Source organism: Lissotriton vulgaris, chromosome 5 (genome assembly GCF_964263255.1).
Source record: "Lissotriton vulgaris chromosome 5, aLisVul1.2, whole genome shotgun sequence".
Lineage (NCBI taxonomy): Eukaryota > Metazoa > Chordata > Amphibia > Caudata > Salamandridae > Lissotriton > Lissotriton vulgaris.
The window spans coordinates 1,506,589,975-1,506,734,153 of NC_141693.1; the positions used below are offsets into that span (position 1 = coordinate 1,506,589,975).

Here is a 144,179-nt window from a genome sequence, read left to right on the forward strand (position 1 = left end):
ACAAAACTATGTACTGAACCACAGCAACCCATATCGTCAACAACTGGTGCTGTGGAAGAGGTACATAGATGATGTGCTAGTGGTTTGGCGAGGGTCAACTGAAGAGATCAAGGCATTTCACAACTGGCTTAACCAAAAAAATGCCTTTTTAAAATTCACCATTGAATTCAGCCGACTACGACTATATTTTCTTGATATATCGATTTTCCCCTATGACGGTAGGCTACAGTGTGAACTATTTAAAAAACCAATGTCAAGAAACTCTCTGCTGTCTTTTGACAGTCATCACCCAAGCGCCCTCAAAGAAAATCTCCCAGTGGGCCTTTTCTTACGTGTTCGTAGGAACTGTTCAACCAGAGACCTCTTTGACAAACATGCCAGTGAACTGGCTGTTGAGCTTCGGGCGCGTGACTACCCCAAACGGCTTGTACGTCAGGCCTGGAAAAGGGCATCGAACAACAATCGGGATGCGCTGCTCGAGGGTGGAACTCCTAAACTCCCTAACAACAGGCCAACATTTGTAACGACTTTCTGCACGTTATCGAATCAAGTACAGAAAACAGTGCGCAAGCACTGGCGGATTCTCAATGTGGCTGCCGAGAGCATTCCACCTCCCCTATTCGCATTCAAAAAGGGCCCAAGTCTGCGAGACAGCCTCGTCCACACACGACCACGGACACAGCCAACTAATGACACAAACACCTTATGGTCGCTACCTCTTGTACGAGGCCACTACCCCTGTGGCTTATGCAGTGTGTGCCCACAGACTACCAAAACGATCTGGGTGGACATAGGTACGAGTCGCCCCTGGAAACTCCAGAACCATACTAACTGCAATTCGGACTGCGTGATCTACATGATTACATGCCCCTGCTCCTTGAAATACATTGGCCATACTACACGGAAAGTGAAGTTGCGCATCAGTGAGCACAAGAGCACTATACGGTGTAGAAAACAATCTACCCGCCTCACTAATCATTTCCTTTCCAAACAACATAAGGAGGACGATTTGAGATGGTGCATTTTGGAACGACCTTTCATCCCTCAACATACTGCGGATATCTCCCGGTTTCTGTTCATAAAGGAACAGAGGTGGATTTTCAGATTGAAAACGGATACTGAAGGACTCAACGACCATATACCATGGGTCTTGATCTGAACCAACACCTCTTCCATACTACTTCACTGTAAGACATACTATAGAGGCACTTCTCTTTATGTATGTATCTCTCGTTATGTACGAACTCCGTAGTTACAACCAACCTTTGTTAGCATCCTTTACTGATTATGATACAACTCTTTGTAGGCAATACCGTGCATGCACCATGAGTATATACCATTATCTTGGGCTCATATCTCCGACTTTTGCATCTAGGAGATATAACAAACTAGCTACACAAATTCCACTTTGGGGCATAGTATGACTCCAGAGATATATAACATCCTTCTTCCATTACATTGACAGTGTAACACATTCCCTAGTAGCTGTACACCAGTATCATCTCTACACCACTTGTTAGCAGTTGCTAATGGGCCATAGCGATTTTGACTGGAGATGTAGGGTCCTCACCCTATAGGTACAAGATAGCTATTTGCTCCCTCATACGACATGTGCGGGTCAAATATAGTGGTGAGATGCACTGTTTACAACTTCAATAACAAACTGCAATAACATACTGTACACGCTTCGAACCGCGACTTGTGCTGTCTCTGCCTCTCAAAAGGAGGCGGACACCGCTCCTTCTGGGATCGGGGCCACGTGAGCGATTTGCGCATGTGCAGGGTATAGCCTTAATGATACGAGCATGTCTCGCGCTATGCGTTCGAAAAGGAACTGTGACAAGGCGCATGCGCGTAGTATAGCGTCCCGGGAGTGAGCATGTCTACACGGCTCAACAGGAGACCGGGACGCCGCGATGTTCAGCTGTATACAATCAGTTGATTTCAAACCAATCAAGACGAGTATATAAACTGCCCTCCCTTGCCCTGTCGTCCCCTCCCAGATTGCTCGCAGTCTGGTTTGGAGCACCGACGGACAGGTAAGGAGGAGAAGGGTCGTGGTCCTAACTTTTGAATATTGTTCCTTCTCTTCGTTCCCCTTAGCATTTGGCTTTTCCAATGACCTTGTAGGAAGAAGGGGTATCAACATTATAGTCTTAATGACTTAGACTTTCCCTAGATATTTTTTGCTTATTTTTTAATACACTTTGAGCAAACTACTAGGGCAGATATAGACCAAAGTTCCTTCTAGATCTAATAGAACTGTATCACTCTAGAGGTTCCTGGAAACTGAGAGTGTGACAAAGATGTTGCCAGAATTCCTGCATTTTGTGCCATCGGGAGCTGAGTGTTCCTGGGTTTTTGATTTTAGGTTATAGTGTTTTATGCTGATGTAGAGTATATTTACAGAGTGGTATCTACATGCAACCTCTTTGTCTTACTTTACATTTAAACAGAGAGGGGCTTCCTTCTCCGAGCAGTCAGCCGGGTGAGGTGAGGTTTTCCTCCCACATAAAGCTGGGTAAGTGAAGAATAGTCTCTTTTAAAAAAACAATGATATTTGCATTCATTCGAAACCCCGATTTGGGTTCCATAATGAGTAGTGCATAAACTTCACTACTGAACGATTATTGCTGATGCTGCGTTGTGTATATATCCCTTCGATAGTTTGACTCTAACTTTTTACTTTCAGGAAAGAAGAGGTAGCTCTTACCTGCAAGCACGTACACTGTGTGTCTGGTAGGTTGGCAAATGCCACAGATTCACCTTAATATCCTTTTATTTTGTAGTTTACACAGTTTTTTTTTCAAGCACTAGTTGTGTGTTTTTCCTGCAGTAGCCTACATTACTTAACATCTAGGTCCTGAAGAAAGCCGGGTCAGGTGACCAGTACGGCTGAAACATGTCGACCGCATTAGCCATAGCCAGGAGATAGTGAATATTTCTCATACAATCAGGGTATTTTAAACATGACATTTGGACAATCTCTAATAAACATATTTTTTGTCCAAATAGCCATTTTTAACTTTTCACACACTTGAGCACTGCACTTTACTTGAGTTCACATGGTTTGATACATCCACCTTGGCAAGAGCCCTTAGGAGCATGAAAACAGGTACCCAGCAGAGCAAGGTGGCTCAGAATTGTGGTCCTAGATCTAGTTCTCCTTGAGCTCCAGATGACGAATCTCCGCCAATAAGGGTGGGCCGATGGACTCTTTATTCTAGCCAGGTGGTGGGCAAACTATTTGAATCGGGTCCCTACACCCAAGTAGCATTCAGCACTTTTCTGTTCCTTAAGAACTGACTGACTATCTCCTATTAGTTGTTTAGATTGTGATTGGGGAGTAGAGGTGTTTCAGTCATTAATCAATTCCCCCGAGACCCTTATTTATTTTGTGTCCTTGTCTTTAGAGCAGCTCTGGCTGCGGGTCTTCTTAGACTTCGGATTATACAGAAGTCTTTAGCGCTCACCAGGGTCTTTGACCTTGTTACACTCGCTCCATGATGGCTGATTTTGCAGGTCTGGCTTCCGAAGACGAAACTCTCAGTTCAATATTGTCTGACAATCCTAGTATCTTGGACGCTCTACCTGAACCCACAGTGGGGACCAAGGAAGATTGGGCAACCCTACTTACCCTCAAAAAGACACAGGCACGGACAGCAGTGCATGGGGTAATAATGGTGGAGTACTTACGAGGCAAATGCGCCCCAACAGATCTGATCGTGACTAACTCGCACAGGATATTCCTTACAGATAAAAATTTCCTACGAGATTGGTCACTGATCGCCTGGCGGTGTACCCGTGACTGGTTGATTCTGATAATCAGCACGGCGAAACGCCTGGCTGATGCAATTTTGATCGAAATTCAGACCCTAGAGGGGCAAATTAAAACCACGATCATGACAACTCTATTCAAAAAACATATGGATGAGACAAACAAAACCACGAAAGAGTATAGAGATAACATTGTGATAAATAAAATAGACAAGTTTAAGAAAGATCAAGCCCGTTTCTCCTTGGTAAAAATCTATCCTTACACAAGCGAGACATATGTGGCACCGGAGTACAACAGCAGAGGCAGATGCTATGGGTCCAATTATTCATCATCTGGATCTGAGCAAGGGTCAAGTGACTCTGATTCCTGCAACACCGGGACCCCACAGATGAGAGGGAGGGGGCAACCCCGAGGATCAAACAGGAGAAGGGGACAACAAGGTTTTTACCAAAATCAAGGTCAATGGTGGCCTCCTGTTCCCTGGGGTTACCAACCATTTGCACCGCATATGCATCCCTTTCCACCACAACAACATCTTTACCCCAACCAGTCTTTTTTAGATCAGGGCCGAGGCCGCACCAGGGGCAAACGGAGGGGCACCCGACTGTCCATTGGCAACCAGACCCGACATTTCCGAACACCCGGAGCTGGAGGGGCAACCAGCAGCAGACCCCCAACACGACTGGGAAGTGAAAGATCTGGTGATCAATTTGAGCTCAAGGATCTTGACAGCAGAAGAACAGAGAGTCCTCAATAAAGGGCTTGGATTTGTACCGACTTATTCAGGTGACCCTTTCGCCCTCCGGTGCGAATTAGAAAACTTTTTTAGGAAGATTCGACTCCATTTTTTTTTCAAGACAAGGAGCAGGACACCAGTATTTCTTCTGGCGATATCATCAACACCGGTTTACGCCCTAAATCTAGTTTCACCCCTCTCGCACATCAGGTCCCTTCTCAAGTCACAACTTTTGAGAAAGCGGTAACCCATGATATTATGGCACTATGTGACACACGACTAACGAATTACAGTAACTTCACCAAGAAGGATAGGCAGGCCCTTCAGAACTTAATGAGAGATGAATCAATTACCATCAAGCCAGCGGACAAAGGGGGCGCAACGGTCCTCCAAGACGCTTTAGCCTATCGGACAGAATGTCTCCGGCAACTGAAGGACACTAAATCTTACCTGGTGTTGGACTCAGATCCCACACCAAGGTTAACAATGGAGATAAAACATCTTCTTGAGGAAGGTGAGGCAGAAGGGTGGATCACATCAAATGAGGCTAAATTCCTGGTGAACGATAAACCTTTGATGCCATAGTTTTATTGCCTCCCGAAAATCCATAAGAGCCAACGACCACCTCCGGGTCGACCCAATGTATCCGGTATCGGCTCATTGCTCGAGCCACTATCCAAGTTTGTGAATTTCTTTTTGCGACCTCTGGTCATTGCTATGCCCACATATCTCAAAGACACTGCTGATGTCTTACGCATTTTGCCAGAGATTGAGTTAAACACCACCACCGACATTTTGGCGAGCTTTACGTATATTCCACAACAAGAAACACTAGACTCTATCAGGGCTCTTTTAGAAGCCCGAGAGGTGGACAGTACCACTCCAGTCACCTTCATCATGGAGTGCGCCAGAATGGCCATGATGGAGAACTTCTTCAGGTTTGAAGACCAGATCTTTCTCCAGGTCTCTGGGACCTCAATGTGTATTGTCTTTGCGCCCAGCCATGCCAACCTCTATGTTCATCTTTTCGAACAAAACTATGTACTGAACCACAGCAACCCATATCGTCAACAACTGGTGCTGTGGAAGAGGTACATAGATGATGTGCTAGTGGTTTGGTGAGGGTCAACTGAAGAGATCAAGGCATTTCACAACTGGCTTAACCAACAAAATGCCTTTTTAAAATTCACCATCGAATTCAGCCGACTACGACTATCTTTTCTTGATATATCGATTTTCCCCTATGAAAGTAGGCTACAGTGTGAACTATTTAAAAAACCAATGTCAAGAAACTCTCTGCTGTCTTTTGACAGTCATCACCCAAGAGCCCTCAAAGAAAATCTCCCAGTGGGCCAGTTCTTACGTGTTCGTAGGAACTGTTCAACCAGAGACCTCTTTGACAAACATGCCAGTGAACTGGCTGTTCAGCTTCGGGCGCATGACTACCCCAAACGGATTGTACGTCAGGCCTGGAAAAGGGCATCGAACAACAATCGGGATGCGCTACTCGAGGGTGGAACTCCCTAACAACAGGCCAACATTTGTAACGACTTTCTGCACTATATCGAATCAAGTACAGAAAACAGTGCGCAAGCACTGGCGGATTCTCAATGTGGCTGCCAAGAGCATTCCACCTCCCCTATTCGCATTCAAAAAGGGCCCAAGTCTGCGAGACAGCCTCGTCCACACACGACCACGGACACAGCCAACTAATGACACAAACACCTTATGGTCGCTACCTCCTGTACGAGGCCACTACCCCTGTGGCTCATGCAGTGTGTGCCCACAGACTACCAAAACGATCTCGGTGGACATAGGTACGAGTCGCCCCTGGATACTCCAGAACCATACTAACTGCAATTCGGACTGCGTGATCTACATGATTACATGCCCCTGCTCCTTGAAATACATTGGCCATACTACAAGGAAAGTGAAGTTGCGCATTAGTAAGCACAAGAGCACTATACGGTGTAGAAAACAATCTACCCGCCTCACTGATCATTTCCTTTCCAAACAACGTAAGGCGGACGATTTGAGATGGTGCATTTTGGAACGACCTTTTATCCCTCAACATACTTTGGATATCTCCCGGTTTCTGTTCATAAAGGAACAGAGGTGGATTTTCAGATTAAAAACGGATACTGAAGGACTCAACGACCATATACCATGGGTCTTGATCTGAACAAACACCTCTTCCATACTACTTCACTGTAAGACATACTATAGAGGCACTTCTCTTTATGTATGTATCTCTCGTTATGTACGAACTCCGTAGTTACAACCAACCTTTGTTAGCGTCTGTTAGACCTGACATCATTGGCTTGAGTCTCTCCTCCATTTTTTCTGTTTGCCTCTACTGTTTTACGATGTTTTGCTGGTATATGCTTTGGGCGCCGTGTCACTGCTGATCAGTGCCATAGCGCAAGTGCTCCCTATGTTAAAATGATGTATCTATTGTATCCATGTTTGGCTTATTTGGTTTATTGTCAGTCCCTCGTCTAGTGCACCAGGAGTGCCGGGGCTTGTAAATACAAATGCCGCCCGTGGGCTTGCAGCACGTGTTGTGCCACCCACAGGAGCGGCCTTGTAAAAGAATGTCTACGGGTCGGTCATTGCGAGACCCACGTGCAGTCTTGCACTGTCACGTCGGCTGCGCAGGTATACCTACTTGCCAGCCCCTCCAACCTTCCCTTAACTTCATGTTAGTCACCCCTATGGTAGGCCGTGGGCAGGGTGCGTTGTAAGTGTAAGGTAGGACAAGCCTGACCAAGTTGGCATGTCCTGATAGTGAAGTGCCGCCATCTTAGTGCTTCACTATTGCGAGGTAGCCTGCTCTCCGTTGGATAGAATGGGCCGCCGGGATTATTAACGCTATAATCCTAGCTGGCTCGGGGAGCCTGGTGCAATGTCGAGTTTGGTATCCCTGAACTCGGGGTTCAATTACGCATCCGTTGGTGTGGATGGTTTTTGGACTCTGGGTTCGAAAATGGCCCTTTTAGAAAGTGTCTATTTTCTTGTCTAACCATATCTGGTCTCTGCTGGTCTTGCGTGTGTGTGACAGGAGCTGGGTGGCTCCAAGAGGTCTGGATGAGTCAGTGTGGGATGAGTGGGACATTACGTTGAGAGTAGGGGGAGAGTAGTTGTTGATAGCCTGCCTTGCCTGATACAATGCTGGCTCCACCTCCTGCCGAGCGACTGATGGCTCTGTACCTGCCATGGACGATCCTAGCCCCACCTCCTGCCAGGAGGGCGATAGCTCTGCTCCTGCCAGTGTCAATGCTGGCTCCACCTCCTGCGGGGCGTCTGAGGACCCGGCCCGGCTCAATGAATAGGCCAGGTGCTACTGCCTAGCTCCGCCCACCACAGACCCAGGATGTTGGGAAATCCCCGGCATAGACAAAGGGATCAAAGACGAAAAGGGGTATAAGAGGAGGACCCCTGAACTAGGAAATCAGATCACTTCTGACAAGGAACCCTGTAACCAAGGACAAGAAGCCTGCTGATCTAAAGGACTGCTTACCCCTTCTGCCAGTGTGCTGTTGTTGGGGGAATCCTGCAGTGCTTCTTTATTTTTGCCAAGGAACCAGGAGAGAGGAACTTTGTGTGTACTCTCACGCTTGCTAAGAAAATCTCCAAGGACTGGAAGAGTGCCAGTCTCCTGCCGAAGTCACAGGGCCAAAAGACTTCACCTGCTAAAAAGTGCTATCCGCTGGAAGTTTGAGTCCAGCACCTCTGAAAAGAACAGCATCACGACGACCGGACGCTGGGCCCAACCGACGCCAGCAGCAACGCCAGTGAGTAGGAGTACGGCTCTAACTCCAGAGGACCTCGTGTCTGCCCCGCTGCTGATTGCATCAACCGTGTGCCCTTCGACGCCGTGAGCGCTGCTCACTCTGTGCAACTGCATCATCGACAACGCCTGCTGAGGCCTGATCGACACCGGAGACGCGACGCCGGATTGCTCGACGCCGCCGATCATCGTGTGCTTCATTTTCCTAAGGTACTGTGTTGTTGGGGGTCCGTGTGACTCCAGGCCCGACGCAGCGCTCCTCGCGGTCGACGCCCTACCTGTGGATTAACTTTGCCTCGATGTTGTGTAGCTCCCGTGGGAGTTACCCTGTTGCTAAGAACTGTGTTTCCAAGAAGAAGATTTGCTTGATACTAAAAGACTTTTGTGCTAAAGAAGAAACTACCTTTGAACTATCCTTTTTCCTTCCTGAACGTATTTATTCCGATTGTGTACAGTTTTGCCGTTATTTGGTCTTGTGCTAAGCCTTATATAAAAATACTTATTTTTATAATACTACGGTGTCGTGTCCATTTGTGGTGTATTCACTGTATTACTGTATGTGGTCATACTTGCTTAACACACAGCCTCTGAGATAAGCCTGTTCTGCTCTGCCAAGCTACCAAGGGGGTGAGCAGGGGTTATCGAAGGGTGTGATCCCCTTGCCCTGACTAGAAAAGGAGTGTCCCTATTTGTCAGAAGTGTATACCTCTGCCAACTAGAGACAGCCGGTTCTAACATTGGATGCAGCGGTGAGGATTTGGACCTTGCATTTATGACCCATGTACAGTGATTAGTGTGCGCTACGTAGTGAAAGCAGACCGTAACGCAGTCACAATCTGATTCGGAAGGATCCTATTTTTTGTTCTCCGCTTTCCTGAAACTTGATTTTCTGAACACTGCCAGTTTTAACCATGAGTGACAACGGAGTCACTGCCCCTGCTATCGTTGTTGTGGAGGAGTTCGAGAGGAGTAAGCTAAAGAAATACAAGAAAGATGAGCTGAAACACTTTTGCGACCAGTTTCAAGTTCCTACCACCGGCCTCTCGAGAAAAGATGATTTTTATAAAGCATTGCAGGCCTGGTGGGAATCGAGAAATCCCTCTGATGTGGTGGTGGTACCCACAAAGGAAGGGGATGAGGAGGTGCCAGTGAATGGACCTGTGCCCTCTCCCGGAAGCAGTGTTTCCTCCAAAGGTCTTTCCCCTGAAGAAAGAGAAGAAAGGGCGAAAGAGCGAGCTTACAACATGGAGATGGCAAGGCTAAAGATAAATGGGCAGTTGGAGTTAGAAAATGCAAGAGGTAGAAGGGAAGCTGATTTAGAGATCAAAAAGTTGGAGTTTGAACGAGAGAAGTTAGCTTTGGAGCGTGAAGCCAGGTTGAGGGAACTGGATATCCAAGCTAAAAAGTTAGAGTTGAATCCCTCTGGTGGCAGCATTCCATCCGAGCCTGCAGAAAGTAAGTTTTACTTCCCAAAAGATGTGATCAAAGATTACAATAAGAATGAAGATATTGGTCAATGGTTTAAAGCATATGAGTTAGCATTGTTGGCCCACCAGGTCCCTGAGAAGAATTGGGGAGCGGGGTTGTGGGGTCGCTTTGTGAATGAGGGAAGAGATACCCTGTTAGACATGCCTGTTGCGGATAGGATGTCGTATGCTCATATGAAAGATGCTTTAATGTTGCGATATGGTTTAACCCCCGAGCAGTACAGACAAGCTTTTAGAGAATGTAAGAAGTTGCCTGGTACGACGTGGGTTGAATATGTGTCTTATTTTTGCAGAGCCATGGATGGTTGGGTAAAGGGCAGCAAAGTGGAAAGTTATGAAGCTCTCTATGATTTGTTTGCGTGGGAGCACTTGTCTAATAACTGTTTTCCAGAGCTGCGCCAGCACCTGATTGATAGCAAGATATCTAACCCTAGAAAACTTGCTGAAGAGGCGGACCGCTGGGTCAGTACCAGGGTCCACAAGGGTCCAGTGGGAGACTCAGCCAAAGGTGGGCAGGGTCCCCAGCAGAAGAGTGGGGGGGACAAGGGTAAACAGAAGGAGTCTCAGAAAGGGCCCCAAAGTAATCCCCAAGGGAACCAAGGGAAAAGTTCCCAGCCTCCCCCTGAGAAGAAGTCAGGGGCCCCGACGGGTAAACCTGTTCATAGGGGCCCCCTAACCTGCTACGGTTGTGGGCAGGTGGGACACCGGTTTTATGACCCCCAGTGTCCCAAAAAGGATTCGAATGCACCGCCGCGTGCACCCCCTCGTCAGTTGGCCAGTGTAGCCTTGGGAGGGGAGGAGATGGTTGTCCATGGTGGGAGGGGTCCCGCAGAAATGTCCCTGGTCTCGCTAGGAGACATGCAAATGGTCCCTCCACCCCCTCTGCCTAGTAACACTAGTAAATATAGGCAGTGGGTGACCATTAATGGCCATAGAGTGGAAGCTCTCAGAGACACCGGAGCGAGTGTGACAGCTGTCAAGTGTCACTTGGTGTCCAGAGAGCAGGTGGTTCCCCACACATTCTACCCCGTGATAGCTGCCGACAACTCCCAGAAAGAGTGTGAGGTGGCTCAGGTTTCCTTTGAATGGGGGGGAGTTTCAGGTACTCTTCAAGTTGCTGTGAGGCCCGCCATGCCTGTCGACTGTCTCCTGGGCAATGATTTGGAAGACTCCCCTTGGGCTAAGGTGGAGAGAGCGGCGCACTTGAAAATGTTGGGTGTGCCAGAGTGGGTGTGTGCAACCACTCGATCCATGACAGCGAGTAAGGGTGTTGATGGGGTCCCGGAGCCTGAAAGTACGGCCCAGGACCCAGCTGTAAAGAGAAGAGGCAGGAGGCGCGGGAAACCGGCCCCCGTTGTTCCCGTGGTCCAGAAGGAGGTAGACCCTGAGGGGGATGCCCTGGAGCCCACAGGGGAACAAATTGCCGAACTGGGAGATCTGCCCCAGCTGACCCATTGGCAGCAGGACGGTGGTCCCTCCAGGGAGGAATTCTGTGCGGAACAGAAGGAGTGCCCTTCTCTTGTGGGCATGAGGCAGCAGGCCTCAGCCCAATCCTCAGGTGATCAGTCAGGGTCACATTTTGTGTACTGGGAGAACGACCTCCTGTATAGCGAGCCTAAGGCTGCTGAGCCTGGGTCAGCCCGTGTGCTGGTGGTACCCCAGCGCTTCAGAGCCTTCCTACTGGGTTTGGCTCATGACGTACCGTTAGCTGGACATCTGGGGCAGGACAAGACCTATGACAGGCTTGTCACCCATTTTTATTGGCCTCAGATGCGTAGGGATGTAGACATCCATTGTAAGACTTGTCGCACTTGCCAGGCAAGTGGGAAAAGCAGAAGGAAGCAGAAGGCTCCCCTCCAACCTTTTCCAGTGGTCAGCACCCCCTTTGACCGGGTGGGTATTGACATTGTTGGGCCCCTGGACCCCAAGACAGCCCTAGGCAACAGGTTCATCCTGGTCTTGGTGGAACATGCCACAAGGTACCCGGAAGCCATCCCTCTCAGGACAGTGACGGCCCCCGTGGTGGGACGGGCACTGATGGGTGTTTTCTCCCGGATGGGGTTCCCCAGAGAGGTGGTGTCCGACCGAGGCACCAACTTCATTTCGAACTACATGAAGTCTCTGTGGAAGGAGTGTGGGGTAACCTACAGGTTCACCACTCCTTACCACCCTCAAGGAAATGGGCTGGTTGAGAGATTCAACCGGACCCTGAAAGGCATGATTATGGGTCTTGAAGAACCAATGAGGCGGAAATGGGACGTCCTCTTGCCATGCCTGTTGTTTGCTTACCGTGAGGTGCCGCAGAAGTCTCTAGGGTTCAGCCCCTTTGAGCTCTTATACGGTCACCCGGTAAGAGGACCTCTGAGTCTGGTCAAGGAAGGCTGGGAGCAATCTCCCAGGAAACCTCCCCAGGATGTATACAGCTACATGCTGGCCTTTCGGAACCAGACTCGGCGCTTCAGAGAGCTTGCTCAGGCAAATCTGGAGGCCAGCCAGGAGGAGATGAAGCGTTGGTACGACCGGAATGCCACTCTGGTAGAGCTTCAGCCTGGTCAGGAAGTGTGGGTCATGTCCCCTGTGGAACCTTGTGCGCTCAAGGACAGGTGGACTGGACCGTTTAAGGTTGTGGAGAAGAAGAGCGATGTCACCTACTTGGTGGACTTGAAATCTCCCAGGAACCCCTTGCGGGTCCTGCATGTCAACCGTTTGAAGCCCCACTTAGAAAGGTCCGAAGTGGGCATGCTCTTAGCTACAGATGATGGAACGGAGGAGGAGAGTGAGCCTCTTCCCAACCTCCTATATGCTAAGGAGCAAGACGGGTCAGTGGATGGTGTGGTCCTCTCTGACACACTGACCCTTGAGCAGAAACAGGATTGTCGCCACCTGTTGGGACAATTCCCGGATCTGTTTTCCTTGGTTCCGGGTGTCACGCATTGGTGTGTCCATGACGTTGACACCGGAGACAGCCCTCCTGTGAAGCACAAGGCTTACAGGGTGACTGACAAGGTCCGAGCGTACATTAAGGAGGAGGTCTCCAAAATGTTCGCGTTAGGGGTGATTGAGTCCTCTAGCAGTCCTTGGGCCAGCCCAGTGGTCTTGGTCCCAAAGGCTGCAGCGCCTGGTGCTTCACCAGAACTCCGGTTCTGCGTGGACTACCAAGGGCTCAATTCAGTCACGAAGACTGACGCGCACCCCATCCCCAGAGCTGATGAGCTCATCGATCGGTTGGGGGCTGCCCGGTACCTTAGTACGTGTGACTTAACGTCTGGGTACTGGCAGATCACCTTGACTGATGGGGCAAAAGAGAGATCAGCATTCTCCACACCAGATGGGCTATACCAGTTCCGGGTGATGCCCTTTGGGATGAAGAATGCCCCCGCCACCTTCCAGAGGTTGGTCAACCAGGTCTTGGCTGGACTGGAGGACTTCAGTGCCGCCTACCTGGACGACATCGCAGTGTTCAGCGCCAGCTGGGAGGAACACTTGCGCCACCTCCAGGAAGTGTTGTTGGCCCTGCGCGGAGCAGGCCTCACAATCAAAGCCAGTAAGTGCCAGATTGGGCAGGGTTCTGTGGTGTACTTGGGGCACCAAGTAGGGAGCGGCAAGGTTGCCCCCCTGCAACCCAAGATTGATACCATCCTGGCTTGGGCACCGCCCAAAACCCAAACGCAGGTGAGAGCCTTCCTAGGACTCACGGGTTATTACAGGAGGTTTGTCAAGGATTACGGCAACATCGTGCACCCCTTGACTTCGCTGACTTCCAGGAAGCAGCCACGAAACGTGATCTGGACTGATGCCTGTCAAACGGCCTTTGACACCCTGAAAGCTGCAATGTGCACAGCACCTATACTCCAAGCACCCGACTTTTCGAAAGAATTCATTGTTCAGACGGACGCTTCAGAGCATGGCGTGGGGGCTGTTCTAGCTCAGGTGAATGAAGAGGGCCGAGACTTGCCGGTAGCCTTCATCAGTAGGAGGTTACTTCCCAGGGAAACGAGGTGGAGTGCGATAGAGAGAGAAGCATTTGCTGTGGTCTGGGCGCTGAAGAAGCTAAGACCCTACCTGTTTGGGACTCACTTCCGGGTTCAGACAGACCACAGGCCCCTCAGATGGTTAATGCAAATGAGGGGTGAAAATCCGAAACTGTTGAGATGGTCCATTGCTCTACAGGGGATGGACTTTACGGTGGAACACCGCCCTGGTACAGATCACGCCAATGCTGATGGTCTGTCCAGATTTTTCCGCCTTAGTGATGAGGACTCCCTAGGTTAAGGGTAGTTCTCCCCACATTTCAGCTGGAGGGGACACGTGTTAGACCTGACATCATTGGCTTGAGTCTCTCCTCCATTTTTTCTGTTTGCCTCTACTGTTTTACGATGTTTTGCTGGTATATGCTTTGGGCGCCGTGTCACTGCTGATCAGTGCCATAGCGCAAGTGCTCCCTATGTTAAAATGATGTATATATTGTATCCATGTTTGGCTTATTTGGTTTACTGTCAGTCCCTCGTCTAGTGCACCAGGAGTGCCGGGGCTTGTAAATACAAATGCCGCTCGTGGGCTTGCAGCACGTGTTGTGCCACCCACAGGAGCGGCCTTGTAAAAGAATGTCTACGGGTCGGTCATTGCGAGACCCACGTGCAGTCTTGCACTGTCACGTCGGCTGCGCAGGTATACCTACTTGCCAGCCCCTCCAACCTTCCCTTAACTTCATGTTAGTCACCCCTATGGTAGGCCGTGGGCAGGGTGCGTTGTAAGTGTAAGGTAGGACAAGCCTGACCAAGTTGGCATGTCCTGATAGTGAAGTGCCGCCATCTTAGTGCTTCACTATTGCGAGGTAGCCTGCTCTCCGTTGGATAGAATGGGCCGCCGGGATTATTAACGCTATAATCCTAGCTGGCTCGGGGAGCCTGGTGCAATGTCGAGTTTGGTATCCCTGAACTTGGGGTTCAATTACGCATCCGTTGGTGTGGATGGTTTTTGGACTCTGGGTTCGAAAATGGCCCTTTTAGAAAGTGTCTATTTTCTTGTCTAACCATATCTGGTCTCTGCTGGTCTTGCGTGTGTGTGACAGGAGCTGGGTGGCTCCAAGAGGTCTGGATGAGTCAGTGTGGGATGAGTGGGACATTACGTTGAGAGTAGGGGGAGAGTAGTTGTTGATAGCCTGCCTTGCCTGATACAATGCTGGCTCCACCTCCTGCCGAGCGACTGATGGCTCTGTACCTGCCATGGACGATCCTAGCCCCACCTCCTGCCAGGAGGGCGATAGCTCTGCTCCTGCCAGTGTCAATGCTGGCTCCACCTCCTGCGGGGCGTCTGAGGACCCGGCCCGGCTCAATGAATAGGCCAGGTGCTACTGCCTAGCTCCGCCCACCACAGACCCAGGATGTTGGGAAATCCCCGGCATAGACAAAGGGATCAAAGACGAAAAGGGGTATAAGAGGAGGACCCCTGAACTAGGAAATCAGATCACTTCTGACAAGGAACCCTGTAACCAAGGACAAGAAGCCTGCTGATCTAAAGGACTGCTTACCCCTTCTGCCAGTGTGCTGTTGTTGGGGGAATCCTGCAGTGCTTCTTTATTTTTGCCAAGGAACCAGGAGAGAGGAACTTTGTGTGTACTCTCACGCTTGCTAAGAAAATCTCCAAGGACTGGAAGAGTGCCAGTCTCCTGCCGAAGTCACAGGGCCAAAAGACTTCACCTGCTAAAAAGTGCTATCCGCTGGAAGTTTGAGTCCAGCACCTCTGAAAAGAACAGCATCACGACGACCGGACGCTGGGCCCAACCGACGCCAGCAGCAACGCCAGTGAGTAGGAGTACGGCTCTAACTCCAGAGGACCTCGTGTCTGCCCCGCTGCTGATTGCATCAACCGTGTGCCCTTCGACGCCGTGAGCGCTGCTCACTCTGTGCAACTGCATCATCGACAACGCCTGCTGAGGCCTGATCGACACCGGAGACGCGACGCCGGATTGCTCGACGCCGCCGATCATCGTGTGCTTCATTTTCCTAAGGTACTGTGTTGTTGGGGGTCCGTGTGACTCCAGGCCCGACGCAGCGCTCCTCGCGGTCGACGCCCTACCTGTGGATTAACTTTGCCTCGACGTTGTGTAGCTCCCGTGGGAGTTACCCTGTTGCTAAGAACTGTGTTTCCAAGAAGAAGATTTGCTTGATACTAAAAGACTTTTGTGCTAAAGAAGAAACTACCTTTGAACTATCCTTTTTCCTTCCTGAACGTATTTATTCCGATTGTGTACAGTTTTGCCGTTATTTGGTCTTGTGCTAAGCCTTATATAAAAATACTTATTTTTATAATACTACGGTGTCGTGTCTATTTGTGGTGTATTCACTGTATTACTGTATGTGGTCATACTTGCTTAACACACAGCCTCTGAGATAAGCCTGTTCTGCTCTGCCAAGCTACCAAGGGGGTGAGCAGGGGTTATCGAAGGGTGTGATCCCCTTGCCCTGACTAGAAAAGGAGTGTCCCTATTTGTCAGAAGTGTATACCTCTGCCAACTAGAGACAGCCGGTTCTAACAGCGTCCTTTACTGATTATGATACAACTCTTTGTAGGCAATACCGTGCATGCACCATGAGTATATACCATTATCTTGGGCTCATATCTCCGACTTTTGCATCTAGGAGATATAACAAACTAGCTACACAAATTCCACTTTGGGGCATAGTATGACTCCAGAGATATATAACATCCTTCTTCCATTACATTGGCAGTGTAACACATTCCCTAGTAGCTGTACACCAGTATCATCTCTACACCACTTGTTAGCAGTTGCTAATGGGCCATAGCGATTTTGACTGGAGATGTAGGGTCCTCACCCTATAGGTATAAGATAGCTGTTTGCTCCCTCATACGACATGTGCGGGTCAAATATAGTGGTGAGATGCACTGTTTACAACTGCAAAAACAAACTGAAATAACATACTGTACACGCTTCGAACCCCGACTTGTGCTGTCTCTGCCTCTCAAAAGGAGGCGGACACCGCTCCTTCTGGGATCGGGGCCACGTGAGCGCTTTGCGCATGTGTAGGGTATAGCCTTACTGATACGAGCATGTCTCGCGCTATGCGTTCGAAAAGGAACTGTGACGCCTGCGCGTAGTATAGCGTCCTGGGAGTGAGCATGTCTACACGGCTCAACAGGAGACCGGGACACCGCGATGTTCAGCTGTATACAATCAGTTGATTTCAAACCAATGAAGACGAGTATATAAACTGCCCTCCCTTGCCCTGTCGTCACCTCCCAGATTGCTCGCAGTCTGGTTTGGAGCACCGACGGACAGGTAAGGAGGAGAAGGGTCGTGGTCCTAACTTTTGAATATTGTTCCTTCCCTTCGTTCCCCTTAGAATTTGGCTTTTCCATTGACCTTGTAGGAAGAAGGGGTATCAACATTATAGTCTTAATGACTTAGACTTTCCCTAGACATCTTTTGCTTATTTTTTAATACACTTTGAGCAAACTACTAGGGCAGATATAGACCAAAGTTCCTTCTAGATCTAATAGAACTGTATCACTCTAGAGGTTCCTGGAAACTGAGAGTGAGACAAAGATGTTGCCAGAATTCCTGCATTTTGCGCCATCGGGAGCTGAGTGTTCCTGGGTTTTTGATTTTAGGTTATAGTGTTTAATGCTGATGTAGAGTATATTTACAGAGTGGTATCTACATGCAAACTCTTTGTCTTACTTTACATTTAAACAGAGCGGGGCTTCCTTCTCCAAGTAGTCAGCCAGGTGAGGTGAGGTTTTCCTCCCACATAAAGCTGGGTAAGTGAAGAATAGTCTCTTTTAAAAAAACAATGATATTTGCATTCATACGAAATCACGATTTGGGTTCCATAATGAGTAGTGCATAAACTTCACTACTGAACGATTATTGATGATGCTGCGTTGTGTATAAATCCCTTCGATAGTTTGACTCTAACTTTTTACTTTCAGGAAAGAAGAGGTAGCTCTTACCTGCAAGCACGTACACTGTGTGTCTGGTAGGTTGGCAAATGCCACAGATTCACCTTAATATCCTTTTATTTTGTAGTTTACACAGTTTTTTTTTCAAGCACTAGTTGTGTGTTTTTCCTGCAGTAGCCTACATTACTTAACATCTAGGTCCTGAAGAAAGCCGGGTCAGGTGACCAGTACGGCTGAAACATGTCGACCGCATTAGCCATAGCCAGGAGATAGTGAATATTTCTCATACTATCAGGTTATTTTAAACATGACATTTGGACAATCTCTAATAAACATATTTTTTGTCCAAATAGCCATTTTTAACTTTTCACACACTTGAGCACTGCACTTTACTTGAGTTCACATGGTTTGATACATCCAACTTGGCAAGAGCCTTTAGGAGCATGAGAACAGGTACCCAGCAGAGCAAGGTGGCTCAGAACTGTGGTCCTAGATCTAGTTCTCCTTGAGCTCCAGATGACGAATCTCCGCCAATAAGGGTGGGCCGATGGACTCTTGATTCTAGTCAGGTGGTGGGCAAACTATTTGAATCGGGTCCCTACACCCCAGTAGCATTCAGCACTTTTCTGTTCCTTAAGAACTGACTGACCAACACTCCTCATCAGCCACGCTAGCTTGAATCCAGTGGTAAGTGAACAAGGGACCCACGTCTCGCATACCCTGCCAACTTAGGGCGAACAAATCAACCACAAGGTGATGATGGACGGAGTGCTGAAAGTTTTCAGACACTCACCCCATTTACATATCTGGGTTGAATCCATCATCGTTCTTTAGCTCACTTCACCACCCCAGTTTGGACGCAGCCATATGCAAATCAGTCTTGACCCTTTGCCTCAGTCTACAGTCCACCCTGAACTGCAACTTCAGGGCCTCCCTGGACCGGATATAAGCATCCTGGAACCGGTTTTGGGGTAAAACTCCTCATCAGCCAGGCTAGCTTGAATTCAGTGGCAAAGTGAGCATGGGACCCACGTCTGGGCATACCGTGCCAACTTAGGGCGGACAAAGCAAACACAAGGTGATGATGGACGGAGTGCTGAAACTTTTCAGCCACTCACCCCCAATGTTTCAGGGCTCCGTCATCATCGCCTAATTTTCGGCATCGTCCCTCGAAATACCCCCTCCCCCCCCAGGGTCCCCACCGCCCCTCCGCTGTTACCTCCACGGACCGCGTCTGCAGAGCTGTGTACCTTTCAAGGCCTTCTTACTGTCTGTGGCAATGAACAGCATTCCTACTTAAACTGACAATACAACAACCATGTGCTACTTGAGCAAACAACTAGGCAAGAGACTGACACCGCTCTTTTGGAGGCTCAGAAGGTCTGGTTGTGGGCCTAGGCTAGGGGTCTGTTGGTAAATGCAATACATTTATCAGGAATCTCGAACCGTCATGTGAATTTACTAAGCTGATTATAGGAATAAAATCACAAATGGGTCCTGGACAATGGATTCTTCTTCAAATCTTCATTGGGTGCAGCTAATCAAAGATAGATCTCTATGCAAAATCGCAGAATATAAAATGCCAAGACTAACAAAACCAGGGTCATTTGGCAATGCCCCTTTGATGCACTGGTCAAAGATATTACTTTAAGAACTTCCACTGATTCGGTGGCTACCTCCAGTCATTCCGACGTTCTGGAACACAAATTACAGTTATCACCCATTACAGACAGTCCATCTTGCTGCAGTCACAGCTCACAGGAAAGGTCTAGATCAGGTATCCTTATTCAAAATTCCTGTTAGTAAAGACTTTTTAAACAGCTTGAAGAAGATCTTTCCTCCTGACAGATCTCCACCTCTTCCCTTGGCAGTTTAATTTGTTCTAACTAAATTGATGGGCCTGCTACTTGAACAAATTTACAAGGCTCATTGCAGCTTTTTTTTCTGGATGACTGCTTTTCTAATAAAAGCACACCAACCCACATAGCTAGGGAGATTCCGTGTTGTACTAATGCACTAAACCCATTTTGCAATTAAAAAACGTTTTTCCTAATCTCCAACTGGGTTTAGAAATGGTTTCCAAATCGCTATTCTGGATGTCACTTCCAAATAGCGATTTGGACCCTGATGTGACAATGATTTGTCACCATAATTCTGGTCCCAAATCATTGACCAGTTATTAACTCCCAAATTGGGGTGGTAAACTGATTCACAAAGGGGAAGTGGTCCCTTTGAACCACTTCCACTTTTGAAATCATGGTGACAGCTTCAGGGGGAATAGGCAGTGGTCCAAGGGACACTGTCTGCTCTGCCTGAAGTTTTGCAAAATGAATTGTTTTTAAACAGCCCCTGTTCCTTTAATGAACGCCACATGATTTAAAAAACATTTTTCATTTTGGAAATCAATCACAGGGATGGTGGTCTGCTGTCCCTTGCAACCCACTATTCCTGTTATTATAAACAATCAAAGAGGGTGAAAAATTGTGACATGACTAACGATTACTTAGGAAGGTTGCTCTGTGACCCCCTTCAATTCAGTATTTTGTGAGCTAACCATTAGAACATAGATTGGTATGCAAAATCAGACTGCAGTCGAAAAAAAGTCAGTGTGCAATTTGCAATCACTTTTTGTGAATGTATTCTTTTTACAACAGGCCCCAAATCACTACACTAATCTAACTAGCTCATTGTTAACTGGGCACAGCTGTCAAGTTCTGGCCACCTCAAAGCAGTCCGTTTTTCACTGGGAAGTAGGCCATATATCTGAGTGTTATCCATTGATTAATAAACCCCCACCAGAGTGGGTTCCACTAGCGGAAAAGTAACCCCCACAGTCTGACCAAAGAATATTTATCTATTATTCTTACCAAGAGACTATTGCCATGCTTCTACTTTTTGTGCTTGATAGTCTAATCTAATGTTTATGACCATCCATGAAGATCTTAAGATACAGAAGAAATATTTACTTCTGCATACTAAATGTAGAACTTACACAGCTGGGACCCTGGGACACTTCGTTTATGGATTAAAGTAAATCTTTAGTTGGAAGTAGATACCTTATTGTGAAATAGCCTGGTAGCGCATCCTCCAATATATGGACTGCACAGCTTTACCTACATTTTTCTGAAAGAGAAAAAAACATTTTAACAAGTCTTTAGACGACAGTGCATCGCCTGAGTGAAGGAATGTGCAAAGTATTCTAAACAGCCTTTTTAACTTTCCCTCTGTGCTAATAAAAAAAATGCAGGGAAAGGGTCAAAATAATACCTAAAAAGAGGACTGTATCTTTAAGAAACCAACTTGTTCTCTGTCCCAACATGCACTCTACTTGTAGTTTGCCTAACAGCTCCAATTTTTTTCCGTCTCACAGTGAGAAAATCTCAGAACACTTCAGAGGTTAATAACCCAGCTTCTGACAAATTTTATTTCAATATTGAAGTTTCTTCGTCTTCATTTGACATCTCCGCGCTTCAGCTGCCTTTTCCCACCAATCGTTGCCATCTCTGAGGAAACTTGGCATTGAAAATGTCATTTTGTTTCTGAGACGTCCTTCCTGTGGTAGAAAAAAGGCGGTATCAAACCTGTGGTCTGTCTTCTACCCTCACACAAAGTGAAAGACTGCGAAGTTTGTCAGAAAATGACAAAACGCACCTTCGGAGACAGAAAGGGAATAATACTTAGAGGGAAGCTTGAAGGTCTTAGTGCTTGAGAAGAGACAAAGAAATAAAAAAGACCAAACTGAGAGGGGGCTCACTGCTCTGAAACTGCTCCCTCTCATGGAGCAGACTCCAACATGGTGAGATCTAAAGAGAGGAGGCGAAGAAAACATCACCACCACCATTCATGACATTGTCTCCACACTCCAGAGCACCGATAAACATTGAGATCATTGGTACCTAGATGCTCTCTGTTGAGAAGCTCAGCATCAATATTTCAGGTACCTATGATTGAATCTACACCTGTGACTTTGAGTCTGGCAATGAAGTCACAACCAACGTCATATCACTTGACGCAACAATATTTAATGTTTAAGCATCATCACTCGACATTGCCGAAAGCAAGATCCAGACTAACGTCAAGATCACTGTCAAGAAAATTGCCATCAAGAAGATTGATGTCAATGATATCTGGGTCAATGAGATTGACGTCAATTAGCTCACCGTTGATGAGACTGCCATAAAAAATGTCTTCAGCATCAGTTTAATCTGTCTCTTCTTATGAGGTTATTACTTTGAAGGAACTCTATTTTTTGCTGGCTCCATGATATATAATTCCATCTGAGGATCCAGATCAGGATTTTCTACAACCACTGAGCTTTCCTCCAAAATCTACCATGTCTCCAGTCTTTTGGTACCTAGAGCTACGTCCATGTCACCTTAACCTTCTAGTTCTCAAGTAATAACACCAACTTTACAAGAATCAACTAAGCATACTCCTGTCAGACACAAGAGGATATGACCATGTTTGCCTCTGACAACTGCATCCTACAACTACAAGGTCTCATTCTCCAGACTCCTTTACCTCATACGCACCTACTGCTCCTGCTGTATCGCCACTCAGAACATTTTTGGTAGATGATATATAAACCGGTCTGGATATCCTAATCAGAGGGGCTACAAAACTCAACATACAAACGGAAGCTCCACCAACAGCTGCCACCATTATCATGGAGACATGACAACCCAGAGCCTTGCCAAGACCTATTATTCCTCTAGTGCCAGGCTTTGCAGAATTAGCTGCAGAAACATTTCTAACACCTGCTATGATAAAGTAAGCTACACATTGAAACACCAAAAATATAAACCTTCGGATGAGACCCAATGTACCTCATACAGGAACCCAAACTAGATTTGGTCATTGCATCAGTTGTCAGAAAAAAGCATACTTCCACGTCTGAAACATCAAAGAAAGTAAGAGGTTAGATACAGTGGTCAGGAAGATCTGTGATTGGACGGCTGTAGCTTTAAAAACATCTAGTGCCTCGGTGCCACAAGGCAACAACAATAGAGCCTTATGGGAGTCCTTACCCACCTTTGCAAATGAACTTCTCAACAAGAGAAAACAGGATTTTTTTTAATTCTCCAGGAGGATCAAACAGTTCCCAACCACACTATCAGTGCACCAATAGATTCTGTAGATTTTAGCAGTAATTGTATACTGATATGGATTATCGCTTTGTCAAACGTCTTGACATATACTGACAACTTTAAAGCCAGAAGCACAATTGAAAATTATTGATTAACCTTACCATTGCAGCATTATTTGTTCCTCACACAGTTGAGGTAATGGAATATATGAAGAAAGTATCAGAAACATTAAAAGCTGTTGATTTGGAAGAAAAGAAGAGATAATATTGATCCCAATATAAACAAGCATTTGCAATGCAATAGGTCTCGCATTACTGAAAGTTTGAGCTATTGGCATTGCATTATTATTTGCAACTCCAATAGGTCAAACTTTCAGTAATGCTAGACCTATTGCATTGCAAATGCTTGCTTATCACTGCAAGCATGTGGTATCACACAATTCAAAATAAATACATATGTCAAGTTAAGGGCAAGCTACAGTAGGTACCGCACTATAAAGGTATGCTTGCAGCCCCTAGTTCAATGTCTTCGGCTTGAGCATAGTGGTTGGTGTTTTCCATAGGTTTCTCTCAGAACGGAAGGAAGGTCAGTTCTCGGCGAGGGGCAGGATGGCTGCTAAAGGCACCTGAAGCTTGCTCCAGATAGTGGCAAGAGATGGCCGCTGGACACAGATTACATCAGGAATGCACCAGAGTCACATTACATATATAAACGAGGTATGTGGTCTATTGCGAGTCTCCCCACAAATAACTCCTACAGCTCTCACTGGCAGCTGTGCAGACTGTGCAGTCTTATTTCGGGACTCACTACTGGAGGTTTTACCGCCCGTACAAATCCATCACCACACCTGACTGAGCACTGCGGAGGCCCGTGATTAGTGGGTGGAACTAGTTGCCAGGCAACAACAAGGCACTTTAAACCATTACCGGCATTTTTTCTCAAGAGGTTTTATCTACATTTCAAAAAATGCCTATTTTTTAATGGTGTGAGCCTGGCCCAAAGGTATAGTCCAAAGTGAGCAGCTCAAGCCACCATGCTCAATGTCATTGCTGTTTCAAGTAGCAGCCTGTGACCTATTGTCTAAGGTGCAGCTTACAACTACATTGATGAAAGGGGGTAGTAGGTTGGCTCTTCCACAAACTGTCTTTTACGACTAACTGCTACAATTTGGGAACCAGTGACTTCCATTTTGGGGGCCTGGCATGTCCAAGTGCAGAAGAAAAGGAGATAGGAGAGCTGAAGAAAGGGACACGTGGGGGCAGAAGAGGAGGATGCAGAAAGAGACAAAGGGAAGGAAAGGGACACAGAAGAGTAAAAGGGAAGGAAAGGAGCACAGAAGGGGACTTACACAAGAAGCAGGTGAAAGGGACACATTGGGGACCAAGGACAGAGACACAGAAGGGGCAGACACAAAACTGGCCAGAAGGGAGCAAAAGAAAAAGGACACGAAGGGGAGTAAATGAAATGGGGTGCAGAGGGCGGCAGACGAAGTGGGGCGCAGAGGGCGGCAGACGAAGTGGGATGCAGAGGGCGGCATGGAGACAAAAGAAAGGAAACAAATGAATGCAGGATACCCTGCAAGGGTTAACAGAACAAGGACAAGTGTACTGGGTCACAGATATATAGGTCAACATCGATGAAGTGTCCAGCCTGATTTCATTTAAATTTTTCTATAAAACTTTTCCCATTACCCTGAACAAATATTTTTGCTCAGTGTAACTAGTGGGGAAAGTTGAGACTTGACCTTCGTTTCAATGAGATATGACACTCGTCACAGTCACTGTAGGGAAAATCAATACAAAACACGAGCGATAGTTTTCTCGTGACATAGGGTTAATGGCTCTTGTTTACAAAGTGACACGGTACTGAATGCGAAAAAAGTAAGGGGAATGGTGGGGCAAGATAAAACGAGACAAGCTTCCAGAATAAGCAAGCGAAGTACTAGGGTGCACACAAAGGGCGCCGAAAGCACAAACTGAACAGGACCACTGGGTGTATGGCAAGAGGAGGATTGGAGAATGGGATACAGAGGGGAAGACAACGCGCCACTACAGTGTAAAAGTAATCATGAGGTTTACGATTACGGTTATGGACAGCGTTGGGACACACAGCAGAATGAATCCAAAACTGCATCGTCCCCATGGCTGTCTGTTGCAATTCTCTTTTGCCCCTATGAGCTCTGGATTTTAGTCAGTGTTCTCCTTTCCCATTCATATTTCCTTCTCACCTCTAGTCTTACCTCCGCGATCTCATGGTGTTTTTCAACAGTAGGCCAGTGGCTTTAGAAACTAGCAGCCACAGTGAAGGCGCCACAAGGCTGCCGGATCTCGGCGCTGCTCATCATGGGTGACTGAGAGAAGCCGCCTGTGTGAGGCAGCCGGCCAAGCCGTACCCGGAAGTGCACCCGTTTCATGTTTACGCAAGATGGCGGGAGCAAGAACAGAGCCCGCGGCGGTGCTGGACTTTGTACCCGGCCAGTTTAGAAGCATGTTTGTTCCCTGAAACGGCAGAGTTGTGCATCGCAGCAGCTGCGTCAGAGGAGGCCATTCATGTGTGTTTGATTTGTGGCCACTCGTGCAAGTAAACAAGCACGGAATCAAAACCAGTAGTGTGCGTGCACCACAGAGGAGCGGGGGCGAGGGAGCACATCAGCGAGGTGAATGCGCGCTGCTCCGCGTAACAGACACCAATGAGAAGTGGGAGGAGTAAAGGCGCGTCATGTGCCCGTCTGCGCCCAATTACATGCTGTATTTTTTTTTAAACACACGCTAAAGCCAATTGCAGCCGACAAAAGCAAAAGCACACGCACAAGTGTGTGGTCAGCTTTCAGAACCCCTACATGAGGTCATGCCCTGCACGAACAGTGCTGGGCACTACACCGCTAGACGCGAGACCTAAAAATGGGAAACCAGTTACCAATCGAAACAGAGAGTTCAATTCTCACAGTGTTCCAGTTAAATTAAATCTCAAAATAACCACCAGCAACTACAGCTACAGGCTCAGTACTACCAGAAGAATGGCGGAGAAAGAGGCCAACAACAGCAGGAGTAAGATTGCATACAAAGGCACAATCACAGTCAAAACAGTGAATGACCCACTCAACTGGGAGGGAGTGCCACATACCATCTGTTAGAGTGGAAAACAATAACTACAGACAAATGGGTTCATCAAATATTCTACTCAGGCAATGCTCTCCAGGTCAAAGCTCCACCTCCTTCAATCCATGCAACACTAGCATCAAAACCCCAACTACATATTTTGAATCGGGAAGTATAAACTCTTTTTCAAAAAAGTGTAATGAAACCCGTTCCTCTTCTCAAAGAGGAAAGGTATCTATTCAAGATATTGGTTGTTCCACAAAAAAATGTCACAAGTGAGGCCTCTGACCTCTTTTGGTTCTACGACAATAAAACAGATGGATCAAATGAAGAGTTTTCAGAATGCCGGCCCTGCATCAAATCCATACACAGATAATAAATGGACTCTGGATGTGTTCTATGGATTTACAGAATGCTTACTTCTGCTCTCCTGCAGCAATAGAACACATACAATTCCTAAGATTCATAGCCAGAAAGACCCATTTTCAATACAAGTTTCTACCATTTGAACCGAAATCAATTCTAATTACTTTTTCCAAACGCATTGCATTAATAGCTGCTCACATCTGTAGGGAAAGGAATCTACATCTAACCGTACTCAGGAGATTGGTTGATCAAAGCACGATCTGCACATCAGACAATTGGATTTCATGACAAAAACCAGTTACAACGGCTAAGGCTGTACTTCAATATAGAAAAATCAACATCATCTTCTGTACAGATTACTGACTATTTAGGTACAACTCTAAACACTCAACAGGGAGAAGTGTAACTTTTGCAGAAATGACAACAATTACTGCTCCGTCCTTCTCTAAAATCTTGACAGATGTTCTCCCCGTTGTGGTTCTTGGTCTAATTTTCCTAATTGATAAAGCACACCTCAACATGAGACCAGCACAACAATGCCTAGAAGACCAATGGTCTCAATTGAAAGACAACTGATAAGACTGAATTAGTGTTTGTATGCAGGTGAAACAACCTCTAAATGGGTGGCGCTGTAAAGATAATCTCCTTAGAACAAAGCCTTTCCATCAGGACTTACCATATCAAACAATTGTCACAGATACTTCCTTAACAGGTCTGAAAACTCATTTTCAGGACTTAATCATTCAAGGATTGTGGGCAGAAAAACACCTTTACTACATAAGTGTCCTGGGAATTAAAGAAGTCCATCAGTGCAGTCTTACAATCATTGAACAAGAACAGAATCTTAATACAAACAAACAATACTCAAACAATGCAGTACCTCAGCAAAAAAGGTGACACCAGATTCAGAATTTTATTTCTAGAATCCCAATCAATTTGGCATTGGTTGCTAGCTAGAGGGCGGTCGATTCACCTGCAAGGAATGCAAAATTGTCAAGATGGCTCACTAAGCAGGTGTTTAAAAAAAACCTGAATGGGAATTGGAATAAGAAGTCTTGTTAGATTTCTTCCATGACTGTGGCATCCCCCATATAGACCTCTTTGCAACAGAAACAAATGCAAAATGCCCAAATTACCCCTTGAATGTGTTGCAACCAGGTTTCTGGGAAAAGATCTTTTTATCAATTGGCCAGAACATTTCTTTACGCTTTTCCTCCAATCACACTGATACCAACATAGTTAATACAACTGAGACACACTGATATGACAATGATCTGAAATGACCCAGAATAGCAAGACAATGATGGATCCAGAGCTTCTTCACCAATCTATCAAGCCCCACAAAAGAATTTGCCATGCAAACAGAACCTACTGTCCAGAATGCAAGGGCAGATTCTCCACCCCAACGTACACTCACTGAATTTGGGAGCATGGCTCCTGAGATCCTTCAGAAATAAACACTTAAATTTACCACTAATCTGTAAAGTGAATCAATTATTCATTGTCTGTCGCCCACTCAGGACCAGTGTGGCTTCTTCTAAACAATCCATTGCTAGATAGATAGTTTCTTGCATTTCTTGATGCTACTAGCTAGACAACAAACCTCTTCCAGGAAAACCAAGAGCACATTCCATACGCATTAAAGCAGCTTCTACTTAGAGCATAGGATTTGTTTAACTAGGGGAGAATTACATTTAGATGCTAAAAAATGATGTAGGTGCAAGGCAAGCAGGGACACTTTATGCACAACTGCAGTTCTTCCAGCCATTTATTTAGGCCGATTATCTTGATGATTTTATAACCTGCTGATATTGAAATATGCAGGAAGGGGATGTGTCATCAATTTGTATTTCTGGGTATCTTGATGTTTTGCTATGCCATTTTGGGATACTGACCGACACGCTTGGCTTGTGTCGGACATGCTTGTGTTGGTATAATGGAAAGTAAAGATAGAGGTAAAGACGTAGTTAGTGGGGAAAGGTTGTTGGTGGGGTGAGAGATTGCAATGGCTAAATGATAGGCACTCCAAAGGCCATGTGGGTGATTTGTGGGGTAGAGACACTGCTTATGTTTATGACAGGGGTGTGAAAGTGGGTAGAGAGCCCAGGATATTCAGGGCTATAGTTGGAGCCTAGGAGCAGGGAAGAAGGTAGAGGGTATGAAGGGACCTAATCAATGAGGGTTTGATTGAGAAGAGAGTGTAAATAAAGTGAATAAATGGACGAATTGTTTTAGAGAAGAGATTACAAAAGCACGAGCAAGAGTTTGGGAAATAATAGCATGGGTAAGATTGCCATGAAAAGACAATAGCAATTTGACATGATTGGGTTAGTAGGCGGATGGGGGGGAGGTTTATGGAAGAGTTTGTGAAATCACAACTTATACTGAGCTTAGATCTATTGTCTAGGGTTAAGGATGGGGAAAGCGTTCAGAGTTGGGTAAAGGTGTGGATATCGATGCATCTCGAAGACGGAGAGGCCTTATGCGTGACTAACAGAGGTGCTTATAGGAATTTGGAAAGATGGAAGTCTGATAATCCAAGGTAAGGGACTGGCCGGTCCAGTGAAATTAGGATGTAGGTGAAGAAGCTGGTTGTGAGGCCTTGGACGTACTGTGAAAGTGCAGGTGTGCTACCTGGAGAGAGAAGGCCTAACGTTGTCGTTCTGTGCTTTGACAGTCATTAGGAGATATGAAGGGGGATTTGAGGGGCACAGAACTCAATGAGGAAGGAATCATGTGGTATGTGTGAGCAGTTTCCTCCCAAGAAACTGCCAAAGTCTGTAAAACGTTTGGAGACATTCCAGAAGAGGCCTGGGGTCAAGCCAAGGAAGAAATAAAAACTAGAATTTAAGAATCCCCCCCCAGAAGTTTATCTTAAGTACGTTTTAATCCAGAATCACATACAACCTTGCTTGCTTTTTTCCTTTGGTTCCACCCATTCCGCTTCAGAATTGGGTCCATGTAATTGAACACATTCTACAAAGTTATGTACTTTTGCCTCTCCGTGGGCTGCACCCTAGTTGCTTCTGGGAGGATTACATTGATTCTTATTCTCTGGTAATCGTCGTCTCCTTTGAATGGCTCCTTGGCTGCTCTGGGGGGGAATTCTTAAATTCTAGTTTTTATTTCTTCCTTGGCTTGACCCCAGGCCTCTTCTGGAATGTCTCCAAACGTTTTACAGACTTTGGCAGTTTCTTGGGAGGAAACTGCTCACACATACCACATGATTCCTTCCTCATTGAGTTCTGTGCCCCTCAAATCCCCCTTCATATCTCCTAATGACTGTCAAAGCACAGAACGACAACGTTAGGCCTTCTCTCTCCAGGTAGCACACCTGCACTTTCACAGTACGTCCAAGGCCTCACAACCAGCTTCTTCACCTACATCCTAATTTCACTGGACCGGCCAGTCCCTTACCTTGGATTATCAGACTTCCATCTTTCCAAATTCCTATAAGCACCTCTGTTAGTCACGCATAAGGCCTCTCCGTCTTCGAGATGCATCGATATCCACACCTTTACCCAACTCTGAACGCTTTCCCCATCCTTAACCCTAGACAATAGATCTAAGCTCAGTATAAGTTGTGATTTCACAAACTCTTCCATAAACCTCCCCCCCATCCGCCTACTAACCCAATCATGTCAAATTGCTATTGTCTTTTCATGGCAATCTTACCCATGCTATTATTTCCCAAACTCTTGCTCGTGCTTTTGTAATCTCTTCTCTAAAACAATTCGTCCATTTATTCACTTTATTTACACTCTCTTCTCAATCAAACCCTCATTGATTAGGTCCCTTCATACCCTCTACCTTCTTCCCTGCTCCTAGGCTCCAACTATAGCCCTGAATATCCTGGGCTCTCTACCCACTTTCACACCCCTGTCATAAACATAAGCAGTGTCTCTACCCCACAAATCACCCACATGGCCTTTGGAGTGCCTATCATTTAGCCATTGCAATCTCTCACCCCACCAACAACCTTTCCCCACTAACTACGTCTTTACCTCTATCTTTACTTTCCATTATACCAACACAAGCATGTCCGACACAAGCCAAGCGTGTCGGTCAGTATCCCAAAATGGCATAGCAAAACATCAAGATACCCAGAAATACAAATTGATGACACATCCCCTTCCTGCATATTTCAATATCAGCAGGTTATAAAATCATCAAGATAATCGGCCTAAATAAATGGCTGGAAGAACTGCAGTTGTGCATAAAGTGTCCCTGCTTGCCTTGCACCTACATCATTTTTTAGCATCTAAATGTAATTCTCCCCTAGTTAAACAAATCCTATGCTCTAAGTAGATAATCTCCTTTCTATTGATCTACTACATCCGCCCTATGGTACACCTCTTTTGCAACAGAACCTTCTCGTCACTGTTCTTCTCAGGCACCCTAACTTTATTCTTTTGGGTGACTTTAAGGCACATTTGGCATTTTCCTATGTCCATGACAGTAAATAAGAGGTGATAAGAGTTAAGACAAAGGGGCATGCCTATGATATTTTCGGGTCTCAAAAGACATGGGATGTCACTTCCACTAACCCTGATATTTTGGTTAATCGATGGTTATTGCTGACCCAATGCAATCTGCAGGACACCATCTGGATGGATTTCTTGACAGCACCAGCAACATAATTACTCAAATGCTTGACAGGCAGACACATTTCCCTCTTAATTGGTGTCCCCTCAATGGTGACTATTAATGTCATGGGATTTTACTAGACGCTAGCCTTATTTGGAAACTCCATATACAATCTGAAGGGTGTAGTACCAGAATATCACTTTCAGAATATCATCTGACATAAATAGTTTGTCCTAAATATTGCTAACAAAAGCATCTCACAATTGGAGTTAATAGTAGAAAAGCTACATCCAGTATTTTTGTAAACAGTACTTAGGACACAATATTTGTGTTAGACAATTTTACTGTATACGATATTCAGACATACAGCCATCTGTGCTGGAATCGTCCATGACTATGCTCAGAATCCTTAAGGTGAATTTCCCTTACCTAGGTTACTGCCCCTAAAGTTCAAGCTACAGCTGCTGTTATACTCTCTCATTGAGATTATTTACAGAAAATGTAATTCGCAGCTCAAAAAAATACCTTAAATAATTGCAAAAGGGCCAAAACTCACATGCAAAAGCACTGTCAATCAAACTGCTGGATTACTTTACAAAAGCCCTCTTGACTCTGCATGTCTGCGCGTGTTGGCTTCACTTGTCATTGTTTTTCTTTTCTTCCCTAGAGCATGGACCAAGAACTGAGTACTGTGCTGTTTGCACTCGAATTGTGGTACTTTTTATTTGTGAGTTTGCATTGTTTGTTTGTATGTTCTCTTTACACACTTTCAGCTGCTTTTAGGCCTCTTCATTTTTGCTTTTTCGTCTTGGGACCGCCTCTCCCCTCGATCATTGTTTGCTTTCCAGATTTTACATGACTTAATTTTCCAGTTCGCTTCGGCCAGTCTTTTCTGAGCCATGTAACAACACAATTTTAATAAAGTTACATGCCGCAGCATGTAACTTTATTACTTGTTTATTACTCGTCCTTGTTTTTGTCGCATTCTGTGTAATGCCACCTTCCTACCCAATTTGGCGCGTGCCTAAATGTATGTGTGCAGTTAGTAGTTCATAGAGTGTATGCATTGATAACATACCACACCGTACAATAACAGGCCATGACATACCGCACTATACTATACAATACAATAACAGACCATACCACACCATATTATATAATAACATACCATAATAATATACAATACAATACAACCAAATAACATCTCATTTCAAACCATACTATACAATGGTAGTCTATACCATATCATACTATATTACACCATAATATACAATAACAGGTCATACCATAACATACAGTACAATAACAGCTCATACGTATATCATACCATATCATTCTATCCAATCAACTCACCCTAACTTCGCCTCCCTCTACCGAACCTTGAACCCTCAAGTCACCCTCTCCTCCCTTTACCTATACCCATCCTCCGAACCCTCTGAACCGTCACCTCCCTTTTCCGCTAACCACCCTGAACCCTCAAGTCACCCTCTCCTCCCTTTACCTATACCCATCCTCCGAACCCTCTGAACCGTCACCTCCCTTTTCTGTTAACCACCCTGAACCCTCAAGTCACACTCACCTCCCTTTACCTCTACTCATCCTTGAACCCTCAAATCACCCTTCCCTCCCCTTAACTCTGTCCACCCTTGAACCATAAAGTCACCTTTAACGTCCTTTACTGCTACCCATCCCTTAACCCTAAAATCCCTTTCATTTTAAATAACATAAAAAGTATGCTATTTAAAAATACATACCTGCGTGGTAAAGGTAAAAATACTGCTGTGGTACTTACCTGTGTGGTAAAGACTCTGTGGTAAAGTCCTGTCTGGTAAAGACTGCGAGGTAAAGGCTGTGTCTCCTCGGACCGGACAAAAATGTTTTTGGTACACTGTAGGTTGTTTTATGCCCTTCAGTATGTATGGTGGGCAGCTTTGCCTCTTTGACAGTTAGCCCTCTCCACACTCCCCTACACTCTATACTTGAGGTCTCGACTGAGGCAGCGTATGTGCTGTCGCTTGCAGACATTTTGTTTATTGCTTACATCTTCACTCTCATTTCTTGCTTCTCTTTGGTCAGTAGGGATCGTCTTCACTTCTTCTTTGTGTGTTTGTCCCTACCTTAGAGCATGGCCTAAGAACAGCTTCCCCTGCACATTATCCTTCCACTGCTCGCTGTTTTCAGAGGAACTGATTTTCCTTTCACTTGCGCCCTTTGCTCTCTTTCCACCCGCAATGTTGCTTGCCCTGCCCCCCACCCTCCTCATTTATTGTTGCTTGTCTGGTCTGCTTTCCTCTGTTGCTTGCCCCATCCAACTCCTACCTTTTGCTTGCTTGTCCCTCCTGTCCTAACAGAGGGAAAAGCACCCAAAGATGACTTCAACAGGTGTCAAGATGCTACAAAGATGGAAACATCACTGTGCTCCCAGCTCTGCATAGCCTTTTTGGCGCTGTCTTTATGCTGGGCCAAAACTGTGAATGTCAACCTGGGTGTAAGATAATGAAACTTTTTGTGAAAACAGATACTATCCTATACTAAGAAAACAGATCACTGGCCCCCACGATCAGTGCTAGCTGTATCATTGTACTTTTTCCCTAACTTTCAGCCACGTTGCATAGCAGCCATGCTTCTGTACAACATGGCTAAAATAAATTGATAAAGCCAAAGGCTCGCCCATAGGCAAGACCTATGGGCTTTGCCAATGCTTGTTCTTTCCTTACGGCTGCTCTTTAGGTATGTAGTTGGTGTTACTGCCTATAAATGCTCTGTCTGAATTCTGTACAAATGCTAGATAATATTTTACTGTCAAATGTAAGACATTTTTTGGTAAAATACGCAGGTCCGTTGTGTTATGTCGTTTGTGATTTGCATTGTGTCGTATGCCAGTCAGCATGTTGGCACTGCAACAGACACTGCAGGGCAGTTAAAAAACACATTAATTTAGACCTATATACAGTGTTGTAAGGTGCCACTACTCTTCTTCCCAAACCAGAGAACTTTAGCAACATTCTATACCCAACGCACCATGAAAGCAGAAAACATGGTCAGTCCAGAGGTCAGAGCTCAGCAGCAAATAACAGCTGTCAAATGTTCTAGAGGCAGAGGCAAACAGTGCTTGGTCCAGGCTATTCCAGAAGCAAGGGATGTCCTGCTTACCTCCTAGGGCATTCTAGAGTATGCAACAACAGTCATGTATCTCACGCCTGTATTATCCAAGGATAGGACAGCCCCAGTTCTATGTATTGTTGGCTCTCCAGGGAAGTTCATTCTTTAAGTTAATCCACCTTTCAGTCTGCTCCGGGTCCAATTGTGTTCAGAAGTAAGGCAATGTAGGGCTATGACCAGTTCTACACCTAAGGGGCTGTAGGAGAATGACTAGCTCTTGATCTGTGAAGATAAAGGCGAATAGTCAACTCCAGGTTTGCAACAGGTTTGCAGAACTTGAGGACCATGACCATCTCTGGGGCTAAGGGACCATAAGTTAAAGACCAGATCTGGGTCTAAGACACCACAGGACAATGACTAGTTGTAGATCTAAGGGACCACAGGACAGTGACCAGCTAGAGACCCAGGGTGCCATATGCTCTGCGGCTAAGAAACCATAGAAGAATGACCATCTTTAGGTATTAGATGACTTAATGGGATTGGCCCATTCTGGGGAAAGGGACCCTAGGAAAGTGTCCAGCTCCAGGTCTGAGGGACTGTCGGGGAAAGGCCCATTCTAGATCTTAGGGTCAAAAGGATAATTGACCTGTTGGAGACCTCAGGCATCAAAGCACAATTTATTTATTTATTTATTTATTATTTTTTTTTGCAATTTGTAGAGCGCACAAATACACGGGGGTGTCTCGTCGCTTCGGACTGCAGTGGGTGGATTCTGATAGAGAGTTTATTGATTGAACAGCCAGGTTTTTAACATTCTAAATGCAAGCAGGGATTGATAGGATCTGATCTTCAGGGATGTATGACGTTACAACGCATACTTTTACAACGCCTACCTTTACAACGCATTTTTTACACCGCCAAATCCATTACAACGCATACCATTACAACGAATACCATTACAACGAATTCTTTGAAACTACCTTTACAACGCATTCCACTACAACGCATACTACATTTACAATGCATACCATTACAACGCATAACATTACATTGCATGTAAGGTAAGTATTGGATAGTGTAGGGGTAAAAATTATTATTCTAACTCCAGGGGGTGCAACAGTAGGGTAAGTGTTGGATAGTGTAGGGGTTAAAATTACTATTCTAACTCCAGGGGGTGCAACAGTAGGGTAAGTGTTGGATAGTGTAGAGGGTACTATGTGTTGTAATGGTATGCGTTGTAATGGTATGCGTTGTAATGACTGCGTTGTAATGGCATGCGTTGTAGTGGTGTGTGTTGTAGTGTCATGAGTTGTAATGGTTGTGTTGTAAATGCATGTGTTGTAATGGATGTTGCGTTGTAAAAGTTTTGTTGTAATGGTAGTGCGTTGTAAAAGTTGCGTTGTAAAGGTTGTTTCCCGATCTTCAGCGGTACCGTATTCCAGAGTTTAGCCGTGGTGACCCCGAACCTTCTATCACCCCAGGAGGCTGTTTTAGTGCGTGGCAACATTAGCTGAAGGGTAGTTGAGGAACGGAGTGTCCTACTGGGTGTGTGGATTTTTGGGTGGTTGGTTAGAAATTCTGGTCCATTGTTGCGAGATGCTTTGAAGGCAATGCAAAGTGTTTTGAATTTTATCCGATTCTTTACTGACAGCCAGTGGTAATTCTTTACAACATGAGAAATAGGTTTGAATTTGGGCGTTCCTGAGAGAATTCTGGCTGCTGCGTTCTGAACCGTTTGCAGCTTTTGGATAACCCGCTTTTGGGCGTTTGTGAACAGTCCATTGCAGTAGTCTATGGAAGACATAACCAGAGTGCTGACTAAAGTTTTTCCAGCGTTGAGGGGAAGAAATGGCAGAAGTTTTTTCATCATGCGTAGTTTGTGGAATCAGGCGGATGCCACTGAATTGGCATGAGAGACAAAGTTAAGTTTATTGTCAAATGTAACGCCCAGATTCCTGACCTTGGTAACTGGAGTTGGTGGGGGGCCCATGGAGTGGGACCACCAGGTTTGGGACCAGCATGGATATAGTTTACCAAAGATCATGACCTCTGTTTTTTCTGAGTTTAATTTGAGGCAGTTGCTGCCCATCCAGCTACTGATGGCGAGCATGCCCTTCTGAAAATTAGCTGCAACCCTTTCTCCATTGTTGTTTACTGCCAAGACCAATTGAGTGTTGTCAGCGTAAGAGGTAAGGCCCATCCCATAAGCCTTGATGACAATGATCAATATAATACATTGGGAAAAAAATCTTGTGAGTGATGCACTCACGCATGGACCTCACCTATATTTTTAATGGGCGTCTTGAAAGCCAACTACATGAATCTTCAAAATATGTCTTCACACGGCCATAGATTCTTTCTTAATCCATTAATTACTCATTTTATTCACCAGTCTTCGTCCCTTGACAAAGTTCTAAACTTGGATCAGTCTGTTCCGTTTTGCCATTTACAAGGCATTGGTAAAGCAGTGAGTTGCATAGCGAGTTCTTAGTGCAAGATATATCACACATATTATTTCAACAGTTCAAAGTCTGGGGCATAGCAGTAGCAGCGATGAGTTTGCATAGTCAGTCGGTTCAGTTATAAAGGCCCTACAGATGTTCCAGAGGACACCAGTCCCACCTAGAGCCTTCATCAAGTGGGCTCCTTTGCTCTGGGCGATGGAGAGAGAAGACAGGGTGTTGTGCTTCTCACTGACACATAGGACCTGATGTACAAAGATTACATACACAAAATGTGGTTGCAAATTGTGCACTGACTTTTTGCAAATGCAGTCTGATTTTTACAAACCGATCTATGAATAGATCTATTCACCAATTTACCAGATCACAGGGAGTCGCAAATTGAGACCTCCCTAATTTATATTAATTAGGCAGATCCCAATTTGCGATCCTGAGGGATAGGGATGGTAGCCTACAGGGGACAGCAGACCCCATCCCTGAGATTGCTTTCCAAAACGGAAAATGTAAAAAGGTAAAAGTTTTTGATTTTGTAAAACTTCAGTGAGACCAGGCAGTGGTCCTTCTGACCACTGGTTACTGCCCCTAAGCTGCCACCATGATTCCCAAAGGGGAAGAGGTCTCTTATGGATTACTTCCCCTTTGCTAATCAGTTACTGCCCTACTCAGCAGTGTGTAACAGATCATGGCTAGCTATTGGTATTATGGTCACAGAGCACTGATAACTCACCAACTCGCGACTTAGAAGGAACCCCCTTAACATGCCCCTTACAAATGGCTATTCTGTATGGATTTCTTAACTCATTCTGCGATTCTGAAAAGTTTTGGGGTTGCAAAATGAGGTTATTACATAGGAAAAAGTGATTTAGCGGGCTCAAACCCAATTATTCATGGAGTGCGACCTCTGGATCACTTTGTACATCAGGCCCATATTTCCCTACAAGCTCCATCGGATACTTACATTTGAATGTTCTATTATAGAAGGCATTGGGTAGAACGTTTTGCATAACGTGGGCCCTTATGTTGTGGGTTCCCAGAGAAGCAAAGACTCCACAGGTTGTTCTCTCAAGAGGTCTACCTCAAAGAAAATCTGCTCACCCTGTGTCACCCGAGATGAATATTCTGCTCTCTATTTCAAGTTTGTCTTTTCTTCCAGTTTTGACATCCCCTGCCTCGCTTGAATCTCTTTTCCAGTCCCAAAATATTAGCTGCAGCACACTGGCTCATGTCTCTTGCTGCTTGCTGGTATGTCTTGTAACATTTCTGCCCTCTCATATCTTTCTCATGCTACTGTAGTCATGTCTTCTGTTCTTCAGCCGCAGCTATTTTATATCTGTACTTGGCACTCTCTTGTGTCTTTGGTTCAGTGCAGCATCGCTCTTTGTTGTGACATCATGTGCTGCAGCACTCTTATATCTTCACATTTAGCACTGCTGTGCTCCTACATAGACAAAGCGAAGCTGCGCAATGATAGATATGAGCACGTCTCTTGTTATCACGCTGTTCTCCTTAATATGTACTGGGTGGGGTTTTCCAAAGTCTTTATGTCTCACATTAAAGCATTCTAATTTCTTTATGATCTTTCTTTAATCAATTTTCGGGTTGTTTTGCGAATAGTAATCCCTGCATGTAATTCCCATACCAGAACTTGAATGTTTGAGACTTCATGGTGTTTGACCCCTTGTTTTTTACCTGGGGGTGCACAGGTCCTCGGGTTGTGAGGGGAGACAGTCATCTTTACATGAAGGAGGAGCATACCTCTGCTTGCGTCTTGAAGGTTAAACATCCTTTTAGATGTTCATGGGCCGCCCCCATCTCAAAGACTTCATTTCACATTTTGGGTTGACATCCCTATTCATGTCTTGATGTGAAATCCTCAACTCACGAAGAGAAACACAGACCGCAGCATTCCATGCAGATTTCCAAGCAGTCAGCAGACTCACAGCATGCGTCCACAATGCCACAGTCCATGTCGCATGGCGCTTCGCAGTCTGCACACTCTCCGCAGCCGCAGCAGCAGAAGCAGGACTCGGCAGAGCTGCAGGAGCCGCAGGTGGCGCAGTCCAGGGCAATGTTGCACAGCATCAGGAACTCGCAGAAGAGGCAGGCCAAGATGCAGTGTGCACAGCAGTCTGCAGGAAAAGATAGGAATTGGTGAGTGACAATGGATCAGTGCTAGGGAAGAGACATTAAAAAGGTTGGGTTTAAAATTGGGTTTACTGTTCTGCCCATGCACGACCCTAGTCACCCAACCTCCAGTAATGTCATGAGCAGCCTAAGCCCCCTAAGAGCCTAGTAAAGGTAGGTGATGGCATTAAAATGCCTATGAGTACAGGCTACTTATTTGTCACTGCTCTGTGTCTGTTGTCCAAGCACTAGCCTGATCACAAATACTTTAGAGCTACCGTATACGAGGACACGTTCTCTCATGAACCAGAACTCCACTTCTCATCAGATATTCTTTTTAGATCCTGAGTTACTAAGATTTTACCTTGTTTTCCTCTTAGTGAGAGAATGCAAATTACTTTGCTTGCTTGCAGCTAGCAAATCCTAAGTGTTTGTAAGATACTGTTAGGGCCAACTTTTGCTCAGGGAAATTATGATAAGGGCACCAGAAACTAAATAGAGGACACATTTTCTATAAGTTTACAACTACCTTTCCATTTCCCAAGTGCTCTGCGGCTGTTTCACGACAAAGTTCTACTGAACAACTAGAATGCTGACATTCTATAACCATGACAAAGTGAGGCACTCCTGAATGCCATGTTGCTGGAATAGGAGATGTAGAACTAAAATAATTTCCTGTAGAGGAGAATACAGTAAGTGAACAAAATTAGGGTTCAATTTTGTCATGGAAATTATGTTTGGTACTCCTAAAACTAACAATGAGAACACATTTTCTATTAATTTTCAAACACATATCTTATCCATGTGAGAAAACATATGCTATAGTGAACAAAACCTGCTCCTAAGAACAGAAGTCTTATAAATTGATTCCCCTGTGTTTCACCGTAGCTTCATCACAGTTATAATGAACAAAAATCTATCATTCTATATGTATGAACAAAGCAAGGCACTCTTAAACACAATGTTGCTGGAATCGGAACTGATGAATTTATAGTCTTTGAAGCAGATTGCAGCAAATTAATATTGAAGAGTTAAAGCAAATATGAAGCCAGCAGTTTCAGGACAATATGAAGGAAAATATTGGCTTTTAGTTACTCATGGCATAATATTTTTAAAGTGCTAATAATTGTTAAGTAGAGAAATCCATACCTATGTCCAGTATTTCCTTTCCACATTAGTTTCCTTAGCCTATACATCCGCTCTGTCGCTTAGTATCTTCTTAATTTTAAAATGTCAACATTTTGAGAAACAGATATTTTTAATCTTCCAATTACAATGATGGAAGTAGAATTTTAGAGGTTAAGGAATCTATTTACAGGCAGATTTCATATTAAAAACAAAAAGATTCAGTGCTTAATTTAAAATAAAATGAGTGTTGGTGCCCAAACTTCAATTCAAAAGCGCACCGCCGGCACTTTCAAAGGGCAGCACCCACGAATACCAAGGCTGCAAAGCTTTAAATCCACCCTAGGTGTCCTTAATCGACTGGTTCAACACAACTGCATGACCTGATGCTGTTTTTTTAACAGGTCTGTGTGGATTTCAATGTATCTTATAGCTCCCACCCTTTGGTATGCGAATTTACAGAACCCTCTAAAAGTGTGATATTGTTAAATGGGAAGACTTGGCACCTCAACAGATTCAGTAATTGTAACACCACTAATGTTATCTACAGGCTTACGTGCCCTTGCGGTCTCCAATATATTGGTCTCACCACACGGAAGGTGAAAGTTAGAATACAGGAACACTTCAGTACCCTGAAAGCTGGGAAACTGTCAACCAAGCTTGTACAACATTTCTTGGAACAGAAACACCATTATAAGAACATAAAATGGGTGGTGTTGGAAAAAGTAGTGGGAGACAGGTACAATATGGAGCTACGACTGGCAACAAAAGAGGCACGCTGGATCTATCAGGAGGGAGTTGATCGATGGGGACTGAACAATGTCATTAGGTGGAATAGGATTGGCACATGAACTGGCGAACACACAGTATACCAGAGCTTCCTGGATCCCTCGTGGGATATAGAGAAACCATACAGCTGCCTTACCATACTAGCATTGCAGGCCATATAACCAGTGCTACACTCACAAAACAGCATTTTACTATTAATAACCATAGACTGTAGTTGGCATAGTGTGAAATAGTATGAAACTAAGTATAACACACAATTATACCTCAGTATAGAAGTACAGGGGGTGATATTATGAGCTTTGTACCCCGGGGTACCTATTTGATTGATCTTAGTGTATGAGGTTAATACATTACAAGGTGTTTTCTCGTGTCATTGATGGTATGTCATGCTTACACACATTGAGACATCAGACAAGATCTGCAAGCCCCACAACAAACATGTCATTGACTACATCTGTAAAACAACTTTTATAATACAACTTTAGTGGTAATTGCAATCTGCAGTCTATATCTCACAGAAGGCCATATAATTGGGTGCAATGTGGAATTTCAGTATATTAGTGTATTAAGCCTCTTCACGTCCCGCGTGACTCCTGAAAATACAAGTGCAACATAAGATCACAGAGCACTTAGGGGGCTTTAAGATGGTGCCCACAGGAGACTCTAAACAAAGGGCCGGCATCAGGCCGAGATCGCGGGAGCAGTTACCGCGAGAGCCGGCACCCAGACATGCCAACCCTCCCGATTCAGGCGTGAGACTACCGATTTGAAGGCTAGTCTCCCGCCTCCCGATTCCTACAAGCAAAAACCCGATTCCTTGTGGGTTTCAGCTGACAGGGCTTGGTATTCTGTAAAGTGCTAATTCTTCCAACAAAGAGTGGCGATGCAGGGGTTCTCGGAGGGGTGAGAAACCAACAAAGCGTAATTAACAAGGGAATCGTCTTTTAAAGACCTGCGAAGTACTGGGGGGTGGGAGCTGTTTCTGCCCGGGCTGCCACAGGGGGGTGGGGGGTACATGCACTGCCAACAACCAGGCAAGTGCCCAACACTTGCATCACCCTCTCTGCCTCCCTTATGCTCAATGCTTCTGAAAGGTAAGAAAAAAATGTGCATTTACGTTTCAAATATCCGATCCTACAGCAGCCACTTCAAAATCCCATACATGCCGTTAACCCGATTCAAAGTACCATTCTCCCGATTTTTTTTTTTAAATCTCCCACTTTGCTCTCCTGAAATGTTGGCATGTATGTGCACCCGGCATAGAGACGAGTCCCTCTAAAAGGAGGAGACTCGTCTTGCAGTTTGAGCGGACTATTTCAAAAGAAGTGCGCTTACAGATCCGGTAAGGAGTGGGGGGCGGGGGCCGCTGACAGAAACTATATTTTTTATGGAGGCCCGGTCTCCACGCCGTCTTTTCTAACGGAAGCGGGTGATAGTAGAACGCCAAGGGGCGCATACCTTCCACGAGGGCGGTGCAATCTACCACTCAGATTAGAGCACAACAGAAACACGAATTTTAAACAGGCAAACATGTAAAAGCATAGCGCTAGCTAGCGCATACATTTCTTGTAAGTTGGGCATCTCATAATGCAAAACATAGTACAATGTAGCTACCTTTTTTTTAAACGGATACTTTCCCTGCGAGCTGTGCAAACCACTATGCAAACGACAGCACGACCACAACATTTATCCTAGAATACAAGGAGAATACATAACGGGTGAAATGCGGCAGCATGGCACCATACCCGATTACAAGGTTAACGTGTGTATACTCTTGGCAGGCTGACAGAAATCAGCATCTGGATTTTTACTGTGTGAGTGACAAAGAAGGGGGTCACCGGTATGCTACAGTCGGGCATTTAAACGGTAAATCAATGTTCAGGACTACATCAGTGTTGAATGATTAATGACCAGGGATTGGTTATCCCAGAAGGTTGTACTCATGATGTGTTGTCTGTTTTTAACTCTGTTCCCCAGGTTACATGCATATTAAATACTTGCAGTGTGGTGAATACTGACCCTCGCCCTGACGAAATTGCCAATAATTTTAAAGGCAATGACACATGTTGGCCCTCTAAGGAGTTAGAAGGCAACACAGTGTCTTTTGAAGAGAGCAACCCCACGGCAAGGAATAAAGAGGTAACACCAGTGGAGGTATAGCTCGTTTTTAATTCCAAATAATGTGTTACTAACTCACAAGGTCCACCTTATTTTGGGTCGGTACTTATATGCACCAGGGAGATACCTCTCAGCAGCACCAGCATATTTACTAGTGGTGCACATTTCTTTTTCACCATCACAGTATATTCTGATCTTTCTCTTTCTCTTTTTTGTTTTTGATGTGGTAGTGCTAATGATGAGAACCTGAGTCCACTGGTGCGAACAAACCAGTGGACTCCCATGGTGTTACTTCCGTGAGGCACTCCACATCTTTTCTCACATTTTTGGTGTTTTCTTTTTTGTTACACACTGCACCACACACGAGGGTGTATGAAAAGGGAACAGAATATTAAAACTGAACAGGGATTCATGAAAAGGGACTGTATATGTATTAACTGCCCGGTTAGCATACCAAAGGGTGGGAGCTATAAGATACATTTTAATCCACATAGACCTGCTCGAAAAACAGCGTCAGGTCATACAGTTGTGTTGAACCAGTGAGTGGGGGCTTGACCTGACTGCTATAGAACCCCTGTAACTCCGTGTTGAAGATAGTCCTTAATCTACTACCAGACACTCCCTTCCCACTTATCTCACTCCTCTGGACTCCTACTTTCGCCATTTGTGACAGCTTTTTCATCTTTGGGGCATATTATGAAGGGCAGTATTGCCGCTTTAGCAGCACTTTTTGCAGCTAAAGCGGCGATATTCGTATCGCCTTATTAACAAGGCGGCGCTAACATGCATTATCACATGTTAGCAGCCAAATCTCATGACAGTGATAGATATCGCTAATGAAATGCAAATAAGGCGTTCCCTCCTAGGACAACATGTGAAATGATTACAAAACCAACATCACGGGATTAACAAGGCTGCCCCTGAACAGCGAAGCGATGACAAAAGGCGCGCTAAGCCTCCACTATCGCATGATTCTAACGCCTGAATAAAACCTGACTAAGCATAATTGCCTATGTGAGGTGGATTTTATGGTTAAATACACACTCCCCTATTACCAAGCTTTTCATTAGTGCTGTAAAATCATCGCTGGATTTCATACGCTAATGATCTTTATCGCATTCTATCGCTGGATTATTCTTCGCCTGTTAGCAAAGCATTGCTAATACGCCACTAACACAGCGATGTAATTCAGCGATAGAGGGCGATAATGAAAAACATGCTAAGCGCGATTTGCGATATTTATTGCGTGTTCTTGATAATATGGCCCAAAGTATTTCTCCACTTTCTGCTTTGTGTGTTTTTCCCTCTCGGGAAATGTCTAAAGAGAGAAAGTAGGTGCTGGTCCCCAAAAATGAGTGCTGATGCTCCCCACTGGCAACACCAGCTCAAATTGAGCACTGCATAGATCTGTGCTCTTATAGGTAGTGAAACTTTCAGAATGTTTCTTTTTTGCCAGTGTATGTTCTTTTAACTTCTCCCACTTCTGATTGTCAGTAGATGCATTTTCCTGCATCAACGTTCACTAGCTTTACAGTAATTTGTGGTGCAATTTAAGTGTAGGGAAATTATAAAACATATTTAAACTATATATATTTATTGTCAAAAAAATTCTCTATATCTTATAAACTACTTTTCAGAGGTAATGAATTAAATTATATTTTACAATATTTAACACTGAATTTCAGAAAAAACAATGAGGTAACTATTTTTTAACACAGTGAAAACTGTGATGAACTAACTACACAATTCTCACCGTGAGGGAATACATTAAGTACATAATACAAACACATGGAAAGGAATATTTGTATGGACTTTTTTTATTTCAACACTTAGTGGCAGCAATAATGAGAACCACTTCATTCACATATTCCTGCTTCTGCATAGGAAAGTGAATGACGTTGAAGCTGCCTTCTCCAGCTGCATGTCTCCCAGTGCAGCCATGATTGTGAGCAAGTGAACACTCTAGTTCTTTCTTGGAACACTGTATCTCCATAGGCAGCTCTTAGGGAAAGAAGGCTTTGTAACATGTGGCTGATCTTGTAATGAGGCTGGTTCCAGGCAGTAGCTGTGATACTCATGGGCTGCTATGGGCAGGCTAGGAGCTAATAAGAAATGCAGCAATTTAGTAGCTTACAGGTGTCTGATTTACAATTCGGTGTACAGCAGTGAGAATCCCTAATTCAAGATGCCTAGGATTGTCTAGTATGGACATTCTTTGCTCTCATTCGTGGATTCTTGCACCTCAGCCTCTCTTACATTGCCTGCATTCTGCCTGAAACCCAGTAAAAGTCCTATCTTCTTTGTTTGCTCTGTTTAATCCTTTATAGTGGTGCTAAAACTTCAATCCACGTTCTGTTTAGTTGCCTAGCCCCATATGCATGCTTGTCACAAGATCAAAGCGTTTCTGTCCTCGGATGCTAATAATCTCAGACATTTGTTCTTTCCCTGTGAACTGGCAGACCCGGTACATGTTCCCCGTGTTGCTCTTGGCAGGCCACTGACACTTCAGTGATGTACCTGCCTTGGGGCCCCTGTGAACCATTAATAGTCCCTGCCTCTGTTGGCCTTCTTGATGTCCTACCTTCTTGGGCAGCACTCTGAAGTTGGGACGAACTGGATTTGGAGCTGCCTTTGCTCTTCTTGCTGCTCTGGCTGTTGAGCGATGGATGCGACTGCAGTTTTCCATGTGTTTTCTGCGGCCTGGTGACTACGGGGTGCACGGGTGGCAGGACCCCATTGCCAGTGCTTGCTTTTCCTCTGCTTGGCTCTGAAACAATCACAGGATCCTTCTGAAGCAGAGGGGTGCAGGCTGTAGGTGTGTCCAGGTCCAGCTTTGGCAACAGGTATTGCTCCTTTGGTTGACCTGTGAAAGATGAGAGGTTAGTTTTTGACAGAACAAGCCCTCGCCTACTGTGATGCATCACTGAAGCCTGATCTTTGCCACAAACTGACTATTTTTTCATAGTGTGTTGTAAGTCTGGAAATCTCACATTGAACATTCTCACTCAAAGGACTGAGTTCTGCATACAGGACCTCAAGTGGGAAGCTTCTGGGTATCTGGATGTCCCCACCGCATTCCAGAAACAAATCTGGGTCCTAAATACTACCAGATTAACTAGAGCTATAAAAGATCTCAATACAGAACAGAGCAGAAGTGCAACTCAGCATTTAGAGTAGCAAATTTCTGAGAACTGCAAAACTTTATGATGCAACATGCTCATTGACTTCCTGAGGGCACTGGCAAGATTTAGAGAGAAGAGACTAGTGAAGCCACGTATTGACTCATGAAAGGATGTGCCTTCCCTTGCCAGTGTTTGTTTGGCCTCTTATTGTACAGTTGCACTTGTTCTCTCAAAGGTCAAATTGTATTCCTGAAACCTTTGGCTTATTTGCTTATATGTATGGGGAAGACAACTACTGACAGCTGCAGAGGCCTCCTTCAAGTCCATCTATTTTTTACCCCCTGCCTTACTCTAGGTAGGGAGCGACCAAATGCATATAAGTCTTTGTCCTGTTCTACTGGGGAATCTTACGGGCAAATCACTTCTGAACAGGAACAAGCAACCCCAGACCTGTTTCAGCCTTTTTGCTGAGACCCACTTCTGGGAAAACTGTCGCACTTAGATCAAGACCAAAACTGATTCGCATATGAGTGCTCCCTGCTACCGCTCTATCTAGTGTGGTCAGTGGACAAATAGATTGACGTAGAAAGATGTGGTGATATTCCATTGCATGTATAGGTAAAACATGTGCCAGCATTGTCTCCTCATGTTATTTACCATTTATTTTCACCAAACATTTAATCTGAATATAATACTGAGTAGTAATTCGAATACTGCTCCAGGGCATTACCTCCACATTTAACACTACTTCTGAATGAGACTGTGCATGGTTTTCTTATGACTGGATCGCTCGCGACATAAAACACTAAGTACTTTCTCTGCAATATCTAGGGTTTTGAGGCAACATCTGTCACCAGGAATGCAATACTGCTGACCTGGGTCTTAATTTTACAAACTATACTAAGCGGAAACTTTACTCCAATCTTCATAACTGACGTGAACCAGTACTTTAAATCTCAGCAAACGATTATATTGTTAAATGTAAGCATGAGAAACGAGCAATGTACTCCCAATGATAAGGATCTTTATATCCATTTAAGAAATGCTCCCATCCACGATATTGATAAATGGACCACCTTTTAGGATGATAGCAACTAATCGAACGGGCTTTCGATGTCTAGTGACCAAGCACTCTTAGTCCCTATACCAAATGATGATGATCTATTCATCATGTTACCTGTCAAAAGGGCTCCATAAGTAATGATAGATACTCATTGTCTTCCTATTAGTCATATTTTCCAGTGATCCTCTCTTGGTCATGACATTGATGGTAGACTTTAGTCATAGTATGAAGCCACTCACAAAGAGAACACTGCTAGTTGTTGTACTTCTCACAAGCATTGTCATGGTCATAATATTTGATTATGGTGCGTGTACATCTGGTTATGACATGCACTTATGGAATGCTCGTTATGCAGTCCTTGTCACAATACTGGACTATAATGCTCTCTTATGACTTGGTTTGTAGTTTGGCAAATCGATTACTCCGTCACAAACATGACGGATACCCCTTCCACCATTTTAAAAGTGCATTAAATAACGGGCAACTTGCAATGAGGCCCTAAGTGGTGAAATATTCCAACTGAGCGGTCTTTTTTCATGCTATATAATCATGGTGAACTATTTACTCCTAATAACAAGTCCCTCTCGAGGGATATGTGATAATTACTGTACCTATTTCAGAATTTTCCAGTTCCTCCATTCAAATGAGGAATAATGTGCATATTTTGCAGTTTTCTGCACCAAAATGAGCAGGTCCCAATATATACCAAGCCTCCCCCGTTACATTTCAGCAGGTTTGACCTGCTGAAATTTAACAGCAAAAAACTTCACGGGTGCAGACTTGTGGGGTGCAGTCTTTATTTAACCCGTCATTTACCAGGAATAGTAATCTCTGAACATCTTGTAATTGCAAAGCATTTGGAGGTGATTGAGAAGTGGGGTCACAAAACTCTAGATCACTCGAAATCTAGTTATGGTGTCAAAAGGTAGCCCGTATTAAGGCATGCTGTCCATAGTGGTGCAACCCCGAACAAATATTTATAATTTAATATGTGTAATTGTATATTCTATAAACAAAACAAAATGTGTAAATATATGTAATGTAAAAAGAACCTGTACAGTGTAATATTTAGTACGGTCCCAATACAGGTATATGCAGGCGTCAGGCTTATGAACGTAGGTGACAACATCAAATACTACACCCAAGATTTCCATTACCCCTTTACCAAGAAAGCATTACCATTTTCATGTGGGTCACCATTGCTTCTATTTTTTCTGTTTTGCAAATACCTGAATCTCCTACCTGCCCCCACACGCCTCTGAAAGGTTCCTCACCTCAAATGAAATAGTAGCTATGGTTTTCTTGGAAATGGTATCATGGTAATAGTTTTCTTTGTTAATTTTTGACGCTATTCACAAAATGCCAGGTCCAATTGCCTGCTGTTCCATGAGGACAGTTGTCAATAATGATATTACTGATGGGGAGCTTTTACTTAAGATTGCTATTAATAGAGAACTCTTAGTCACAACATCTTCTAATGGAGAACTTTTAGTTATGATAACTGTTGATGGAGAATTTATGGGGCCTAATTTAGAATTTGTTGGTAGGTGAAATCCTCTAATTTCTGGAGGAACTTCTGAGTATGGAATAGAAACCAGAGGCTGGATTCTGTCCACAATATAATCCTTACGAACCAGTAAATTAAAAAAATGGATTCTCTTCTATATCAAAAACTTTTCCAAAACTGGGTGTCTTTTTTTACCAGCTCCAAATCACACCCACCACAACACCCATGGAACGACTCTTTGGCACAGAGTAAGGCAACTCAGCAACTCGCGCAGCTTTGCTTTGCTCCATATCTACAAGGCCATGAAAAGCCAGGTAAATTGGCTTTGCGTGGCCTTGTAGATAAGGGTCTGCACTCTGCGCTGCCGGTGTGTCAAGAAAAAGTGACGTACCGGCGGCGCAATTGGCTTGTAAATATGCCCCAGAGTATGCGAACCTGTCTATATTACAGACCTTGGCGTTTTTTTCTTGGTAGATCCTTCTCTTGGCAGTGGCCCACTCAAGCACTTTTCTTGAGACTTCCCTTGGTAATGTGTACACAAATATGTCCTTTGGGTACATTTTTATCTCAACCTATTATTTCCATAACTTGAGGCTTTAATCTTACTTGAGATCGAAAATTAGAATGGCATCAAAGTTTGGTTGATGTTAACAGAAAGTCTTAGCTCAGATGGAAAAAATGGAGATTAGGTGGCCTTCGGATTTCTGCCCACCAAGGTAGAGGGGGTTGAAGTCTCTTGCATTTCTGCCCCTTCTGTTTCTCTTCTAAGCTCAGTACATCCATTGCTTATTCACCCCATCCTCCCTACCTTCCAGTGGTGCAACTCAAAATGATGGGGCCTCAGTTTTGCAAAGAGCCCAAGATTAAGAATGCGGGTGGTCAGTCCCCTTTCATTTCCTGGTTTTCAGTGTGTTTAGAAATACTAGGTTAGGTTTGCTGCCTGATCACCTTACAGCAAACAGAAAAGTAATTTGAAATGATTTGCGACAACCTATTTCGTTGAACACCCTCGGTTACTCCAGCAGAGCACGGAAGGACCTGCCAATACAACTTTATAATCCTTTCCTTTCAGTGGCTGGGGTAGGACTCTGGCTGTTAGCTCAGGTGTGTCAGTTATTCAAGTGCATGCTTTGCTGCTTCACTCTGAATCGAATGGAACCCATTACTACCCCTCCTCCAGAAAAACACAGGTAAATCTCATTTGTTTTCTCTCATAAGGTGAATCTTATAGTTCCGCCAGACCAGCAGAGAGGAAGGAAGGCTGCTCTGGACAGTGCCACGTGCTAAGTCCTAAATCATTTCCATTAGACTTCTACCAGGGTTACCAATCCTTGTAACACTTCTTAGGGTACTTACCTCATAATTAAGCAGTTTTACCTCTTAATGTAGAATTCATCCCACAGTTGTGTAAGTCATCAACATTTCTCGAAATAAATAACTAGTTTTGCAGTTGACGTAATGTGCCACAATACATTCCGGGGAACCCCATTTCTGCTGATTTGTTGACTTGGGGAAATGCCTGCTGTGAGAGAGTTAGTGCCGAAGGGCGAGGTTTGTTTTCTAATCAGTCAGACTGGAGGAAGGAGTAACTGTTTTTAGAGTGTTCGTCTGTCTATCACTGTGACCCCACCTGCCTTTGCTGTCTGTATATCATCCTTCACTTCTCCCTTGGATAAGCCTAAGCAAACATCTGTTCACATCCCTGTTGACAGGCTCTATGTAATTTTGGTCACTTCAGTCGCGTTGATTGATGGAGTTGGAGGGGCAGCTACACATTGCAGTGAGGGTAATGACTCGCCCTTGAGTTCATCATTCATAAACCCATTAAATCACCCTGTACCTTCCACTATAAGAAGCGAGACTTACTTGTAATTGGTCCCGGGCTTGGCCCGAGGACCAAACTCTCAGGATTCCTTGGGAAATGTCCTTGGTGGCCTGTCAGTGGGATGAGCAGGGTCTGTTCCCCCAGACGTCGCTCCTCATCCACCGCTGTGGGGCGCTGTGGGGTCTTGTCTTGAGAGGGTGTCTCATCGGGAGAGCTTAGCTGGGGGCTGTGCTCGTGAGGTCTCTCCTCGGCTGAGCTCAGCAGGTTCTCGTCCTCCGTGGGTTCCCCTCTGCCTCCGGTTGGTCGGGTCTGTTCATATGAAGCTCTTCTTTGTGCATCAAAAGCTGGGCCATATGGGTTTGCATCCCCCGTGGGCTCCTGCCCGGGGGCTGCTGAGCGCTGCAGTCTCTCATCCTGTGAGAGGTCCTTTTTTTCACCCTCATTGCTCCGTCTCCTTGCGAGAGCTTCTCTGAGAATCGTGTCCCGGTTAAATAACTCTTTTGGAGAATCGTGCGCCGAAGTCTTAATCTGGCCTGAAAGAGAGAGCAAACAGACATTGTAAAAGTCGCTTGGACAGGCTGAGGCCTCCTTCTAACCCCAGTACAGAAAGCAGTCACATCTCCCTCACCAGAGCATGAAATAGAAATAAGGAGATGGAGGTACTCGCTATCCTCTTTGCAGCACAGAGATGGCGGTACCCAGCAATTAAAAGCGTTGCACCCCTGCTGAGAAGTGGTGGTCCCTTGAAAATGCAAGACGCACAGGTGCTTAGTGCATCACAGACCCAGAGCATGGACAGAAATACCCATCACAGAAAGTAGCCTCGCTCCCTTTCACCCTCTCTTCTTCCCTGCCACAGAACCGTCGGACATCACATTTCTCTTCCTGTCTTTCTCTTTCGTTCTCCATCGCACACACGAAACATGTCCTTTTTCTTAAGCCGACATGACTCCCACCCATTCAAAGAGATGTCACACTTTTTTGTTTAAATGTTATTTTAACTTAGTCGTTATGCAGTGCACATCAAAAGAACGTGGAACTACTTTTCTAATAAATGAGGGCCACAATCCACAGAGCTGCGGTGCATCCCGTCATTAACTCTAAACATTCCTTCCGCTGATCTTTCCTGGTGGTCCATCTCTGTCTGAAATCTGTAACTTGTCGTCCCACAACATCCTTAACACTGTAAACTCCCTCCACTTTAAAGTGTGGGAGATGTTATGGTACAGGCCTTTGCTGACTGACCTGAAAAGGTTTCCAGAAGGAAATGAAACCGTAGTACAGCAATTGTAACATTAGGATGGTGGTGAGTGTAAAATTGTGTACGAAAGGGAATTTATTAATTAGGGGGCATGGTAGTCCACCACAGTAAAAGGTCCTGATATAGAGCTTGGCGGACGGATTAATGCCCGTTACGGGACAGAGTAATTTACTCCACTGCTCTGATGGAATTCAACCAAATTTAGAGATGTCCATCCACCTCCGCCATTGGCAGAAACTAACATTATAGCGGTTCCTGTCAATAGTTGAAAAGTTTGATAGCTGGGTCCATTACATATGACGGCTGGCCATCAAACTTTTCCAAAGTTTTACACTTGTCAAAAACAAACTCCGAAAGCGGGAGTTTCTTTTTGGAAAATGTAAAACCAATGACCCCCACACCATGGGAGTTTTCTTCCATAGTGTGGCAGTCATTTTCTTTTTTCTTTTTACTGTTCTTCCTCACCAGGTAAAACCTGTGGGTGACATACAGAAAAAAACGCCAGCCGATCGCCCACTCTAAATTGAGTGGATGGTCGAATGGCTTGCCTCGGACAGCCTGTAGCTTGTCGGGCCTTCAGAATACTATGTGGGCGACAGAGAGGGAAAAGGCTCCGTCATCTGCAAACTGTTTATCCACCCGATCCACATAGTGCCTAACCTATTAGGTCCTGGAAAAGTTTTCAGTAATTTAAACCTAAGATTAAACCCTGGTAGCTATGGCACAGAGCAGACAGGTTTATCATAGGGAAATTGTGTGAACCATTTAGAAGTACTAAAACAGTTAAAAAGTCAAAAACACAATAAAATAAAAATCCTACTGTTGGACCTGCGATGGGCAAGCCCAGCACAAAGGGGGTAGCTTGGCTCAAGTGTCAAGGCAAGTGAAGGCTGTCGTGTTAAGCCAGCTTTGACCCAATAATATCTCCTTGAACAACCACCAAAAAGAAGGACACCACACCACTGTTGAAGAAAAATACGATTCCTTTATGTAAAAATTCTCTGTTGTGAATGGGGATCAATTGGGAAAGCACATACACATTTCTCTTGGCCACAATATCTCAGGAATAAATATCATCAATAAATAGAATAAATATCAGGAATAAATATCATCAATAAATAGAATAAATATCACTTTTTGTTCAGCAGAATAAATACTGGTTCATTTAAATAAACAAACACATGTTCATTCTGGTATCGCTGCCACCAATTAAATATGTCAGGAACATTGACTTGCAATACGTTTCAGGATGGAAAGATTACTCTTACAGTTTATGATGACTTCACTGCTAATGAATACAGGCTTCTCTGGGCACAAAAGGGTGTTGGGACTCTTTAAGAATCACTCGGGGGATAAGCGCGTATATCTACAAAGCAAGGAAACACAGTGAGCACTTCATTTACACTCGGCTGCCACCGGGTTGAGTTCTCTGTTTGCCGGTGTGGTCTAAGCGCACCCAGGGGCTTTGTTACCGCTAGCACTCAGGCGGCACCAGTTCAAAGTCTTAAGACTGACGAACGGGGCTGCCGAAGAGGTCACACAATCTTCGCGCTCAGTCAAGTAAATGCCGGTTCACAGTTCCTTTTTAACAGCGCTTCCCACCTGAAGAAACGGGCCCACCTCACATCGGCTGCAATCGAAAAGCGATTCAGTCGGGTTCAGCACTTCTCTCGCCAGTGACAGGTTCTCAGGGGCTCCACGGACCTCCCTCCGACTTCCTCAAACAGGGATGGTTCCCGCCCACGGCTACAGCCGCCGATTCACTGGGGAGGGGCAGAGACAGTAGTCCCGCCCAACGAAGGCCGGCCTTTCCCCACCTTGGCGCACCACCTCACCTCAATCTGCGCAGGAAGCACTCTACGCCGGTGGAGCTCGGAGACTTCCGAGCTCCTCGCTGGAGGCGTCTGTCACACAAGGGGTACAGAGGACGCTCGCGGTCGCGGCGAACTTGCTCTCGCCTCGCAACCCGAGTCGGTCGTAATTCAGCACTGGGGAGGCGGGGAAGGCACACGAAAAACGGCCACAGTCTTTTTGGGGGTGACGAGGCACTCGCTGGGCAGGCGCTGTAGGCGCGAGGTCACCGCACACACGGCTGACTGGAACGCCAGTCAGGATCCACGCCAGTGACTCTTGCTTGCTCTACTGCCCGTGCTACCAGCTGCCTCAGGGGTCAACAGGGCAGGTGTCAATCTGGTGTCAAGTCTGGAATCTCCTTCTTCACCTAGATCTGGAACATCATTATCCTATCTAGTCTTCTGGTCATCTAAAATGGCCGCCAGGGACTGGACCTTATATAGCCAGTGCCCTGAGGTGCTGGCTCGTGCCAGTAGGTTCTAGAACCTCCTTTGGGCTAGGCCAATGGCATGGCACTTCTGGGGTATTTGGGACCCTAACAGCCACCATACTGGGGTTCTAGAGCAGCCATTTTGTGCACCTGAGGGAAATAAGGTAATTCCTGTCAGGAATGCGCGCCAAATACAAGGGCGCCAAAACCTTGAAAGGTCAAGGTTCATGGAGGCTCCATGGGGAGTCACTCACATGAGGAAAATGGATGGCCACCATTTTGAGGTCATTCATACAGGTTGCCAATCCCAGTCTATAATGTCACAGGTTTCGCCAGGTGTCTTGTAAATAGGTGCCAAAAACCTTGTGAACAACTGGGCGTCAAGGAACATCTAGCCCCATGAAACAGGACACAAAAGGTCCTGGTAGACAAAGAAAAGCGACAAATTTTGGGAGTTGCAGGGGAACAAAAGAAATCATAGTGGTGAGGGGACTCTCAGAAGCAGACGGGTCTAACACCCACTACAAGTTATACAAATAGAGAAACATTTAATATAATGACACCAAAACAACAAAAATCTAATAAGGGGAAATGGAGATATGATTTTTTAAATATTTAAATTTAACGATTTTGGGCCATCCACAATGGAGCATAGGTGGGATACACTGAGCACGTTCTTTCCAGTCGAAGACTTCGCCTTCTGACCAAGGGCCTGATTTATATCTTAACGGTAAAGATACACTGTTTCGATGGAGTATCCTTGCCGCCAAGATAATGTTCCGCTGCCCTATTTAAATGGAAGCGGACCCCTGACGTGACCACGGTGTAGACTGCTTCCTCTTTATCGTGGTTTCACCCCTCCGATGGCCCAACAGAGCACTGGCAGCCGTTGTGGGGCAGCACCTGGCAGGCGTGCTACACTTCTACAGCTTAGGGCATTTCACTGTAGTGCTGTAAATAGCCCACCTTACTCCCACCACGTTCTAGGCTGAGGGCGCATTCGGAAAGCGTGGTGGCAGGCCATTGTACGTCCCCTCTGAGTGTCTGTGAACACATCTAACTGTTGCTCCCTGCATTGTTCTGGAAAATAAACCCCGTTTCAGGGTTTCTAGGGACTGTTTATGTTAGCTGATGAACAGTGAGAGGCTCAATTGCATCTGCAAGGCGATCTCTGCCCTACACCCTACTTGGCTGTTTTACTCTTCATTGTCTACAAGAGAAAAGCAAGAACGCCAGAAAATAACTTTTATTTTGCATTTCATAACCCTCCACTTTCGCAGTAGGACAAAGGATACCATCATTTGTCTTTTTTCTTCAAACAACAGCTTGTTGCATTGCAGGCTTGTAGTTTTGCTTTTAACAGTTTCTTCATGGGCTCAAAAACACAGCATACAAAGTGCTATTGGCTAAAATCCCAGGATTAGCCACTTTGGCAGCTATGTTTTAAAATGTTTAGTCAGCTTTGTTTTAAATTTTTACAAAGTCGACTACTCCATTAATAAAATGCTTGTTTTACATAATTCAAAAGTAAATGTAGCTCACATATTTTGTGAGGTTTTACTCTTTTACTCTCATTATGCATTTAAACAAACATTGGCAGTATGAGTCTTTATTTTCTTCTGTGTAGCATCCCAACACAAAGTTACAACATGGATAGCAGCAGCACAACCTTCTCCACCACAAATAATAAGTTGAGGACATGTGGCAGTAGTAGAAGTGGGAATGTATATGCTTTGAGACCGTCAACCACATGTCCAAAACCAGAGCATCTCCTGCCGCTCTGCCTGTACCACTAAGGGAGTGGTAGTGAAGCGGTGACATCCGGGTCCTAATATTCTGAATAGCCCCATTTGTGTTGTATCCTGTCCAGAAAGTCAGTGAAGTGGAGGCTTAGGAGAGCAAGGCATAGCTGAACTTGGAGCGCCCAACCTGCTGCAAGTGTCACTGACTGCCACTTTACTGTATAGCTGAAGTGTGAACTTTTACGTAAAGAAGTGTTTTTTAGATTGTTTCACTTTAGCACCTTAAATTATATCACTGCAATGTGAGGCCTTCATTCGAATTAGTGAACCACATCATTTCTGCTGTGACAGTTTCATTTTGACTCAAGAGGCTTGTCAGTTGTCTTGTTTCTTCTATGAAGAAACATTAGGGCCTTTAGAACCATAAACAAGACAAATTGTTGTACAAGTGAAATATTTAAAGGTGCTCTCAGATGCGATGATCATGGAAAAGAAGACACGGGGAAGAAAAGTAGCCATCTAGGGTCAAACTGTTTTGTCATACTTGGAAGCCAGAATTGAAACCAGGTTTACTTATTAGAAATTGTGCAGTTCCGATCCTGGATGGGTATCACATGCTTTTCCTTCTACCGTATTGACATTTTGTTAGGTGCACAGATACATCAGAAATAAATGTCCCAACGCTGGAAACGAGGGTAGAATGGCCCAAGAGACAAGTCAGTTGTCTAGTGCCACCAATACAAGGCCTTTGTTGTTAATGATGAAGCAACATTATGGTCTATTACATATGAGAAAGGTTTTTGTACATTGCACATCCAGAACTGTATTATTTCAAGGTACTCTCAAATGTGTTGATCATAGAAAAGGAGGCAGAGGGAAGAACACTAATTGCTCAAGCTGGGCAGCTGTGATTGAACCCAGAGCCTCTGGGTCAAGCCTCCACAACTATTGTTTGCCCCAGGTCCAACAACATCTTCTGAGTCACCTGGGCATGTTATGCATGTGCTTGAAAAATATCCTTTGTAATTTTAGCAGATATGGCAGCGGCATTCTAAACACACCTCTTCATAGAACAGGTGCACCTTAGGCAAAACAGTGCAAACTTCCCGACTTCAGAGGACAGGTACAGCTAGAGCAGTATCAGCACAAACCTATCTCCTGACAGAATAGTCATAAATCGGGCAACAGTAACTGAAGACTCTGCGTTGTCTTTTCAGCGTTTCTCAGCGTTTTTTTGTATGTTATATATTGATACATACGTTATAAAATTGCAACAACATCAACTATTGACTTTCTGTCTACACTCATTTTGAGTGATTTCTGCAGTGCATCAGGACTTACAAATCATCGACATTATTTGTTTAAGTCTAATTAGTTTAACTGAAGCCAACAACCCCTTCAACATTAAATGCATTAAAGTGCTTGGTGCGCGGCTCCCCTGGCTAGGTTTGACGGCACCCCAGGGAGCCACGGCGCACAGTTTGGGAACCACTGGCCTAGCAGTTGTTAAGTCCACCACCAGGCCAATGGTGACTACTCCATCCACCAAATTTGAATCAGGCCCTTAGTCTCTGAAATGGATGTCAAAATTCTCCAGAATGTTAGGCCAGCAGCCTATATCTAATATAAGGGGCATATTATTAACGGCCAGCGATAATTATCGCTGGCCGTACTTAGCAATAGGAATATTATTGCTGGCTATCGCTGAATATTATCGCCATGATAACGCTATATTTACAACGCATAGCGCTATGGCGATAATATTTCAGCGATAGCGGTGTTTTCAATGGAACATCACTGGTTTTCCAGCGATGTTCCATTGAAAACAGCAATAACATTGCTGATAAGACCCTGTGGTCATATCAGCATAATCCATTTCCCAATAAAAGTATGCCTTAGTCAGGAATTTAACAGACGTTAAATTCCTGAATTAAGGCTGAGGTAGCGCGATTTTTTTTTATCGCTGCACCTCCTTGTTAATATCGCAAAGCTGCCTTCACAATATTAATGTGTTGTTTTCACAGCCATGCCTCATTTGCATCTCATTAGCGATGCGAGGCTGTAAAAAAACGGGCTCTACATCAAGGAAACACGCGCTAGCATGTCCTTGATGATATTGCGATATAATTATCGCCGCTTTTCGCCCAAAAACGGACGCTAAAGCGGCGATAATTATATCGCCAGCCCTTGCTAATATGCCCCCCAGTTCCTTCAAAGTCGGATAGGCGCTGAGCGATGTCCAGCTGTAGCCATTGGTTTTGGCGGGAAAAGCTCAGAGCAGGAAAAGCCACATTTCGTGCAACAGAAATCCTCTCATCAGCCAGATATTTTAGGCACCTTTGCCGACTCCAGATTTCTACCTTCAGACTTAGGGCGAGATTTAATGTAGGCTCAGCCATATTCAAAGGCTTTCCTTTCAATGTTCCATCCCCATTCACTTCAAAGCATGGAAAAGAAATGTTTTGTTCAATTTTTACAGCTGTACCGTCAGCCCAGATTCTAAAGGTGGAGAACAGGAACACTCATTTTCTGTATATACTGGAGGGCAGTGGAGCAATTGCTGGATTGAAAATGCTTCTGGCCATCAAATTCTCAAATAGCTGGCTTTACAGGAACCGTTTGATTCTTTCTTTGTCAGGGATCTATTTCTGAGTTGGATTTGTTACTCCTTATGCTTACGAGCCCATTTTTTGAAAGGAGCTGTTTACAGAAAGCAGCCCAGGGCATGGTAGCTGAGTTAAAATAATAAATTATACAGGGATAGTGAGAGTAAATTATACAGGGATAGTGAGAGAGAGGGCGAGATAGCGCAAACATATAATTATAGCCGAACAAGACAGCCTAAGTGTTGGAGAGTGAAGTGAGGCGGTGAGGTGGGAAGGAGGGAGGTGGGATAGAAAGGTTTAAAAGAGAGTTACAACGTAGAAAAGAGAGTATAAAGAAGGGCAGGGACAAAGGAGAGCTAGGGGGAACAGTAGAAAGTGAGAACAAACCTGGGGAAGTTTTATCTAGTGTGTAGTGTTGGGCCTAAGGCCCACATGGCATGGAATGACAGACGCTAACATGCTGTAGTTTAGTGAGACAACTAGCCACGAGCACGTGCACCCGGGCCCTTTTATTAGCGGGGTTACATCACTCGTGACACCCGTGATAGATGGGTGTGGGGGTGCAGTGTGCCCAGCCCTCGAGGGAGTGGCTGGCATGACAACTTCCTGCGGGACACTAGAACGTGTCTCGCAGGACACTACATTCCTCCCCAACTTTATTGAGGAACAAACAAAAATGCTAATCCAACCTGTGGGGATAAAACAAACCGTTAACTAGTTACCACAGGTTCCATCAGTCTCTAGAGTCAGGTGGTAGGACGACAGCAGACCTGTATCAGTGACTTGGCTTGCAGCAGAACCTTCTCGGCAGGCACACGTAGTTTAACCTGAGGGGCTCAGGACACGACCGGTGGCTGGGAGACGTCGTCTGCATGCCGACAGTTCGTTGACGGTGATATGTCTTGCTGCCTTGCCTGGTTTCCACTTTGCTGACGTCTGTGATGGTCCGTGGTGGGTTCTAACAGTTCATTGAAGTGGGCTGTGTCATAAAGATGGATGGAGTCCTACAGGAGAGTTCACAGAGGTGTGGCTGGGCCGACTGTCCTTGTTGAACGGCTGGGCTGTGACCGGAAACCTGTCGGTGGGGCAGAGTCTCTACTCGCTCTCCTGCCTGGGGGGGGCCGTTGTCGGGGTTGCTGCGGGACTGTAGGAGGGCTGCGCTGAGGGCTGCTTGTGTGCCATCTGGGGGCAGCTACAGGACCGATGAGGAGCCGTTACTCAGTCGCACGCCCAACTCCCACGGGTGGATGAGCCTCGGCCAAGACTTGCCTTCGCTGCCACGGTTTCGGTGCAGGCCAGGTTCACAGGTGGCCTCTGGTTTCTTTTGTCTGCTTGTGTGGCGACGGTGCAGGACTCCAGTCCGCCGATCTTCTGGGAGTGATGATGTTTGACGCAGGTGATGATGGCTGGCGTGATGTCGGTTGCCAGCCATGTGGTGACTTGGGATGACAGGTGGCGGTGACTTGCTGGCAGTGTTGGATGGCCGGAGGGACTTGGCAGCCATGTGCCTCCGCAGGGTGAGCTGGAGTGTCTGTGGAGGCTTGACACGCAGAGTGTGGGGATTCTCTCTTGCCTGGCTTGGGGCCACTGCCGACTCCATCTTGAGGCGGTGTATGGACGGACACTCTGTGCTGATCTTCACCCTTGGCATCTGCGGACAGGAGCAGGGATGCCGCTTGACTTAGACTGCCGACGCTCGGGACGGACGGTCTCCTGGGGAAGCGTTAGTATGAGATGCGGTTGGCGCTTGCTGCGGCTTACGTTTGGTTCACCCATGAGGCTGTATCCAGGGATGTCAGTCCACCTTGGTGGCTGTCTGGAGTGTCAGGGTGTGCTCTGGGCTAGCTGTGAGTCCTCGGTCTTCTCCCTTTGTTGGCTTGTTCAGCCCACCTTTGCTCATCCGGTCTTCGGGGTGACAGGGCTGTCAATCTTCTTCTTTTCTTCGAGGGTGTTGCGCTGGGACCTCGAGGCGGCGCTGTCATGGCGCCGGCTTCTGCCTTTGCTCTGGCATGCTTGTCTGGACTAGTCACTTGGTGATGTGCTCCTTGCCTGCTGGGCGACGTGACGTCCGGTCGCGTGTCGCTGTTCGGTGGAGCGCATGGTGCTGTGGTGGCCTGCCACGTGGGGTGTGCGACTCCGCTCTTGCCAATCTTGGGTCGGGCCGACTCCGTCTTGAGGCAGTGTGAGGGATGACACCGTGGGTGGTCTTCGGCCTACAGCAGGGCTTCGCTGGGGCGGTGGAGACGTGGGTCCTCTCCTACCTGCGTTCAACAGTGTTTCTTTGTGGAGAGGTCTCCTGGGTGCTGTCTGTGCAGTCAGGAGCACTGGTGCTGTTTTCTGCGCGCTTCTGGCTTTGCGTGTTCTGTGCATGCTCGGTCTCATTCCTGGACGCTTTTCCTTCTGGTACTTGGGGTGCCTGTGGTGTGGTTGGCGGTGGCGCCTGTTCACCAGTGGGGGCGGGTGATGCGACCTTTTCACTGGCGGTGGTTTTGGGCAGCCACGTGGGTGGTGTGTGCTCTGCATCAGTCTTTCTCATGCTGTCGACAGGGTAGTTCCTTTGATGGAATGCCGTTTATGGCTGGCCTTCTCGTGATGATGGGGCTTGTGTTGCAGGCCCCTTGGCATCGGTGCTTGGGCTTGGTCAGCGTTGCTTTGGCTGGAGAATTGTCAGGCTTTCCTGAGAGCCCTTGGTGCTGCGCTGCAGTCTTCTTTTAGGAAGTTGGAGTGACTTATTGTGGTGACGTGCAACTCACCCTGCTTTTGTGCGTTTCTCTTGGGGTTTGCCGTCTTGCTTGGCTTCTTAGCACGTTCCTGTGCTGGGTCCGTCCCGGGCCCCTGGTTGCATCTCTGGCACCCGCTGGCTGCATGTGGTGGCAGATCTCAGCAGACGGTTTCCGCAGATGTTTTGCTGTTTCCTCATCGACATGCCGAGAGTGGCTGACGTGTCCTGAGGCTTGATACTGTGGTGATGGGGGAGCACTCTCTTCTGCACTGCAATGCCTTGTCTTACTGCCTGGAGCCGAACCACTGCAGGTGTCACTTCCTTCACCTTGAGACTCCTTTGGGTTTGCGGTGTTCCTGTGGATGTGGCTCAGGTAGGTGCAGAGGTAATGCTTGGCCGTGTTGGGCTTGCCTGATGCAGGAAGGCGTGTTGCGTCCCACAGCCAATAGGTGGCAGTACTGTATTGAAATCTCTTGGCAGTGTTTGCCTGGGAATTGTGGGCTTCTATTGTCCGAAGGGTGCCGGTTTTTGGCAGCGTGCTGACTTGGTGCCGGACTTCAGCAGGCCGTGATGCGCAGCGCCGATGATTGCAGGTTGTGTGGTCGTGCGCAAATGCAGGCATCAATCCCTCTTGTGGGGAACTGTGGCCTAAAGGAGGTGAGGGCTTGAGCGGGTGGGGCCGCCTTCTATCATCTTGCTCTTCTGTGCAGTGCAGAGCACATGGACCAGGCCGTTCCTTTCACAATGGCGCTGCGTGTTTGCCCTGGATGGCCGCTGGAAGGGCTGGGTGGCAGGCGTGTGGGGTTGGATACCCACCTCGTCGCCAGTGTAGCGTTGGGCCTAAGGCCCACATGGCATGGAATGACAGATGCTAACACGCTGTAGTTTAGTGAGACAACTGGCCACGAGCACGTGCACCCGGGCCTTTTTATTAGCGGGGTCACGTCACTCGTGACACCCGTGATGGATGGGTGTGGGGGGGCAGTGTGCCCAGTCCTCGAGGCAGTGGCTGGCATGACAACTTCCTGCGGGACACTAAAACGTGTCTCGCAGGATACTACATAGTGAAGAAACAACTGTACTTACCTTAGAATCCAGAGTGTGAATAAACTTTTTGGGAAGGCAAACATATAATTCCAGTTATGGAAGTCACACCACCTTTTGGAAATACTAATATTTCCGTGTCTAAATTGTTAAGAATTAATTGATTCCGCAAAAAAATAGGAAGTCAGTGGACGGGTGATATGCTAGGAGGAATTCACCTAATTACCCAATTTTCATTTCTGTGGGAGAAACAGAAAAATAGCAACCAGTCAGAATAGAAAAACACCTAGTGTGGACGCAGGGAATGGAGGAAGGGGCGCATGGGAGGCGTAGAAGGAAAAATATGATTTGTGAGGCTCCATATCTGGAGGTTGTAGAGTCCTGCTGGACTCGTTCTAGTGTTTCACTAATTACTATGTTACCAGCCACTCCTTGAGGGCTGGCTTTCAACCCAAACACATCCATCACAGGCATCACCGGTCAGGTGACCCTGCAAATAAAAAGGACCAGGCGCACATGCCCTGGGCCAGTTACCAGTACCCCAACTATGTTCTGTGTAGTCATCTAGGCTGCATGCAGGCCTAGGGCCCAAGACCCTACAGAGGCCATAAAGTAAACATGGGAGTAATCTGTGGAAGTCTAAGTGGGAGATTTACCAAATCTCCACACAATGCAGCGCAGCCTCCCACGTGCTGCGCGACAGGGAAGGTAAAAAGATATGGCTCTCCCCTCCCCTTTCCCTTGTGCTGGTGCTGATTACAACTACTGTGCGCCACGCGCCACCTTAGCGCCGTAGCACTAGGGTGTGTGTGTGTGTGTGTGTGTGTGTGTGTGTGTGTGAGTCTAGCATAGGTTTTGTACAAGAAGGGTACCCTTCCTGCACAAAATACTATGCCTAAACACAAGGGAAAGCTTTTCCCACTTTGCACTGTGCAGCACGCATGCAAAGTCGAAAAAGGAAGGAGAAATAAAAGCATTTCTCCTTCCTTGCACCTAGTTTAAAAGGGAGCAGTTTTCTCACGCTAAACCCAATTTACTGTATTTAGTAAATTGGGTTTAGCATGAGAAACCTTGGGTGGTTGCAGTGGAATGCCCATGCTCCACCCTTGGCACATCCCCACGGCCCAAAGTAATGCGCAGATGCACAGCGCTGGAAAGCAAATTACAAAATAAAGATTTTGCGCCGTTTTGCATCACTTTTCTGGTGCAAACATGGCGAAAAATCTTACTAAATCTCCCTCCAAAGCTTCTTTTGCAGTTTTATGCAGCGTGAACTGGACCTGAAGAGCTTTGCATGAGCGCCAGTTACACAACAATAGGGCATTCTTTTAAAAAAAATGTATTTAGGCACGTGGTGATTAAGTGGTTTGCCTAGAATCACAGGATTTTAAATTCAGCCGAAACTCGAATCTGGATCCCCAGTTCAAAAGTAGGTTCCCCAGTTCCAAAGTCTGTCGCTCTGCCCGTTATGCTACATCATCTCCCAAGTGTTCTGCTTATATTTTCGGAGGGCTTTTTCTGTTGCTATTTCCGATCTTAAAAAGACGAAGATGACTTAAGCAAGTACTTCCAGCACCCCTGGGTGGGCCTGCACTTTCCCATTGTCGCCAGACACAGCCTATGTTCAGAGCCAGTCCCCGTCGCTCTCTCATCCCGGGTGCTCACGGAGCAGTTGAATGTACTACGGGCTTTCATTCGTCGCGCCAACGGGTGCTCACGGAGCAGTTGAATGTACTACGGGCTTTCATTCGTCGCGCCGACGCTGCTGCGCTTTGAGGTCGTCGGGTTCTCGTGCCAGGGAGGCAAGGAGGGGCGAAGGTGCTGGAAAGCAGCTCTGAACTCGTGTAAGACGGGGAATGAGGCAAATGCTGTATTTACTCAGTCTGAAATTAATGCAGCGACGTGTCTTAGGGCGGGGGAGGCACGGAGGGAGAATATGACATCCCTGAGCAGGACATTAAGGAGTGAGACACTGCAACACCAGTAACCTATACAGACTGAATCGTTACCCTAATCGTTACACCGCCATAGAGAAGTTGAATCTTGAAATTGCTTGAGGTGGCCAACAACCCAACACTTTCAATGTCTCTTAGTTAAAACGTCTTAAGTGGAGATCTTTTAAACAATTCTGCTTATGATAATGCTCTAAATAGTGCTTTATAAGAGTAACTTAATATCTTTAGGGCTAATGTGCAGTCTCTTGCAGAGGTTTTTTCTAGAGGCAGCCTGCTCCAGTAGTGTGGTGTGACTTAGGGAACACCTTACCCTTAATGGCACATTACAGGGTCAATCAGGCCATTTCCATGCAACCTTTTATTGTAAACCCACTGTAAACTTAGGCAGACAGTATCTCCTAACAGAAAGCTAATGCAGGCCTCGGAATTATTTTTTTGTCACACAGTGCATGTTCATGGCTTCCTTCTGCGAGGTATGTCAACACCAGAAGGGTGCCATGGGTAATCCGTCTTAGACCGCAAGTGTTCATGAAATATTTCAATAATGTAGGCAACGTCAGACAGATGGTCATGAACATTAGTGTTGCAGTGCAGGTGTTCAAGGAATTCCCCCAGTGGGGCACGTTGGTGCCAGACAAAGGCTTGCGCTCTTTATTGTTAGACTGTAACTAGTCTAACTAGTGAGGGATGTCTACAACAGATGGAAGCCCACGATAACAAGCTTTAGGCCGCAGTACTTAGTCCTGTGAAGTACGTGAAGCCAGGTAGAAGCCCATGGCCTTCAGTGTTAAGTTGCGTTTGACAAGTACATCTCCAACATCTGTGTATGTAGAATGCTCTTTGAGGGCTGAGGCTACTCTTAAGGCAGCTCAGATCAGTCTAGGTCAATGCTGGCTCAGAGGATGGAGACAACAGGGAGGAGTTACAGTTTTTGATCATGAGATGGGTCACATAGGATCAAGTGTGTCCCGTACATTCACGTTGCCACCGTCTACAATTAGTATCTGAAAACTAGTAAACCGTGGTAGTTGGAGTGTGGAATTTCCACAGCCCACTTATACCTTTACGACCAAATATCTGAATATACATCAGCAGTGTCACATGTTGAAATGTGCAGCGGCTTCAGGTGTCGAACGTTTTACAAAGAACACAAAACATAAATCCATCTTACAATTCTCAAATGCTAGAAAATACAAGATTAAAAGAGCCACTAGGATCTTCTAATGTAACCTTCCAAAGTCACTCTCTCGAAAGCGTCTGGAGAGACCACAGAGCTCTCTAGGGTATGCCGTCTGGTGCTTGAGGCGGGACTGCACTGACAAGACCCTGCTTGGAGTGAGGACCACGGATGGTGTGAGAGGGATGCTTGATTTCTAGCCTCGTGCCTGCATGATCTCTTCCCATCTGAAACCTTTTCCTGAGCCCATCTGCTCCCTCCCCAGTCCCCCGCATGCCCTGCCCCCCGCCTCCCCGTGGGTCTCACATGGTCATGGTTTGTGGTGGCCGCTGGCTAATCACATGCTGCTGGCTGCTCATATTTATATCTCAGCGCTGGGCACAGGTTCGCCAAGGGGAAGTTATTGTTTCTTCACTGACGGTAAAAGCTCAGCGTAAAGTTGCTCAATATGCAAGGACCACCCCTTCCCCCCAGGAGCCTCTAACCACCATCACCGCACAGACAGACAGATGTTAGAGCAAGCCATGGCACAGAACAGCAAAAACAACGTTAAGTAACATTGATGAGGCCAGGAGATGGGTCTCCTGAAGGAAAAGGGTGAAATGTGGACCTCTCTAAGGAATGACAATTAAGGTTTTTTTAAATACTTTTTTTACTTTATAAACCTATCAAGATGTTTAAGGAAACAAATGTCAGCTTTCGGGTTGACTTACATGTGTGATTGCTACAGTGGGTTGTTCTAGAGATAATATGCCCACGTTATGTTATGCCACAGAGATGTATAGCCCTTAGCATTTGAGAGAAACGTGAGGCCACTGTAAACGTAACTGGAATGACAGTGCGGACTACTTTTAGAGGTATATCCAGGTAGGGTGTCGCTCTGAGGCACCGCTATAGTGTGTGTGGGAGTTTTATATTTTAAAATTATTCCTGTGTTTGTGTACTTTCATGCTTAAGTTGGGGAACCTAGGGCCTTTTGATTTTTATGAAAACTCATTCTCGAAGCCTAGAGCACGTTTTTAAGTGTCCGCTTCGTTACACAGTTGTGGCCATCTTCGATGCTGCACGTCTGCTCAAGTTCAGCTTTTACACACATGTCCCTACATAGAGCAGCCATGGCACGGACAGCTTAGATCCATGTAGGGTTTCACCCTGAGGCACTGCTACTCTGTGTGTGGGAGTGTTATATTTTAACATTTATCCTGTGTGTGTACACTTTTACGCTTTAGTTCGGGGGCCTAAGGCCTTTTGATTTTTAAGAAAACTAATTCCCGAAGCGTAGAACACGTGTATAGGTGTCCGCTTCGTTACTTACTTGTGGCCATCTTTGATGTGTCCTCGTCCGCTCAGATTAGAGGTTCAGCTTTTATGCAGTTGGGGGTATATGTACAAGAACTGCCAGTTTTCTTAACGCTGCCAGCACCAAAAATGCCCTGTTAGCGATGTATTTAAAATACATCTCTACATGGCGATAGTTTCAGGTAGCCATGGTGAAAAGTGCCGCTAACACTACCGTGAAGGAAATACAAATTCTGAAATTAGCAGGTGAAAACTGACGAAAGGCCAATTTGCGGGTAAAAAAACTCACATTAGTCAGCAGAACTTCACCTTTTTGCCTCTAGAGGCAAAAATAGCCAATAAGTCCAACTCCAATGAAAAAAAGAAAAGAAAAACAATGGAATGCAGAATGGAACAGGCAGTGACAAGTGCAGCACAGATCAACAACCTCCCCAAACTCCTCAACAGCCAGGATAACCAGCCAGAGTCCTAGGGGAAGAGGAAATACAGAATCAGGGCTACATATATGTAAAGAGGAGCATTGCTGAGGAAAACTGTGATGTATCACTTTTCATAGTTCCCTCCTTGCAACACCATGGCAGCTAAAACCTTGAAAGCGCGGACAGTCCCCGGAGCCCGGAGTCCTCGCTGTGCCTGCATCTGGGACCCTGAGTGGGTTACAGAGGTGCTACGGAGTTGCTGGGCCGTGGCTGTAGACATTAAGGCGTTGGTGATCACCCTTACCTGGTGGTGAAGTCTGCCATGTCACATGGAGACACGTTGCTGACCTGAGTGTGAAGACCGCCTGCTGCCCCTTAGTGCTGTGAATGGTAGAGGCATTCCTGATCACCAATGTAGGGAGGTCTTCATCGCATACCACACACCACCAATACACCAGGGTGCACGGAAGAGATTTACCAATGATGGTCCGCACCTCTCTCAATCACAAGCCAGAGGATGTTGCACTGGCCGGATGCTGTGGAGGGTGAGGCCCCTGAGCTGCGCCAAACTTGTGTAGTGGGAGCGCTGCAACTTCACACATAAGGGGGCCCTGTTGCATCACCTGCATCGGGAGGTTCCCCAGCAGACTTGGCGGCGACTGCTGTACCCAGGCTTGTGAAATCCTGCCTGGCTGAGGCTCCTGCTGGCTGAGCTACTGATATGGAGAGAATGCAGTGAATTGTGCCACAGTGTCAATGTCCAGGTGAGAAGATTCTGGGAGGCGTAGCAGGGGAGGCCCGGGGGTTAAGTCGGTCCCAGGCCTAGTGCCTATGGGTGACGCACCCCCAGTGGCAGCTCCTCCCCTATGGTGAAAGCGCATCACACCACTGCTTGCAAGCAGGGCAAGAAGAGGAAAACATAACATGATGATAACTTTCTGATATTCTCATGCTATGTTTCCTTTGTGGGCCGGGAGGGTGGGTGGGGCTGCTCTACTCACGGAGCAGGGCAGGAGCAGAGTGGTATGCCCACTCAAGAGCGCAATGACTGTTTGGTCGGCCCTTTCAGGCCTCCCAAAGCAGTTATGCGCATTAAATAGTTTGCAATGCAGGCTGCATTACAGCCTGCATGGAGAACATGCCCACCCCACCAGCCCTGGCTGAATGCATTGTCACGGCGCTCAAGAACAATCACAATGCCGCATTGCAGCACTGTGATTGACTTAGAGGGGGGAGCGTGGCTGCCTGTTTCCTGTTCCTGGAAGCAGAGTCAGGAGAGCAGGAGCACAGAAGACACGGTACCCGGCCTCTAGGGAAGATTAAAAAAAATATGTTTACAACCCCGCTCCCACACCGTGTCCCTGCCCCCTCCAGTGTCCATACCCGTGCTTCCTGCCTCCCAGTTGTCAAGTCCCCCCTGAAGCACTACCTAATGGCAGCCACGGTGTTGCCATGAGTGCCAAAAGCAAGCCTGTCTGTTCCGGTCAGTGCCTGGACCCCGCCCAGTATCAAGGACTCTTCCTCTCAGACACTCCACCGCTACAACGACAGCACCCTCCTCGCCATCAGCCCTGGACGCCACACTGCCTACCATCTAGCCCCACTGTAGCCTACGCATGCCAAAACTGCAAATGCAACTTCTGCCACATCAGCACAACAGTGCCTCCTGCCGCCCAGCCGACCAACAGAGCAGCAGACCAGCCCAACTGCATCTTCCTCAACGTGCGGTCCCCCCACAAAGATGCAACAGAAATCTGGGACCTCCTCGACACCACCTCTTCAGACATCACCTTGTTCACGGAAACCTGGACCAACCTCTGTTTCAGACCGGGCATCGCCATTACCATCCACAGCGGCTACAAATCCACCCGCACGGACAACCCAAAGTGCCCAGGAGAAGGCATTGCCATTGTCTAAAAAAGGACACTTTAACAGACAGCGCACTCTGATGACCCCAAGGCTGCAATGGAACACCTCCACTTCCAGACCCAGACCAACCCCACCCTCTGCAACACCCTCGTTTGCAGGTTCTCTGGCCCATAAACCCCCATTCACTGATGCCATTGTAGACCTCATTGCACCCCAGGCTCTCCATCCACTGACTACATCCTACTCGGACACCTCAAGTTCCATCTGGACAACCCCAGTGACCAGAACCCCACCACCCTCCTGGCGAACCTCGCCAACATCGGACTCAAGCAGCTAGTCACCGCATCAACCCACATAGACGGACACACGCTCGACCCTGTCTTTTCCGCCAGCGGGAACTTCAACTACAGCCACACCCCCGAACTCTCCTGGACCGACCATCATAGAATACATCACGCCTTCACTACACCCACCGTACACTACTGCCATCATTGCCCCGCCCGGCTGCAGCTGGATCAAGGCCATCACAGAATTTTTTGGCAACTCCCTCAGCACCACCAACGCTTACAGATGTTAACACCACAGCGCGCAAACTCCATAGATTGAGCTCCAAGTGCACCAACACCCTGGCAGCTCCTCCATTTCAGTGGATCAAGCACCTGGGGTGGATGGCCGCCGGGGAAGGTGACAGCAGGCACCCTGGACGCCAAACAGGACTTAGTGCAAACGGTTGCATCTAGGCGTATGCGTGACCTTGTGAACCCCTATTCCACATTATACCTGTGTCAGGTAGGATGTATTCAGGGTGAGCGTTCCCACCAATAAAGTCTCGTAGGAGTGGCACAGTGAAATCTATGAGATTTCACAGCGACAATTCTAGGATGCCACTGCGTCAAAACATTACGACTGCCTCATGGCGGGCATAACGGTGACACACAGCCATAGGGATAGGCCTGCCCCATTCATTGCTGGAGTTGCGTCATGCTTTCGACACAATTGCAGCAATGCGTGACTTTAGCACCGACAGATATGTCAGGAATACTGACATATCTGTAAATCCTTGTGACATGGAGCACCATACAGTAAATACCGCACAACCATGGTGTCGCAAGGAGGGTGCAGTAAAAAGTGTTGCACCTCTGTTTTGTTGCAGCGATGCAACACTTTTCATGAATGAGCCCCAGGACTGCGCCCTATCTTATTGTGGGGTGAATTTCTGAATTTTTTTTGGGCACAGGGCAGCGCAGCAATATTCTTTGCAGCGCTGTCCACCACCAAAACCTCTGAAATGAGACCCCACGTGTTGCACCAATTTTAAGAACAGCTATTTTCTGGTCTTAATAAATTTCTTATAACTGAACTTGCAGGCAGTTTTTTGGGTTTTGCACCATACAAGGAATTCCTTGTAAATATCACAACGTTGGGTTAGCGGCAGTTTTTTGCACGGAAACGCCCACCTTGCATCTCATTTTCATTAAATCTCGCTAGCAGAAGTGGCGATCTTTAAAATTCACGTTTTCGTCGGAAAAGTGTAGCTAACTCCAGTTAGAAGCAACTTGCAAATAAGGCAATAAAAAAATAGCGTAACGTAAAAAAAAATGACGCTACAGCAGCATTAAGTCCTTTAACATATGCCCCTTGGTCTTACATACAGTGGGCGTTGTGTGGCTGTGCACCGGACGCGCGCAGCAGGAGCACCGCTAGCATGCCAAAAGCATGCATAATGAAAACCCTTATGCACCTGTCCGCACCGGAATGGGCCCAGGGGCCATGAACTCTGCATCTCACCAGCAAGAAAGGCTGTTGTTTACTTCTACTCGAACAAATGATGGACGGAATGCTGAATAAATCATAAATTCTCCCCCAGTTAAGAGATCTGGGTTAAATCCATCAATCTTTTGCTCACCATCATACCCCAGTTTAGACCCAGCCATATGCAAATCAGTCTTGACCCTGTGCCTCATGGGAACAGTCCAGACCTGCCAAGCCAAGTCCTCCCTGGACCGAAACAAGCATCCTGGGACCGGTTTCTGGCTACTGGAGTGAATGTATGACATTGTTCTGCATTCTGTCCATCAATTGTTGTTTTTCCATTTGTCATCCAGAGTGGGACTGGTATGCCCAGACGTGGGTCCCGTGCTCTCCATGCCACTGGAGTCAAGCTATCCTGGCTGATGAGGGCTGAAAGCCTGAAATCGGTCCTAGGATGCTTGTTTCCAGTCCAGGGAGGACCTGGCCTGTAGTTCGTGCTGGACTGTTCCCATTGGATGCAGGGTCAAGACTGATTTGGATATGGCTGGGTCCAAACTGGAATGGCATGGTGAACAAAGAAACAATGGATTTAGGCCCAGATCTCTGTACTGGGGTGAATGTATGACATTGTTCTGCATTCTGTCCATCAATTGTTCTTTTTGCATTGGTGTTCGCTTCTAAACAACTTCTGGCACTTCTGCTGGTCTGTCCTAAAGTGTGCATGGCCTCCCTGGTCCTGCAGGTATGCCCGCTAAGCCCAGGAAGCGCCACTTGCTTGGCCAACTTGCCAAGCAATAAAGCAAGCACCTCTAGTAGTATACCAGGGAGTGAATTCAGCTTCTTTAATATTAATTGACGATGTTATGTTATGTTAAATGTCACTTATATAGCGCCTAATTACCATCTGCCTATTAGCGCTTATGTAAGAGTTAAAAGCCTAGCACTAGTTATTTCTTGTCACAAAAACCCATTCAATCAAACTTTGTCTAAAGCCCTGCTTGAACAAAAAAGTTTTCAATTTCTTCTGAAATGGAAGGAGAATAGTTTCCCTTCGCAAACTTTCCAGCAATCTGTTCCACAACGGAGGTATCAGGACTGAAAAAGCACGTCCACCCATAGTCTATTTATAAAACCCTGGGCAGGTCAACAAGTTTGCCTCAGACAAACATAGACATTGTCCCAATACATTCCTCCTTAGACGGTCTTTAATATAAATTGTACAGTCTCATACAGGGTCTTATGTGCAATACATAAGCCCTTGAAACTGGTCCTCTGCTTGACTGGAAGCCAATGCAATTGTTGCAGCAATGGGGCAGCATGCAACAGTTTTGGAAGCTTGAATGTTAACCTTGCTGCATCATTCATAACTACTTAGAGGCTTACCCAGCAAATTGTTCAGAGCTCAATGTATAGCACATTTCCATAGTCCAATTGCGACACTCTAGGTGCTGCCACCACAGTTGGCATCGTTAAGAAAGTTAGAAGGGGTACCAATTTTCAAAGTTGCCTCAGTAAGCCCACGCAGCTTCCGATCCCTCCCTAAGCATCAGCAGCACATATTCAATTTTGTGTGGGACAACGATCCGGATGCCTTGTTTCTGTCTGGTACATGGCTGCATGAGGCATCTCTACACAATGGCGACTGGTATTGAACGGAGGTAAACAGGGGCGGGTCGCGGGCCGGAGGGGCGGGAGGGAATGAAGACAAAAAATGAAAAAACACATATCTGTCTGCCGCCGCCTCCTCTCCCTCTTTGACTGCTTCCAGGACAGGAAGCAGGAAGCACCCGGCTCCCAGCCTCCCGAATGCAGGATTGTGATTGGTCTGAGCGCCATGGATTGGCACTCAGCCAGAGAATCGGAGGCTGGGCATGTTCTCCATGCAGGCTGTTATACAGCCTGCATAGAGAACACACAAAGTGCGAACGGCCGAGATGGCCGGCCAAAGTGTCCTGCACACTTGAAGTGAGAAAACCACTCCTCTCCTGACCAACTCTGTGAGCTGCTCCGCCCCAACCCAGCTGAGCAAGGGGAAAATAAAATGATAATAACAATGAGTTATTATCATTTAATTTTTTCTTTTTTGACCTGCTCAGTGAGGCGAGGCTCCCCCGCCTTAGTGGAGGAACCGCCCCTGTCTCTACCAGATGTTATCACTGTACTCCCATTCAATTATACCATCAATAGAAGGGATCAGCATGGTTGGGCAGGAGGCGAGATCGCCATTATTTTTAAGAACAAATACCAATGCAAGGTACAGGAGCTGCCCATCCTCGACAGAGAAGCTTTGTTTTTTTCATTATGTCTCACCCACAAATTCACAGTATCCGGGTCTCTGGTCTACTGGCCTCTGGGATATGCGGGGAACTGGGGCTCGGTGGTTCCCGACCTACTTTCCCCCTACATTCTGAAAAGTGCCAATTTCACACTCTTAGGTGATCTTAACATCCACCTTGAGGCTTCCATATGTAATCTGGCTACCGCGCTTATAGAGGATCTGAGTGTGCTGAATTTAGGTCTTATTAACTCAGCACCTACACATCAAGCATGCCACCTCCATGACCCTATATCCTCATATATCATGGGGAAGAAAATTTATCATACACACCTTTTGCTGCTCCTAAAATAAACTTGCTGTCCCTGTTGGACACCCCTTAGTTTCTGATCCTACTTTGGTCAATTAAATCAGGTTTACTGCTTGATCCGACGCAGCATGGTTTTAGACCCCGCCATTCCACAGACACAGCCTTGATAATGTCAACGGAAGAGATACGGAAAGTGATGGACAAGGAGGGGCAGAGCCGTCCTCGTTCTCTTAGACCTATTGGCAGCATTTGACACCGTGAACTACACGGTGTTAGTGCAGCGCCTGAGGGACGTTAGAATTTGGGACACGGCGCTACCCTCCTCACCTCCTTTTTATCAGCTAGGGAGCAGAACGTAGTCTGGGACAACATACAGTCCAACACTTTCCAGCTCCCATGTGGAGTGCCGCAGGGATCCGCTCTGTCTCCTACACTTTTCAATGTGTATGTCACCCCGCTGGCCAAACTTGTCGGAAAGCATGGATTCTCGCTGGTATCCTAAGCCTATGGCTCCTAGTATCAGTTGTAGAACAACCACAGAGCATGGCCAGCAGTTTCCATGCATGTTTGGCAGACACTATGCGCTGGATGAGTCAAAACATCCTTAAAATCAACACAAAGAAAACCGAGGTACTGGAGTTCGGTAAAAGTCCTCCAATATGGAACAATATCTGGTTGCCAACGCAGGCAGGTGATTTCCCTTTCTCCACCACCAAAGTTAAGAACCTTGGTATAATCTTCGACAACCAACTCAATTTCTCACTCCAGGTCAACTGACTAACCCCCTCCTGTTTCTACCTACTCAAAAGTCTCTGTAAGGTCTTCCCTTTCATCCCCAGAAGCTTCTCTCAAAGGTAGACTACTGTAATGCCCTATTCATGGGCATTGACAAGGCTCAGAAAACCAAATTTCAGTCACTGCAAAACGAGGCAGCCCGGCTATTGATGAACATACCAAAAGGTCACTCCACCTCGGCTGCCATAAGGGCACTCCACTGGCTCCCTGTCCACCAACGAGTCGAATTTAAGGCCCTCTGTACGGTGCACAAGGCGCTCTATGGAGACGGGTCAGCTGAGGTCCAAGGTCTGTTCATCTGGTATTCCCCTTCCAGGGCACTTAGATCCTCCAACTCCGGGTTTGTTAATATCCCGAAAATACGCAGAGCTAAATGGGGTGGCTGTAGCTTATCACACTGCGCGGCAAAGCTCTGGAACCAAATACCGATTGACCTGCGACTTCAACCAAACCGTATGATATTCAGAAAATTGCTGAAGACCTGGCTGTTTGCGGTTTAACAGTAACTCTTGAGTTCACAGCACAGTTGAGCCCTGCTCACACACCCAGCACCAAGACTCCTCGGCATTCGAGCGCTTTAGAAGCTACTATCCTATCCTATCCACTCCCTCAGTCTAAACTCAGTCTCCTGGGCCACTTCTGGTGTTCCCTAGTGTTCGGCCCTAAGCCAGATGCTTTTCAACATATACATATGCTCCTTCACGGATGTGGTGTACAGCTGTAGACTAATCCTGTCCTATGCTGATGACACACAAAGTATCTTCTCCCTGTCATCTGCACAGGCATACAGCACCAGGGCCTTGAACCTGTGCTTGAGCAGGATTTCTACCTTGATGGGTAAAAACACACTCAAGCTTAACGGCGAAAAGACAGAGGATATGATTCTGCGCAAAAGTTACCGGGTATGGGGCCCTTGCATTAGCCGGAGGCTCTCAGAACCCTTCCGGAATTGTCTCCCAAGGTAAAGAACCATGGCTTCTGGCTGGACGAGAGGCTATCAATGAATTCTCAGGTAGCCAATGTGGCCTCCACGTGATTTGTAGTGCTGAGGTGCGTAAAACATATTATTTGTTTGTTTCCACTGTGAGCCCAAAAAACAGTAATCCAAGCCTTGATTCTTTCAATAATTGACTGCAGAAACATCTTATATCTGGGAGCAGATAAGGCAGCCATCTGGCGCCTACAAGTTGTCCAGATAGCCGTGGCCAGTCTACTCGCTCACCTTCCGAATTGTGCTTCTGATTTGAATCTTCTCCCCAAGCTCCACAGGCTGACCGAAGATACGTGAATACAGTTTAAAGCATTTTGCTACATGCACAGGGCTAGATCTGGCACAGGCCCATATACATTCAAGATCTGGTGGTGTCCTAAAAGCCCGCATGCATGCTTCAATCACTCAACCAGCCTCTCTGGCCAGAATTTGCCTGGTGCGCACGAGAAGCCAGTCCTTCGCATAAGTAGACCCGAAGGTGTAGAATGACCTCCCTGAATTTTTGCCAAGTTGTACCTCCCTCACCATGTTCCTCAAAAACTTGAAGACCTGGTTGTTCTAACAAGTGGGATTGATACATGTTGACTTGGTCCAGCGCCAGGAAACACTTCAGGATAGTCGAGCACTCTACAAGATGCAATAATAATAAATAATATTAAGTAGGCAAGCCAGCAAATTCATAAGGAGAGACAAGCCTGTAGTCTCACTTGGTTCTAAGAGCCAAAGCATAAGCCCTGCCTTTAAAATATTGGAACGTAAATTACTCATTATCTGTATAAAAATATGAAAAAGACTTTAACATTGAAAAAAAGAAACTTTTTAAAAACATCGTTTAAACACTTTTGATAAATGTTACTTAGTGATTACAAAACACGATCTTTTAAACATTAATCGATGCCACGAATGAATCAAGAGTCAAGTCAGTTGTCATTTAGCCCTTTCTTATCTGGGCGCTACAACAGCATTAACAAAAAAAGCTTCAGGCGGTTTGTGGATGAATGCTGCATTATTTCTTAAAACGTTATCTGTATAAAAAGGAGATAAGGCTGGCTAGATATGTCACCATCTGGGTCATAACGCTTTGGCCCTATTTCAAAGGTCTGTGTCCTTAACCCTTACCGCCAGGCAGAATGTTGCCTATTTATATTGACACCGCCGTTACTCTGTCTCTGTCTAATCAAATGGACCATATTACAACATCATATTTTTTTCTGTGAGAGTTTTTTTAACAGAGTTTTGAAATATCTTTCCATCAGCCGGAAGATGATCACTTACAATCTCTTTATCCAAGTCTTGATTTTGCTCACTATCTTGGTTTGCTAAAATATCACATTTTTCTAAGTTCTAGCCACTGCTTGAACTTTGCTGCATTTAGAAATGCCAACCTGTCTCTGGATCTTTGAGACATCTACACTGGGTACCTGTCAATAAGCAAATCACATTTCAGATTACATTCAGATTACAGATTCTCTGTAGGTTGCATTTTATATGTTTTATGGGCAGATCCTGTTTTTCTCGATAAAAGATCCATGATATATGTTCCTTATGGAAACTATTAAAAAATAGTGGGTACATTATTTTTCTAGCTGATCCCATTTCCGAGATACAGTATTGGTATTTTAATTTGTACTCTGGTTTTATTCATAGGACAGCTAGGCCTGCCACAGTGGAAATAGCTTTAAGAGCCTTGTCACTAACTTTCTACATGTCCCACTTTTAAATACAATGCATCCTACCTTGTTGGTGACAAGGCTTGCATAGTGGTGACTTACTAATATTTGAAAAGGAGGTTTTTGCACGCCAAAAGGATTATTTTTAAAGGTAAGTCAGCACATTTTAACTGCAACAGCCAGACTACAATGGTAGGCCTGAAGCCACTTTTTCCTTGTCACTAGTGAGTGACACAATAAGGGCTAGAGTCCACAGGTGACATTTAACTTTCAGGACCTGGGTGTAGTCTCTACACCATATACTAGGGACCCTAATGTAAGCTAAAATTACCAATTATGAATAGGCAAATTCAACATTGTGTAAAGGGAGAGCATGTGCACTTTACTACTGGTTAGCAAGGGTAAAGTGCACAGAGTTCTAAAGCCAGCCAACAAAAATAGAGTCCAGCAAAGGGACTTTACACATTGTTAAGTTTGTCTGCTCTGCGGCATTGTGGCCAGGGGAATTGTCATAGATTAATTTAGTGCATTTGACGGTTCACCCTTACAAGGATAGTGATTATTACTTGAGATTGATAGTCACGTACCCCAAGGAAAGTCTGTTAAAGAACAATACCCAGACAGGACACCGCCCAGTAACCTTTGACTGTTCCAGGGCCCTAAAGAAAATACTTCACAGAATTGCATAGAGCACACCAGGGCTATCAGTGTGGTAAGCCTTCTGTCTCAGACAGTGACTATCACATCTCTGGCAGCCCCGTTAGCGATACTCCAAGACTCTGAGTTTGACAGCCTGAAAATATCATATTTTATTTGTGTAAGGACTGCTGTTCATTAAGGTTGGTTATTTTTTGGATGACGTTTCAGCTATGAGCATATGCAAAAGTTTCTCTCTCCTTGCACTACAAGCCACTCAAAAGATAGAGTAAAAGACAGCAAACTCATAGCCCGAACTTCGCCAGGGGCCAGGCGCCAGGAACTCTGCTGCTGTAACTAGAGAAGCTGATTCCTTACCAGATCTACACTACTCCGCGGCAGAACTCCATCTCTACTCTGGCCCATTCTCCTTGTGCTGCCCTTGTAATTTCCCTTCTAGCTTAGAAGGGCCTGTTTCTTGTTTAACATGCAGGTTCTCCTGCTCCTTTATTTCCTCACCAACTAGTGCTGTTCTAGCGGCTAGTTCCATACTAGTTAAATTAAAGAGCCCAACCGCTATAAAGAGTCAGAAGCCCGAAAGAGCGTTCCCCCCTTTCATTCCTATGTCCCCCTCCACCACCCATGCATAAACAGCTCATATTGCAATATTAGATCAATGTCTAAGCATGCAACACAAGCTGCATTACCATGCAGTCTGCTAGTTCTCCCAGAGTTGTATCAATTGCTAAATCCGGATAGAGAGACCAGACCAGGAGGAGGCGTGGCTATCGCTTTCAGAGATACTGTCAATATAGGAGTAATTGAGACCCTGTTAGCTGAGTTGGTAGAAATGATTGTCTTTAGAATTGACCTCTCAGCTACCAATTTTTGGAAGGGTGCTTTAATTTACAGGCCACCTGGAGCAAAGAGAAACTTCAGTCACCTTTTAGCAGAAAGCATCTCTCGTCACATTTTGGTTTCCAAGCACTTTGTACTCTTGCAGAATTTTAATTTTCATGATGAAAACACTCAAGATGTTGAGGTAGCACAGCTTCTTGCTGAAATGGAGATGTTGGGCTTAATCGTGATGGGCCCCACCCACTGGTCTAAGAAAGATGAACTGGTGGAAGGGTTCTTCTCCCATGGTAGGATCAATCTTAAGGATCCATTATCTCCTTCAACAGCCGTTAACCAAAATCAAATGATGTTCTGTCTTAGCGAGTGTTTGGGTTGTACCTATTGAGGTGGTGTCTCTTGTTTGTGATCTGTGAAAACATTAAATTGCATAATAATTTTTGCCTCCATGCCAAAGTCAAGAAAGACCTGCGCTTCTAGAGTAGGAAGCCTCACACACACGACTTACACAGGCGCAAGTGACACCCCACTGAACAGGCAAAGGCTTGAGATCAATGATGCCACTCATAGCTTCAAGTGAGACCACATAATGCTTAAAGGCATGCCATACTTAATATAAGAGGAAGCTTATGGAAACACAGGCTAGTCCAAAACATACGTCACTAACATTTTAACCTTCCATCAATATCTCTCTACAGATATTACGACCCGCACCTATAAATATAGGTAAAGACTTTTGTAGGGAGATATGTATGTAAAGTTGAGTTTTTCACAGGTCATATTTTGTAGTCTATGTTTTTGCAATATGTATTTTTTGGCAGGTAATCCAATCCACAAATGCAGGCCAGAATCAATTGGTGTCCGTGCACCACTTATGAAGAAGCTCTGGCTATCAGGACCATGTCTGTGACATATACAGAGATAGTAATCATGGAGACGCTCCCCAGGTGAGAGTCGGGGATGGATACTGACCTGCATCGGGTGTGATGATGGGGCGTAGCTCCACCTGGGGGTCTGCATGGAGAGAGTCGGGCAGAAAGGGGTTGTCACAGCTCACCCGGGACATCGGACAAGAACCTGAGAGAAAGAAAGCCAGAAAAGGAGAAAGTGAGAGATCGATACATTATCCAGAGCCTGAAACTGGTGTTTCTATTATTTTATTTCTGCAAATTGCCCACACCTCATCTCAAAGACCAGAACCTGTCCGTCTTTTAAAGTCATACCCTGAAACCCAGCAACACTTAATCTCCTCTCGCTCATCTACTAATCCCACTACCCCTCTGTATGAGTGCACATATGCCCCCATCCCTCACCAACTATGGATCACACCTCACTCCTGCTAATTTTATCTCTTCAAGGACACTGGAGTAAATGCAAACATGGTCTCCTTGAGTTCATAAGACTGGTGCCAATAACCACTGGATGAACCACTAAACCTGGGTTTCGAAGCAGCGTGTGGCCCGGCTACAGCAATTCAATGCTTCATCAGGGGTAGTAAGCACTATATAAATGCAAATACATAACATAATAAAGAAGGCAGAGATGGAGAAACGCAAAGAAGATGAGCACAACCAGGAAATCAACAAGACAGGGGAACAAAGAAGCAGTAGTACTTTTTTTAACTTCTTAATTTGTGCAGTTTCAAATAAAGCAAACAACAAACAAAGTAGGCATGCTATCCAGTTGTTCAATGATAAACAAGTCACATAAGTCTTACCCCCTTCAGCCAAATATAGTACCTAGGTATACACAAGAAGCGCCATTCAAGTATAGGAATAGACACCGCAAGAGGTATTGTGATCTGACAACATATGTTAAATGCATACATGTTGCCATTGTACAGTTGTATGTCCAGGGCAGTCCATGAGGAGCCGCTTGCACATCATTGTCTATCACTCAGCAAATGTCTGCATAGTAGCCCCCCAAATTGCCAGATCTTCCTCTACTTCACTGTCCCTCCTGGGTAGTTATCATCTACACCCAGTTCCCTTCTGCCGTTCTTTGTCTTATTTCACTGCTTGCTGTATGCCTGGACTGCCCCGATAAGACCAGACTGCGGCTCCCTGCACAGGTATACTGTGCATGGAGGCCAGTGTGCATCATAACATGCTATCAAAATGAAGAGGAGAAAAAATTGGGCTGGTGAGTATAGAAGTGGAGCGTTATTAGAGTGCTCACATCTCTGGGGGTTGGCATCCAGAACAATGTTCAACCATCATCACAGAACGTTGGGTAACAATTTTAAAATACAAATGAAAGTGAAATAACAAAAGGGGAGGGGGCAAGGGGACAAATCAGTGTAAAAGAGGCTTATGCAAAATGTGACACATCTTTTCTAGTAAAGAACATTTTCAATTCTTGCATAGCCTTCTGGTAGAGCTTGTGAATCTTCTGCTCCACCCGAAATGAGGGGTTTAGAAGTTGGTACAAAGGAGGGCTGAGTTGAGGACTTTGATGAACTGTCCTATGAATTAGATTGATCAAATCAATCAAAAGGAGGAAGAAACTCATCATCAATGTAATTCGACACAATTGGACCGGCAGATACAAGCTCTTTAGTACATTTTGATACTCTTTTCAAACTCCAACATTTTCCATCTCGAAGGATAACACTCCCCTTATTGAGATTAATCACTTTCATGGGCCTGAAAATTAACTATTCTCTTTTTCTATTCGTCTAGGGATAAAATCACAACTTTAATATCTGCCACAACAGAGTTATGCAATTCGTCATAGTATGCTTTGGACTTAGTTTGGTGTTGAAGAACCATATTGTGTGCCCAGTCGGAAGGGATTACTGTATGGTTGTTTTTGGAATCGAGAACTCTGGATTTGAGCCTCTTCCTGATTGACAGGACAAAGGGAATTTTTACAACCAATGCTAGATGGATGCTTTCCTTGAGGTACTTATTGAAAGTTTCCACCCGTCCATTTCACTGCGGGTTTCAGGAATTCAGGGTAACCTTCACAACTGAGAACATTCAGGAGAAACTCTACTACAGTAATGGAGACCCTTTTCGTCAACATACCTTCAGGCCACTTTGAATGGTAATCTAGGAGAACCATATTGCATGTTTGTAGGTAAACATTTGAATGGTCCAGAGATATCCTGACCTACTTGCTTCCAAGTGAAAGTTGGCTAAGGGACACTTTGCATTGAAGTGTATGTGGCAATATAATTCTTATCTGAGGCAGGGCAGATACCACGCTGCCTCACCCAACGTTCAGCTTCTGTATCCATGCCTGGCAACCAAACTGAGTGTCTCAGAAGGTTTTTTTAAAGAGGGAATGCCCATCTGCCCTTGGTAACAATGGTCTATTAGGATCACATGCAGGCTTTGTGGGTTGCACATTTGTTGTTGTGCAAAACTAGAATGCCTAACACACTTAACCCAGATGAAACGGGAGAAAGAATGGAGGAAACCTTTCACATTTTTAAACAAGGGCCAACCATTGCCAAAATACTTCTTCACAAAATGTAATTCTTCATCTTTGAAACTTTCTTAAAACCATTTGTCTTCACCGACTTCCCCAACTTAAATAGCAGACACATCACTGACATATGTATCCATTTCATCATCCACATATGTCTGTACTAGGTGGTCCACATACGGTAACCTCTATGAACAGTCAACCTGGTTGACTAGTATGACCGGAAACATGTACAATGTCAAAATTATATTCTTGGAGCTCAGAGCAAAGTCTTGCTTTGAGTGCTGTAGGGGTAGCCTTCCTCTATTCAAAAGTACCTCTACTAATGGCTTGTAGTCAGTGTGCAGAGTGAACCTAGTGCCCCAAATAAAATGTCTGAATGATACAGAGCTCACGCGCATGCCAGTAACTCTCGCTCTCTAATACTGAATATCATCTGTCACTTTCAGGGTTTTTGACGCTTAGGCATTTACTGACTATTTCCTGACCTTTGAGAGGGAACTGATCCAATCCAAATGCACAAAAAATAACAGGTTGAAGTGTGGGTGCACTACTTATCTGCCTCGATATACTCAAACACATCTTGCATCTCACCCGTTCACACACTCAGTATCCTTTCTTTTTTGTTTTGATTTTCAACCAACCATTGCATTACATGAGAGAAAATAATCACCATGCATTTACACATTCATGAGTATATATTCCACAATATAATATCAGTCACAGTAAATAGAATTGTGTAGGCTTGTAGGTGTCAGACAGTCAGTGGTATGTGGGTGTGCTCACACTTGTGGGTGTCATAGCTATGGATGCAGGAAATCTAATCCACTTCCCTAATCTGAGTGTGTTCACATATCTGAAAATACAACATCATCAACTCCACCCTCTGCAATTACTGCAGCCTGTCAATCCAGAATAACCTGGTCTGAGCGTGCAAGATATTCCCTGAAGGGGCCTCAACTATCCTTGGGCCTGGAGTTGACAAGGTGGAGGAAGGTATAGATTTCAGATCGATCATTCCAAGTGACTAAAGGGCATATTATCAAGGACAGAGTTAAAATTATCGCAGGTTTAGCAGCAGAAAACTGCAGCTAAAGCGGCGATAATGGGCTTGATAATATGCCCTGGAGAATTCCAATAGAAGCCCATGTTCACACCAGAACATGGGTTTCTATTGGAATTCACAAGGCCATATTATGAAGCCCATTATCGCCGATTTAGCGGCACTTTTCTGCCGCTAAACCGGTGATCATTTTTAACTCCGTCCTTGCTAATATTCCCCTAAGGGCCATATGTATAATAGTTCCGTTTTGCGAATTCCAAATAGCGAATTTTAAGGAATCGCTATTTGGAATTCGCAAAACGGTATGTATGAAGGTAATCTAGGAATTTTAGCGATTCCTTATTATTCCATATTTGCGAATTCGCAAATTGTGAATTCGCAAATAAGGAATACTTCCCATTCATTTCTATGGGCCAGGAGGCCCATAGGAATGAAGGGGAAATTTGCTAATCGCAATTTGCTAATCGCAAATTGTGCGAATTTTTAAGGGTGCAGGGGGTGTCTCAAGAACACCCTGCTGCACCCCTGAAAATGACATGTGTGCGCATATGGCGCACATACATGCCCAAAGGGCATGTATGAGCGTCACATGGAACCTTTTGTTTTTTTTAAAAATGCTTTTTTAAAAGAATTCGCAATTTACCACCAACTACAAGTTGGTGGTAATTTGCGAAATCTTATTCCAAAATCGCAATTTTTAAATATTTCATACATATCATTTAGGAAATCGCATTTAGCGTTTTCCTAAATGCTTGTGCAATGTTAAGGAATCGCAACATTTGCGATTCCTTAACATTTGCGATGCGATAATTTCATACATCGCATTTCACGTTTTTCTTGTCGCAAACGCTGTGAATTTCCGTTTCGCAGCGTTTGCGACAAGAAAAACGCTTCATACATATGGCCCTTAGTCTCTAATCTAATCGTCTTTACTCAACCTGCTGTATTGCACCAATACATTGACACTCGCCTTTTAGCCAGCAAGAGGGATATTGCTATGTATCTGCAGGTCCCACCTGTCAGTTGTTTAACATAACCCAATAGAACCATCTCTAGGTTTGGTGTCGGTCTGTTCCCCAGCATGTCTGATAATGAGAGGAATATTTCCTACCAGTCCGGGAAAATGCGAGGACAAGTCCTGGACAAAAGGGAAGCATATGCCCATTCTGCTCCGCAGCACGAGCAAAGGTGGAGTCTGGGACGGGCAATCCTATGTTACCTATCAGACGTATAGTAAACTTGGTGTAGGAACCTAAATTGGATAAGCTTGTGCCTGTAATTAGTCGATACTACTTTGGTTTCCATGCAACAGTATTGCCATTTGGCAAGGGTAAACTCGATTCAGTCCCTTTCCCATACTCATTAGGTGGCAATGGAAGCACCTTCCGAAGCTCCAAAACCATTGCACAGAGCATCATGACCCGCCTTGTGGGTCTGGAGGTTTGATTACCTGTGTAAGTTGTGCCACCTCCAGCGGCTCCACCGGGATCCCCGGTAGGTTCTCCTGCCTGTATGGCATTGCCTTGTGTATGTATAAGTAGAGAGTGGTGTCCTGTCACTGCGCTGCTCAGACTTCTCAAGAGACATACAATTCCCATCAATATACAGGTGGCCCATTTCTGTCGGTCCCACAGCCGCCAGACTTTGCAATGCCTTGATGTCTTTCATCAGGGGGATAAAGAGATTCTTGGACAGTTTTAATGCAGGAGAGTTAAGACATGGAAGCCATGCCTTTTTTCGTAGCATCTGCGAGGCCCAGCAAGAGGTAGCAGTAGTGAGAACCTTGGTTCTAGGGCCAAGGAGGCCCACTGGCAGAAGAGACTACAAGGGTGTACCTTTGGTTTGTTCCTTCTCCAGGATAAAATTAGGGCAGTCACCTGACGAGCTATACCACCAGCTAATGAAGTGTACCTGCGCTGCCATATAGTATGTCCCTAAATCAGGAACCTCAAATCTGCCTTTCTCCATTGTGACGGAGAAACCCTTAGTTCTTAAAGAGGGTGCTCTTCCTTCTCTCAACACGCATTTTATCGGCATCAACAGCTGTTAAGTAAGTGACAAATTATTCCTTCAATTTATTTCACTCTATTGATGGTCCCCCCTTATTTTGTTAAAGTTCCTGAAGAAGGTCAGGTTGCCGAGGAGTGGAAACATTTGAAGGATGAGTAGAAACACTTAAAGGGGAAGATAACATTATTTGAATACTGCAGAGAGAATCTGATGAATTAAGGTAATGATTTGGCCAAAGTGTGGTGGCAGAGATGATTCTACTTGAAAACTGAGCTGTAAGCCTAACAGAGCCTGAAATACATTGATGCAAAATCGGGCAAAATGAGTAAAATGTACACCTATGAAATAACCACTTCAATGCTGGAACGCAAGTTTCTAATCTTTTCAATAGAAAAACAAAATGGCCCCAGATCCAGAGAGAGGCTTTGCCGCCGTGTATAGTAATTAAACAACAGGGGGTGGTGATGGACAGAGTTTCTGAATTAAGCAGAATACTCTCACCCGTGTATAGTCAGGCTACGTGATTCCAGTCTCAAAAGCAGGCTTAAGAGATTAGGAGTGGCAAAAGGTCAGTACAGACTCTTACACAACCAGTAAGCTCTCCGTAGTAAGGAAACTTTAGATAAAGGTGTGGTCTTCAGAGAGAGGCTCAGTGAGAGAAAAACAATGTTGAAAAACCTGACACATGAAAGGCGCCACACCACTCTCCCATCACCTGCAAGAATGCTGCTCTGGCTATCATGGCCTGACCTCAGCCGCAAAGAGAGACAGACACATCCAGACCTTGTTGTCGAATATCAAAATAAAGATGGGAATACCTCGGGCTGGTGAGTAAACAAGAGCGCTTTATTACAGCGCTCACATCTCTGGAGGTCGCATCCAGAACACCATTCGACCATCATCTCGGATTGTTCGATAAAACCAAAGTTAAATAACAAAAGGTGGAAGGGGGACAAGGGAACATATGGAACAGTGAAATAAGCTAAATGTGACCCATGCAGTGCATGTCATGTCAGTGTGCCATAGCCAGGAACAAATCATATGTGAATAATAGGATATTTAGAGACAACCCCATATTGATGTTTCTCACAAAACTGTGTTTTTCCCCAACTAAATACATAAGAAAATGTCATGGAATAACTATTTTGGTATTTTGAATAAAGTATAGGACTAAAACATGCCCTAAACAAAATGGGGAGGTATTTGTGCAAAATGGTTTGCACCCATAAAGCAAATAATGAAAATGAGTAGATATCTTCATATTAATAATAGTATCTAATTATGTAATTTCTTGATTTGTATTTTGCTCAGGAGTATCGTAATATGAAATAAAAGGAAATAAAATGAAAACAAATGTATAAAGCTTACAAAAACCTAAAAGTGTCAAAGCGCTGAGCCAAAAAGGTAACAATCCCAACAGAAACCAGAGCAGCACTAAAAGCGAAGTCCACAGAGAGGATAGCCACGGACGTTTTATGATGTTTTCTAAACAGAGAAAAAGAATCTGCTTCCAGAATATAAGCAGGTAGAGAGTATTCCAAAACGTAGCTGCAGCAGCTGAGACAGAGCGTCCCCCCTGCTGGCTTTGTGATTCCTCGGAATAGACACCTTCGTGCATAGAGATGATCTAAGAGCTCTATGGGTCAATTGGAAATCAGAGTTAAGATGCCTGGGTCCTTTATGGTACAGTGCAAGGAAGAGCAGGCAAAGTACTTTGAAGATTATCCACTTTCCAGCCGTGAGCCAGTGGAGAGCACGAATCCAAACTCCGACAGAGAAACCCTTCAGAGCATTCCGAATGAGGCGAGCAGCCGCATTCTGAACCACTTCAAGTTTGATGAGTGAGGAACAATTGATGCTCAGATACAGTGCATTGCAATAGTCTAATCATAATGTAATTAGAATGATAACTACTGATTGGCACATATCAGGAGGAAGAAAAGGAAACATTTTTCTTAGAACACTAATATATAAACAAGTACTGGTAGTACATTGAGTCTTTCCCCATTTTGTCCATCCACCCAGTCATATTCAAACATATGCATGCATGCATTTCAACCTCCCTTTCACTCATCCATCCATTCTTTCACTCCTCCACCCATCCACTCTTTCACTTATCTATCCATTCTTTCACTCGTCCATCCTTTAAGTCATTTGTCCATCCATCTACACTCACCCATTCATCTACTCTTTACCTCACACATCCATCCATCTATTCTTTCACTCACTAACTCCCCTTTATCTGCCAAGTTGTAGACAGAAGAGGCCCATCAGGAACTTCACCCCACTGTAGCTTCTAAAGTTGGGAGATCGGGTGTCTCAGCATCCATCCTTTTTCTCATCCATCCATCCGTTTTTGTTCTTCCATTTATCCACCCTTTCATTTCATCCATCTCTAAACCCTTTCACTCTACTCGCCCACCACCCTCTCACAATCCATCTATCCTTTCTCATCATTCATCCATCTTTCACTCATCCATCCATTCACTCTTTCATTCATCCACCCACCCTCTTTCATTCATCCATCCATTCTTTCACTTATCCATCTATCCACACAAGTGTCCATTCATTCACCCTCCCTTCACCTATCCATTCATTCTTGCAGTCATCCAACCTTACATTCACCTCTTTACTCATTCTACCACCCACCCATCCACTCATACACCGATCCATGAGTCCTTTCACTCACTCAACCAACCACCCTCCTTTCACGTAATTTAAGAGCCTTTGTCTGCCAATCTTCAGACAGAAAAGGACCATCAAGAACTCCACCCTAAGTATGGGCGGAAAATCTGTTCCGCTCGCAGATTTTGCGGATTTTCGGTAAATTCACAATCCCCGAGATTCGCGAATTTCCCGCAAAATCCGCGAGCGGAACGGATTGGGTCAAAAGTTCAAGCTGACTTTTGTAACTCTTTTAGAATGGCGCCGGCAAGCTGCCAGAGCCATTCTAAAATAGTTCCAAAAGTCAGCTTTAACAGGAAGCTCTAATAGATAAAGTAAAGCAGGTGCTTGAGTTGAAGCTCAAATTCAGTTACACAATCATTAATCACCCCAAACTTGGGGTGATTAATGATTGTGTAACTTAATTTGACCTTCAACTCGAGCACCTGCCTTTACTTTATCTATTAGTGCATCCTGTTGAAGCTCTTTGTAGCTATTTTAGAATGGCGCTGGCAGCTTTCGGCGCCATTCTAAGTGGGGCTGAGGGCAGAAGGGCACAAAAGTGGGACAGAGGGCATAGGGGGACAAAAAATGAGTGGGGCAGAGGGCAGAAGGGCATAAAAAACGAGAGGGTGGCAGTGATTAACCAGGCAAAAAAAAAAACCCGCGAACACCCGCGAACACGCAAAAAAATAAAAATTCGCACGAATTCGCGAATTTTGTGGATTGCGAATTCACAAATCCGCAAATTCGCGGATCGCGAATTGGCAAAATTCGCCCATGCTTACTCCACCCCCACTTAAGTTTCTAAAGCAGGAGGTTTACCACACCCTGAGTTCTTTTGAGTACCAAGGCGCCTTGGGCTTGCTTCTAGTAAAAAGTTTAATTTTCAATGATGCCACAATATCTAAAGCTGCCTTAATACACCCTTGAAAGCCTTCTGCTGTCTGGCCATTACGGCGGTCATTACTGGACGTCGAGGTATGGAGTGCCTCCCTCAGACCTGCTGGAGTAATCGTGCTCAAATTCTTGCAGGATACAGATTTTGGTGAGGCAGATCCCACACTTATCGATGGTGGCGGGGAATAGACATTAAAAATAAACGCCTGATGATCTACCCATCGGGGGAATACATTCTCAATAACAAGGACATTATAATTAGTAAAAATACCATCCATGGTATGACCGCCCTAGAATATTGATGGTCAGATGCCACACTGGTCCAATGCTCTAAGCAACGTATTGTCCTGAAGAGGCAAAAATCGGCGCTGTGTATTCAAAACCTCACAATCTGTGTTATTTTAAGTAGGGTTTATTGGAGTATACACATTTTGTTTTACTGCCCCATATATATATACTGTAGGTATGATTAGATACAAATGGACCTGTTACAATATGTGTTATTGTGATTTATGTATACATATAGGTTTTAGTATTATACACATTACATGACCAACTTTTAAGTTAAATTAATTTTTGATTAAGTTTCCGAAAATGAATAGAACTATCATAATGCCATTAATTGTCTTAAAAACAAGATGGTGGACATTTGTAATATATACAAAAGATTGTATAGATGATCATTTTGATGATAAAGGAATTACCGGCCACATGCATCATTGCACCCGTTTGCGATTCCTAAATTGCGAAAATTAAGGAATCGCAATTTAGAAATCGCAAACGGCAATGCATGAATAATTCGCAAATATTTTTGCGATTTCTTAATTTTCCTTAATTGCGATTCACATTTTGCGAATCTCAATTAAGGAAAACCTTCCCATTGATTCCTATGGGCCAAAAGGCCCATAGGAATCAATGGGAAGGCATTAACATTTTGCGATTTTCATTTTGCGAATCGCAATTTGTTAATGTATTTCAAGGGTGCAAAGGACCCCACCTGCACCCTTCAAATGTTTTATTAAGTGCAAGTTCCACACACACATGTCCAAAGGACATATGTGTGTGTGTGTAACATGACACTTTCAAAAATGCATTTTTGAGCATTTTTGAAAGATTTCGCAAATTAACACGTGGTTCAACCTCGTGTTAATATGCTCTCCCTGTTTGCGAATTCGCATTTTTTTAAACATTCATGCATTGCAGTTAAGGAATCGCAAAAATGCGATTCCTTAAATGCAATCGCTTTTTTAGAAATCGCAAAAAATTGCGATTTCTAAAAAATTGTTTAATGCATCCAAAAAAGTGATTTTGGAATCGCAAACGGCCGAATTTTGCGATTCGCACCGTTTGCGACTCCAAAATCGCTTGATGCATGTAGCTGAATATGTTTAATGTTTTTTTAATATTGAAGCGGACATTTGATCTAAATGGGTGAATATTATCCTTTCTAAGAATGGGTTCTAAATGTTTTCTCTAAAAAAATGGTGTTTATATGGTGTTTCTTTTACCTGTAAGTTAAAATGTGTTTTCTTTTCAGAAAAATTCAAATCATATCCTATCAAAAAGATTATGTTAGACGTCGGATACCACTCCTACACCTTCTTTTGTTCCCTATCCAGTCACTGACGTTTCCCCTTTCTCAAAGTTCTTCTATTTTCATTTCCCTCATTGTTGGCTGGTTGTGTTTGTGCTGTGCGTGCAGGTGTGCTCTATGTAGTACCAGGAGGTGTGCCGTTACTCCATGGGTTTGTCACAGTGTGCCCCTAGCACACGCTTGTAGGTGTTTTTGTATACTGTTTTCAAATGTTGCATTGATGACACTCAGTGTGAAATAGGGATATCTGCTACAGGGTGCACTGATTACCATACAAGACACAGTGAAGGCCTGCTCTGGGGTAAGGACTAACACCACCCTGCACTACTCACTGATGAAGTGTGCCTTGTCTCTCTGCTCTTGTTTTCTTCCCTCCTTTTTCTTGAGTCCTGGCCTAGTAAACCTTCAAGTGCTACAGAGGCAGTCTGAGTGGGAAGGACAGACTTTCCGCTGATCCTGCCTGCCAGTTAACTCACAACTTTCAACTGGTCTTGACAAGCTGACATTGTGTTTATACTTTCCTGAAGTAGATGCAGCAGCAGCTTATTAAGGTAGCTCCCGCTTTAACTATTCTACTTTCAAATTACGACCTTTGTGGCGTTAACAATACATTGATTTGTTTTGAAAAGGATATGCACTTTATTGTTATGATTATATAAACATTAGTTTACAATACATGGACCACTGTAGCACAGGCATGGGAATGTCCTGAAGGAACAGATCTGGAACGTTATCAAGTCTATTAAGGAGGATTTCCAGCTGAGAAATGTCTAGACTATCCTATTTTAGGGATGTAAAGAAACAATAAATCCAAAGACAAGTATTTAATAGATTTATGAAATTTCAAATATTATTTTTCCTGATGAAGGCTGTTTATATTTTTGGCAGGGCTGAAACACATTTTATAGATTTTACAATTTGGCTTATCTTTTGTAAATAGGGATAAAGTATACAATCATGTGGAACTGGTCTTGTAACATTTAGAGGTTTGGTCATAGATATCCAGTGATTTTCTTTTTCTATTAAGTGTCATGTCTATCCTTGTGCTTTGGAGTATTTACACGTTTTTCATTTCCATCTATATATATAATAATATGATTTACAAAATGTTGCTGAACTCACAATCTATAATTAATGTTATTTCTGATGGATATTTTAAACAGAAGATTCCTCACCCTGTGAATATCCCATTTGCCAAACAAAATATGGAAACTTTTCTCAACTCTTTCCCAGCTCTAGGAGGTGCTGGCTCCACGTAGGCACCACTAGCTACATCATTGTGGCTTCTCCAGAACCTCAAGGTGCCAAACCTGGTGTGCCAATGTCAGTTCCCTTTTTTCCACGCTGGATCCATGCCTTGCTGTTTATCAATCCTATCAGGAGTTTTTCAGATAATTATTTTTCTTTTCGAAACCTATGGTGCAGTGCAGAATGTCTCCTCCCAAGCACCCAGGATTCAAACCATGCAGAGACTGTGAGGGTCAGATGTCAATCACTGACCCTCACAACATCTGCCTTTAGTGTCTTGTCTCTGATCACAACTCTAGGTTTTGAGAGTCCTGTTAAAGTATGCATCATAAGGCAATTAAAGAGCAAGAGGGTATGCTCTTCGTGGCCAGTGATCATCACTGCAGCTAACTACAATCCTGGCCTTACTCAAGGACACCAGTGTCTCTTTCCTCACCGTCGAGGTAAAGGCAACATAAAAATTAAAAGAAGAAAAGACACGATGTAGAATAGAGTAAGCAAGCAAGCCCCTTCAAGAACGATCTCTGATCCCATTAGAGTCTTCGTCAAAACCAGAGCTGGCGGAGGTATTGCCCCCTTCAGAGCTTAGCGCTGCTCCACTGCTGCCTCAACACACTGCCTCAGTATTCCCCCTACCTGGAATTTCCTACACCAGGGATGGTTCCAGTGTTCTTCTTGAACCCGATGTTTAAGGTTTTGAGGAGAGTAACAGTCCCACTGATGCCCCTTTGTGCTCCATGAAACCAGTACAGGCGCTGTACGGCCTTCCACCTGTGGGACTTCCCTTGGCGCCATTCGCCACCTCTGGCTCTGACACTGTCTACGGCTCCCACTCAGACCTTATTCCCAATCCTGACGTCGCCTGCAGCTTCATTGGCACCAACACTGTCCCTCCACCAGTGGAGATGACCATGAAGTCACAACTGCCCAGCACTAAAAAACTCCTTCCTGAAAACAGAACTGTGCCTCACAAATCCAGGAGAGAGGTGCAAAACCTCTATGAAGAATAACAATACAGGAAGGAACAAACTTATAAATCATCCTACCAAGACACCTTGCATAATTTTTGGTAGTGATTCCAACCTTTTGGAGCCACAAAAGAAGAATAACAATGGTGACCCACCATAATTCCTGCCAGAGAGTACAGATATGTACCAGGAGCTGGGTGAAGCCATTGGGATATATATTTCCCCTGAATTGGAAATGCTGAGCCATTCAGCGCTGCCTCCCCCTGAGGAAGTTTACTATCCTGCAGTGGTCAGAAAGGTGGCAATAGTATTGCAACTTCCTCTTCCCTCCGTGGAGGCTACATTCAATATTCCCATTTAGATGCTCAAGCCATGTGCCCAGACAGCAGAATCTCTTATCATTTAGTGATTCCGTTTTGGAGCCAATTTTAGAGGCTTGTTTGAGACTGACTACTTCTATGGCCGTTATTTGGACAATATTTTGAAGACATCAGCCTGCTCCTGGGGACCGTACCTCCCTGTCTATGCACACATCGCCAGAAAGCCTGCTATCCCTCTTCCCCGGAGCATTTTGTGCAGCCCCAGTGGACAGAGAATCAAAGAAGAGGAAGGCAGAGGGCAAGTTGTGAAGTCCTAGGATAAAACACCCATTCTGTTTGGTACATGGTGCAACTAGTGACACCAAACTTGCCGGAATATCAGCCGGGACATTTGGAGCTGGTCAAGTACAGATAGGAGGCCTGCCAACAAATTATTCAGCCGAGTTTGAACTTCACAGACTCTGTGGCCAGAGCCAAGGAATGTCCTGTGGTCCTCAGGCCCAATGTCTGGTCATAACCTCTGGACTTTCAGCAGACATGAAAACCACCCTTATAGACATAACTCTTGATGACTCCTCATTATCTGGTGAAAAGGCTGATTTGGTTTGGAGTGGTTCAAAACGAGCGGGCTAACTTCTTGTTCCCTTCGCCTACAACCCCCTGAAGGAGGCTGTAGGCATTTGAATACATTTTGATGGTCTGCCCCCCAATTCAATTTCTGTCAATGCCAGCCGCAACCCCCCCCCCCCCTCCTCAGACAGTATAGAGGATGTGGAAAGGGCAAAGGGTGAGCCACACACCAGCCTCCTCCTCCTCTATCCCAACTGGGAAGTAGCTCTAGTTCACCCTTGTCAGAATGTTTGAGATGGTGGAAAGCCGGGCGTCCTCCTTTCTACAAGCCTGGACGGCCATAACTTTGGACAAGTGGGTCCTCCAAATTGTAGAATAGGAGTTTGCTGCACACTTCCTACATGCCCCTCCCTGGTTCCCCCCCCCCCCCCCCCCCCATTCTTATCAGACTGAAAAACAGCTATGCCTACCGTAAAGTAGGCGATAGCAGGGCTACTGCAGAAATAATCAGTGGAGTTTGTGCCAGAGCAGGAGATTTGGGCAGGGGTGTTCCTCTATGTACTTCCTGGTTCTCCAGAAGGAGGGTGGTCTTTGTTCGATCCAAAACCTAAGGGTCTTGAATCTTCCTCCACGAACAGAAATTCAAGATACTAACCTTGGCTTAGGTTCTTTTGGCACTGAAAGCAGAGGACTGGATGGTTTCCTTAGACTTGCAGGACACATATTTCCACAAACCCGATCCTGCAGTTACCCCTCTGCAGAAGCCATCCTGAAGGTGGCTAAAGCTACTTTACTTCCTGCATTAACTTACGGACACCAGGCCTTTCCTGGAGCATGCTCCTCCAGTCTTGAGCTCGCCCAAATCTCCACCTACAAAAAACTCTTCCATCTGCCACGTTTTATTCAGCGGGCAAGACTACGATTGGAGCTGGGCCTACAAAGACAATCTCTTCACTGCGCGGCCGATATCCTGAAATATTTTAATAGGACCCTAAAAGCAGGTGATAACACTCTTAAATTCCAGCTAAAAGGAATCCTGTCTAGCCCTGGCAATCCCTGGAATACCCAGATTGTAAAGGCCATAAGAGTGTTAGAGATTGACAAGTCATCTCTCCCCTCAGTCACTATCCCATACTCGGCCTGGAAAAGCACCATCAATAAGCAAGTCAAACTTATTTCTCAGTCCATGGATCTGCAGGCTCTAAAGACATCAACCATTCTATTCCCCTTGAACTCTTCGTATCTTCTTGGGCGTCCACAAGCATACTGCCAGGAAAACTTAAGCAAAGTGGCTCGGAAGAACATAATGATTATGCGACTTCTAGGCTTGCGCTCGACGGCCTTCAACAAATGGGCCCCAACAAGCGAGGGGGGGGCTTGCAGGCTGTGTAAATACTACTCCGAATCATGGCTGCATCTCCTGTGCTGCTGCCTGGCACTAGCAGCCCCCAGAAGGTCCCTTTTGAAACCCTTGTTCTTAAAATGGGGCGCCAGGACGTGCTGGGAGGCCTCGGCCTTGTGTTTTACATCTACTGACATTCAAGTGCTCGCTAGGTTTGGAAAATTTGTGAGACTTTTGGAAAATCTTCAATTATCTCCCCTGGTTGCCATGCTTCCTCCCCCTCCCCCTCCCTCTCCCCCTCAAAGACTCATTACAGACTTTTTTCATCCTTTGGCCCAGTACTCTCTGTCTTAACTATTTTATCCGGCCAAGCATAGCAAAACGCTCACATAGGGAACTATAATGCTGCTCTTCAATAAGCATATTGCTCTCTAAGCCTTGAAAACTGTTTTTTAGCCTTGTTTTTACTTGAGAAATGTGCTAAAAGCTACATTTTATACTTGTGCTAAAGTAGATTTTGTATAGCAATGGTTTTAGGTAACTGTGCTAAATTAATAAAAACTTGAAACTTGATAATTAGCATGAAATGAACCGCCTCGGGCATAAGGGTTTACTGCACCAGATCCAGGTCTCCCACCTCGGCCTCAGCAAGGAGAGTTCTTGAGATGAAAACAGAGGGTCGCAACATGGGTTTCCTTTCACAATTTTGCTAAGCATTACTGCTTATATTCAGAAGAGCGACAGGATGACTATTTTGCCTGTTCTGTCCTCCACCACTTCCTTGCCTGACCTTTCCTTCAAGCCCCTCCTCTAAATGGTGTACTGATTGTTAATCTATTCAAGAGGTGAGGAATCTAGGCGTAGAAGTATCTATAAGGAAACAAAAGTGAATTACCTTCAGTAAGGAACTTTCTTGTGGATACTTCACCTGCAGACTCCTCACCAATCTAGTCCTCTTTCCCGTCTTGAAGGATGATCATAGGCCATATTAATATGGTTGCAAATAGTTTGTTGCATTGCAGCTAAACATACATGATGTTGTTCTCATTCTCCTGCCTCGCTGGTGTAGAAAAGATGGATGGCGTGAGTGCTTTATGCTTCCGATGACATCACGATTATGTTGCTTCAGGTGCAGATGCAGAGCTGGCATAGCTGCCATAGAAAATCTATGGAAACGTTTCGAGATCTAGTCTGCCCCCGGCGATATTCAAGTAGTGAGGAATTTGCAGGTAGATAGAGGATCGACCAGAAATATCCTTGTCAGTTTCTTCCAGCTAGCATCTGGATTTCTGCATCATTTTAAATGGGGTATTTAGGCAGTACATACAGAATTTATCTAACAACCTGGGTTATGGAAAATCTTTTTTTTTTAAAAACAACATTATGGGGCAGATTTACAAGAACTGGCGCATCTCTGCATAATGGCAGAGATGTGTCAGTTCATTTGCGTCACGTAAAAAAACCCTTGCGCTACCATGGATGCTTCACATTTAAAATGCGGCGCACCGTGTCGCAAGGATAGACAGATGCGTGATGCATCTTTCGGTGTAAAGGCAGTGCATTGCTGGAGACTTGTCAGAAGCACAACGCAACTCCATCAATGGTCAGGAATGCCTATTTCATCACCACCCCCTTTTCTGAATCGTTTTTGGCCACTATAGGTGTGGCAGGGTATACTCAGACATGAGTCCCTTTCTCACTGCTCCATCAGGATTCAAGCAAGCCGGGCCGAAGACGGCTGAAATGCCAGAAACCGGTCCCCGGTAGCTTGTCTTCTTTCTGGTGAAGAATTGGCTTGGTAGTTTAGTCTGCCCTGTTCCCATGTTGCATTGGGCCAGGGACAGACTGATTTGCATAGAGCCAGGTTCTGAGCTGGGATGGTGCAGTGAGATAAATAACGGTGATGGATCAAGCCCTGATCTTTGGACTGGGTAAGAATGGTCTGCTTAATTCAGCCACTCTGTTCATCACCACCCCCTTTTTTTAATCATTTTTGGCCACTATAGGTGTGACAAGGTATACTCAGACATGAGTCCCTTTCTCACTGCTCCATCAGGATTCAAGCAAGCCGGGCCGAAGACGGCTGAAATGCCAGAAACCGGTCCCCGGTAGCTTGTCTCCTTTCTGGTGAAGAATTGGCTTGGTAGTTTAGTCTGCCCTGTTCCCATGATGCACTGGGCCAGGGACAGACTGATTTGCATATAGCCAGGTTCTGAGCTGGGATGGTGCAGTGAGATAAATAACGGTGATGGATCAAGCCCTGATCTTTGGACTGGGTAAGAGTGGTCTGCTTAATTCAGACACTCTGTTCATCACCACCCCCTTTTCTGAATCGTTTTTGGCCACTATAGGTGTGGCAGGGTATACTCAGACATGAGTCCCTTTCTCACTGCTCCATCAGGATTCAAGCAAGCCGGGCCGAAGACGGCTGAAATGCCAGAAACCGGTCCCCGGTAGCTTGTCTCCTTTCTGGTGAAGAATTGGCTTGGTAGTTTAGTCTGCCCTGTTCCCATGATGCACTGGGCCAGGGACAGACTGATTTGCATATAGCCAGGTTCTGAGCTGGGATGGTGCAGTGAGATAAATAACGGTGATGGATCAAGCCCTGATCTTTGGACTGGGTAAGAGTGGTCTGCTTAATTCAGACACTCTATTCATCACCACCCCCTTTTCTGAATCGTTTTTGGCCACTATAGGTGTGGCAGGGTATACTCAGACATGAGTCCCTTTCTCACTGCTCCATCAGGATTCAAGCAAGCCGGGCCGAAGACAGCTGAAATGCCAGAAACCGGTCCCCGGTAGCTTGTCTCCTTTCTGGTGAAGAATTGGCTTGGTAGTTTAGTCTGCCCTGTTCCCATGATGCACTGGGCCAGGGACAGACTGATTTGCATACAGCCAGGTTCTGAGCTGGGATGGTGCTGTGAGATAAATAACGGTGATGGATCAAGCCCTTATCTTTGGACTGGGTAAGAGTGGTCTGCTTAATTCAGACACTCTGTTCATCACCACCCCCTTTTCTGAATCGTTTTTTGTCACTATAGGTGTGGCAGGGTATACTCAGACATGAGTCCCTTTCTCACTGCTCCATCAGGATTCAAGCAAGCCGGGCCGAAGACGGCTGAAATGCCAGAAACCGGTCCCCGGTAGCTTGTCTCCTTTCTGGTGAAGAATTGGCTTGGTAGTTTAGTCTGCCCTGTTCCCATGATGCACTGGGCCAGGGACAGACTGATTTGCATAGAGCCAGGTTCTGAGCTGGGATGGTGCAGTGAGATAAATAACGGTGATGGATCAAGCCCTGATCTTTGGACTGGGTAAGAGTGGTCTGCTTAATTCAGACACTCTGTTCATCACCACCCCCTTTTCTGAATCGTTTTTGGCCACTATAGGTGTGGCAGGGTATACTCAGACATGAGTCCCTTTCTCACTGCTCCATCAGGATTCAAGCAAGCCGGGCCGAAGACGGCTGAAATGCCAGAAACCGGTCCCCGGTAGCTTGTCTCCTTTCTGGTGAAGAATTGGCTTGGTAGTTTAGTCTGCCCTGTTCCCATGATGCACTGGGCCAGGGACAGACTGATTTGCATATAGCCGGGTTCTGAGCTGGGATGGTGCAGTGAGATAAATAACGGTGATGGATCAAGCCCTGATCTTTGGACTGGGTAAGAGTGGTCTGCTTAATTCAGACACTCTGTTCATCACCACCCCCTTTTCTGAATCGTTTTTGGCCACTATAGGTGTGGCAGGGTATACTCAGACATGAGTCCCTTTCTCACTGCTCCATCAGGATTCAAGCAAGCCGGGCCGAAGACGGCTGAAATGCCAGAAACCGGTCCCCGGTAGCTTGTCTCCTTTCTGGTGAAGAATTGGCTTGGTAGTTTAGTCTGCCCTGTTCCCATGATGCACTGGGCCAGGGACAGACTGATTTGCATATAGCCAGGTTCTGAGCTGGGATGGTGCAGTGAGATAAATAACGGTGATGGATCAAGCCCTGATCTTTGGACTGGGTAAGAGTGGTCTGCTTAATTCAGACACTCTGTTCATCACCACCCCCTTTTCTGAATCGTTTTTGGCCACTATAGGTGGGGCAGGTATACTCAGACATGAGTCCCTTTCTCACTGCTCCATCAGGATTCAAGCAAGCCGGGCCGAAGACGGCTGAAATGCCAGAAACCGGTCCCCGGTAGCTTGTCTCCTTTCTGGTGAAGAATTGGCTTGGTAGTTTAGTCTGCCCTGTTCCCATGATGCACTGGGCCAGGGACAGACTGATTTGCATACAGCCAGGTTCTGAGCTGGGATGGTGCAGTGAGATAAATAACGGTGATGGATCAAGCCCTGATCTTTGGACTGGGTAAGAGTGGTCTGCTTAATTCAGACACTCTGTTCATCACCACCCCCTTTTCTGAATCGTTTTTGGCCACTATAGGCGTTGCAGGGTATACTCAGACATGAGTCCCTTTCTCACTGCTCCATCAGGATTCAAGCAAGCCGGGCCGAAGAAGGCTGAAATGCCAGAAACCGGTCCCCGGTAGCTTGTCTCCTTTCTGGTGAAGAATTGGCTTGGTAGTTTAGTCTGCCCTGTTCCCATGATGCACTGGGCCAGGGACAGACTGATTTGCATATAGCCAGGTTCTGAGCTGGGATGGTGCAGTGAGATAAATAACGGTGATGGATCAAGCCCTGATCTTTGGACTGGGTAAGAGTGGTCTGCTTAATTCAGACACTCTGTTCATCACCACCCCCTTTTCTGATTCGTTATTTCTATTAGGCATCACTCTTTACGCCTGCCTCAAGCAGGCGTAAGGTTTTGACGCAGTGGTGTTGTAAAAGTGACTCCGTGAAATCTTGTGGATTTCACTGTATCACGTTTATGAGGCTTTGTCACGTCGGAACGCTCGCCCTGCATAAATTATACCTGACGCAGGTATAATGTAGCGAAGGGCTTTACAACGTGATGCATCTCCCTAGATGTGTCACGCGGTAAATATGTCGCAACGTGGCACATTGTTTGCGACCCAGCTGCGTCACAGAGGTGATGCAACAGTGGCGTAAAGTCATCGCAAGAGGCTTGTAAATCTGCCCCTTAGAATATTACACTGTACCAACATATATAGTTTATCCAACTACCTCAGCGAGTGACCAAGCCTATACTGATCTTCATGCAGAAAGGGCAGCATTCAGAAGGATCCATTAGACACTCAAGCACACAGACAGTGAAGGACTCCTGAGCCCACTGCTCCCAGGTAAAATAAATGTATTTTCAGGTCACTTGTGGCAGGTTCCCGACACCTACCCAAACTCATTCAGGAGGGACAGAAAAAAAGGGGTGAATACAAAATCAAATTTGTATAAAAGTAGCACTGACGCAGACGGAAAATAGCCCACACTTTTAGCATTGAGGATAGCATGAGTGACAGAGCAAATATCCATGAGCAGTCATTACCACACTCTGAATGAGTGAGACACCATCCACAGGGAGAAAAGCCACACTTACAGGGATCTAGTTCACACTCAGACGATTGTAGCCTACATCCAAGGGAATTTAGCCTTACCCTGAGGGATCTAGATTATACCCAAAAGAACATAGTCCACACCGAGGGGATTTAGACGATATGGAGGTACCTCACTCAGAGGGATCCAGCCCAAACACATAGGGGTTTACAATGCAGCTAGAAGGATCGGAGATCAACCCCACACTTTGATCTAGGCCACAGTCGGATTACTCTAGACCATACTTGAGTGAGTGAGGCAACCCTCAGTAAGATCTAGGCCATACTCAAGGGGGATCCAGGCCATCCTCTGAGTAAGCAAAGCCACATATTTTGATCTAGGCCACAGTGGGTGATCTGTACTACACTGTGTTTAATGTAGGCAACAATTGGGCTGATCTTAGCCAAGGTCTGGAGTAATGACGGGGAACCTAACAATAAAGATGGTGGTGGTTGTCCTTCTTTAGGGGTTCCCAGAGTTACTGGGCAATATTTTTCTAGGCCCTGATAAGTCCTGGCTTGTTGCAAGGCTGACAGTAATTACAGACTACACAGCAATAGCTCTTGTTGTGCACGGCCCCCGCCCCATGACACCTGAGGAGACTGACACAAGATATACACCCCCACCCGAGGGGAACCCCAACTGAACCCGCCTTTGACATGACCTTTTACCCAAGGGGAATTCATTGAGGTGCGCCTCTTCCCAGTTGGCTGGTGTAAGGTGCCAAAAGACCTTTTTGGAGCACAGTGTGCGGGCTTCAAAATTGAATGAGATTATTCTCCTAATGTCTCTTCTGACGAAGCCATTTAAATCATAGTCTGGTACCAGCCGACCTGGTCGAGTACACCACCTTACTTTGGAGGCTTGCCTCATCAACCCAGATACGTCTCTCGTCCACTGAGAAACTCCTCAAACACTTCTCACCACAGGCACTTCTTTTACCCTATGAAATATTCCTATGGCCTGCCTCCTCGTCCCGAAATGGGCCTTCAAACTAATTTGAGAAACACATCCCTAGCCCAGACATGCATCGATCTCCAAAAACACCCTCCCAGCCTACCAGTCACATCAGAGACCCGATTCCGCACCTCTAACAGGCACCCCACTCTGGACATGCCCTTTCGTGTGTGTATGTATACTCATGTGTAATGCACCCGGAACCACTGAAGTCTCGCGAGAGATGTTCCCTCTTTCCCCTGAGATGTCTCCTCACCTTCGATGACTAACCTCAGACACCCGCTCACCTGTGGGACTGACCCCAGACACACCCTTTCACCCAATGAGACTGACCCAAGATACACCTAGGAGGCCGAGTCCAGACACAGGCTCTCACATTTAAGAGACTCGCTGCAGACACTCCCCTCACCTGAGACAGCGCATTTCACCATCAGAGACTCCGCTGAAACAACGCGCCAAAAGCTGTGCGCAGACCCGAGACCAGAGTCTGGTGCTAACATGTCATGAAGCAAACGATCGTGATAACAAGTGACCGGCAGAGGCCTTTGTGCTAACGCGCGACTGAGGCCCATCACTCACTACCCTTTCTTGATAAGATCACAGAAAGATGTGTAGCAAAACAACTCTCTCGTCATATCAAGGACAATGATCTTCTTGACAATTGTCAGTCCGGCTTCATCCAAAACTGCAGCACTGAAACAGCCCTGCTGCAAGTGATTGATGACGCGCTGCAGATACTCGATTCAGAGGGGTCCTATCTTCTAATTCTCCTTGACCTTCCTGCAGCCTTTGACACTGTCAATCACAACACTCTCCTCAACACTCTTCAATAGAGAATGGACATGGAGGGCACTGTGCCTAAATGGTTTGCTTCCTTCCTCTCTGATAGATCCCAAATTATCAAAATAGCGAACAGTCTTTCATCTCCTTTGGCGGTAGGTCAAGGTGTTCCTCAAGGCTCTATACTTGCACCCACATTGTTCAATCTCTATTTAGAACCACTGGAAATCTCCTAAGTAAATCCGGGATCCACTATCAACTCTATACAGATGACACTCAAATCTACCTCAAGGTTGCCTCCACTCACGATCTCGCCATGCTAAGCTCTACTCTCGACTCGATTCAAAACTGGATGTCAACTCATCAACTGATTCTGAATCCCTCCAAAACTGAATTCCTCCTCCTCTCCTCCTCAATTTCTCCTCCCCTAGTTCAATCATAGATGGATCAAATGAATCTACTTAACAACAAACCCATCATTGTCGACAGTGCAAAATCCCTTGGTGTCATACTAGACAGAAAACTCAATCTAATCTCCCACATCAATTCCATTGCAAAGTGTGCTCGATGCCAACTACGCCTTCTTTGGGGAATTCGTTGCTTCTTACCAGAGCAAGACCTTAAAACCCTGGTCACATCGCTGGTCCTCTCCAGACTGGACTACTGCAATTCTCTTCTTACTGGCCTCCCCAAATCCCACCTGTCCCTCCTTAAATCTGTTCTCCATTCAGCAGCTCGTTTCATTTATGGGGCCAAAAGAAGAGACCACATCACACCCATGTTATCCACCCTCCGCTGGCTTCCCAGAAAGGCTAGAGCTATCTACAAGACTGCCTGTATCACCCACAAAGCCTTGCACTCCTCCTCTCCTTGCTACCTGGCGAATAAACTGAAACTCTCTGGAGGCTCTAGACCATCACGTAATGCAGAAAATTTACTTCTTGAACCTCCCACTTTCAAGAAAGAAAGATCGATGGCCCAATCCTTTTCAGGCAACGCAGTGAGAATCTGAAACTCACTTCCGCCTCAGCTCCGGACCACCACCTCCTCCCAGGCCTTCAAAGCTGACCTCAAAGGCACTTCGAAATTTAATTCACGCTCTCTCTATTTCTGAAGGAAGACCTTCCATTATAGAAAATTCTATTCTCCATGACTATGGAAGTGCCTTCCCAGTGTGTTCTTGTGGTTGGAGTGTTTGCCATTTATTGCAGTATTATCCTTTGTCCCTGTGTTTGGTACTCTTTTGTAACATGCACACGTCACTTTTCTCTTGTAACACACTGATTGCTACCTCTTACATTTTGTTTGCTTTCGATACTTGCACAAGTGCCCCCATTGCCTACGTAACGTTTGTACTTGTGTTTGAGTGTCTGCCATTTATTGCAGTTTTATACCTCTACTGGTACTTTGTACGCTTTTGTAACCTGCACACATGTCACTTTTTCCTCCTGTAATGTACCGTTTGCTACCTCTTGTATTTGGTTTGCTCACAATTGTCACTTTTGCCTCATATAACTTAACATTTGCTTTTGTAATTTGTTCACTTGTAATTTTCTCCTCATGTATCATTACTGTTCCTATTGTGAAGTGCTCTGACACCTTCGGGTAAAGTCCGCGCTATATAAAAACGCATAAATAAATAAATAAAATGGTGGCGGCAAGCAGGAGGGCGCCAGCCTGGCCAACACGTGTGACCTAGCTTTCTGCTTTAACATGATCTGGCGTAATGCGGTGTGCCAACAGGTGTGACCGAACAATTTGTCATGCTCTAACAAAAATCACCAAGGAAGGGGCCATGTGCTCAGACTTGTGACTCGCAGGCTCTGCATTCGCAATGCATATGTGGCTGTGACTCTGATGCCAACACGTCTCTGACTTAGCAGCGAGTCATGTGATGACACGAGGCCAAGCAAAGGACCATGCGTGAACATGTGCGGGAGCAAGGAGCCTTGCGTGTTAATGTGTGCGGCCAAGAAGGGGGTGTGTGCTCACACGTGACTGGGCAGGAGGCTACGAGCTGACAGAGGGAATGAATGAATGAATGAATGAATGAATGAATGAATGAATGAATGAATGAATGAATGAAAAATATTTGTAGAGCGCACGATGGCCAAACGGCTTCCTGGCGCTGGGAGCTCTGAAGAACCGAACAGACAGGGCCAGGAGGTTTAGCAGGGGTAGGCCAGGGCAAACAGAAAAGTTTTCAGCGCTTTACGGAAATGAGAAAAAATAGGGATCGAACGCATAGAAAGAGGAAGGGAGTTCCAGAACCGGGGAGCAAGAACAGAAAAACGGGTTCCACCAGTGCGAGATTTGTGAAAGCGGGGAACAGTGAGGAGGGCAGAAGATGATGAACGGAGAGTGCGGGCAGGGGTGTGACTGGAAATCAAAGAATTGATGAAAGCCGGTGCAGAGTGATCAAGGGCCCGATAAACAAGGCACCCTAGTTTAAACAGAGATCTCTGCAAAATGGGCAACCAGTGAAGGGATTTGAGGACGGGAGTGATGTGATGGGTTTTGGGCAAGTGAAAGATAAGACGGGCGGCCTGATTCTGGATAGCTTGTAAGCGGCGGGTTTCATAGGCAGGGATGCCAGCGAACAAGCTATTGCCATAATCAAGGCGGGAAGTGATAAGGGCGGAAATAATGATTTTAAGGGAGTCAAGAGAAAAGAAACGAGAAATTTTCCGGATCATTCGGAGGGAAAGAAAACAGGAGGACACCACGGCACTGACCTGGCCATGCATGGACAGGTCCTGTCTGACCTTGATGCCCAAAGTTTTAACAGAGGGAACGGGGGTGGGAGGGGGGCCAAGGATGGGAGGCCAGAAAGCAGGGGACCAGGGACTGGATGAGCCGCCAATCAGGACAAGCTCAGTCTTATCTGGGTTGAGCTTGAGGTGATTGGCGCTCATCCACCCAGAGATAAAGACCATGGTGGAGTGAAAAAAGGATAGAGAGTGAGGAGAAGAGGAAAGATCAAAGACGAGCTGGAGGTCGTCAGCGTAGTTATACACAGAGACCCCCAGCTCAAGAAGGGAAGAGATAAGAGGGTGAATATAGAGATTGAGAAGAAGGGGAGAGAGAGAGGAACCTTGGGGGACCCCACAGGGCACCGGGAGGGGAGAAGCAGAGAAGCCGGGAAGGTGAACGGCTTGAGAACGCCCTGTCAGGAAGGAGGTGATCCAGGAGAAGGCAGAACCTCGTATGCCCGCTGCGCTGACACGGTCCAGAAGAATGTTATGGTCGACCGTGTCAAACGCAGCGGACAAGTCGAGGAGGATCAAAGCTTGGGGGGAGTTGACGTCGGCCTTGGCCTTAAGCTCGTCGAGGAAGGCTAACACCACGGTTTCGGTCGAATGACCCGAACGGAAACCAGCTTGGTGAGAAGCCAGAAGCTGGTTCTGTTCAACATAAACAGAGAGACAGGAAGTAACGTAAGATTCAAGAATTTTAGCAAGATAAGGGAGAAGAGAGATAGGTCTGAAGTTAGAGGGAAGAGAAGAGTCGAGACCAGGCTTTTTAAGAATGGGGGAGACAATAGCAGATTTGAATGAAGAAGGGACCAAACCAGTGGAAAGAGAGGCATTAAGAAAGGAGAGAGGGGTATCAGGACAGGAAGAAAAAAGGGTTTTAAGAATACGGGCAGGGGCACAGTCAGTGGGGGAACCAGACTTGATTTTGGTGAGCAGAGCTAGGAAAGAGTCCAAGGGGAGGGGGGGGAAAGAGGAGAAGGAGGATTTAGGCGCAGGGGGAACAGAGTGAGGAGGAGTAAAAGGAGTGACCAAGATGTTATATTTAATTTTTACAATCTTCTCGATAAAGAAGTTGTTAAGAGAAGAGCAGAGGACCTGGGAGGGAGTGAAGTGAGGGCAAGCACGATCAGAGGTGGCCAAGTTGTTTACCAAAGAGAAAATTTCTTTAGCTTTGTTGGCCGAGAGCGCCACTTGTTCAGAGAAGTACTTGGTCTTAGTGGCCAAAATGGCCTGCTTGTACTCCTTAAGAAGGGTTTTGTATTTGGCCTTATGGTCAGGGCAGTAGCTACGGCGCCAAAGGCGCTCTGAGCGTCTAAGCTCCAGTTTAAGAGTCTTGAGCTCCGGGCTAAACCAACGGTGAGCCTCGTGAGGGCGGATGGATTTGACTAGCTTGAGGGGGGCTACTAAATCACATGCAGAAGAGAGCCAGTTACCAACTGCAGCGGCCTGTGAGTCAAGGGGAATACCAGTGAGGTCTGGGGAAGAAGAAGCAAGGGAGTGAGAGAGGGAGGCCAAGTCAACACGATTCCAGCTACGGGAGAAAACATTCTTGGGGCAAAGGGGCTTGTGAGGGGAGCCAGTAGTGATAGAGAAAGAGATGAGGGAATGGTCAGACCAGGTACATGGGAGGATACTGGGGGGGGAGACTATGTCCTGGGATGACCAGACTTGGTCCAGGATGTGTCCGAATTTGTGGGTGGGAACCAGGACGTGAGACTTAAGGTTGAGACAGAGGAGAGTGGCCGTGAAGTCCTTAGATGCTGAGTCCTCCCTGGGATCGCCAGGCCAGTAGTTAAAGTCCCCAAGCAAAAGGACAGAGGAGTTATTAACCACCAGCGTGGCGAGAAGTTCCTGCAGGGAAGCCACGAACAGGGGCATGTTCAGGGGAGGGCGGTAGACAAGGACAACGGTGAGAGGTGCCGGCAGATTGGAAGAGCGAGCGACCAGGAAGTCCACTCCAGCGATGGGTGCTTGGGGGAGAAGCTGGAATTGAATAGTGGATCGGACAATCATGGCAACACCCCCCCCGACCATGTCCGCGGGGCGGTCAGCCCGAAGGACATAATAGGAATGGGGAAGGATGGCAAGAATGTCGGGGAGGGAAGCCTCCGAAAACCATGTTTCCGTTAGGAACAGAAAATCAGGGGAGTCTGTAGTAAGAAGATTAAACAGGTCAAGTTGGTGTTTGCCTGCCGAACGAGTGTTGAGGAGATAAGCAGAAGCAGTGTGAGGGGGAGGTGAGGGTCCAATGGGGAGGGGATCGATGTCTGGCGTAGGGAGGGGAAGAATTGGGTGAGGAGACACAACACGGTCTGAGCGGGGAACATAGATGTCTAAAGCAACAAGATGCTGCATGAGGGTGTGGGGGAGAGGCACATCAATGGTGTAGGAGAGAAGTTGAGCAGGCGTGTATGACAACAAGGAAGCAGGGGGTGTGGCCCCTGGTCCCGGCCCGTCGCGGACGGGCGCAGACGGGCTTAACTTAGGCGCAACTTCGGCGCGCCTTCGTCGCGCCCGCTGCGCTCGTCCGCTGCGCGGCCGGGATAATAGTGCCATAAGTAGGAGACCGGAAGTAGCAGGGCGTGGCAGGGGGTGGAGGGACAGAGGAGCTGCCCCGCCAACCAGAGAGCAGCCCAAGATGTAGCACACGCCCGTCCCCGCCCTCGTGACCTGCCCGTCAGAGGGGGAGGGAACGCTCAGCGTGGGGCGCTCTGGAGGCGGCTAACAGGAAGTCCCAAGAAGATAGGGGGTGCGCGGTGTCCTCAGCGCAGCCCCTGAAGCAGGAGCAGGGTAAGTAAAAGTGTCCAAGCACTTATTTAAAAAGATCGTTGCGCCGTGCCTCGGCAGCGTTGTTGCTCCCGGCGAAGCCTCTGGAGGTCTGGTGATTCAACAGAGCTAGGCGGGACTAGCCCGGCAGGAAGAAATTGCCAGGGGGGGAGGGACAGAGGAGCTGCCCCGCCAACCAGAGAGCAGCCCAAGATGTAGCACACGCCCGTCCCCGCCCTCGTGACCTGCCCGTCAGAGGGGGAGGGAACGCTCAGCGTGGGGCGCTCTGGAGGCGGCTAACAGGAAGTCCCAAGAAGATAGGGGGTGCGCGGTGTCCTCAGCGCAGCCCCTGAAGCAGGAGCAGGGTAAGTAAAAGTGTCCAAGCACTTATTTAAAAAGATCGTTGCGCCGCGCCTCGGCAGCGTTGTTGCTCCCGGCGAAGCCTCGGGAGGTCTGGTGATTCAACAGAGCTAGGCGGGACTAGCCTGGCAGGAAGAAATTGCCAGGGGGGGAGGGACAGAGGAGCTGCCCCGCCAACCAGAGAGCAGCCCAAGATGTAGCACACGCCCGTCCCCGCCCTCGTGACCTGCCCGTCAGAGGAGGAGGGAACGCTCAGCGTGGGGCGCTCTGGAGGCGGCTAACAGGAAGTCCCAAGAAGATAGGGGATGCGCGGTGTCCTCAGCGCAGCCCCTGAAGCAGGAGCAGGGTAAGTAAAAGTGTCCAAGCACTTATTTAAAAAGATCGTTGCGCCGCGCCTCGGCAGCGTTGTTGCTCCCGGCGAAGCCTCGGGAGGTCTGGTGATTCAACAGAGCAGACACAAGACATCCAATGCTGAGGGCATGCACTCACATGTTACCTGCAGAGCATCTGTGCTGAAAGGTCAGCTATATGCGCTCGTATGTGACGGGTCGGTCATGTGCAGCATTTATACATTGAGTGACAAAGGGACCTTGTGTAAACTCCTGCGACTGTGACGCCATTTGGAAACAGGTGTAACTGGAGGGAGTAGTGTACCAACACTGAACGAAGCAGGGGGCACGTGTGACAACGTGAGCGAACTTAGAGCCCTGTTCTAGCATGAGATGTACTGGTCATGTGTCAGTACTGACTGTGCGGGTCATTTATAAGCACGTGCGATTGGATGTCTTGTGCTAACAGACATGCACTGGACATACGCAAACGCATCTGACAGGGTTATCATATGCAAAGGCCTGTAAGTGAGGGCATCACGCTAACGACTGGAGCGCCATGAGCTAAAAAGTGTGACTGATGAGGCTGATGCGAGCGCTTCACCCAGCATGGCTGCGAACCACGAGGACCATGCGATGCATAGGGATGTGCTGATTCATGCATGCCCATTGCACAGGGCGGATGCTCGCAGGCATGGTCACACAAAGGCCTGTGCCCTGGCTGTGCAGCCGAGCTGGCGGCTGGAAGTGTAGAAGGCGGGGTGCTGCTGCTGTGTATGTAAGACAACACTAAGGGTCTTGACTCTTTACTCAGCAAGGCTGAGCCAACGTTAAATAATCAAACAACACAAATGCCAGCGCTGAGAACAAATATTTAGCCTGCTAGTTTTTGGGGGAGAAATGGTTGTTATGAACATAACATAATAACCTGCTTTTAAATTTGCAAGAATACGCTTTTATTACTCTTTTTTACACATCACTGAATTTTTACACATAATTCTTTGTGCATGGACACTAGCTGTGGAGCCGAGCTGGCGGCAGGAAGTGTAGAAGGCGGGGTGCTGCTGCTGTGTACGAGTCACAACCTCTGTGCAAAGGTGTGGACGCCGCGGAACCGGCAGGGGCCCTGGCAGGACCCTGCACGTAACCAATGCAGCCAGCATGGCATCTGCGTGGACTCTGCACTGAGACAGCGGATCCCTTGTATGTAACCAGCACTGCACTGCATCTGCGTGGACTCTGCACGAGAGCCAGTCTATCCCCTGTATGTAACCAGCACTGCATCTGCGTGGACTCTGCACAAGGCCAGTCTATCCCCTGTATGTAACCAGCACTGCATCTGCGTGGACTCTACACAAGACCAGCGTATCCCCTGTATGTAACCAGCACTGCATCTGCGTGGACTCTGCACAAGGCCAGCGTATCCCCTGTATGTAACCAGCACTGCATCTGCGTGGACTCTGCACAAGGCCAGCGTATCCTCTGTATGTAACCAGCACTGCATCTGATTGGACTCTGCACAAGGCCAGCGTATCCCCTGTATGTAACCAGCACTGCATCTGAGTGGACTCTGCACAGAGCCAACTGATACCCTGTATGTAACCAGCACTGCATCTGCGTGGACTCTACACAAGACCAGCGTATCCCCTGTATGTAACCAGCACTGCATCTGCGTGGACTCTGCACAAGGCCAGTCTATCCCCTGTATGTAACCAGCACTGCATCTGCGTGGACTCTACACAAGACCAGCGTATCCCCTGTATGTAACCAGCACTGCATCTGCGTGGACTCTGCACAAGGCCAGCGTATCCCCTGTATGTAACCAGCACTGCATCTGCGTGGACTCTGCACAAGGCCAGCGTATCCTCTGTATGTAACCAGCACTGCATCTGATTGGACTCTGCACAAGGCCAGCGTATCCCCTGTATGTAACCAGCACTGCATCTGAGTGGACTCTGCACAGAGCCAACTGATACCCTGTATGTAACCAGCACTGCATCTGCGTGGACTCTACACAAGACCAGCGTATCCCCTGTATGTAACCAGCACTGCATCTGCGTGGACTCTGCACAAGGCCAGCGTAGCCCCTGTATGTAACCAGCACTGCATCTGCTTGGACTCTGCACAAGGCCAGCGTATCCCCTGTATGTAACCAGCACTGCATCTGCGTGGACTCTGCACAAGGCCAGCGTATCCCCTGTATGTAACCAGCACTGCATCTGCGTGGACTCTGCACAAGGCCAGCGTATCCCCTGTATGTAACCAGCACTGCATCTGCTTGGACTCTGCACAAGGCCAGCGTATCCCCTGTATGTAACCAGCACTGCATCTGCTTGCACTCTGCACTGAGACAGCGGATCCCTTGTATGTTACCAGCACTGCATCTGCATGGACTCTGCACAAGGCCAGCGTATTCCCTGTATCTAACCAGCACTGCATCTGCATGGACTCTACACAAGGCCAGCGCATCATCTATATGTAAGCAGCACTGCATCTGCATAGACTCTGCACACAGACAGCGGATCCCTTGTATGTAATCAGCACTGCATCTGCATGGACTCTGCACGAGCCCAGCGTATCCCCTGTATGTAACCAGCACTGCATCTGCGTGGAGTCTGCACTGAGCCAGCTGATCCCCTTTATGTAGCCAGCACTGCATCTAAGAGGACTCTGCACGGACACAGCGGATCCCTTGCATGTAACCAGCACTGCATCTGCCTGGACTCTGCACGAGGCCAGCCTATCCCCTGTATGTAACCAGCACTGCATCTGCTTGGACTCTGCACAGAGCCAGCTCATCCCCTGTATGTAACCAGCACTGCATCTGCTTGCACTCTGCAGAGACAGCGGATCCCTTGTATGTAATCAGTACTGCATCTAAGAGGACTCTGCACAGACACAGCGGATCCCTTGTATGTAACCAGCACTGCATCTGCATGGACTCTGCATGGAGCCAGCGGATCCCCTGTATGTAACCAGCACTGCATCTGCGTGGATTCTGCACAAGGCCAGCTGATCCCCTGTATGTCACCAGCACTACATCTGCGTGGACTCTGCACGGAGCAAGGGGATCCCCTGTATGTTACCAGCACTGCATCTGCGTAGACTCTGCACAAAGCCACATTATCTCCTGTATGTAACCAGCACTGCATCTGCGTGGACTCTGCGCGAAGCCAGCGTATCCCCTGCATGTAACCAGCAATGCATCTGCGTGGACTCTACACGAAGCCAGCTGATTCCCTGTATGTAACCAGCCCTACATCTGCGTGGACTCTGCACAGAGCCAACTGATACCCTGTATGTAACCAGCACTGCATCTGCATGGACTCTGCACGGAGCCAGCTGTCCCCTGTAACTAACCAGCACTGCATCTGCATGGACTCTGCACAGAGTCAGCTGACGCCCCTGTATGTAACCAGCACTGCATCTGTGTGGACTTTGCACGGAGCCAGCTGATCCCCTGTAAGTAACCAGCACTGCATCTGCATGGACTCTGCACAGAGTCAGCTGACGCCCCTGTATGTAACCAGCACTGCATGGACTCTGCCAGGAGCCACGTTATCCCCTGTATGTGACCATCACTGCATCTGAGTGGACTCTGCACAGAGCCAACTGATACCCTGTATGTAACCAGCACTGCATCTGCGTGGACTCTGCACGAGGCCAGCAGATCCCCTGTATGTAACCAGCACTGCATCTGCATGGACTCTGCACAAAGCCAGTGTATCTCCTGTATGTAACCAGCACTGCATCTGCATGGACTCATCACAGAGCCAGGTTATCCACTGTATGTAACCAGCACTGCATCTGCCTGGACTCTGCAGAGAGCCAGGTTATCCCCTGTATGTAACCAGCACTGCATGTGCGTGTTCTCTACACAGAGCCAGCGGATTCCCTGTATGTAACCAGCACTGCATCTGCATGGTCTCGGCACGGAGCCAGCAGATCCCCAGTATGTTACCAGCACTGCATCTACATGGACTCTGCACGGAGCCAGCTGATCCCCTGTATGTAACCAGCACTGCATCTGCGTGGACTCTGCACGGAGCCAGGTTATCCCCTTTATGTAACCAGCACAGCTCTGCACAGAGTCAGCGGATCTCCTGTATTTAACCAGCACTGCGTCTGCGTGTAATCTGCACTGAACTGTATGTAACCAGCACTGCACCTGCGTGGACTCTGCACGGAGCCAGCTGATCTTCTGTATGTAACCAGCACTGCATCTGTGTGGACTCTACACGGAGACAGCGGATCCCCCATATGTAACGAGCACTGCATCTGCATGGACTCTGCACGGAGCCACGTTATCCCCTGTATGTAACCAGCACTGCATCTGCATGGACTTTGCACGGAGTCAGCTGACGCCCCTGTATGTAACCATCACTGCATCTACATGGACTCTGCACGGAGCCATGTTATCCCCTTTATGTAACCAGCACTGCATCTGCGTAGACTCTGCACGGAGACAGCGGATCCCCCTATATGTAACGAGCACTGCATCTGCATGGACTCTGCACGGAGCCACGTTATCCCCTGTATGTAACCAGCACTGCATCTACATGGACTCTGCACGGAGCCACGTTATCCCCTGTATGTAACCATCACTGCATCTATGTAGCCTCTGCACATAGCCAACTGATACCCTGTATGTAACCAGCACTGTATCTGCGTGGACTCTGCACAGAGACAGCTGATCCACTGCATGTAACCAGCGCTGCATCTGCATGGACTCTGCATGAGGCCAGCATATCCCCTGTATGTAACCAGCACTGCATCTGTGTGGACTCTGCGCGAAGCCAGCGTTTCCCCTGTATGTAACGAGCACTGCATCTGCATGGACTCTGCACAGAGCCAGGTTATCCCCTGTATGTAAGCAGCACTGCATCTGCATGGACTCTGCACAAAGCCAGTGTATCCCCTGTATATAACCAGCACTGCATCTGCATGGACTCATCACAGAGCTAGGTTATCCCATGAATGTAACCAGCACTGCATCTGAATGGACTCTGCACGAAGCCAGTGTATCCCCTGTATGTAACCAGCACTGCATCTGCATGGACTCATCACAGAGCGCAGCGTATCCCCTGTATGTAACCAGCACTGCATCTGCATGGACTCTGAATGAAATCTGCACCCACAAGCCTGAAAGTTACATGTTAGAGTGCTCATAACCTTGAGCTAAGCATGAGCTCAGCATGCAACCATACTACGACACCACCATGGAGCTGACATGCAACGTGCGGACAACTAGCAAGGAACATGCAAAAACATCATGAAACCTGCACAAAACCAATGCTGAGGCGAGCGAACTGGATAGGATGTGTGAGCCTGTTCACTGCCTGTGTTTCTACTCCGCATATGGTGTTTGCGTGTGAGCCATATATTATGTGCACTCTGTGGGTTAATATCTTGTCTGCACTTCTGTGTGCATATGCACACGGAATGTACATCCGTTGTGTGTTTGCATTGTGCTCTAACTACACATGCAGCATGTGGGCACATATATACTGTGTGCACACGTGTGTGCCAGCATACTCTGTAGGAGGATAATAGGAGGACACTAGGGCCCCCATTAGAATGGTGGCGGACTTTACCTGCCCGTCATCCTCCCGGTAAAAGGGACTGTCGGCCATAAGGGCGTGGGTCCCGTGGGCGGAATTAGGATGCGCCCTTCACAGTGGCGGGTGCATCCTGTATTTTTACCATTGCGGCGGGCGGTGCAGAAAGCACCGCCTGCCGCAATGGTAAAAATACATGTTGTGCATTTCAAAGCACAACGTGACAGGCACCGCGCGGTGCATGCCAGGTTGTACTTTGAAATGCAGGGGAGTACCATAGGTATCCCCCATGTGCACCCCCAACCCCCATGGAGTCCCTTGGGGCCCGCAACGGGCCCCCAGAGCAGACTCTGCATGCCTTTCCGTGGCGGCATTGGTAAATGCCCATTGTAATATGGCTGGCTGTGTCTGATAGACGGCCGGCCTGGCGGGGCGATCCGCCGGCCTGGCGGGGCGATCCGCCTGCCATCCTAATAGGCCCCTAGGTGTGTGTTCACTATGGATGTACAGTTTGTGTGCACTATGTGTGTGTAGCTATAAGTACACACAGCGACGATGCGGTGCGTATACAATGTGCATATACTAGCATATAAGTGCACTGTGTGACAGGCCTGTTTACTTTTCACTCTTAATGCAGTCTTTTGAACGTGTATCTAAAGAGTGCATAGTTATGCGTGTGTATACACGTGCCTCTGTGTGTGCCTGTGAGAGCATGTGCACTAAGAGCATTGTGTATGTGTGTCTGTCCTGTGGTGGTTTAGTCTATTTTGTGAAAGCTGGTACAGCAGGCTCGCACGTCACTGACGCGTTGCCGTGCGTAGTCGGCACGTTGTTGGCTGGTGACCCCAACCTTCGCGGTACTCACTGTAGTCGTGATCAGGGCACGGTCCCTCGTCGCGGGGATGCTGTCATTCTAGGGTGCTCTGTCCGAGGCAGCGGGACCTTCACTGCCCACCCAGGCTGACACCGGCCCAGGGTGCCAGGCTGCCCTTCTGCGGTTGTGCTTGGCCGCCGCTGACCTCTGGGCTGTGGGATCCCCGGAGCCCGCTGTCTTATCCTACGGGTCGAGGTCATACATTTGGTGTCTTTTTGTCCTGGTGTGCTTGAGCCTGTGTTGTTGTTTCATCCACTGACTATTCGATTCGTAAGAAATTGTGGCTTCTCTTTCCTAGTTGGATACAGTGGCTGTAGCGGATGGTTGGGTTCAATACTGGGTGTTCTGGGTCTGCTCTCTGAATACTGGATTGCCTGGTTACTTAGTTCCTGGGTTACTGAGTCTGCTTTCGGGTCGTTGTTTCAATTCTCCAGTTTTTGGTTGTGCTGTTGGGTGCAGTTTTTTGTTATTTAGGGTGCTATTAAAGTGCACACTTCAGTTGTTGGGTGAGCTGTTGGGTGGCTGGGACCACTCTTGGCTTGGAGTTGCTCTGAAGGTGTTCGCTTCTTGCTCAGATAGTCAGTGTTGCTGTTGCCTTGATGTTGTACCATAGGGTGCACGCTGCAGTTCTTGTGTGCACTCTCAGATTGCTGTGTGTCAGTCACCCCTGCTGTTGGGGATACAGTTGCAATGTTGGACACGTTCTCGTGTTGTTGGCTACCCCCTGGATTGCTGTCCTTTCTTCTTTCTCGACCCTTGCCCGCCGTTTGCGTGCACTCTCAGTTGCTGACGACTTCACTCTCGGATCGCTGGTCTCTCGCTACCGGGAGGTTGGGTGAACTGACTCTCACATCTGGCTGGGTCCTTCTCGGGCCGCGGGCGCGCTCTCGGAGGTCTGGAATGCGCTCTCCGGTGCGCTTGGCCGCGGGCTCGGAGCTTCGGTCCCGCTCGGCGGTGACTGTCGGCGTCTGCCCTTCCCGGTAAGGGTTGCTTAATTTGCTTCTCTCCCGATCCTCGGAGCTTCTACCTGTTCCCTCCCACTTCCACCCCCACTTGTTGCCGAGCAGTCTCCCGGCGCCGAGTTCCTGAATATCTCTCTGTCTCCCCAGCCCTGCCTCCTCCTCTCACAGGAAATCACAGAGCAGATGATTACCAGCTTCCTTCTGGCCACAAAGATTTTGGAGTTTGTGCAACCTATCGGCTGGCAGGAACCGAGGTAAAAAAAGATGCTGGGAATGAAGAAAAAACCCACAAAAAAGCAAACTTTAAGAACAACCCACCAGTAACCCGCTCCTTTTCCAAACAAAAACAGGCAACCGAATACAGATGTTTTGAAATAGTTATGTGAAAAAGCACACTTTCAAAAGTTTTACCCTTTCAAAACATTCATTAGTATGCAGACCTTCCTAGTCTGGGAGATTAAATCAGACCGCGAGGCAGGGGAGGGGAAACTGGTGTGTGCAGAAAAGTTAATTAATGCACAACCGACTGTATCTTACGCTCTCAACTGTGTGCGAGTTTTATGTAGGGTTAAGGGGAGACATATTCATTGACTAGACAATAGTTCAGTTTGGAGAAATTGGGGACTAAATAACAGCGACAAATTGAAATTGACAACAAAGAATTACGTGGCCTATCAAACGTCCCCCTTTCGTTCTCCTTTCATGGGCTCTAGCTTTATCCTGAGTATTTTAGCATTAATATTTAACTATTTCCCAAACTGTTTTTTCAACAGTTTTCCTTCTGATAAATGTATCACACTCTGCACCTAGAAACCTGGACGGCGTTGAAACGCCCCTCTGGGCGCTATTGCTGTAATAGTGGCTGTTAGGTCAGAAGTCTTCTGTGTGCAATGTGCACTTTTCAGACCTGCTTTATGTCATTCCTTCAGTGGACTTGACAATCAGCAGTCCCATGGGAGCCCCCACCCCCCTTTTAGCAAGAGAGACTTGACAAAAGAAGCGAATTCTTCCGAAAGTAAGTTCACCCAAAATCTACCCCTGCCAGAGCGAGAGTAACTACTGCACCCATGTCCCTGAAATGAAAAATTAGAAGTGCATGTACCCTGACAATTAGTACCTGCTTGTTTCTGAGAAGTGCTTGTACTCTTCGATTAAATGTATATGTACCTGAGTACCTGCTTGTTTCTGAGAAGTGCCAATACTCAGGGCACGAGTCGGGGTACCACGCAGGTGGACGGCGTCCGCCCACTTATTTTCCAGGGTGGACGCCGTCCATCCTGCCATGCTCATCCTAAGTATCCAAAGCGTGATAAAGCGCGCCGCGCACCAAACTTTGTGAAACAGTCCGCTGTGTCGGGCATTTCATTACTGCACTTGACATTCATTGCGGGATAACTAAGCATATGGTTGAGCTCGTGTGTGGGGGCTTTTTCACCTTCATCTACAGCGCTTCTCCGCTTAGCAGAATTATAGCGCCTGGTTGATTGCAGTTATTTGGTTCCCACTGCTCCGGTCTCTGTCAGGAAGAAAGGTGTGTGCCTTTCAAATAAATCGTGCAGTGTTTTCTGATTCTAGCGCCTAGTGAGTGTGCTTCAATGGGAACAGAGAGTGCAAGTTTAAAGGTATGCTTTCCGATGCTGAAGGCAGAAGCACCTGGAGCCAGTCACGCAGTGAATCCAGCCCGCAGGTGAATTATTATTTTTTGAACTGCGCTATGTCTCACGCGCCTCGTGTTTTTATCTCTTGTGGAATCCAGGGCACGAGTCGGGGGTACACGCAGGTGGACGGCGTCCCCCCACAAGTTTTACAGGGTGGACGCCATCCACCCTGCTAATTAAAACGTCCACCCTGCTCATCAATGTTGTGATAAGAGCGTACCAAACAAGCATTTCCAGGTGATTCTGGCTGCATCCAGAAATTTCTCGAACTGCCATTCAAGGGCCATCTCCAATCCTGTCTTGATGCCTCTTCATATCCCTGCTTTTCAATCACCAGCCCCACCTCCCTCACCGTTGCCTCTCTTGATTCCCCCATCAACTCCCTCTCACCACTGTACTTCCTCTCTCCCAATGCACCTCAGGACTTGTTTTGGGCTGATTCTTGGTGAGTGGAGTGAAGAGGATGGAGGAAAAGACTTTCACAGTGACTAAGAGAGAGCAACAGTAGTGTTGGGAGTGAGTGACTCTAAGCAAAAATATTATGTGAGTTGGAGTGTAAGGGGAGAGGCGACTGATTAACCTTTTGAATGAAAAGGTGATGGAGTTCCAGTGTGTGTCTGTCAGAGGAAGTCCCCGAGCTGGACCAAGCAGGAGATTTAGTTGGTGGGAGAGCCAGTCACTCAAAGGGTGTTTTGCAGGCGCTCGGCCCATGAAATCATTGGCCTCTCTGCTGAGGCTGCAGGCCTGTGATGTCACTTCCTGTGATGTGATGTCACGCGCCGTGATGGCATGCGCCGTGATGTCACTTCCTGTGATACTACCTAACTCGGAGAGTCCCCCCACTTCTTTTTTGTAGGACTTGTGCCCTGCCAGTACTCTTCAATTAAAAGTACATGTACCTGAGTACCTGCTTGTTTCTGAGAAGTGCTGGGACTCTTCAATTAATAGTATATGTTCCTGGATACCTGCTTGTTTCTGAGAAGTGCCGTACTCTCCAATTAAAAGTATTACATCACTCTTGAGAAGGGAAAATACTCACCCTCTCAAAATAAAAAAGTGCTGGTACTCTATACCGTACAGTACCGGCCCATTTAAAGCACTGCTGCACCCCCTTTACCAGGTTACACAGTGCCTGCTGGTGGCAGCGGGGTATTTTTCAAGGTAAAGGTCTTTTTACAAGGCACCCTGGGTGATGAAGCTGCCTCGTAGCCCTTCCATGTAACATTCCACCAACCAATCCTCCCTAACTTTCCGAATGTGGGGATATGTATCTTTGTGAATGTATCTACCTCCTATGGGCCCAAAACAGGAGTCACCCGGTAAAAACGATGCGGGAATAGCTGACCTACTACTGCCAGCCTGTTAACTATGGAAGTCATTTAGAGGTTGCCAGGGGTTGCAGCTGTGACTAGTGGCGTGCCCCTTGCAACCCTGGCATCAAAGGTGCGAAATCATTCACAAGAGAACAGGGGCTGCTCACCCTTATGGGCACTGGGACCCACTGTCCGTGCTTTCTTCCCATTTTTATTATACTAAAAGTGAAAAATAGTCTTTAGTTCACTATTGATGTAATGGAAAATGGAGCACTAAGAGCTGGAATGAGACGTTTGCTGGCAGCTAAGGTACGTGAAATAAAATGTATCTTGTGTGCATATATGCAGGTGAAAGTGTGTTTGAGTGGAAGAGACCATGTGTATGTTTGAATCAGTATGTGTGTTCATGTGGAAGAGAGTATGTGTATGTGTGAGCATGTGTGGAGTGAAGGTGAGTGACAAGTAGTTAGTGAGAATGAGATTGTGTCAGTAAATATGAGTGATCTAGAATTAGTGATTGAGAGAAAGTGACTGCAAGTGAAAGTGAGGTTGAATGAATAAAATGCGTGTGAGGTAGTGTCACCAAGTTACATGTATTCTGGGTGAGTGTGAGTGATACTATATGTGCCCAGGGCCTATAAATTAAATGCTATTAGTGGGCATGCAGCACTAATTGTGCCACCCACTTCAGAAACCCTTAAATATAGCTCAAGTCTGCCACTGCAGAGCCTGTATGTGCAATGTTACTGCCATGTCGACTTGGCATTTAAACCACTTTCCAAGGCTTAAACTCCTCTTTTCTTATACATACGTCATCCCTAAGGCAGACCACAGGTAACCCACTGGGCAGGGTGCTGTGTAAGTAAAAGACAGGACACATACTTTTTACTTTTACATGTCCTGGTAGTGAAAAACTCCCAAATTTGTTTTCAACTACTGTGAGGCCTACCCTTTTCATAGGTTAACATTGGGGATTCCTTATTACATTTAATAAACGTAATTTCTGATTGAGAAGGCATAGAGCTGCCATGTTTGGTACCTATGGGCTTGTAATTATAAACCCTATTTGACAATAACTTTGGATGTATTGTTACACCTTAAAAAATGCCACTTTTAGAAAGTTGGTATTTTCTGATCTTAAGCCCAGGGTGCATGCTGCCTGTCTCCATTGCGTGTTTTGTGGGGTAGAGGGGGGTGACAGCGGGGCCTTGTGCATTCCCTCTAGACAGTCGCACACAAATGGAACCTAGGTGCCTTATAGGCCATTCACATCCTGACAGTTCACCCTAGACATTATGGGAGGAAGGTGATTAGACTTACACCTGAATAGGCTATGTCCTGCTTCCAAACAAAGGTCTGCTTAACCCTCTAGAGGGTGTCTGGAGCCAGGGCAGGAGGGAGGACCACTGTACTACTGAAGGATTGCCAATCTGCTGGACTGCTGTGCTAGAAGAACTGCTTTTCTGCAGTACTTTACTACCTGCAGCTCTCTCTACCTGGGTGAGAAGGATAGGACCTACACCACTTGAACCATGAGTGACTCCAAGGGATTGTCTGCTTGCCTCCTGTTCTGAAGTCTCAGGCACATCAAAGACTTCCAGCAACCCTGCAACATCACCTAGACTCTACCATCTGTGAATCCTACTCTGCCAAGTGGTTCCAACCAATATTCCTGCGCTCTTGGAAGTGGATTTTCTGTGCTGAACTATCAAAAAATCATGCATCGCCTCTATTGCGCCGGTCATAACTGATGCATCTCCTTTGATGCCGACACATCGCTGCTCGAGGACATCGCATCACAGGTGTGGATTATTTTGTGAGGTTTTTCACTGTTGTCAGAAATGGGGGTCTCTAGGTGGCAGAGGTACGTACCTTTGTCCAAATAAGAACCCGTGTTTCTAGTCAGGGATACGGGGATACACACTTTAGATAACCCCTGCTCACGCCATGGGTAGCTTTGTACGAGCAGAAAGACGTATCCCAAAGACAATGTGTAAAGTATTTGTACTCAAAACACACAGTAAGACAGTGATAACACCACAAGTGGACACCACACCAGTTTAGAAAAATAAAGTATCTTTAACTAAACTCAACAAGACCAAAATGGCAAAAATCCAACATACATGTAATAAGAATATGACTTAAAAAAGGTTTCAAACAATTTGGTCCACAGAAAACTATGGATGCGTGATTTCTCACTAAGTACCTGTAGATGCGTCAAAATTCACGAGGCCAACAACCGCAGATATGGAAAGCATCGAAAATAGAGAGATGTGTCAGTTCCTGAGACCTTAGGGAGGCGATGCAACAGTCCTGCAGCATGCAGGAGAAGTGTAGGGGGAAGTGATGCGTCGACTCCAAGACAATCCTGGTCCAGGGGTGATGCGTTGGGAAACCTTGACGCACAGGTGTGATGCATCTGGAAAACTTGCTGTGCAGGTGCTATGCGTGGAAATACGGGGTGCGTCAGCGATCGATGCGGCAGTGCCGGGCAGTGTTACGTTGGTTTCTTCTGCCAAGATCCCTTGATGCATCGGTTCTTGCAACCGCGAGAGGCGCTGTGTCGGTTCTGCAGCAGCGCAACGATGCGTGGAGATTCTTCTCGTACAGCGGTGCTGTATCGGAAAAACAGCAGAAAGAAGAGTGATGCGTCGATTTCTTCAGTTCTTCATTTCTTCCAGCTTCCAGCAGCAGGGACAACCTTCAGAGGTCCACAACTGGGAGAGGCACCTCCTGGCAGCTCAGAACTCACAGCAACAGAGTTCAGGGGAGCTGGGGGTGAAGTCTTTTTGTCCCTGAGACTTCAGAACTGACTGAAGCCCACAACACACACAGGCCTCTGGAGATCTTATTAAAGCAGGGCCCCAGCAAAGTTAAAGTATTTGTCCTTTCCTTGGCAGAAACAGCAACTGCAGGCCAACCCAACACAGCATGCAGCAAAGGGACAGTACTCCTCCTCACAGCTCTTCAACTCTTCTCCTTAGCAAAGGTTCCTCTTGAGTTCAGAAGTAATGTAAAGTTCTGGGGTTTAAGGTCTACCACTTGTACCCCATTTTGTCTTTGTTCTCTTTTTGCAAGGGTCTCTAAGCTCAGTCCAAACCAGTTCTGTCCTCACTGGTGAATATGACCACAGGGGGCGGAGACACCATTGTGCAAGGGAGACAGGCCCTATTCAGGTGCAACGAAAACTCCTCCCACTACTCTAAATTCAGCCAAGGTCTATTCAGCTCAGCTCTGAGTCATCCAGGAAGGGTCAGTCACACCTCCACCCCCCAACCCCAGTGGCTCTCTACAGTGAATGCAGACCCCAGCCCCTGTCACTCAAAAAGCAATCAATAAACAAACAGGCAGCAGCACACCAAATGGTTAAACAAGAAAATGCCTAAGTTCTAAAAGTGCCATTTTCAAACGCACAATTTAAAAACCATCTTACTAAAAGATGTGTTCTTAAATTCTAAGTTCAGAGAGCCTAAACTTTATTTCTCCATCTTGCCCCAATGGGAAGTTATAGTTGTAAGATGTTACAAAGTATTTCCCATTCTATCCCAAGGGATAGATAGCCTTTCAATTGTGAAAAACGAAATCGTCAGTATTACACTATCAGGACATGTCACACACACCAATACATGTCCTACCTCTCACATACACTGCCCCCTGCCCATGTGAGTACTTTGGGCCTACCATAGGGGTGCCTTACATGTAAGAAAAGGGGACATTAGGGCCTTGCAAGTGGGTGCACTTGTGAGGTTGACTTAGCAATTAACAAACTGCACACAGACACTGCAGTGGTAGGTCTGAGATACCTTTTCAGGGCTACTCATGTGGGTGGCAGAATAAGTGTTGCAGGCCCACTAGTAGCATTTGATTTACAGTTCCTGGCATACTTAGTACACTTTAATAGGGGTTTATCAGTAAATCAAATATGAAAATCATGGAAACACCAATCTATAAACACAATTTACCCAAAGAACAGAGGCACTTTAGCACTGATTAGCAGTGGTAAAGTGCCCTTAGTCCTATAGTCAACAAAAACAGGTCAGGAAAAAATAGACGGAGAAGCAAAATGTTTGGGGATAACCCTGCAAAAAGGGCCAATCCAATAACTGTTTTAAGTGTTGCACAAATACTTTACACATTGTCTCCTAGGTTAAGCCTGCCTGCTCTGTGCCAAGCATCCAGAGGGTGAGCACAGGCAAATATATGGTGTTTAACTTACCCTGACTAGGATTGCGGTCCCTACTTGGGCAAGGTGTATACGTCTGCCAGCTAGAGACCCCATTTCTAAAATTGGTGATCAGCGGTAACTGTAATTTGGTGTACACTGCCATCCAAATCTAAAACCAGTACATTTTTTTCTTCATTAGTTTTTAATTGTTTTCCCCCCTTTTCCAAATTGAGGTGCCCCAAGCCTTTGCTTGTTGCACCAAGGATGCCTGCAATCTCGATACCCGCAGTGCGAGCTGCTGAAGCTTTGCACCCAGAAGGGACTGAAGGAAGACAAGAAGGTTACCAAATTGGATCTGCATTTTGCCCTAGGGGCATTTGAGGAGTTACATAGATAGCAGGCCACCTCAGGAGAGGATGAGGTGGTTGACAACGAGGACGAGGAGGGATCACTTTCAGAGCTGGAGGAGGATGGGCCAGATCAGGGTCTTGATCTCCCCGGAGAGCCTAACTCATCCCTTTTTAAGGATTAGGAATGCAGGACAAAAACTTAGCTGTGCTTTGGTTAATTGCAGATCACTGAAAAAGCACCGTTTGGAAATCCATGATTATCTTGTTGATAGTCAGGTGGGAATACTTTTTCTCACGGAGACTTGGTTGGATGAGGAGTCAGCTCCAGAAATCTTAGAGGCACTGCCCTAAGACTACGGTATCTATAAGCTGGACAGACCCTCTGGGAGGGGAGGTGGGATCGCTGTGATCTATAAACAGAATATACAGTGCACGCTTGTGCCAGTACAATTAAAGTCCTTTTAGTTTATAAACCTCCGGGAGGTGCAACGCAATTTGTAACTAGCCTTATTCAAAATCTAATACAACCGGCCATGCGGTACGAGAAGTTCCTGTTGTTAGGGGACTTACATTTACATTTTGTTGACGTTTCCAATCTGGCAGCCCAGGAGCTCTGACAAGAGCTGTTAATTTTACAATCTGAGCTTCCCACACATGAGCTGGGACATCTATTGGATCCCATTTTTAGTAACTGGGAAGCTTTGGAAACTGAACCCCCTGTACCTGTATTTGGACGGACCACTTCTTGATCCCTTTTCAAGTCACCTGCACTTTGAGGGAATACGGGTGAATTCGGGAACTAAGAGGAGACAGAGGAAATGGGCTAATTTCTCTTTGGAGAGGTTTTGTACTGCCCTTGTTCAGGGCGGTCCTCCGGGGGAACTAGGGCGGGAGTAAGACCTAGCCTGTGAGGCCTTGGACCAGCGCATTTCGAGTGCTCTGGACAGCACGGCGCCTTGGTCTAGTACAGGTTCCGTGAGGCGGCTAAAAAACGCCCCTTGGTTCAATGCGGAGCTGAGGCAGGTGAAGACAGCATGCAAGCGTCTTGAGAGACGCTGGAGAGTCAACTACTTGCCTACTCACTGGACTGAATATAAGTTCAGTCTCAAAAACGACCACACCCTAATTAGGAAAACTCGCTCTTCGTACTTTGCAGACCGGATTGATAAAGCGGACTGCTCAGCTACGGAGTTGTTCCGAGTGTATAAAGAGATATCCTCACTATCTACCATAGAGGTACCCAAGGTTGGATCAGTTGAATCCTGTAATCAGATAGCAGAGTTCTTTGCCACTAAGGTTTAAGATATCTACTCTACCTTCCCCATGGAAGCCAGGGACGGGTCTAGCAGAGAGGGGGCATCCAGTGGTGGGATAACGGAGTCTGAGTGCCTGATGACGTTTAAGGTTCCTGATGGTGATATGCTAAGTAAGTTAGCTAGTAGCGTGAAATCTGGCTCACCTAAGGACCCTGCACCATCAAACATTTTGAGAGGAAATAGTGAGACTTTAGAGCCTTATATTAGGTATCTGTTAGAGCTCTCTTTCAGCCGAGGCAAAGTACCAAAACCCTGGAAGGAAGCTGTGGTCCTTACTCCTTCCTCTGAAAAAGAAGCCACAGATTAGTAGAGCTCAGTTAAGTAATCTGCGTCCTATTTCACTCCTCCCATATTTAGCGAAAATCGCTGAAAAGATGGTTAATCAACAACTAATAGCCCACATTGAGACCCATAAACTGCTTCACCCTTCGCAATCTGGCTTCCGTGCTCTCCACTCTACGGAGTCAGTCTTGCTTGTCTCCACGGAGACTCTACGGAGGCACGTGGTTGAGGGTCACACTGCGGCACTGATTCTTTTGGATCCCAGTGCCGCATTTGACACTGAGGCTCATCACACCTGGCTGCAGTGTCTTAGGAAGGGTGGAGTAACAGGGAAGGCGTGGGACTGCTTGGAATCATCCCTTCAAGATCGCAGCTTTCAGGATGCTCAAGGGCCCTTTCGGTCAAAAGCTTTTAGCTTGAACCAAGGGGTCCCTCAGGGCTTTAGTGTGAGCCCGACCCTTTTCAATCTCTACGTGGCGCCTGTGGCTGCAATCACTGAGCAATATGGGGTGGAAGTGGTGACGTACGCCGATGACACACAGCTGGTTGTGGCCTTAGCGCAACCTGCTGAGAATGCTGCAAGTAATTTTGCATCCTGTCTCCAAGATCTTGCTGCTTGGATGGCTAGCAATCGCTTCAGATTAAACGGCAATAAAACTGAGGTACTGATTGTGGGTAAAGCACCTTCAGTCTGGACCTCAGCATGGTGGCCCCAGGTGCTGGGGCCTCTCCCTGTACCAAATGATCAAGTCAAAAATCTGGGGATTTGGATTTATTCTAAAATGTCTTTGGACTATCACACAAGGCCTGTTGCTGGCGTGTGCTTTGGTATCCTACGCAGCCTTAATAAAACCTTGGATTTACTCCCTGTAACAGCTAGGAAATCCCTGGTCCATGCCTTGCTTACTTCAAGGCTGGACTATGGGAATGTCCTCTATCTGGGAGCGAGTGTAAGCTGCCTCCAAAGATTGCAGCGCATCCAGAATACTGCCGCCCGCCTGGTGTTGATGCTACCTAAGAGAAAAGCCTCTAAAAAAGCTTTGGAGACGCTTCACTGGCTGCCAGTTAGGGAGGGGATCCAGTTTAAAGCCCTCTGTGTAAGTCATAGGATTACACAGGGGAAAGGACCTCGCTTCCTTCTTAACCTCTTAACTCCATACACCCCGAATCATCAATTGAGATCCCCGGGGGCGGGTTTAGTGCAGTTACCTAAAATCAGAAGAGCAAGAATGGGAGGGAGGTCTTTTCGGTTCAGGCTCCGTGTGGAAACCTCAGAGGTGGTGTTCCGCAAGGATTTGAAACCGTACCTATTCCCCAAGGATAGGCACTAAGAGATCTTGGTGGGGACGGCACAATAGTATGGTCATCTGGTGGCCAAGTTATTAGCGCGGGGACACACTGGCCAGTGTAACCAGGCGCTGTATAAGCTTCAGTTATTATTATTATCTCCAGCAGATGACATGGATGCTGCTGATGCTCAGGATGGATTAGGGAGCCCTGTGTCTGCCCCAGGACTATTACCACTGCAGCTGGAGAACGAACAGGAGGGTTAGGAGGGGTGTGGGGGGTGGAGGGGGTGAGGGTTGAGCTAGCCAAGTCAACAGGGGAGGACAAAAGCATGGCAAATGAACATAAACTGAAGAAGCTGGACATGCAAGCCAAGCAGGTGGTGTCTAGCAGCAATGGTGGCAGCATACCTGCAGTATCCCAAAGAGAGGGGAGGATCCATATAACAAATGACTTAGTGCCCAGCTATGTCGTTGGGAACAATATTTGCAAATGGTTCTCCATTTATGAGGTGGCTCTAATGGTGCACAGGATCCCTGAGAATTTCTAGGGGGTGAGAGCGGAGAGCTAGTGGAGGTATATGCCCACAGCGGGGAGAAGGGGGAAACACTCCTTACACTAGAGGTAGAGAACTGATTGGCCAGTTGATTTATTCTCCCTCAGATTCCATTACCCAAAATACTCAGAGAAGGCACAAACCAAATTGTGTTTGGTCGGGTAAGATTCAGTCTCCTCATGGGTGTATTCATTTTTATCATTTATTAATTTTATCATGTTGCACAATCAATGGAGTCTCTGGCAGTTACTATGTGATTTCGTGTGAGTTGCTACCATTTTTTTCCTGTCCTGATGAAGACATCATGCGATTCGGTTTAAGGGGTCGAAACGCTGACTTGTTGGGTTCCACTTGTGTCATTCATTGTTGGGCTATTCAAATATAAATATATATATTGTATAAATATATATATTGTAGGATTTCCCATAATGTGTTCTTTTCCTATGGATGTGCACCTTAATATATATTGTAAATATTGCCCAGTATATGATATATTGATATTGTTTGATTCACCTGTTTACACTTACACTGCATCGTCACTTGGATAACCTGTATTGCTTTGACTGTCTATTGGTCTCATGTTGTGATGCTTTATTAAAAACACTGATTACTTGTGAAATTGTATTGACTGTACTAATACTTGGCCAATTGCATTATTGTTTCGTATATTAGTTAATGGCTCAATGATTCCTAGGGAAACACTGTTTTTTAATGCTCTTATTGCCTGTGTTCCTTGGAATACTGGGAGCCTTTTATTTTTGATGAATTATTTCCTTAGCTTGGCACACCATGATTTAAGTTGAAAAGTTATTAAGTCCCCGTTCGGACCCTGTAGTTTCAAATGTAACAAAAATTATGTGTACGTATGTACTACTGGACCTCATGTTTTTTACAAATGTTCCTGAGGGAGAAAGTCCCCGCATTCTTCTTAGAAGAGGTCAGGCTCACTTACTTTGCATGCACGCTATAATTGAGAGTATGTATTAATTTCCACCACTTTCAAAGATCACTAGCCACCACCTCAAGAACACATGGTAAATACCATGGTTATGAGCACTGTTTCATTTCTGCAATAGCCACTGGGTCCAGCACATTATGCTTTAGGTTTTGTGAAATAAATTCAGTATGCAATATGCACTCTCCTGATTAAATAAAATATTAACTAAAAAGCAAACCTGTTTAAACAAGTTTTTGCCCCAGTTTATTATTGCTAAAACATGAACATTTATTAATTTAAATAAAACCATAATCTCTGTGCTTCGAACGAGTGATAGGGATATGCAATTTATCATGAATCAAAATATTTTAAGAAGAAAGAATTTAGGCCACTAACAATTCAAATCAATTATATTGTTCAATTAATACATGTGAGCATTACTCCTTTTTTAAATTTATTTTTTCCCAATCCCTAGGATTTATTGATACACTTCTAGTTGTAGTACACAGTAAATGAATTATTAAATCCTTACAGTTTGTGGTATAAATACTTTAGGTTCCTGTTGCTCTGCTATATTTTGTGACTCTATGTCGCTTCAGATGAACGTATAGGGACCTATTAGCATGGTGGGCTGAACTCCACCCACCTACCGGCGGTGGCGAACCCCCTGCCAAAACATCCCACCAGACGGCCATTTACCCCCCACCACATTAGCATGGCGGGGGTACCGCGGCAGACGGAAAGACCGTCCACCGATTTTCAGCCATCACAATTGCCTGCCGGACGGAAAAGGCCCATAATATTGTGACGGTGCCTTGTAGGCACCGCCATCCATATTACTATGATGGGGTGGACTGCCTTCCCATGGCGGCGACTCAGCCATGAAAAGGCATACAGAGTTTACTTTGGGGACCCATTGCGGGCCCCTGGGGGTTGGTTTGTGGGGGGCTGCACTAGAGGGATACCCATGGTATCCCCCTACATTGGCATTCACAAGGTGGCAGGCACGTTGACTGAAGTCCGCTCGCCATCCTAATGGGCCCCTTAATGTTTTTCATGCATTTCATTTAATGCATTACATTTCATGCATTACAAAAAAAGGAAATTAAGTAATGCTCCCCTGGTATATCATGTCAGCACCCTAACATAGGTGGTATTGTTCTGCCAGTTATTGTAATGTCATCATCATTAAAGTCACGTGACATCATTTCCTTGGAAGATTAATGTCCATGATCATGTGATGGCACTTCCTGTGATGTTGTAAAGGTGAAAGGGGGTGTGATTTTACTGATTCCACCCCTTGTATTTTGGTGAATTGATATCCATGCCACTATCATGAGATTACAACTTTTGGGCTCAGTATCGGGAATAATATGCAGGGGCTAGCCGGTGAAATATGTGGCCAGAAAACCAGGTTGTATTAATGATACTGGATGCCATACTGGCTGGTTCAGAATCCCACTCGGTAATCATACGTGGAATTCCACACCCAGTAAAACTTGTGATCATGTTGAGAGTTTTCTTTCTGCAGAAATTCCATTCCACACAACTCATTATAAGGGCCTTTGTCTTCCTCTGGCATGGCGAATGACAATTTGGGACACTGTGTATGTTGACCAAAAAAGTGACTTACCTTTAGAAACAATATTTCTGCTGGATATATAATTTCCCTGTAGATTCCTTACCTTCAGAATATCTTTCAGGCGGCAGACAGAATCTTTAAGCTTTTTTACCCAGTCATATGTCTCCATGGTGTACCATGTAGATTCATCCATGGCAATGCCCAGTGGATGTGAACAGGCCACTGGGGTCTGTTCCTGGTTCTTTTTCCACGTCCGATTGAGGTGTTCAGAGACAAATGCAGAGAGCATCAAAAATAGTGAAAATATCTCATCTGATACATGTGCATGTCTTGGGTTCTTTTTAATCATAACACACACTCATCATCGAGGAGGGACATTGTGAAGAATCCGTTGGTAGATTATGTGTCCACCAGAAATATTTTTACTGAGGATATGTAACTTTTTCTTCTGATGGGTACTTCTTCTTTCAGATTCCCCATCATACCAATAAGTTCCAAAGCAATTTTCCTCAGGAGGGAGAGCTGACTAGTGCTGGTTAACCAGTAATTCATGCAGCACATCCCGGACAATGTATACTTCACTACATGATTGAACTACGAGGCAGTAATGTTTAGCAAAAGTATGCAAGGATGACCACGTGGCCTCGCAGCAGAAGTCTACTAGTGAGAAGCCTCTAAAGAGAGTTGTGAAAGAAGCAATATTGGCCCTAGTAGAGTGGACATGCATACCTTCTAAAGGGTCTTTTGTGGCCAAGGCGTAGCAGAGCTTAATAGAGAGGATAACTAAATGGGAAACTGCCTTGCCCGTCTTGGCTCTGAGGAAGCCCCCTAAGAACCAATCATCCTGTTGATTGTGGTCAATGTACAGAATACCTCACATCTGGGGTCTGGTCTGTGTGGCTACTCTTCCTCTGTGGTGGGATGAGGAGGGAGATAGATGGAAGAGTAATGGATTAGCTCATTTGAAAGGTAAATACCACATTTAATATAAGTTGTGGGCCAACTTATCCAGGTAGAATATCATGAATACTGGATGAAATGAGAGGGGCTGACTTTCTCTGCCCTCCGATTGATGTAATTGCGTCCAGAGTACAGTCTTAAGAATGAGAAATTGAGCCAGGCAGCTCTTTAACCGCTCGAATGGGGATGCCATAAGGAATGCCAACAACAGATTCAAAATCCCACTGAAGAACACTAAACAGACTGGGAAGAAATACATACAGTAAACTGTTTAGAGAATGCATCACTGTCTGTGACTTAAAAGTTGAAGACTGATCAGGGAAACACATGAAGGCAAAAAGGGCAGTCAAATAGCCCTTCTCAGTAGTTATTGATAGACCCTGCAGATGCAAGCTATAGTGCTAACACAGAAAATTGGAATGCTGAGAATGAAATTGGCCATTGCGTATAATGGGGCAACCCTGTATCCCTCAGAACCTGCGTATAGTAGATAAGTGCTACAATATGTTCTGTTGGCCCATTCAATTACTTAGTTGTAATGATAATAATTCATAGTCAGTCTTATCAGTAATTTAAACTCTAACAAATTAATCAGAGATACACCACACAATATACTTAATACAACATGTATATGTCATATGAGTTTATTGTATTACATGTGGCTGCTATAAAATCAAATTCACAAAATTTATATTTTGACAGACAATGAGACTTAAATTGTGACAGTACTTAATGCAGACTTTTAGAAAATTAGAACACAATTTACATCTCACAACAACATGTAAAAACAGACAAAATTCATAGTATTCTGTCTTTTTCGATCAATGCAGTTCAACTACCACCCTATTTTGGTTTCACACTGGTTTAGACTCAAGATGTGAAGTGCCTGTGCATTGACGTTTTGACCCAGGATGCATGTGTTATTACAAAAACATCACCGAAGGTCTTCTTCAGGACTGGTGGCAAATCATACAGACAGCCTATGTAAAAAAACAGGGTCAAGTATGAATGAGTGTGGTGTATAAAACCAATATACAGACCATAGTAGTTAATACAAAGGCCTGTTGAGAAGACTCACCAAAGAAAATGATGGACTCATCAGGATCTTGGATAGAGCCCGAAGAGAATTATTCAGATTAGGTCCTTGGTCAGGGCATGCACTTGTTCTCCATGTACAATTCTGGGGCAAACATTAAATTTAAGCTATAATTACTTCAAAAATAGACATAATCATGCCTCTGTGAGAGGAGCCAATGATGGAAAATAAACTCACCTATCTGGATGGTTAATTCAAACAAGGACGACCTGAAGTGATTCCGGGAAGCAACTGTTCCAATGCTAAATGAATTGACATGAACGTGGCCTAGTGAAGAATATACGTATTGGTAAATTCAAACATACACGACCCAAGCAATAATTTTAACAGTGGTACCTTGAAACGTGACTCTATCCCACCTAGTGATACAAGTGAACCTCAAAACGTTGTGACTCGAATTGCCAGTGAGTACATCTTGATTGGAGACACCTCCGGCGCAGTGAATCAGATTATTAAAAAAAAGAGTGTTCCATAGCCGTGACAATTAGGGTGGCCTGCACAGTCTGTGAATGGATATGAATATAACATACACGGGACCGTGCACAAAATTGCAACACAATTGGAGAATGAAATTCGTTCAGACGTTCGGCTTGCACCATTGAACAAACTTGTTCCGGTGACCCACACAAATAGATTTTGTGGCCGACTTCCTGACAACCAAGATGACCTCTGTTTGAGAAGTTGGCCTGTCATATGATGTCCACTATTCTAGTGGGCACCTTGTACCAGTCCAAACAACCCTTATTGATGGTAGGTTTAAAGTCAACCTTTATAGAAAGCTATCCTAGTTGTAGCTGTGGAGAGCAGCCTTCAGGCTAAGACTTAGAGGCGAGTTAAACAAGTTGTTTTACCAGTTATAATCTCTTGAATGATCAAATGAAAGCACACCACACAAGGTATATATCAAATATATATGTATCTATTCTAAACACAACCCCTCTGGACTCTTCATGAGGTCAGAGGTAAAAGTACAGTACAAGGAACTTAAATAGCATACGATAAGATGCACAGTATACGTTATGCCCTAGGGGTCTCAGAAACCATATACTAAAATAGTGGTACAAGAACCATGTGAGGGATAGAAAGCAGGCCCAAGGCCTGTAGAACCGCTGGGACAACCAGGAACCACCCAGGGTAGGGACGCAGGAGGCCCATGGGGAACGCGTGCAGTGTCTAAACACAGCCGCGGATCAAACTTGACTTTCTATTGAGACGAACAATTTACAATTTTAAAGAATAAGGGCACTTAGAGGTGAACTACGATGAAACCCTTTTAGACTAGGACACTTCGAGAGTCAAGACCCACGGGAGCACCGGAGTACTCGTCTTACCTCACCCAGGGAAGCCGATGCATAGGTGTCTTTTGGTGTCGGGTTTCGCCGTCGATTCCAATGGAGAGCTGCGAAGAAATGCTGCAGGCGACCAGAGGGTAGATCGGAGATGTGAAGAACCTGAAAGCAGAGAGGACAGAGTCTGGGTCACTAGCCGGTGACAAGGATGGCGACAGGAAGATGCCAGCCGATGTCAGGTGTTTTCATGTGAAAGAGGTGAAGCTTGACTCTTCAGCCACGAGGACCAGGAGGCGGCGACGACAACCAGGAGCTAGATTTGAGCTGTCCCACAAAGGATGTTGAGTGCTGCAGCATCGGAATCCAGATTGGACCCAACAAGCCTTAGCAACAGCAACCCATGCAAGATGACAAGATTGGCTTTGGTTCAGACAAGCAAGGTTTGGGGGACTCCTCCTTTGGAGGAGAGTCAGAGCACGTCTAAGGCAACCAGGAAAGCTCAAGAAACAAATGATTGGCCTTTGTGGGGGCTCACTAGCCAATGGACTAGGAACCGCAAAGGAGCCTCGAGCTGCGGTGAAGAAAGGGGACTCAAGGGTCACTCGTGGAGTGCTGGCCTCTGTACTTAGGTGCAAAAGGTGCTCGGGGCAGGGGCTTCAAATACCCCAATGCACAACTTCGGGATACCTCAGGAAGTAGGTGCATTTGCAAAAATGCAGGATGTCCAGGAGTTTCGGTCCCACATCTCTCGTGTCAGCTACGGGTCTCAGCTTTGCTGGGATCTCGGGTCAGCTACAGCGATGTCTGTAAGTCCATGTCCTGTGTCACAGATTCTTCGGGATCCGGCGAGAGCCTCGAAAATGCAGACTGGCAAAGATACTTTTGGTGCCTGTTTGGACAGGGTGGTCACTCCTTGACCACAAGGGAGATTTCTTCAGTCTTCCAGTCGATATGGAATGTCAAAGGTCCAAGATATATGTTGCAGAGTTTTGTCCAGGCTAATCTAAAGTCCTAGGAACCTAGGACTTTAGATTAGCTTCTTATAGTACGTTTAGGGGTTGGACTAACTCAAGGGTCCCACCTATGGGAGGACCTGAGGAGGGGGTGGTTACACCCCGTCCGCTTTGTCCAGTTTCATGCCAGAGCTGGGGCAGAGTGCCCCAGCAACCGGTTTGAACTGGCAAATGCATGGAGCACCTTGTGTGCCCCAGGCAGTGTCTGAAAAGCATTTACTGAATGCAACCCACCCTGCCCCAATACACTAAAGCCTGTCTGTGGAGGTGCTAGCACCTCCCTGGACAGGAAACCTATTTTCTAGGCCTCCCCTGCCGGAGTTTCGTCCAGCAGCAGGAGGGCAGACTCGTGTCTCTGGCAGCAGCATCCATTTTGTGATGCTGGGGCTCTCTTAACTTTAACCGGGTATACCAGTGTGTACATGTCTTCTCCCTCTAGAAGGGTGGAATGCTACCCCCGCCGCAAGAACTGGCGGGGGGGGGGTAATATTCCAAAGTGTTTGACACCAAACACGACATGTTTTGATAAAGCCAAACCAAAGTTAGCATTAACCGCGAGGATTATAATGCACTTAAGAGTATATGGTATGGCTATATCATAGAACAGCTATAAGGAGATGGTTCCGAAAGCTGGAGAGGGGCTCAGCTCATGCTAGGGCACCTCACATACAAAACCAAGCACTCTGCGTTCAGGATTGTCAAGGCCTGCCATCGGAGTGACTTATAGGTTACTATGTGTCTATATGTAAAGGTAGATACAGGTATACTATATCTAAGTAAGGGGTGCTTACACCACCTTACCCAGGCTGCAAGTGCAGACCTGTGGTGCCATTTTGGAAGGCTAACCAGGGGTGACATACTACATGCTTCAGCCCCTGGTAGGCCTCTGGGGTCCCTATGACCTGGATACTTAAGGTACCATATACAGGGACTCACAAGGGTGACCAGTACCCAATCTGGTATGTACCTAAAGTACATGGTATCAATTTAGAGAGAGAACAGCTAGGCTGTGGTCCTGATTAGCAGGGCCACAGCCAGACTAAAGTCGAAAAACCAGTGAAACACAGCAAAAAGTGGGGGTAACCATAGGAAGCAGACCCTACTCTCCTACACTCTGCACCTTCCGATAGTAGTCAACAAACTATAGTTCAGGAACAGTTCAAAGCTACTGAGATTCAACAGCATTTCATTGTCCATATTAACCAGATTCAATGAGAAGGTTGAGAGCGTTAACAGAATATTGAGAAAGTAAATATCTAAAATAAGTGAAGATACAGGACTCAAATGTCCAGATGCCTTACCATTAGCGCAAATGTGATGAAAGATTATACTGAGTATGAAGGAGATTATTATAGGCAGACAAAGTGTTGACCCTTCCACCCCTATAGTGTATTCTGCTTTACTTGATTTGCATGTCTCTGATAATGTGATTTTAGAACACTGCAAACAATTGATTTGCTGTCTCACCACCTTCCATTTTTAAGTTCTATCTCCCCTGCCTACCAGCCCCAACGATGATCAGCCACAATTTGCAGCCAGGTGAATGGGTTCACATTAAGATTCACCAATGAATGTCATCAGTTTAACCACAGTGATGAGGTCTGTTCCAAGTCCAGCTGATCACCAACATTGCTGTCAGGTTCTGAGGACTTCCTACCTGAATCCATGCACTACACTGCAAACCGACCACAGAGCCAAAGACATCATACCCACTGACAGAGAGCCCCTGTCCCGGCAAGCATGCCACAGAGGCATAGCACGGATGTAGCCCTCTTACTGCCTATGGCTACAGTCTGCAATCTCAGCAGTGGGAAACCTCACAGCTACCTATCTCAAAATGTGGCTGGCTGACCATCTTAACTGCTAATTTGTTTGGTTGGTTCATTGTGTGGCTGTGTGAGGTGGGGCAGGCGTACTGAGCCCACTGGCCATTTTAAGAACTAGCATTTCTTTCAACAAAGATACTTTTTTGTAGGTCATAAACCAGTTCAAGCAGGACTTGAACCTTTCTTCATGCTGGCTCTTATGTGGCAATGACTTTAATATGGGGGTTATGTTATGGTATGTTATGTTATAGTTAATTTGTATAGCGCTCGTACACCAGATTGGTTTCTTGGCGATGCTTGGAAAGGTGATGGGTGGTGAATTTATTCGAGTGATTACTCGAATGCCTTTTTAAAAAGCCATGTTTTTTTAAGTTTGCGGAAGAGGTCTGTACAGGATCTAATCTCTAGCGGCATGTAATTCCAGTATCTTGGGGCCAGTGTGGAGAATCTGGATCCTCCAAATCGTTTCTGTATGAAAGAAGGTGTTGTCAAAAGATGCAAATGGGCGGATCTCAGATTACGGGTTGGACTGTATCTTTTGGTCATGCTGTTAATGAATTTGGGATTTCTGCCATTCAAGGATTTGAAAATAATGCATCCCAGTTTGAAGGCGCATCTCTGTGATATAGGAAGCCAGTGAAGTTTTTTCAGAAGAGGGGAGACATGTTGGCGTTTGTTTTCCTGCAAAATCATGGGTGCCTTTGATTCCAATTCATTTAACTGACAAAAAATAACATTTTATCCCTGAATGCGATGTCTACACTATTTGTGTTACCCTCAGTGATCTGACTGTACTGCCGAACTAAGAACTATTGCATTCTACTATCCATTTAACTGAGCTGCCAATGGACTAGTTTGTGAAGAAGGAAATGGTATCATTTTCTTGGAATGCAGTGAGTGTAATGGGATTATACATAATCAAACTTCCCCTATCCCTTTTCCAGTCTTTGCCAAACTTTAAATCTCAGGAACTACCTTTAGACTGGTGTGCACAAGAGAGGCGTCTCTGATCTAACAGGAACGTTCACTGCCTGTGGCAATCAGGCTTATGTTTGGCTACTCAAAGACTTGTCTGCTCCTCGCTACACTACATATGCTCAATATCAGAAATTATGTTGTGCGCTTCCTTCCTTGCGAGAGAGAAAGGAAAGAGACATATCAGAGATTGTATGACTCTTTGATATACTAAGCTATGAGATAGGCTCACCTACCCATGAGATTGTGTTGCTTAAATACAGGAGAGCCATATAATGCTCTAAATGGATTAAATACTCAATTAATAGCCCAAGGAACAATAATCCTAGAGAGTAGGAGAGCACTATATTTCATCTTGGTCAATAGGAGTAGCATCTGGATGATAATTGGAGTTGGAGGTTGTACATACATCACTGATATTTCTGTAGGGACCCACAAACAGATTGGGACTATACGACAGTGTCAAATATTTACATACAATTGAATTTTGAATATGAATGGTGGAGTCTGGGGTCATAGCTGAAAAGTATTTTTAGAGGATGGGGTATGGAACTATTGAGGGACATATTATCAAGAACGGCATTAGAAATTATTGCGGTTTAGCGGCAGAAAACGGCCGCTAAAGCGGCGATAATGGGCTTGATAATATGCGCTTGAGAATTACAATAGAAGTCCATGTTCTGGTGCCCCTTGGTTCTTTTGACCGCAATAGTTGCTTTCTTGTAGATTTACCTTCTTGCCAGAGTCTGTTTTACCTCCACCATAAGTCTTTCTGGAAGCAAAGGCATCTCCCCATCTTATCCTCTAGGAGCCCATGATTATCATGATGATGCTAACGATTATGATACTGATGATGAGTTTGGTGATGGTACTCTTGCAAGTGGAGAAGATGGTGAACGTCAAAATGTGTTGTGATAAGTAGATAGTGAAGTATCTTAGTTTTGCAGTTTTTTAGTGCTAGAAGGAAGGATTGTTGAAGATTTTAAACACATTAGCCTGTGTTGTTGTAACTGTAACCTGCTACAGGCATATTTAATTTCATATGGTAACTTAGCCTAGTAACTGTGCCCATCTCTGAGCATTGGATACGTTGCATCTTGGCACAAAAACCTAAAGTGTACAAACTAGCTATCTCTACCAAAACTTTGCACATTTTATTTACTTGTGAAAGCCTCCTATTAGTTCAAATGAGCCCAGCTAGACACCTACTTGTTCTGTTGATGAGAATTTTGTCAAGTGATCCATACTCAACTGTGGGGCATATTTACAAAGAAGTGTTGGAGCATGTCATTAGCCTCCTTGGCTCAACACCACGCTACGCTACTTGTGAAACACAGGGCTGCACCATATTTACAAGAATATGCTGTGATGGCGCTAACCTTAGCTGCTTAGAGCCAACGCAGGCTCCCTTGCACCATGGTGCAAGGGTGTCTGGGTCAGGGGACGATTGTTTATGTAAAGGAAGGTCCCCCTTCCTGCACATAAACAATCTTTAAATGCCGCTTTGTAACTTCTAAGGGAGCTGCTCAATGCAGCACACACAGAAGATGCAAAACGGCATTCAAAGATTGTTTATGTGCGGGAAGGTGCACCTTACTGTACATAAACAATAATTGGCCTTTTGCTGTTTTCATGTGTGCTGCACAACGCAGCACACATGAAAACAGCAAAAACGAGGAGATATGAAACATTTTCCTTGTTGCGCCAGGGTAAGGCCAGGTTTTCCCTGGTCTTAATTCTGGTGATGCCTCCTATTTACGCCTCCCTTGTAAATAGAAGACAGCATCAGAATCAATGGATGTTGCTATGGAACACCCACAGCAACACCCATTGCCCTCCTCTTTTCACGCATAGCGTGAATGGGGGCCTTATTTACAAGGCTGCATTAAGCCACGTTAAGTGGCTTAACGCTGCCTTGTAAATAAGGTGAGGCCCCTATCACCACTACAACGCCACTGAAAGTGACGTTGTGATGGCAATAGGTGCTTGTAAATATGCCCCTGTGTGTCTCTTCCTTATGTCAGAGAGCCTGTTCCAGTGCTGATATATGCTGGGTCCTCCTTGCCCGTAATCACTGTGATTTCCACGATTAATTCTTTTAATGAACACTTAAATAAACTCAGATGAAAACATGCTAACTCAATGAATCATTTTGCTCAAGAAAGGAAGAGTGGGAAACTCAGTGGGTAATAGAGCGGATTCACTAGCACAACTATCAACGAGGCATGAAGTGGGCTTTCCATTGATAAAACATCCTGCATATGGTTCTTTTTGGTTCACTGCAAAAATATCGATGTTAAAAATATAGAAGTAGAAAATATTGAGGCAAAAATATAGAATGCAAAATTATCAACTACTTATACTTAAACAGGTAAGTGCAAAAATATCGAGAACAAAATATTAATGTAAAAAATATAGTTGTATATATATATATAATATAAAATAATACATATTTAATGTTAAATAATAAAATTGATATAAAAATAGATTTATTACAAATTAATAATATATAATAAAAGTAATTAGAAAAGTTAAACACACATACATAATATTTCATATAGATTTACTGTTAAACAATTAATAAACTATTAATTTTACTTTATTTTACAATTTTGAAATTATAATAAAATGTACAAATATATTATATATGTGTTTCAACAACTTAAAATCTAATTAAAAAACATCCTATCATAATTTAAAACATCAACTATTTAAAAATCTTCAAACGGAAATTTCCTACTCCAGTGAGTGCAACAGTAAGGAAAGTGTTGGATAGCGAAGGGGTAAAAATTACTATTCCCACTCCAGTGAGTGCAACAGTAGGGAAAGTGTTGGATAGCGGAGGGGTAAAAATTACTATTCCAACTCCAGTGAGTGCAACAGTAGGAAAAGTGTTAGAATGCGGCTAAGTAAAAATTACTATTCCAACTCCAGTAAGTTTACAAGTAGGGAAAGTGTTGGATAGCGGAGGGGCAAAAATTACTATTCCCACTCCACTGAGTGCAACAGTAGGGAAAGTGTTGGATTACAGAGGAGTAACAATTACCATTCTCACTCCAGTCAGTTCAAAATTAAAACAAACAACATTTTAACAATAAAAATATTTTAAAAACAAAATAAATAAAAAAATATGTAAATATATTGAAAATTCAATTACAAATTTATATTTAATATTAAAATATGTTTTAAACATATTATAATGTTAAATACATATAACAAATACCTACAAATATTATATTAAATAAAATAAAAAATAATTTCCAAACAAATACATATTTGTATTAACAATTATTTAGAAACAAAAACCTTAATTATTACATAAATTTCCATTTTTTTATTTCCTACCCTATAACACCACACAATTCACAACCCACATCTAAATTAAAAAGAAAAATGTACTTTCTCAACTAATTAATTACAAATTAAAGAAATATTATTAATTAAAAACCAATTAATTAAAAATAAAATACTCCCCATCCTACCCCACAACCCACACCTAAAACAAAATCACACAATTACCATAATTATTGATCAATTAATTAGTTAATATAAATTAACAACTAATTATTAATTCATTAAACTTAAATTACTTCCCACTATTTACCCGTATAAACTCCACAACTGGCACCTAAAATCAATAACACAATTTCCATAATAAATTTTCAATCAATTAATTAATAAAAATTAACAACTAATTATTAACTAATCAAAAATAAATTCCTTCCAACCCTTTAATCCTATAAACCCCACAACCTGCACCTAAAAAAATTACACAATCACCATAATTATCAATTAATTAATTATTATTCATTAACAATCAATTAATAATTCATTACAAAAAAATTACTTCCCACAATTAACGCTATAAAATCTAAATTAAATAAATAAAAAATAATCATGAATTTATTATGATTAACTTACTTCTGACCCTATTCCCCTATAAACCCAAAACCTGCTACGGAACTAAAAAATGCCAAATGTAATTAAAATAAAATTCATAACTACTAAAAATGTAACATATATATTAAAAAAACATAAACAATACTTATACAAAAAACATACATCACATACATTTCAAATATAAACTAAAATACATTACACTAATTAAAAATTCGATATTTTCAACATCTATATTTTTGCAAACAATATTAATGACCTGTATTTTTAAATGCTATTTCTTACCTTAAAATTAATATTCTTGACGACCATATTCTTACTATCGATATTTCTGAATCACGATATTTCCAACTCGCTATTTATGTAAGTCGACACTTCCAACTCGATATTCTGTCTCAGCACCGTTCTTTTTGGTACATGAGCATCAAAGCATGTACAGAGCAATTGGCTGTCCTCGGTCTGTCCTAAATGATGGGTACCTGTTCTGAGGCGGAAGATGAAAATCTGGTTGCTGGGGCTGCTCATGGGAGCAGATTGGAGCAGTCTTGTTTTCAGAGTCTTCATTGACCGCAATTGAAGAAGATGTGCGATCAGGTGGACCAGACTTTCCCCTTGCCAGCCTTTGGCCCTTCCGCCTCCCTGTAAAGCATGCCCATTTAGCCCTTCTTAGGTCTCCTCAGATGTTCGCTGAAAAGGCTGCATTTGCAATGACATTAGTTTTGATTCAGTACATTCTTTCCTACACTCTCCAAGCACAATGATTTGCTACAGAGGCCAATTTAAACAAAACCTACAAATAAGATCTTTCATTGTTCTTGCACCTTTGACAATAATCACTGAACAAAAGCAGCTCCCACTGCTTATTGAGCAGTTTTGGCAGTGTTCATAATTGAGATCGGACTTGCCCTTTTTTTGTATACAGTTGTTAATTTTGCTCCAATTAGTTTTAATAAAACATTCTTCAGTAATTGCATTCAACAAAACATCCTGAGGAGCAATCAATGCAGTGTTGTTGATAGTGATTGTTGTGGCCTGTTGGGCTTGGGTAACCAACCAGTCTCGGACTGCTCAAGGCACTATTCAAGAGATAAAATGGAGACTGAAACATATGAATAGTCATTCAGCCCCTTCTTCAGGACATACATACTGTTAAAACTGTAAACAGGAATCGCACTGGACCCAGAAGAAGCCATCAGAGTCTTTGCTGTCATCATCGCTAAGGGATCAGGCTTATCTATTAGTTTGGGGTACACATTCAAGATCCAGAGCCCTTCCCTTGTTCATCATTTCAGACTATCGCAGGCGATAGTTCAACTCCTTTCCCGACAGCATCAGCTACCTTATTTCGTAATGGTGTGGCACCAGTCAAGATCATGTCAGTGGTGGTGGTAAATGGGGTTATCTGCATCACATCTATCCTTGCACTTGCCAAGCTATTTCAGTCAAACCATCAATTGCCATGCAGTAACTATAACTTGAGCTCTCGCCATGCACTGCTAATTATACCCCACATTACATCAGCCATGACATCTTCTACCACATCATTGATAATATCACTGCAACATTTGTAGTGAAATTATTGATGAGAAAACTGAGCATGGTGGAGTCATGAATAATAGTTTATTTAAGAAGTTTATATAACGCTAGCCTGACCGGAGGGTATCGGAGCACTTCACATCCGTTACACAGCAGAGGAAACGAGAGCAGAACAAAATACAATAAGGCAAGGCAGTCCAGATAATAATAATCATAGTGACAGTGACGTAAGAGTTCCATATCAAGGTCATGTTTATATCGAATCCGGGATGAGGGAAGTGTCAATCTCAAGGCTCCAACTGCTCCTATCTATTCATTAGGGATCGGTCGAGAAAAAGGATTTTGAGCTGACTTTTGAATTTAGCGAAGGAAGGAGTAGTTCGTATGGGAGGGGGAATAGAGTTCCAGATTTCAGGCGCTTTGGCGGCAAAGGACCTGGCGGTGGTTTTCTGTTTTCATGATTTTTGCGGGATGAGAAGTTATAGTTACTTGAGATAACTAAAACAGCTAAATTTCTATGGTTTTGTCACAAAAAAAGAGAGCACGGACCACCAAGTGCAAATCCTTCAATTTATTTTTGCTATTTCATTCCATGGTACAGCAAGATGGGGCAGCCATTACGCGTTTCATCCCAAGCGTGGGACTTGATCACATGACGCCATCCACCTATCAAAGTTTCTTAAATACTCACAACACTTTTTTTGGGAGATTTTTTTCACCGCTTTTTTTAGGTTTAAGACCCACACCTCTTAAAGTGACAACACCATGCAATGGGTTCCAAACTGAGTTTCATCAACCATATTTACAATCAAATGCTTTTTTTTAACAAGGGTAAATCCAAAATCGTTAACAAAATTAAATAAATTACATAATTGATCAGTGGACCGTGGTCGTCCAGGCATAAATGCCTTAGTCCTGTTTGTTTGGGGAGATTTTTTCATGTTTGGTTCAACGGCCTGTATCGAATCCACAATCAGATAACCTGTACAAAAGTGGAGATATAAATATCTATTTTACACTATTGCACTAATAAATAGGTATAAATACGTTATAAATACATATCATAAATATGCTAAAATCATTAAAAAAATCCAAATGAAAGGAATTTTTTATATATATATACACTCAATTTGTGGAAAGATAGCCTTTGTCTCATTTTTTGTCCCACATGACCATTATGTTTTGAAAGTTTGATTGGAAACCCCCCAATGCATTTTAATGTTCACATCTAATACATTTAAAAACATTTATATATATCCCAAAATACCAGTGCCTATGTGCAAATAACAACTTGTTAAGTGGTTTAAAAAGAAGAGTATTCAATTTTTAGGGAATACTTGCGGCAGCAAAACATGTTCCCAACCTATGTCTATATAAATATACTGACGATGTCTGAAATTTTTAACCAACTATGATTCGGTTTGGGGACTATTTTTATTGTTCTTTAAGGTGGCCTGCTAAAGGTAACTAGTTTGTATACTGAATGTTTCACTTACAGTGTATAGTATATTTTAGTTTCAGCTTTTAAGGGTTATAGACAGATTAAAAATAATGTCTACTTGTCTACAAACTTGCATGGAGTTCCACGGAACTATTTAAGCCATTGGGTTGTTTACTGTCGAGGCTCAGAATGTAATGCATTTCCAGCAACCTAAGGTTCTTAACTCTGTCCCCACCTCGTTTGTTTCTTGGTACAGAGTCAACCAAAAAATATTTTAGATCCTTAGGGTCACCTTCATGATGTTTTTGAAAATGCCTGGCCACCGGATAGGTTTGATCATGGTTCTTGATTGCGCGTAGGTGCTGGAGTACCCTCTGATGCCCTGGTAAGGTCGTACTGCCAACATAGCGTAGACCAAAAGGGCACTCCAGCACGTACACCACATGATCGGTTTTACAATCCAGTGCTTTCGTGATGGTCTTATTTGGCCCCCCAAATGGCATGGAAATTTCCGTGGTATTAACCCCATGCTGACAGGCTTTGCATGTCCTACACTTGTAGAATCCCTTTTTTTGTTTGAGCCAAGTACCCTTAGGTGGAGGACCAGCTGGGTCATTTTCCACTAGGGTATCCTTCATTGATGTCCCCCTTCTATACGTTATCATAGGGTTTCTAGGGACCGAGGCACCAATAATGGGATCCTGTTTTATTAGATGCCAATTTTGTTTGATTATTTTCCTGACTTTTACATGTTCCTTGTTGTAATCTAGGATGAATCTGAACGTGTTATTGGCATCATCCTGTATATCTCGGGCAGTACGATTGCCTAATAGTTCTTCCCTGTCCACAGAATTGCATTTCTGCAAAGCCTTCTTTAAGCAATGGTTGCTATATCCACGTTCTTTGAACCTGGCAATACATTCATCCTGTGCTATCTGGAGTGTAGTCTCATTGCTACAGATTCGCTTTATGCGCAGGAGCTACCCATAGGGGATGCTCTGCACTAGGTGGTTGGGATGAGCACTGCTTGCGTGCAGGGTACCATTGCCTGCCGTGGGTTTCCGATGCAACTTAGTTTCTAGATTCCCATTATCAATGTACACTTCTACGTCTAAGAACGTTACCATAGAACGACTACAAGTGGCTGTCAAATTTAAATTTAAATCGTTCTGGTTAAGTGACTCGATAAACATCATTGCATCTGCCTCACTGCCATCCCACACCAAAAACAAATCGTCGATGTACCTCCACCAACTTTTGATATGTTTTTCCAGTGTACTTGAGTGTTTGGCCATCAGGACCTGCTCCTCCCACCAGCCCATGTGTAGACACGCATAGCTGGGGGAGAAGCTTGCCCCCATCGCCACACCGCTCCGTTGTTGGTACATCTTATCCTGGAACAAAAAAAGATTATTTTCTAGGCATAGCTTGACCATGTTGAGCAACATTTTGTTGTGTTCGTCATATTGGGACCCTTTCCTTGCTAGATAGTATTTTAAGGCCCGTAATCCATCTCGTGCCTAATAGATGTATAGAGGGAAGTTACATCTAAAGTGATTAATAAATATTGGTCACTCCATACAAAGTCTTTCATCTTAGACAAAAAGTCACCAGTGTCTTTGATATATGAAACCAAATTAACAACAAATTCTTGCAAGAAAAAGTCAACAAAGATTGAAGTGTTTTCGAACATACCCTTTTTGGCACATATAATCGGCCTACCTGGTTGCTTTGCGGAGTCCTTATGAACTTTGGGTATAAAGTACAGTATTGGTATTGATGGATTTGGATTCCATAGATACTTAAATTCATCAGTTGTCAATGTACCTTGCTCACGCCAAGGCATAAGTTTTGTTCGGAAGGCTGCATGGACATTATTCCATATTGCTTTGCTGCTTTTACCATAGCAATGTTCATCGTTGAGCTGTTTTAATCCTTCCTGCACGTAGTTCTCCTTTCGGCACAGGACAACGTTGCCTCCCTTGTCGGCGTTTCGCACCACGATGTCCTTG

The 144,179-nt window shown here is 45.7% G+C and overlaps 1 protein-coding gene across 1 annotated transcript; it reads right to left on the minus strand.

The window, feature by feature from the left end:
* Positions 1-36,226: 36,226 nt before the first annotated feature.
* On the minus strand, positions 36,227-114,577 carry MDFI (MyoD family inhibitor). The gene is made up of 5 exons (XM_086923536.1): positions 113,718-114,577; positions 78,724-78,828; positions 50,131-50,622; positions 45,154-45,435; positions 36,227-38,545 (listed from the first exon to the last, which is right to left on the minus strand). The coding sequence occupies exons 2-5, from the start codon at positions 78,815-78,817 to the stop codon at positions 38,295-38,297; spliced, it is 1,119 nt and encodes a 372-aa protein (XP_086779662.1). The 5' UTR covers positions 78,818-78,828; positions 113,718-114,577; the 3' UTR covers positions 36,227-38,294.
* Positions 114,578-144,179: the final 29,602 nt, after the last annotated feature.

Coding starts and splice junctions, on each gene's coding strand:
- MDFI (XM_086923536.1), bottom strand. CDS start 78,817: ATGTCCCGGGTGAGCTGTGACAACCCCTTTCTGCCCGACTCTCTCCAT. Junction 50,623..78,723: donor CATCATCACACCCGATGCAG/GTCAGTATCCAT, acceptor TCTCTCTTTCAG/GCCAGATTAAGACTTCGGCG. Junction 38,546..45,153: donor TCAGAGTGCTGCCCAAGAAG/GTAGGACATCAA, acceptor CTTTTCCTGCAG/ACTGCTGTGCACACTGCATC.